Source organism: Pseudophryne corroboree, chromosome 8, assembly GCF_028390025.1.
Source record: "Pseudophryne corroboree isolate aPseCor3 chromosome 8, aPseCor3.hap2, whole genome shotgun sequence".
NCBI lineage: Eukaryota > Metazoa > Chordata > Amphibia > Anura > Myobatrachidae > Pseudophryne > Pseudophryne corroboree.
In genome coordinates this window covers 394,701,162-394,835,087 of record NC_086451.1, presented here as the reverse complement: position 1 = coordinate 394,835,087, position 133,926 = coordinate 394,701,162, and the positions used below count along the sequence as shown (strand labels likewise).

The 133,926-nt window shown below is 44.6% G+C and overlaps 2 protein-coding genes across 3 annotated transcripts in view; both read left to right on the top strand.

Moving 5' to 3' along the window:
- The first annotated feature begins 15,010 nt into the window (after nt 1-15,010).
- On the top strand, nt 15,011-76,886 carry LOC134949259 (cytochrome P450 2F3-like). Its single transcript, XM_063937746.1, has 9 exons — nt 15,011-15,224; nt 48,547-48,709; nt 58,917-59,066; nt 61,074-61,234; nt 61,324-61,500; nt 61,806-61,947; nt 65,001-65,188; nt 71,905-72,046; nt 74,720-76,886. The coding sequence occupies exons 1-9, from the start codon at nt 15,054-15,056 to the stop codon at nt 74,899-74,901; spliced, it is 1,476 nt and encodes a 491-aa protein (XP_063793816.1). The 5' UTR covers nt 15,011-15,053; the 3' UTR covers nt 74,902-76,886.
- A 29,527-nt stretch (nt 76,887-106,413) lies between these two features.
- The window catches only part of LOC134949260 (cytochrome P450 2G1-like), a 92,622-nt gene continuing 65,109 nt past the window's right edge, over nt 106,414-133,926 (top strand). Inside the window, exons 1-3 of one of the 2 annotated variants that reach the window (XM_063937747.1) lie at nt 106,414-106,435; nt 108,857-109,026; nt 109,361-109,523. In XM_063937747.1, coding sequence (XP_063793817.1) covers nt 106,414-106,435; nt 108,857-109,026; nt 109,361-109,523 — 355 coding nt within the window. Of the gene's footprint in view, nt 106,436-108,856; nt 109,027-109,360; nt 109,524-133,926 lie in introns of those variants that run through there. The other variant, XM_063937748.1, reaches the window with a different exon arrangement.

The following is a 133,926-nucleotide window of genomic DNA, read 5'->3' as shown; positions in this document are numbered from 1 at the left end:
AAAGTTGCTGGCAAAGCCCCACCCCCTGCCAAAATAAACACACACAGATACACAAACACTCACTCACTCACACTTGCCTGGCTGTGGAGAGTCGTACAGCACCCAGTGCCCAGCGGCAGCAAGGGCTGTTGGGAGCTGTAGTTTTATTTAGAGATGCTCCACCGTGTAGCACTGTGCTGCTGGACACCAGAACTACCCCAGGACACCGACGCTAACCCCCTGTTCTGGCAGCGCTGTCCTCGAAGCAGCAGGGGACAGCACCGCCAGAGCACATACTCACTGTCTTGTGGGATCATGAAGCGATCCCGCAAGACTGTGCATGGAAGAGCTCCTCAGCGGCCGCTGTTAATTAACAGCTGAGCTGCCAGAGGGAGACTCCTCTGAAGCAGTGTGTGGGGGCCCCTAATGTGTGGGGACCCCAGGACGGCCGCCCCTGTCAGCCCTAGCTTAATCCGGCTCTGTGTGTATCTCATGAAAAGTGTGTAAGCAATTACTTCATCCTGTCTGGATGTGATCACCTCCCGGCTCTCTCTCTCCTAAACCGGAGGTGTTGAATTAGAGGCGCTGTTCCTCTGCTTCGTGATGGGCCTATAATGTATTTGGATTGTGGCAGCAGATGTTTAGCCAGTGTAGTCTCACCATAAGCAGTGCAGTTGAAATGCTGGGGTGATTGCCTTTGATGGTTCGCGTCTCATGCAGGAGGGGGCCGCTTGCCTCTGTTATTGTATAGGTGCGGATTCCTCTGGACGTCCTCGGACTGGGCTTGATGATAGGAATGAACCTCAACTGGTTTCGCACCTCAGGGTGCTTTTTCAAGTCGCAAAACCGGTTGAGGTTCATTCCTATCATCTAGCACAATCCGAGGACTTCTGGAGGTATCTGCACCTATACATTAACAGAGACAAGCGGGCCCCCTCCTGCATCAGACGTGGACCATCAAAGGGAATTATCACTAGAGATGTGCGGCGGGCACTTTTTGTTTTGATTTTGGCTCTGGATTGGTTTTGCAAAAAACCACACTTTCAGGATTTGGTTTTGGATCTGGATTATTTTTGAAGAAAACACAAAAAAAGCTAAAATCACAGAAATTGGGGGTTATGTTGATCCTACGGTATTATTTAACTCAATAACATTCATTTCCACTCATTTCCAGTCTATTCTGAACACCTCACACCTCACAATATTGTTTTTAGGCCAAAGGGTTGCACCGAGGTAGCTGGATGATTTTGCTAAGCGACACAAGTGTGCGGCACAAACACCTGGCCCATCTAGGAGTGGCACTGCAGTGGCAGACAGGACGGCACTTTTAAAAACTAGGCCCCAAACAGCACATCATGCAAAGAAGAAAAAGAGGTGCAATGAGGTAGCTGTATGGCTAAGCTAAGCGACACAAGTGTGCGGCACAAACACCTGGCCCATCTAGTAGTGGCACTGCAGTGGCAGACAGGATGGTCCTTAAAAAAACTAGGCCCTAAACAGCACATAATGCAAAGAAGTAAAAGATGTGCAATGAGGTAGATGGATGGCTAAGCTAAACAACACAAGTGTGCGGCACAAACACCTGGCCCATCTAGGAGGGAGTGGCACTGCAGTGGCTGAATGTCGAAAGTGGGCAGCAATTTTTCGGGCCACCAAAAGCATCTCCTGCACGCCCCTGTCATTTTTCAAAAAATTCTGCACCACCAAATTAATTGTATGAGCAAAAAATGGGACGTGCTGGAATTTGCCACGATGTAGTACACACACAATATTGGTGGACTTATATGGCAGTACCCCTGAACTTATACGGCTGCACCACTGGAATGGACTTATACGGCAGTACCCCTGAACTTATACGGCAGTACCCCTGGACTTATACGGCTGCACCACTGGACTGGATTAATACGGCAGTACCCTTGGACTTATATGGCAGTACCGCTGGACTTATATGGCAGTACCATTGAACTTATATGGCAGTACCCCTGAACTTATATGGCTGCACCACTGGACTGGACTTATACAGCAGTACCCATGGACTTATACGGCAGTATCCCTGAACTTATATGGCAGTATCCCTGAACTTATACGGCAGTGCCCCTGAACATATACGGCTGAACCACTGGATGGGACTAATACGGCAGTACCGCTGGACTTATAGGGAAGGACCCCTGGACTTATATCGCAGTACCCCTGAATATATATGGCAGTACCCCTGAACTTATATGGCTGCACCACTGGACTGGACTTATACAGCAGTACCCGTGGACTTATACGGCAGTATCCCTGAACTTATACGGCAGTATCCCTGAACTTATACGGCAGTGCCCCTGAACATATATGGCTGCACCACTGGATGGGACTTATATGGCAGTACCGCTGGACTTATAGGGAAGTACCCCTGAACTTATACGGCAGTACCCCTGAACTTATATGGCAGTACCCCTGAACTTACATGTCTGCACCACTGGACTGGACTTATACGGCAGTATCCCTGAACTTATACGGCAGTATCCCTGAACTTATACGGCAGTGCCCCTGAACATATACGGCTGCACCACTAGATGGAACTTATACAGCAGTACTGCTGGACTTATACGGCAGTACCCCTGAACTTATACGGCAGTATCCCTGAACTTATATGGCAGTGCCCCTGAACATATATGGCTGCACCACTGGACTGGACTTATACGGCAGTACCACTGGGCTTATTAGGCAGTACCACTGGATTGGACTTATACGGCAGTACCCCTGGACTTATACGGCAGTACCCCTGAACTTATACAGCTGCACCACTGGACTTGACTTATACGGCAGTACCCCTGAACTTATATGGCAGTACCCCTGAACTTACACAGCTGCACCACTGGACAGGACTTATACGGCAGTACCACTGAACTTATACAGCTGCACCACTGGACAGGACTTTAACGGCAGTACCACTGAACTTATACGGCTGCACCACTGGACTGGACATATACAACAGTACCCCTGGACTTATACAGCAGCAGCACTGGACTTATGGCAGCACAGAAAACCACCACTGGACTTACGGCAGCACAGGCCACCACCACTGGACTGATGCAGCACAACACAGCACCACTGCACTGGACTTATGGCAGCACAGGAAACCACCACTGGACTTATGGCAACACAAGACACCACCCCTAGACTGATACAGCACAACATAGCACCAGTGCACTGAACTTATACAGCAGCAGCACTGTACATATGGCAGCACAGGACACCATCACTGGACTGATGCAGCACAATACAGCACCACTGCACTGGACTGGACTTATACAGCAGCACTGGATTTACGGCACCACAGGACACCACCACTGTGACTGGACTGATGCAGCACAAGACACTACCACTGAACTGATGCAACACAAGACACCACTAGAATGACACATAAGAGCCACCCCACGTGCCACACCACTTTCCCGCACAGACACTGAGGAGACACGTCCTCTTGCTACACTCGCTAGGACTGGAGTGAGAATGGTAGCGACGCGTGGCTCATTATATGGAATCCAAAACCCATGAGAATACGACAGCAGGATGATGACGTTTTGCCTCGTTCTTGTTTCCGAGTCTGGCGGGAAGTCCTGAGCCAGGCTCAGATCCGGGCTCGGGACGTGATGTTCAGTAGGGTTCGGTTCTCAGGGAACCGAACCCGCTCATCCCTAATTATCACCCCTGCATTTCAGCAGCACTGCTTATGGTGAGACTACACCAGCTATACATCTGCTGCCACAAACCAAATACGCGACGAGCCCCTCACGAAGCAGAGGAACAGTGCCGCTAATTCAATCCAGACAGGAGGGAGTGATTGGTTACACGCTTTTCATCAGATACATGGCACTATTCCATTTGTGGTAAGCTTCCATAAGGACAGTTACTCTTTCTTTTTTACGTATGGACATTGGACTTTCATTCATTTTTTAATACATACACAAATTGTGGTTGCATTCTATATACACATTTTTTCCCCTTTTTAAAGGAATATAACATTGGGTGCTTCTAAATGTGACTCTATGTACTTGTTTTTATATTTATGTGTGACTATTTTGTTTAAAATAACTTTTTATGTGGAAAACAAAAATAAAAAAATCAAGATACTGATTTTTCATCTTAAAGTGTTGCATCTTTATTCAGCCAGGATTTATTGCTTGGTAATAGTAATGTAAATTAGCGCAATAGCCACATCATTTTCTTTTGCATTTAATTATTTTACCTAAAAAATAATAATAATAATTTACTGATTTTGCACTGCCCAGGCTACAAAATGTATACTATTTTTATAAGGTATGCAATCCTACATCAATATTTTTTTGCTAAACACAAATAATGAACAGCTTTATCATACAGGTATTAAAATTAGTGTAAATACTGGCAAAATGTACTTAATGTGAAGGCTGTGGTAAGATATCTGCTGCCGTACATACTGTATTGGCTGCTTACCTCAGGCTGCCCCTCTCACGTTCAGACTGTTAGGAAAGATGAAACAATTAGTCAGTCCAGACGCAAAATCTAAAAGGAAAAAAGAATGAGAACCACACTTCCTTAAGGTAGGAACATGCCCACCAAACCAAGCTATGTTCCCGGTCAGGAGTGTCATGCTTAGGTGATGGTCATCCTCGGCAGTCTTGGACTAAGAGCACAAATTTCACCTATTGGTGCTCTTGCACCTGGACTGTAAATTCAACCTTGCACTGGAGTGCAAGGTCAACAGTTTGCCAAGAAGTAAAGGATGACAGGTAAGGACAAATGGCCACTGATAGGGACACAAAACACAGAAGGTTTTTACCATGTAGGTCTTGTATTGTGTCCAGCAGACTTTCTGACAGGTCCCTGTACTAAGATTTGAAACATAGAGCCATGCGACGCATAAGGTTAACTTGTTCCTATCTCACCTGTATATCACTTTTAACAATACGGTCCTCAAACTAGCATGATGTATGTGGTGTAGCACAAACTAACAATTCAAACAAAACTAACAAATGTACCCCGCACAAGTAAACACAATACAATAGCACAACACAATATCACAATACAAGATCTGCCCACAGCGTTTATGTGGACCACTGCCTATTTAGAAGCTTACACTAACCCCCAACTGTCCAGAGCTGGCCAGTCCTTTTCTATATCTGGATGTTGCACTACTGGTGGACAGTGGTGGTTGGGTGGGGGCTGAGCAGCCATCCACACCAGAAGTCACCACTTAGGGTATGAGTCAGGACCGCTCTTTCACACTGACCTGTTACTATAGACAGGATGCTGCAAAGCTGGACCTGCCTTGTAACAACTTAAAAATTGGCAGCTTGATCAATTATGGGTGGCTGTTATAATCGGGGCCTAGCAAGCACAGAGCACACTACAGTTCTGGGCTGATTACCCAGAAACCACAAGGCCTCACACATAGAAGCCTGCCTAACAATACGCTAGTGAACTAGGCCTAGCGCCCAGATCACCTTATTTACATGGACAACTCCAAATATGGCCTATCACCCTCCTAAATGCACCATAGGCCTAGGGCCTGGAATATGGGCACGGACCTAGTACCAGACTTATGCTTCTTAGAGAGGTGACTTGAGCCTTGTCTCTAATGCCACCAATTAGTCACAGAGCCCCAACCTCCTATTGCCTCAAGGCCTATTGCCTTATTTAGCCCCTCAGGCCTAATACCTGGCGGCCCTGGTGGTCTAGGTGGAACCTTAATGTAGGTGGTGGTGGCCCAAGGCCGCCTACCTGTATTGCTGGGAGAGGCTGCAGTGGGGAGCTTCCTTATCTCTTTCACTTCCCACACACTGCAGCACTCTCCGGTGCTCAGCTTCTTTCTTCTTCCCTGCCATCGGCTCCGCCGGATCTTCTGCCAGTGCTGCCAGGTCTTCCGCCACCGAGCCACTTCTCCCACTGCTGAGTCTTCTTCTTTCTTCCGGAGCTCTTCCCTACACCCTCTTTGAAGCCCGACTGAGCTCCCCAGCTCCGCAGCATCTAATATAAGATGTTGGGAGGGGGCGGAGCTATGGTGCTGCAAGCCCTGATTGGCTCGCAGTGGAAAGCCCTGATTGTCTGCCAACCCGTGAGCCATTATTGGCTCATAAGTGCTGCGGCTCCATTGGGCGAGCTTGAATCCTTTCAGATGCAAGCTCGTCCACACTGTCCCACTGCGCTATCTGCCAGGCGCCTGTTACCGGAAGCTGCACAGAGACCTCAGCCTCCGCCACGGTAGCCCCACTCACATTAGCACAAAAAATTTAACCCCATCTGATTAAGAGATACACATCCAAGCATGTGCAACAACAATTTTAAGTTAACAAGGCCTGAAACCCAGTCTATACAAAACCTGCAGTATGACAGTTTTAGGGCTATAAAATACAAAACATTTTATGGGTTATGACCTTACATAAAGAACAAGGAAATTATTGATCAAAGAATTCAGAAAAAAATCTGTGACCTGCAGTGCAAATATAGATATGTATTTTCCTAAACCCCCCAAAAAGGGACAAAAAAAAAAAAAAAAAAAGATTCCACTGCAAGTATTACAATTGACACAAAAAAAACCTGACAATTTTTTGTGTCCATTTCTGAATCATGCCCATAGTCCCTTTGAATACTGGGAGAGAGAAAAAGGCAATTTGGAGCCTCTTGTACAAACTAGCTATGACTTAATTTATCTTCCCATCCTCAAGTGTGTACTTCAAAAGAGTGTTTAGCACAGTTGTGAACCTTGTGAGTGATCAGCATAGGAGACTACTTCCCAAAAATGTTTAAATACAGTAACTGATGTTCTTCAAAATGAACTACAGTGGTGGATTCCAGTGGGGACGAACTTATATTGTGAGAAGATGTTAACAACCGTGATGATTAGGATGATAATGACAATTGTGACAATGATTAACAACACTATTAGCCTTAAGCCCACTGGTAGTTAAGTTTATCCAAACCACCAAGATGTTTTCTTTTGTGGTGGGCCAAACAAACCAAATACTTAAATCACAAAGTTGCAGTTCCTGTCACTGAAGTGCTTGGTTTGTTATCTATGCATGGCCCAAGGAAAATTCCATTATGCACCATATTTCATTATAGGCAGTGCCACCAAGATTGTGTTTCAGAGGCAGATTAGCCATATACAGATGTGTCCTCATACATCTTTGCTGCAGTCATGTCAAACAGCTACTCTTGAAACACCAGGGCTCATGAGACTCTGCTAGCATAGGGTAACTTTTTTGTGACTGGGTCTTTGAATCTGCCTACCAAATTCTATGACGCAATGGTCGTGACTTTTTTTGATACCAAGTTCTGTTTTGCTTTATATACAGTACAGACTCACACACACACACACACACACACACACACACACACACACACACACACACACACACACAGTGTGTGATATACAAGTGTAACAGAATATAAGATTACAATTAGCAGTAGGATGGGCAAAAGCCATTGCAAACAGTTCCGCTACTATTTCAGTTAAGTCCTTCTCTTTATGCAAGGGATTCCCCTCCTTCTTTAGACAACATGCTCCTTATCCAGTCTGAAGTCATAAGTTTGTTTTTTCTCTATGGCAGATTGTGTACAAGAACATTCGCTCAATATTGTTGTCATACATTTTGTACTCTGTAGAAAATTGTATACTTCTTTCAAAATGGAAATTGATAGAAGGAAAATCAATGTATAACTTTAGAAATGGTATACCAATAGTTCTATTTCAGTGGTTCTGAAACTCGGTACTTTCACTTGTAACGTTCACTTGTGACTGTGTAAGGCTACTTGGAAAACACGAAAAGTTTGGGGTAATGAGGACCAAGTTTGAGAACTGATGATCTACTGTATTTAACTACCAACATGGGGAAAGATACAGTAAAAGTGGCAATGACAAATGGATGGCTACCAAGCTGCAGTAAATTTGTTGTGATATCAGCATGTCATTAGAAATCCTTTTAAGAATTAATATCAAGAGAACCTCTGGTTAATTGGCATAATATGGCTATTTTAATGTAAGTCTACTGTTTTTAAATTTGAGCCTTTTAAAACCAAGGGGTAAAGCTACCCCTTTTCTCAGGGCCGTAACTAGGTGTGTGCAGAGTGTGCTATGCACACAGGGCCTAATTTAGACTAGAGATAAGTGGCGGGCACGTTTTGTGTTTTTGGTTTTTGTTTTGGATCTGGATCCCCGCTCGTGTTTTGGATGGGGATAGGTTTTGCCAAAACCACCCTTTCGGGTATTGATTTTGGTTTTCGATCTGGGTGATGTTTGAAAAAAAAAAAAAAAAAAAAAGCTAAAATCACAGAATTTGGGGGTAATTTTGATCCTACGGTATTATAAACCTCAATATAATTCATTTCCAGTCTATTCTGAACACCTCACACCTCACAATATTGTTTTTAGGCCTAAACGTTGCACCAAGGTCACTGGATGACTTTTGCTAAGTTACACAAGTGTGCGGCACAAACACCTGGCCCATCTAGGAGTGCTACTGTAGTGTCAGACAGGAAGGCACTTTTCAAAAACTGGGCCCCAAACAGCACATCATTCAAAGAAGTAAAAGAGGTGCAATGAGGTAGATGTACGACTAATCTCAGTGACACAAGTGTGAGGCACAAACACCTGGCCCATCTAGGAGTGGCACTGCAGTGTCAGACAGGATGGGACTTGAAAATACTAGTCCCCAAACAGCACATCATGCAAAGAAGTGAAAGAGGTGCAATGAGGTAGCTGTATGACTAAGCTAAGCGACATAAGCGTGCGGCACAAACACCTGGCCTATCTAGGAGTAGCACGCAGTGGCTGAATGTCGAAAGCGGCCCACAATTTTTTGGGCCACCGACAGCATCTCCTGCCCGCCCCTGTCAATTCTCAAAAAAAATAAAATAGTGATTTTCAGATGCGGTCAATATTACTTGAGCACATGTGAATTACGTATCGGGCGCAAAATTAGGATAGGCAATTAACAGGATCTAAACAGAAAAATCATATATAATCTTAAAATCTTTAAATTCAATACTACAAAAGTGATATTAAATAAAGCAGCTCCTACGGGACAACCTGGATGTCAATTTAGATAATAGCATGAATAAGCTTGATAGTACTAGAACCAATGATAAGGAGCGCTTGATAATTAAAAATACATTATTTTATTTTAATAATAAAATACATAAAAATATGTTAACCTCTAATAATAAATGGTATTTGTCTGATAATAATATATAGCTCACATGTGTGCAAAGTGATAGAACCAAAAAATTCAGGTATAAATGTCAGTTCATTTAGACAAAAGGCCGGTTTTGCAGATAATTCAGCCCTGATAATAATGAAAGTTTCTCACCAACCACCACTTTTCAGGGATAATGTCCAGATTCCTCTCATGGAGCTCAGAGGCTCAATTGACCACCATTTGGAGTGTTAACAAGTATAGATTGATGGGCGTGCTAGCAGCCTTAATGAAATATTAGCAATCTTATCTGTATGCTGACCAGTAGCGGATCTTGCCACGGGCAAGCAGGACTTTTGCCCGGGGCGCCGCCTTCCGGAGGGCGCTGGCGCCATCCGGAGGGCGCCGCACCGTGGCAAGATCCGCCACTGCTGCCCACTGTGTCCCCCGTCCGCCTCCGCTGCCCGCTGCCCGCTGCCGTCCCCGTCCGCCTCCTGTGAAGGGAACTAGACGCTATGCGTCTAGTTTCCCTTCGTGGAGAGTAACTTTGCTGAGCGGTGCGCGATGACGTCATTGCGCACCGCACAGCAAGGGTCCTCTCCACGAAGGGAACTAGACGCATAGCGTCTAGTGTCCCTTCGTGGAGAGGACCTTTTGCTGTGCGGTGCGCGATGACATCATCGCGCACCGCTCAGCATTCAAGCGGCGCTAGCAATGTACAGGGGGTGTAACTGACCACGCCCCCTGTATTAGGTCACGCCCCTTTTCCTGCCTGGGGCGCAGAGCGCCCTTGAACCGGCCCTGATGCTGACGAACGTGATTATATATCCATGGCAGGACAATCGGAAAAAGGTGGAATTACCGGAATGAGCAATCACGGCACTTGGTCCACCACGCTGAAGTTTAAACACTGAGTATCCACTGCGGGAATGGTCAGCGTAGCTTTACCGGAGCGGGCAATCACGGCACTTGGTCCACCGAGCTGGTGATTATCTTAAAGCATCCACTGCGGGAATGGTGAGCGTGACTGTACTTCAGCCTTTTTTCTCAAAAAATTCTGCACCACCAAATTAATTGTATGTGCAAAACATGGGATGTGCTGGAATTTTCCCAGATGTAATACATGCACAATATTGGTGGCACAGGAGAGTGTACCCTTATACCACACACACACTGCAAAGCCTGTAACAAAAATTTGGATAATAATAACCCTTTTATTTGGACGGAGTTATATAACAATATGCGGCACAGTAGAGCATACCGTACTCTAAAATAAAAAGAGTGTTCTTGTCCTAATTGGAGTTTATCTCTGGCTTTTGATTTGTCATGAGGGGTATTGTTGCACAACTGTATGTGTGAGGAGCGTTTAAAGATTGCCAAAAAAAACCTTTATGTGCTTTGAATACGTCTTACACAAGCAAGCATACATGTAAGGATTCACTACTATTATTCCTGAACACCAATTCGGGTGCTTTTCAAAAGGAGGAGGATTTCTGGACTTCTATTGGGACTATACCAACACCTCTACTCTACGTTCTACACGGCTGGGAAAGATTTATAATCATTGCAGTATTATTTTTCTTTTCTTATTGATTTGAATATCATCTGTCCACGGGGACAAATCTGGATTTCTGGGACATTGGAGCGCAAAGTGAGATTGTACCTTTTTTTCTTTCACATTGTATATAGGTTGGTGACCTATTTAGTACTTTTCATTGCAGCTCCTTATTGCAGCGCCAAAAGAGAAAAAGCAATCTTTCTGCTTACCCTAAAAGATAGCCCACCTCACCCATACCTTAATGGAGTATTCAGTTTTCCCATTTCCTGCACAGTTTTTTAAACAAAAGGGTGTACTGCGACTTTTGAATCACCCTGTGTACTGCCGGAAACATGGAGAGTTTTGATCAGAGATTAGCGGAAAAGATAGGCAGGTGGCATTTTAGACATTTTTAGATTGTAAGCTCGCAAGAGCAGGGACTTCTTTCCTCATGTGCCTTTCCTTTCCTTACTTACACTATCTTATACTCCATACTCCCTTTGATGGCACCTAACACTGGGTTTTCTATACCTGTCCTATGTTGTCATGTACTGTAAGTGCGGTTTTCTTGTTTGCTCATGTTATTATGTACTGTGTAATGGGCGCTGCGGATCCCTTGTGGCGCCATATAAATAAAGGATAATAATAATTTTACTTTTTTTTTCCACTGTAAAAAAGATTAGAATAATACAAAGAATATATCTAATACTGTATATTCTTTGTATTCTCATAAACTTTATAGAGTCAAAACTATGGCTTATACTGGAGTATGACAGAAAAGGCTCTGCCTCACCTCACCGCATGTGTCACTGCTTGAGAAACAGAGGACTACAGTGTTGTAAGAGAAGTGTCTTTCGACATTTTATTCAATTAATTCTCTATTTTAAATTCAATATGTTTTTTCTTTATCCTTTATCATATTCATTAGACCTACTGCAACTGCCTATTTTTAACGACCTACTCTTCCATTCTCTCACTCAAAGTTATGAACTGGTGATATGGCATTGTGCAATGCTACTGTCCCAGCTGGCACAGAGAAGCAACTGCCAGCAGCATCACAGCCCTGTGAATGACATCTATCTCCAGGCTTGGACTGGCCCACAGGGGTACAGGGGAAACCACCGGTGGGCCCCACTGCCTGGGGACCCACCTCCTGCTCTAAGGATCAGGTTCTAGACTGTGCACTTGAATTATACATTATACATATGTTACCTTATACAGCACAGGACTATGGTGTATTTTCTACGGGATGCAGTCAGTTTACCTCCAATCAAAATCCCGACGTTCAAAATCCCGACACCAATTGACCGATGGTCAAAATCCCGACAAGGTCAAAATACCGACATGGACAAAACACCGACATTTAAAATACCGACAAGGTCAAAATACCGACATGTAAAATGGCGACAGGTCAAAATACCGACATGAGTTTTTCATGATTTTTTTCATTGAAACCGACTTGTTCATACTTTACCATCTCAGTGGACCTGGAGGGGGAATATAATAGTGTGCCGAGCGCAGCATGGCGAGCGCAGCGAGCCATGCGAGGGGACGCGGTACACTTTATATGGTGTCCATGTTGACTTATGTCGACATACACACACAAAAAACGCATGTCGGTATTTTGACCTGTCGGCATTTTACATGTCGGTATTTTTACCTTGTCGGTATTTTAAATGTCGGTATTTTGTCCATGTCGGGATTTTGACCTTGTCGGGATTTTGACCATCGGTCAATTGGTGTCGGGATTTTGAACGTCGGGATTTTGATTGGAGGTATTTCATACCGATCCCTTTTCTACAGTGCATTGCTGTTATTTATCTGGTACATTATCATGCATGCAGCAGCTGAATTTACTGTATATATTTATGAAGGGGCCCAGACATTGCACTCTCTAATGGTTAGTCAAACCAATGAGGTGGCAGGCCACACCCCCTCTGTGGACTGGTCACACCCCTAAACATGGGCTCCTACCACTGCATTTCCCCGGTGGGCCCTACATGCCCCAGTCCGACACTGTCCATCTCCACCTCACTTGGTAAGAAGAAGCAGGAGAGGAGAATAGAAAGTGATTCCAACGCAGTAATTCCAACAGAAAAACCTGCCCCATCACCTACATCATTAGATGATGCAGGAAGTGCTAGTGTTACTAATGAGCTGCAGACACCTCCCCCTTTGGCCAGGCCATGTGCATTGCATACACAAATGTAAAACAATCCATGAACTACCCGATTGCCATTAATGAGGAAAGGTGGGTGGGGCAGGGCCGGTTCTTGCCCTTGTGGCGCCCCGGGCAAAGTATAGGGGCATTGCTTCAAATGGGGCGTGGTCCGTTACTCCCCCATTTGTGCCCCCTGTAGCACCGCTGAAAGAAAAAAAAAAGATAAAAAAGTATACTTACTATCCCCGCTCCTGATTCCAGACCGCTGCAGACCTCCTCAGCCAGCGCCGCTCTTCTCCTCTCCTCTCCTCTCCTCTCCTCGATCTATGGGAGAGACGTTATTACGTCTCTCCCATAGAACAGCATAGACACTAGAGGTCAATTATAACCCCTAGTGTCTGCCACTATGCTGTGCGGTGCGCGATGACGTCATCACGCACCGCACAGCAAAGGTCCTCTACATGAAGGGAAACTAGACGCTACGCGTCTGGTTCCCTTCAAAGCGGGGGGCACAGCGGATCACTGCGGGGGGCACTGCGGGGGGCACAGTGGCGGATCTTGCATGGTGCGGCGCCCTCCGGAGGGCGCCCCGGGCAAAAGTCCTGCTTGCCCGTGGCAAGATCCGCTACTGGGGTGGGGGCACCTAGTTGTCAGAAATGTAGATGCGTAACCAGCAGTCAGAAATGCAAATAAAAACAGTAAGTTACATGATGTTACTTATTTGGTATTTCAGATTTCCCTGAAATATCAGAGCTCTAGGTTGTTGCCTAGAGTCTGATGGATCTCTGTTCATGGACACAAGCAGTGGGATCTTGTATACAGCGCATGGACAGATACCAATTTTAATCAGTTTTGTGCATGTCCATCCCATATTGGGTCTTAAGGAACTGATTTTCTGTGAAATTTGGCATTTTGGGGCTGCAACAAGGTGAGCGGAAGAAACTACCCTACCTTGTGAGAGTGTCATGAGAGGTCCATGGGAGTATCATTGGCATATACCAAAAGCTATGTGTGAGTCGTGCATATGGAGAAGGGAAGCCTGTCTCTGATCTCTTGCACCTAGCATGGGGCTTGCATAAGTGCCAAAATTAATGAAGACTGTTGCTGTGGCTGGCACTTGCAGACTGCATAAACATTTGCTATGTCCCTATGAAATCTCGCATTAGCATAAGGTAGAAAATCAGGCTTCCACGTCTTCCCACAACTACAGCCACTCTGCATGAGACTCAAAATCAACCCCCTAGTGTTAATCCCAGCCCTTTTACAACCTCATACTTTCAAATGCTCTCTCAAAACCTTCCTCTTCACTAAAGTCTATTCTACTCCTATGTGATCCAACTGTAAACTGAGTGTAACCTGTTACTAATACTACTCTCATTTATTACAACCTAGTACTGTAACCTACACTAGTAACATAGTTATTGAGGTTGAAAAAAGACAAATGTTCATTGAGTTCAACCTGTATTATTAACAACTATAATTCATGCTCTAAAATTTTCTTCCTTTAAACGCTGTATCCATGGATATTTCTTTCAGCTAGGAATTTATCTAATCCATTTTTAAACATATTGACTGAGTCCACCATTGCTACCTTCTCTGGCGGAGAATTCCAAATCCTTACTTTCCTTACTGTGAAGAACCCTTTCCTTTGTTGTGTATGAAATGTTCTCTCTTCTAACCTCAGAGGGTGTCCACGTGTCCTGTCTTAAATTCAACTCTGTGTCCCACAAATGCCTCTCATCCTTTTCAACTTTATTGTAGAGTTAATGAGCAAGCTCTCCCTACATTACCTTAGTTCCCATGTCACTTGTCACCTCACTTTCAACCTTGTAAGTCCTGTTCTGTTCACTACAGTATGTAGCTTTTGTTTTCCTCACTATCTCTGGTGCTGTGAAGTATTGTGGCATATTAAAGATAAATGATGATAATGTTCATGATGATGATGATGATGTCTAGCAAACTGTACATAAAACAATTGTTGGCAATCAATTCAAGTTTCTGTGAACTCTAGTCACTGTAAGTTGAGGACACATTGCAGAACAATGTCATTGCACCAAGCTCAATGACCTAATGACATTTGTAACTGTGGCAGGTGTTTGCTAAACAACGGTGGTGAAATGCTCAGGTTAAATGACACTTATAAATGTACCAGAATCAGGAATATAGTGCTACAGCCGTACACTCTACCAGTTTTCCTTCAGTCTGATTTGCCATGGACCTCAGCGGAATCCTTATTCTTGTCCTCATATTTCTTGTGACCACCATACTGCTTCTATCACAATGGAAGATAAGAGGAAAGCTACCCCCGGGTCCCACTCCACTACCCTTTATAGGGAACATGCATCAGGTCAAGATGAATGATCTCATCAAATCCTTGGTTGAGGTAAGTTGGATGGAGGTCTTTCAGAGCAAAAAACATGTCTACAAGCCCTGATACAATATGAATTTAATAGATTATTTTTTCTAGGATCCAGTATTGTGTCTCACAAATTCCATGTGATACAGTATATCCATAAGTGGGTCTCATAAAATAAGCTGGAAAATTTGCCAGTATGCATATTACATGTTACAGAAAGTAATAATAAAAAAAAATACAAAAATTCTAGTTATAATGTCATAAAGTTAACTGGTAAGATCAAACTGTTATGGTAAAAATGCAAAGATTACAAAATTTAGACAATAAAAAAACTATTGTAAATGACACCAAAAATAGAATTATAATCCATCCAAATTTTGGCATTGACTAATATGGTAAAGATGTGCCTTAGTACACTTATCTTTTTTGCGCAATAGTCTTAAATTGCCTTTAGCGATTTCTGTGCTGTGTATTTTTTCCCCCACTTTTTCTACATGTTCAGACCTAGACGCAATGTTGTTAAAATCGCAAACGGCTGTGTTTCGACTGTCTGCGCATACGCTGCAGCTGCATTGTCCATGTGTGGTCTTTCCCTATGCGATCTCATCCCAGAAGGATGCAATTGCATAGTGATTGACATGCGGAGGGCGTTTGGGGGTGATGACATGGCATTGGGGTGGAGTGGTGCAGGAAACGCAGGCATAATATGGCCATTTCCGGGGTGGCCGGATGACATCACCTGTGTTTCCTGCAATGAGAAACATGGCGGCGGTACGCCTGTATACGCAGCCTGGTTGCATCTACAGGGGTTGACCTCTTTTAGCCACTTTCTGCGATGCAATAGCAAATGAATTGCGATCGCATCGCAGGGCAGCGCTACACATGTTGGGTGTGCAATTTTATCATAGCAGCTTTTGCATTTTATTTAAAAGCTGCTACTGATTCTGAATAATCTCCATAGTGTACTGTGCTTATAGGATTAGTTGTTTTGTTTCAAAGAAATTAGTACAAAGTTCCAGATTAAGAATAACGATATGTTGTGCTGATCACTTGCAACAAATGTTGCCTTTGTACACAGATTGAATACTACTTTGTTTATGATGTACTACTGTATGTACAGTCCTTAGGATGGTATGTGGTTAGCATACCGATCGTCAGGATCCCGGCAGTCACAATACGGATACCGGGATCCCGTCAGGGGCACCATACTGGTATACTGGTGAGGTAGGTGATTCCCCCTCTATGGGCATCCACAATACCCATAGAGGGAGAACAGAACCTGTCGCGAGCGTAGCCACCAAGCCCGCAGCGTGGCAAGCGCAGTGAGCCCGCAGTAGTAGTAGTAGTAGCAGCAGTAGTGGTAATAGTAGCAGTAGTAGTATCAGCAGTAGCAGTAGTAGTAGTAATAGCAGCAGTGGCAGCAGTATCAGTAGTAGTAGCAGCAGCAGTAGCAGTAGTAGTAGTAATAGCAGCAGTGGCAGCAGTATCAGTAGTAGTAGCAGCAGTAGCAGTAGTAGTAGTAATAGCAGCAGTGGCAGCAGTAGTAGTAGTAGTAGCAGCAGTAGTGGTAATAGTAGTAGTAGTAGTAGTAGTAGCAGCAGTAGTGGTAATAGTAGCAGTAGTAGTAGTAGTAGCAGCAGTAGTGGTAATAGTAGTAGTAGTAGTAGTAGTAGCAGCAGTAGTGGTAATAGTAGTAGTAGTAGTAGTAGCAGCAGTAGTGGTAATAGTAGCAGTAGTAGTAGTAGTAGCAGCAGTAGTGGTAATAGTAGTAGTAGTAGTAGTAGTAGCAGCAGTAGTGGTAATAGTAGCAGTAGTAGTAGTAGTAGCAGCAGTAGTAGTAGTAGTAGTAGTAGTAGTAGTAGTAGTAGTAGTAGCAGCAGTAGTGGTAATAGTAGTAGTAGTAGTAGTAGTAGTAGTAGTAGTAGTAGTAGTAGTAGTAGCAGTAGTAGTAGTAGTAGTAGTAGTAGTAGTAGTAGTAGTAGTAGCAGCAGTAGTGGTAATAGTAGCAGTAGTAGTAGTAGTAGCAGCAGTAGTGGTAATAGTAGCAGTAGTAGTAGTAGTAGTAGCAGTAGTAGTAGTAGTAGTAGTAGTAGTAGTAGTAGTAGTAGTAGCAGCAGTAGTGGTAATAGTAGTAGTAGTAGTAGTAGTAGTAGTAGTAGTAGCAGTAGTAGTAGTAGTAGTAGTAGTAGTAGTAGTAGTAGTAGTAGTAGCAGCAGTAGTGGTAATAGTAGCAGTAGTAGTAGTAGTAGCAGCAGTAGTGGTAATAGTAGCAGTAGTAGTAGTAGTAGCAGCAGTAGTGGTAATAGTAGTAGTAGTAGTAGTAGTAGCAGCAGTAGTGGTAATAGTAGCAGTAGTAGTAGTAGTAGCAGCAGTAGTGGTAATAGTAGTAGTAGTAGTATCAGCAGTAGCAGTAGTAGTAGTAATAGCAGCAGCAGTGGCAGCAGTATCAGTAGTAGTAGCAGCAGCAGTATCAGCAGTAGCAGTAGTCATAGCAGTAGCAGTAGTTGTAGCAGTAGTAGCAGTTGTTGAAGTAGCAGCAGTGGTAGTAGTAATAGTACTAGTAATAGTAGTAACAGTAGTAGTAGTAGTCAGGGACGGATTGGGAAACAAAAGTGGCCCTGGAAAAGTTTCTAGAAGTGGCCTCATGTGGGTGGCACCAAATGAACTGCAGGCGGAGCCAATACCAAAGTAGGCGGGATTACTTCAACATTGAATGTAGGCGGAGTTACACCAACAAAAGGCAGAGCATGTCAAATTAGCTGGACCTAACACATTAAAAGTTTAGAAAGTATTGTGTTGTAACAGAAGCAGTTAAATTAAAACTGGGGTGACATTTAATCCTCTGCACACTCGTATCTCAGTCCATCTTCTTCATTTGTCTCTGCTTCTAAGGGGTCAATTCAGTTCAACACGGATTGAATAGCGCTGGGAGGGAGCTCCAGGTGCTATTCAATTCAGAGCGATGCTGTCCCTGACTAGAGGATTTCTTCTTGCACCCTTCTAAGGGTGCGAGCCAAAATTCAACAAAACTAGGTCGGCAGTGCTGCTTTGTGATCTAACGCTGTGCAAACAGCACCACGGTGAGGCTGTTTAGTTGGAGAATGCCCATTCTTGCGACTAAACACCTTATTTAGTCCAGGAATACGTGTATTCTCAGACTTAGCATCACACTGCATTGAATAGCTCCAGAAGCTCCCTCCCGGTGCTATCCAATCCGCATTGAATTGAATGAAACCCTTAGTCTATCTCCCCCACTAAGTCCATCTTCTGAATATGTTTGCTCTCTTAGTCCATCTTCTGCGTGCGTCTCCTCCTCCCTCTCAGTCCATCTCCTGCATGTTTCTCCCAGCCTCTCTTCACATTTTCACACCTATATCATTCTCCCTTATGCAGTGGTGCAAGTAGAAAAAATGTCTTACAGGTACTGTGTGCGTGCACCGAAGGCGCGCACGCAAAAAATGGGTGTGGCCAAATGCCACATGAGGCGTGGACAATGAAAATGGGGGCGTTGTACACATATGGGGGGAGGGGCAGATACACATATGACCCCAATAGTGCCAGATACACGTTGCCCCACAGTGCCAGATATATATTGCCCCACAGTGCCAGATATACATTGCTCCACAGTGCCAGATATACATTGCCTCACTGTGCCAGATACACAATGCCTCACAGTGCCAGATACACAAATGCCCCCACTGTGTCAGATATACATTGCCCCCAGTGCCAGAAACAGAAATGCACCCACAGTGCCAGATATGCCCCCAGTGCCAGATACAGAAATGCCCCCAGTGCCAGATACACATGTCCCCCCCATTGCCAGATATGCCCCAGTGCCAGATATGCTCCCAGTGCCAGATACACATATTCCCGCAGTGCCACAAATGCCCCCAGTGCCAGATACACATGTCCCGCAGTGCCACATATGCCCCCAGTGCCAGATACACATGTCCCCGCAGTGCCACATATGCCCCTAGTGCCAGATACACATGTCCCCCCTTTGCCAGATATGCCCCCTTTGCCAGATATGCCCCCATTGCCAGGTATACATGCCCCAAGTGCCAGGTACACCCCATGAAGCTCTCCCTTGCTGCTCACCGCTGCTGCTGCCGTTACTGTCTCCCGTGTGTGAGAGGAGGAGAGTGCAGCCTGCGCCTTTTCTTCCCCTCAGTGTCCGGCGGGTGCAGGTGGCTGAGTTCAATTCAGCACCGATCCGTGAGCCAATCAAAGCTCGCGGTCCGGCAGCCTTGGCTGCTGGTCCGTGAGCTCTGATTGGCTCACGGGCGGCACTGAATTAAACGAAGACACTGAGGGGCAGGAGAGGCGCAGGCTGCGCTCTCCTCCCCTCACATCAGCGGCGGTGCGGCGGTGAGCAGCGGGGAGGTGCAGAGGAAGGGAGGGATGGGGAGCGGCAAGGTGCGGCAGCCCGTCGGTGTGAGTACGGCGTACCCATGGCTAAATTCCTGCACACTTGCACCACTGCCCTTATGCATGTTTCCTTCTGTCTATTCACTGACCACCTTCTGCCTTTCTCCTTCTGCACAGTTTCTGCCTCTCTCCCCTTTTATCTGCCAAGCTTCGGCCAGTCACTTGATGCAGGGCTTCTGCGCCAATGGGACAGCCACAATTGGAAGCATGCAGCCACCCTGTTTAAATAGGGGGCACAGCTTACTGCTGTACCACCTGACCCTACCTTTACTGCATTTCCACTGGGTGAACAATTCTGAGCAATTCGCTTCCCCATGCTTTGACAATTGTTCCACTTTCTTTTCTACTAGTGATGAGCGGGTTCGGATCCTCGGAATCCGACCTGCCCGAACTTCACCTTTTTTTTACACGGGTCCGAGCGACTCGGATCCTCCCGCCTTGCTCGGTTAACCCGAGCGCGCCCGAACTTCATCATCCCGCTGTCGGATTCTCGCGAGACTCGGATTCTATATAAGGAGCCACGCGTCGCTGCCATTTTCACACGTGCATTGAGATTGATAGGGAGAGGACGTGGCTGGCGTCCTCTCCGTTATAGTAGAACACAGAGTGACTTAGTTAGTTATAATTGTAGGGAGGATTGGGGACGGGGAGCAGCTGTTAGGGAGTACAGTGCAGGGTTTTGATTATACCACCAGTGAGTTTAATCCTTTGTTACTCTGCCTGAAAAAAACGCTCCGACCACCATATCTCTGCTCACTCAGTGTGCTGCACTGCTGCATGATATATCTGTGCTGAGTGCACTGCTCTGCTCACACTGCCTAATTGTGGGGACTGGGGAGCAGTTATAGCAGGAGTACAGTGCACAGTTTTGCTGACAGTGACCACCAGTCCAGTATACGTTTGTCTGCCTGAAAAACACTCCTGTGTTTTTTTTTTCTTCATACTAGTTTAGCAGTTTGCTGACAGTGTCCACCAGGTCCGTTATACAGTATATTATATATATAAGCAGCAGTACGGTAGGCCACGGCTGTACCTACCTCTGTGTCGTCACTCGTCGTCCATAAGTAATATAATACTATACTATCCATCCATCTACATTGTATACCTGTGTTGTTGTTTTTTCTTCATACTAGTTTAGCAGTCTGCTGACAGTGTCCACCAGGTCCGTTATACAGTATATTATATATATAAGCAGCAGTACGGTAGGCCACGGCTGTACCTACCTCTGTGTCGTCACTCGTCGTCCATAAGTAATATAATACTATACTATCCATCCATCTACATTGTATACCTGTGTTGCTGTTTTTTTCTTCATACTAGTTTAGCAGTCTGCTGACAGTGTCCACCAGGTCCGTTATACAGTATATTATATATATAAGCAGCAGTACGGTAGGCCACGGCTGTACCTACCTCTGTGTCGTCAGTGCACTCGTCGTCCATAAGTAATATAATACCATACTATCCATCCATCTACATTGTATACCTGTGTTGTTGTTTTTTTCTTCATACTAGTTTAGCAGTCTGCTGACAGTGTCCACCAGGTCCGTTATACAGTATATTATATATATAAGCAGCAGTACGGTAGGCCACGGCTGTACCTACCTCTGTGTCGTCACTCGTCGTCCATAAGTAATATAATACTATACTATCCATCCATCTACATTGTATACCTGTGTTGTTTTTTTTTTCTTCATACTAGTTTAGCAGTCTGCTGACAGTGTCCACCAGGTCCGTTATACAGTATATTATATATATAAGCAGCAGTACGGTAGGCCACGGCTGTACCTACCTCTGTGTCGTCAGTGCACTCGTCGTCCATAAGTAATATAATACTATACTATCCATCCATCTACATTGTATACCTGTGTTGTTGTTTTTTTCTTCATACTAGTTTAGCAGTCTGCTGACAGTGTCCACCAGGTCCGTTATACAGTATATTATATATATAAGCAGCAGTACGGTAGGCCACGGCTGTACCTACCTCTGTGTCGTCACTCGTCGTCCATAAGTAATATAATTCTATACTATATACCCATCTACATTGTATACCTGTGGTGGCTTTTAGTTGTGCGCAAAATATGGAGAACAAAAATGTGGAGGTTAAAAAAATAGGGAAAGATCAAGATCCACTTCCACCTCGTGCTGAAGCTGCTGCCACTAGTCATGGCCGAGACGATGGAATGCCATCAACGTCGTCTGCCAAGGCCGATGCCCAATGTCATAGTACAGAGCATGTAAAATCCAAAACACAAAAGATCAGTAAAAAAATGACCCAAAAATCAAAATTAAAAGCGTCTGAGGAGAAGCGTAAACTTGCCAATATGCCATTTACGACACGGAGTGGCAAGGAACGGCTGAGGCCCTGGCCTATGTTCATGGCTAGTGGTTCAGCTTCACATGAGGATGGAAGCACTCATCCTCTCGCTAGAAAAAAGAAAAGACTTGCGGCAAAAGCACAGCAAAGAACTGTGCGTTCTTCGAAATCACAAATCCCAAAGGAGAGTCCAATTGTGTCAGTTGCGATGCCTGACCTTCCCAACACTGGACGGGAAGAGCTTGTGCCTCTTTTTTTCTTTGCGTCATGTGCTGTTTGGGGAGTATTTTTTGGAAGGGCCATCCTGCGTGAGATGGGCCAGGTGTTTGTGCCGGCCACTAGGGTCGCTTAGCTTACTCACACAGCTACCTCATTGCGCCTCTTTTTTTCTTTGCGTCATGTGCTGTTTGGGGAGTATTTTTTGGAAGGGCCATCCTGCCTGACACTGCAGTGCCACTCCTAGATGGGCCAGGTGTTTGTGTCGGCCACTAGGGTCGCTTAGCTTACTCACACAGCTACCTCATTGCGCCTCTTTTTTTCTTTGCGTCATGTGCTGTTTGGGGTGTATTTTTTGGAAGGGCCATCCTGCCTGACACTGCAGTGCCACTCCTAGATGGGCCAGGTGTTTGTGTCGGCCACTTGTGTCGCTTAGCTTAGCCATCCAGCGACCTCGGTGCAAATTTTAGGACTAAAAATAATATTGTCAGGTGTGAGGTGTTCAGAATAGACTGGAAATGAGTGTAAATTATGGTTATTGAGGTTAATAATACTATGGGATCAAAATGACCCCCAAATTCAATGATTTAAGCTGTTTTTTAGGGTTTTTTGAAAAAAAACACCCGAATCCAAAACACACCCGAATCCGACAAAAAAAATTCGGTGAGGTTTTGCCAAAACGCGTTCGAACCCAAAACATGGCCGCGGAACCGAACCCAAAACCAAAACACAAAACCCGAAAAATTTCCGGTGCACATCACTACTTTCTACTGTCTGTTCCCTATCTGTGTGTATGCCTTCATCTATCAATCACCTGTCTGTCTTTCACCTTCTGTTAGCCTTCTTGTCTCCAATTTCTTCCCCATTCCCCTCCTCTTTGTGTGTTTTCTGTCCCTACCAGGGCTTAAAGTGGTTCTGGAGAGGTGGTGGAACTCATTTCCCCCGCCACTGACTCCCCTTCCGTTGAGCAGAGGCAGGGGCGATGGTAGGGTGTTAGGCACCCCCCATAAACTACAAATTTGTGCCCTAACCCCCATACTGTCTAAAGGAACAGTGCACGCAGAAGGCGTGTGTCACAAAAAAGGTGTGCGGCATCACATGGAATGGGCGTGGCCACACAAGAGTACCCCCAATACAAATTATGCAACACAGTAGCACACTCTTAGGGGGATATTCAATTGTTTGAAAAGTCAGTTGGGTGTCTGTTTTTTCCTATCTAATAGACAAACACCCAACCGACTTTTCAAACTTTGAATTTCCCCCTTATTGTCATTACACTGTACATAGGCCCTCATTCCGAGTTGGTCGCTCGCTAGCTAGTTTTAGCAGCCGTGCAAACGCATAGTCGCCGCCCACTGGGGAGTGTATTTTAACATAGCAGGAGTGCGATCGCTTGTGCAGCAGAGCGCATGCAAACACATTTTGTGCAAAACAAGACCAGCCCTGTAGTTACTTATTCTGTGCGATGATTGCTGCGACGAGTGATGTGGTATTGACGCCAGGTACCCGCCCTGCAAATGCCTAACCACGCCTGCATTTTTCCAAACACTCCCAGAAAAGGGTCAGTTGACACCTAGAAACTCCCACTTCCTGTCAATCTTCTTGCGACCGCCAGTGCGACTCAAAGCGTCGCTAGATCCTGTGCAAAAGCATGTCGGCTGTTGTACCCGTACGATGCGCGTGCACATTGCTGTGCATGCGCAGATCAGCCCCGTTTTGACATGATCGCTGCGCTGCGAAAATCCGTAGTGATCAACTCAGAATGAACCCCATAGTGCCTCTATTTCATGTTACACCACAGAGTAGTGCCCTATATTCACGCTATGCTACAGCGTTGCGCCCCTTATACACATGCCCACAGTATCCGTGCCGCTTATATACAAAATAATACCCAAGGTAACAGTGCCGCTTATACACATAATAATGGACACGGTATCAGTGCTGCTTACATACATAACAATACCCCAATACCCACGGTATCAGTGCCATTTGTACACATAATAATGCCAACGGTATCAGTGCCGCTTATACACATAATGGCCACGGTAGCAGTGCCGCTTATAAACACATAATGGCCACGGTAGCAGTGCCGCTTATAAACACATAATGTCCACGGTAGCAGTGCCGCTTAAACACATAATAATGCCCACAGTAACAGTGCCACTTATACACATAATGGGCACAGTATCAGTGGCGCTTATACACATAATTAGCACGGTATCAGTACCGCTTGTATACATAATGCCCACGGTAGCAGTGCTGCATATACATATAATGCCCATGGTAGCAGTGCCGCTTATACACATAATAATGGCCATTGTAGCAGTGCTGCTTATACACATGTCCATGGAAGCAATGCCCCTTTTACACATAATAAATGTCACCCCCACCCCACTTGCCTCATCTCTCAGTGGTGTCTGCTCTCAGTGCGCCACCAGCTCCTTATTCCCTCCGCAGTCCAGCACCATTAGAGGGGGACAGGGGGAGGTGGGCTAAGGGTGTAAGTCTAGCGCCACCTGCCCACCGTCCCTTTAATTTGTGTGGGAGCTGCGGCTATACTACAGCGCTGCACTAAAGAATTCTCATGGCCGGCAAAGTGGGGTGGAGGAAATTGAACTGAGAGTATTCCTCTTCTGCATACTGTTACACCCCCCCCCCCCCCATCCAGATCTCCATGTTACACTGGCACTGCAGCTCTCGATCTTTAAAAAAATGTCCTGCAAACTGCAGTACCTGATAGTGGTACACGGAGATCTGTCTGACTGCTACAATCAGGGCAGGCTCCATGTCACCATTTCTTCCAGCTTCTTCCCCCCTCCCTGCAGACAGGCTGGCATTACAGTCTGGTGGTGGCCGGGAGCACAGTGCAGGCAGAGGTCAGAGTAGACTAGACTTATACCAGTGGCGGATCTAGACTTATAGGAGCAGGGCCAGTGCTAGGGTGTTCGGCGCCCCCCTGCAAACTATAAATTTGCGCCCTACCTCCCATACTTCACAAAGGGACAGCGTGCCGGAGTTGACAGCACGTGCCAGGCATTGCTTCTGCATGGTGCCTGTGAGGCAGGTTGACCCGCATGACGTGGAGGGGTGAGGCTCCTGTACCAGTGCCGTAACTAGACATTTTAGCGTGGTGTTCAAAAAAACTGCATCGGCGCCCCCTCCCCCCAAATATAAAACCGGGCCAATGCGCGCGCCAAAATATAGGAGTGTGGCTTTATGGGGAAGGGGCGTGTCTACATAGCTCCCTTTTACACAGTACGGCAGGTATTTTACAGTACGGCACATAGAGTACCATTTTACACATTACAGCAGCAGAGTCCCGTTTTATACATTACAGCAGCAGAGTCCCGTTTTACACATTATAGCAGCAGAGTCACCCTTTGTTACATATTACAGCAACAGAGAGTGAGAGTGAGTGAGAGTGTGTATGTGTGTGTGTCTCAAGGCACCTGTTAGGGCGATGCGGCATCCAGGACTACCAGGCGCAGACGCTCATTTACTGGCGCTCACAGTCCCCTCTCCAGTGCTCAGGCTGCGGCGGGTGTCACAGTAGAGGCAGCAGTGGCTCCTATACGGCACCAGGCGGCTGAAGGAGCGCTCTCTCTCTCCACTTCAGAGGTGGCGGCGGTGGGTCTCCCTGCCAGCATCAATAGAGGCAGCGGCGGCTCCTATACGGGACCAGGTGGCTAAAGGAGCGCTCCCTCTCCACTTCAGAGGTGGCGGCGGAGCACACAGCCAGAATTACCGCACAAAGGGTAACACCAAATGGCACACTCCCCGTCGCTTACAGAGGCAGGCACCGGCGGATAGCGTAAATTTCACTACTCCATCACTGACCAAAACAGCCGTTGGTAGGGGTGTGCTGCCAGATGGTGCGCCTTCACTGCACTTGCGCTGTGGGCAGGGCCGGTTCAGGGGTGCTCTGCGCCCCGGGCAGGAAATGGGGCGTGGCCTAATACAGGGGGCGTGGTCAGTTACGCCCCCTGTACATTAAAAGCGCCGCTTGAATGCTGAGCGGTGCGCGATGACGTCATTGCGCACCGCACAGCAAAAGGTCCTCTCCACGAAGGGAAACTAGACGCTATGCGTCTAGTTCCCTTCGTAGAGAGGACCTTTGCTGTGCGGTGCGCGATGACGTCATCGCGCACCGCTCAGCAAAGTTACTCTCCAGGAAGGGAAACTAGACGCATAGGGGTATATTTACTAAGCTCCCGATTTTGACCGAGATGCCGTTTTTTCTTCAAAGTGTCATCTCGGTTAATCTCGGTCATTTACTAAACACTAATCACGGCAGTGATGAGGGCATTCGTAATTTTTTGCAAGTTCAGGTAAAAAATTACGAATGAATACACCATCGGTCAAAACGCGGCTGTTTAAGTATGAATCTCAGTCATTTACTAAGAAGTGCAAAGCCAAAAAAGAACAAACACTGCCGTCAAAAATTACAACTCGTAAAAAAGTGCTTAAAAAAAACAGACCTTTTTTTTTTATTCGTGATTGGATAGGCATGCACGGATCCATGAGATCCGTGCATGTATATCAGTGGGAAGGGGTGGGAAAGTGCTTATTTTTTCAAAAAAAATTGCGTGGGGTCCCCCCTCCTAAGCATAACCAGCCTCGGGCTCTTTGAGCCGATCCTGGTTGAAGAAATATGGGGAAAAAAATGACAGGGGTTCCCCCATATTTAAGCAACCAGCATCGGGCTCTGCGCCTGGTCCTGGTCCCAAAAATACGGGGGACAAAAAGAGTAGGGGTCCCCCGTATTTTTAAAACCAGCACCGGGCTCCACTAGCTGGACAGATAATGCCACAGCCGGGGGTCACTTTTATACAGCGCCCTGCGGCCGTGGCATCAAAAATCCAACTAGTCACCCCTGGCCGGGGTACCCTGGGGGAGTGGGAACCCCTTCAATCAAGGGGTCCCCCCCCCCCAGCCACCCAAGGGCCAGGGGTGAAGCCCGAGGCTGTCCCCCCCCATCCAATGGGCTGCGGATGGGAGGGCTGATAGCCTTTGTTGTAAAATAAAAGATATTGTTTTTAGTAGCAGTACTACAAGTCCCAGCAAGCCTCCCCCGCATGCTGGTACTTGGAGAACCACAAGTACCAGCATGCGGCGGAAAAACGGGCCCGCTGGTACCTGTAGTACTACCACTAAAAAAATACCCAAAAAAAGACAAGACACACACAACGTGAAAGTATAATTTTATTACATACATACACACATACATACATACTTACCTATGGCCCCACGCAGGTCGGTCCTCTTGTCCAGTAGAATCCAAGGGGTACCTGTTGAATAAATTATACTCACGAGATCCAGGGGTCCAGGCTCCTCGGCAAATCCAGGGTTAATCCACGTACTTGTTAAAAATAAAAAAACGGTATTCCGACCACGAACTGAAAGGGGACCCATGTTTGCACATGGGTCACCTTCCCACGAATGCCAGAAACCCACTTTGACTTCTGTCTAAGTGGGTTTCTTCAGCCAATCAGGGAGTGCCACGTTGTAGCACTCTCCTGATCAGCTGTGTGCTCCTGTCCTCACTGACAGGCAGCACACGGCAGTGTTACAATGTAGCGCCTATGCGCTACATTGTAACCAATGCTGGGAACTTTCTGCTCAGCGGTGACGTCACTTTAGGTCAACCGCAGGGCAGAAAGTTCCCAGCATTGGTTACAATGTAGCGCATAGGCGCTACATTGTAACACTGCCGTGTGCTGCCTGTCAGTGAGGACAAGAGCACACAGCTGATCAGGAGAGTGCTACAACGTGGCACTCCCTGATTGGCTGAAGAAACCCACTTAGACAGAAGTCAAAGTGGGTTTCTGGCATTCGTGGGAAGGTGACCCATGTGCAAACATGGGTCCCCTTTCAGTTCGTGGTCGGAATACCGTTTTTTTATTTTTAACAAGTACGTGGATTAACCCTGGATTTGCCGAGGAGCCTGGACCCCTGGATCTCGTGAGTATAATTTATTCAACAGGTACCCTTGGATTCTACTGGACAAGAGGACCGACCTGCGTGGGGCCATAGGTAAGTATGTATGTATGTGTGTATGTATGTAATAAAATTATACTTTCACGGTGTGTGTGTCTTGTGTTTTTTTGGGTATTTTTTTAGTGGTAGTACTACAGGTACCAGCGGGCCCGTTTTTCCGCCGCATGCTGGTACTTGTGGTTCTCCAAGTACCAGCATGCGGGGTAGGCTTGCTGGGACTTGTAATACTGCTACTAAAAACAATATCTTTTCTTTTACAACAAAGGCTATCAGCCTCCCCATCCGCAGCCCATTGGATGGGGGGGGACAGCCTCGGGCTTCACCCCTGGCCCTTGGGTGGCTGGGGGGGGGGGACCCCTTGATTGAAGGGGTCCCCACTCCCCCAGGGTACCCCGGCCAGGGGTGACTAGTTGGATTTTTGATGCCACGGCCGCAGGGCGCTGTATAAAAGTGACCCCCGGCTGTGGCATTATCTGTCCAGCTAGTGGAGCCCGGTGCTGGTTTTAAAAATACGGGGGACCCCTACTCTTTTTGTCCCCCGTATTTTTGGGACCAGGACCAGGCGCAGAGCCCGATGCTGGTTGCTTAAATATGGGGGAACCCCTGTCATTTTTTTTCCCATATTTCTGCAACCAGGATCGGCTCAAAGAGCCCGAGGCTGGTTATGCTTAGGAGGGGGGACCCCACGCATTTTTTTTAATTATTTTACAGTGTTTAATTAAAAACAAAAAAAATAAGAACCCCAGCACGGATCACACAGATCCGGCCGAGATTGATTGTAAAAAAAAACGGCAGTGTTTTGCTAATCACTGCCGTAAAAATAGGTAAAAAAAAACGAATGACATCGACATCGGAAGAAAAGAAAAACCCGAATACGACAGCTTAGTAAATCCATCGTAATAAATTCAAAAAGTTGCAGTTTTACACTGTCGATGTCATTCGTGATTGAACTTTGACCTATTTTCGGGAATTACGAATGTTAGTAAATGTACCCCATAGCGTCTAGTTCCCTTCAGGAGGGGGACGGGGACGGGGACGGCAGCGGGCAGCGGAGGCGGACGGGGACACAGCGGGCAGCAGTGGCGGATCTTGCCACGGTGCGGCGCCCTCCGGAAGGCGGCGCCCCGGGCAAAAGTCCTGCTTGCCCGTGGCAAGATCCGCCACTGGCTGTGGGCAAGGCACCATCGGCACACACCTAGTTACGGCCCTGACCTGTACAGACACAGAACACAGACGGGGGGGGGGGGGGGGGTTGACACAGTGACTGAGACAGAACACACAGAGGTGGGTGTGACACAGTGACAGGACACTGGGGGTGACAAAGTGACAGAACACTGGGGGTGACAAAGTGACAGAACACTGGGGGGGAGGCACAGTGACAGAACACTGGGGGGTGACAAAGTGACAGAACACTGGGGGAGGTGGCACGGTGACAGGGCCCTGGGGGGGAGGCACAGTGACAGAACACTGGGGGGGTGACACTAACATAATGGGGGGTGACACTTCACAGAACACTGGGGGGTGAAACACTTCTTCACAGAACACTGGGGGGGTGACGCTTCACAGAACACTGGGGGGGTGATGCTTCACAGAACACTGGGGGGTGACGCTTCACAGAACACTGGGGGGTGACGCTTCACAGAACACTGGGGGGGTGACACTTCACAGAACACTGGGGGGGTGGAGACACTTCACAGTACACTGGAGGGGGTGACACTTCACAGAACACTGGGGGGGTGACACTTTACAGAACACGGAACACTGGGGGGGTGACACTTTACAGAACACGGAACACTGGGGGGGTGACATTTCACAGAACACTGGGGGGGTGACAAAGTGACAGAACACGGAACACTGGGGGGGTGACACTTTACAGAACATGGAACACTGGGGGGGTGACGCTTAACAGAACACTGGGGGGGTGAGGCTTCACAGAACACTCGGGGGGTAATGCTTCACAGAACACTGGGGGGGGGCTTCGCAGAACACTGGGGGGTTATGCTTCACAGAACACTGGGGGGGTGATGCTTCACAGAACACTGGGGGGGGTGATGCTTCACAGAACACTGGGGGGGTGACGCTTCACAGAACACTGGAGGGGTGACGCTTCACAGAACACTGGGGGGGTGACGCTTCACAGAACACTGGGGGGGGTGACACTTCACAGAACACTGGGGGGGTGACACTTCACAGAACACTGGGGGAGTGGAGACACTTCACAGTACACTGGGGGGGTGGTGACACTTCACAGAACACTGGGGGGGTGACATTTTACAGAACACAGAACACTGGGGGGGTGACACTTTACAGAACACGGAACACTGGGGGGGTGACATTTCACAGAACACTGGGGGGGTGACAAAGTGACAGATCACAGAACACTGGGGGGTGACACTTTACAGAACATGGAACACTGGGGGGTGACGCTTCACAGAACACTGGGGCGGGTGATGCTTCACAGAACACTCGGGGGGTGATGCTTCACAGAACACTGGGGGGGTGATGCTTCACAGAACACTGGGGGGGTGACGCTTCACAGAACACTGGGGGGGTGACGCTTCACAGAACACTGGGGGGATGACGCTTCACAGAACACTGGGGGGGTGGAGACACTTCACAGAACACTGGGGGGGTGACACTTTACAGAACACGGAACACTGGGGGGCGAAACTTCACAGAACACTGGGGGGGTGACAAAGTGACAGAACACGGAACACTGGGGGGTGACACTTTACAGAACATGGAACACTGGGGGGGTGACGCTTCACAGAACACTGGGGGAGTGATGCTTCACAGAACACGGGGGGGTGACGCTTCACAGAACACTTTGGGGGTGACGCTTCACAGAACACTGGGGGGGTGATGCTTCACAGAAAACTGGGGGGTGACACTTCACAGAACACTCGGGGGGTGGAGACACTTTACAGAACACTGGAGGGGGGTGGAGACACTTCACAGAACACTGGGTGGGTGGTGACACTTCACAGAACACTGGGGGGGTGACACTTTACAGAACACGGAACACTGGGGGGTGACACTTTACAGAACACGGAACACTGGGGGGGGTGACACTTCACAGAACACGGGGGGGGTGACAAAGTGACAGAACACTGGGGGGAGGCACAGTGACAGAAAACTGGGGGGTGACAAAGTGACAGAACACTGGAGGGAGGCACAGTGACAGAACACTGGGGGGTGACAAAGTGACAGAACACTGGGGGGTGACAAAGTGGCAGAACACTGGGGGGGAGGCACAGTGACAGAACACTGGGGGGAGGCACAGTGACAGAACACTGGGGGGGGAGGCACAGTGACAGAACACTGGGGGGGAGGCACAGTGACAGAACACTGGGGGGAGGCACAGTGACAGAACACTGGGGGGGGAGGCACAGTGACAGAACACTGGGGGGAGGCACAGTGACAGAACACTGGGGGGGAGGCACAGTGACAGAACACTGGGGGGAGGCACAGTGACAGAACACTGGGGGGGAGGCACAGCGACAGAACACTGGCTGGGGGACACAATGACAGAACACTTTGGGGGAGACAATAACATAATGGGGGGGTGACACTTCACAGAACACCGGGGAGGAGGGGGGGGTGAAACACATCTTCGCAGAACACCGGGGGGGAGAAACACTTCTTCACAGAACACTGGGGAAGGGGGGGTTACACTTCACAGAACACTGGGGAGGGGTGTGACACTTCACAGAACACTGGGGAGGGGGGTGACATTTTACAGAGCATGGAACACTAGGGGGGGAGAACATCACGGAACACTGGGGGGGTGACACTTCAGAGAACACTGGGGGGGGTTGACGCTTCACAGAACACGGGGGGGGGGGGTGACACTTCACAGACACACACACACAGCCTATTACATTCCAGTCACACACACCCACCCACCCCGTTCCCTGGAGTCACCACCCTCCACACAAGCCCATATATGTATGTATGCATGCATACACACATATAAGTCAAATGTTACCTCCAGCAAGCAGGGTACGGGCCACACAGATGATCACTTGACTGGGGGGCGTGGCCTAATCGTGGAGCCCCGTGGACACGCCTCCTTTTAGAAATTCCCCCATAGCAAGCTGCAGACTGGAGCCCGGGGGAGGAGGTGGTGGCACAGGAGTAAGGATCTGCCCCACTGTGCCCAGCACCAGCCAAAGTCGGCCCTAGTCTGCAGGACCCGCGGCTGCACAGTCTCTCCTCCCTAGAGAGCCTGTGCTCTCTATAGCTGCCGCGACGCAGGGTGACACGTAGGGGGCGGAGCCACATATGAGAGGCGGCCCCTCACGCCACTCGGCCCACCAGGGACTTCCCCGGTGATGGCAATGGCCAATCCGGCCCTGGTAGTAGTAGTAGTATCAGCAGTAGTAGTAGTAGCAGCAGCAATAGTATCAGTATCAATAGTAGTAGTAGTAGTAGTAGTAGTAGTAGTAGTAGTAGTAGCAGCAGCAGTAGTAAAAGCATTTGTAGTATTAGTAGTAGTAGCAGCAGCAGCAGCAGTATAGTAGCAGTAGTAGTAGTCGCAAAGTAGGAGCAGTAGTGGTAGTAGCAGCAGCAGCAGCAGTAGCAGTAGTAGTAATAGCAGCAGCAGCAGTAGTAGTAGTAGTAGTAGTAGTAGTAGTAGTAGTAAAAGTGTTGTAGTAGTAGAAGTAGCAGCAGTAGTAGTAGCAGCAGTAGTAGTACAGTAGCAGTATTAGCAGTAGTAGTAGTAGTAGTAGTAGTAGTAGTAGTAGTAGTAGTACAGTAGCAGTAGTAGTAGTAGTAGTAGTAGTAGTAGTAGTAGTAGTACAGTAGCAGTATTAGCAGTAGTAGTAGTAGTAGTAGTAGTAGTAGTAGTAGTAGTAGTACAGTAGCAGTAGTAGTAGTAGTAGTAGTAGTAGTAGTAGTAGTAAAAGTGTTGTAGTAGTAGAAGTAGCAGCAGTAGTAGTAGCAGCAGTAGTAGTAGTACAGTAGCAGTATTAGCAGTAGTAGTAGTAGTAGTAAAAGTGTTGTAGTAGTAGAAGTAGCAGCAGTAGTAGTAGCAGCAGTAGTAGTACAGTAGCAGTATTAGCAGTAGTAGTAGTAGTAGTAGTAGTAGTAGTAGTAGTAGTACAGTAGCAGTAGTAGTAGTAGTAGTAGTCATAGCAGTAGTAGAAGTCACAGTAATAGCAGTAGCAGAAGTAGCAGCAGAGGGGGTAATTCCAAGTTGATCGCAGCAGGAATTTTGTTAGCAGTTGGGCAAAACCATGGCCCTCATTCCGAGTTGATCGGTCGCAAGGCGAATTTAGCAGAGTTACACACGCTAAGCCGCCGCCTACTGGGAGTGAATCTTAGCTTCTTAAAATTGCGAACGATGTATTCGCAATATTGCGATTACTAACTACTTAGCAGTTTTAGAGTAGCTCCACACTTACTCTGCCTGTGCGATCAGTTCAGTGCTTGTCGTTCCTGGTTGACGTCACAAACACACCCAGCGTTCGCCCAGGCACTCCCACCGTTTCTCCGGCCACTCCTGCGTTTTTTCCGGGAACGGTAGCGTTTTCAGCCACACGCCCCAGAAACGCCGTGTTTCCGCCCAGTAACACCCATTTCCTGTCAATCACATTACGATCGCCGGAGCGAGGAAAAAGCCGTGAGTAAAAATACTTTCTTCATAGTAAAGTTACTTGGCGCAGTCGCAGTGCGAACTTTGCGCATGCGTACTAAGCGGATTTTCACTGCGATGCGATGAAAAAGAACGAGCGAACAACTCGGAATGAGGGCCCATGTGCACTGCAGGGGAGGCAGATATAACATGTGCAGAAAGAGTTAGATTTGGGTGGGTTATTTTGTTTCTGTGCAGGGTAAATACTGGCTGCTTTATTTTTACACTGCAAATTAGATTGCAGATTGAACACACCCCACCCAAATCTATCTCTCTCTGCACATGTTAAATCTGCCTCCCCTGCAGTGCACATGGTTTTGCCCAACTGCTAACAAAATTCCTGCTGCGATCAACTTGGAATTACCCCCAGTATTTACTAGCAGTAGTAGTAGTTGTAGTAGTAACGTAGTAGTAGTAGTAGTAGTAGTTGTAGTAGTATCAGCAGTAGTAGTAGTAGTAGCAGCAGCAGTATCAGTAATAATGGGGGTCATTCTGAGTTTATCGCTAGCAGAAAATGTTCGCTGCTGAGCGATGAAGCAAAAAATTGGTACTTCTGTGCATGTGTATGCGGCGCAATGCGCACGCTCGACGTACTTTCACAACGGCTGAATGTAGGTTCACACAAGGTCTAGCAAAGCTTTTCAGTCGCACTGCTGACCGCAGAGTGATTGACATGAAGTGGGCGTTTCTGGGTGTCAACTGACCGTTTTCAGGGAGTGTTTGTAAAAACGCAGGCGTGCCAGGAAAAATACAGGCATGGCTGGCCAAACGCAGGGCGTGTTTGTGACGTCAGAACAGGAACTGAACAGTCTGAAGTGATCGCAAGCTAGGAGTAGGTCTGGAGCTACTTTAAAACTGCACAATTTTTTTTTGTAGTCGTTCTGCGATCCTTTCGTTCACACTTCTGCTAAGCTAAGATACACTCCCAGAGGGCGGCGGCTTAGCGTTTGCATGACTGCTAAAAACTGCTAGCGAGCGATCAACTCGGAATGACCCCCAATATCAGTAGTTGTAGCAGTAACAGCAGTAGAAGTAGTAGCAGTAGTAGCAGTAGTAGTATCAGCAGTAGCAGTAGTAGTTGTAGCAGTAACAGCAGTAGAAGTAGTAGCAGTAGTAGCAGTAGTAGTATTAGCAGCAGTAGTAGTAGTAGTAGTAAAAGCAGTTTTAGTAGTAGTAGTAGTAGTAGTAGTAGCAGTAGTAGTAGTAGTAGTAGTAGTAGTAGTAGTAGTAGTAGTAGTAGTAGTAGTAGTAGTAGTAGTAAAGTAGGAGCAGTAGTGGTAACATAGTAACATAGTAACATAGTATCTGAGGTTGAAAAAAGACAATTGTCCATCGAGTTCAACCTATTTGTGGTCTCCTATGCATGATGATTTGACTAAAATTTCTGACTGATGCTGCTGTCAGCCGTTGCAATTTATCCCTATTTATAGTAACTATAATGCATGACTATGCACCATACCCCTGGATATCCTTATGCATTAGGAATTTATCTAACCCATTCTTAAAGGTGTTGACAGATTCCGCCATTACAGCTGTCTCAGGCAGGGAATTCCAAACACGTATTGTCCTTACCGTGAAAAAGCCTTTACGCCGTATTGTGCGGAATCTCCTCTCCTCTAACCTGAGCGTGTGTCCACGAGTCCTCTGTGTTGATCTAACCAAAAACAGCTCCCGCGCAAGCTCTGTGTATTGTCCCCTTATATATTTGTAGATGTTGATCATATCCCCTCTTAGTCTCCGCTTTTCCAATGTAAACATGCCTAGTCTTTCAAGCCTTTCCTTGTATTCCATTGTCTCCATGCCCTTAATTAGTTTGGTCGCCCTTAATTAGTTTGGTCGCCCTCCTCTGAACCTTTTCTAGCTCCAGGATATCCTTTTTGTAGTACGGTGCCCAGAATTGTACACAGTATTCAAGGTGTGGCCTCACTAGTGATTTATATAACGGGAGTATAATACTCTCGTCCCTAGCATCAATACATGCTAATATCTTATTAGCCTTCTTTGCTGCAGTCTTACTTTGGGTACTACTGCTTAGTTTGCTATCTATGAGGACACCTAAGTCCTTTTCCAGTACAGAATCCCCTAATTTTACCCCATTTAGTAGGTAGGTGTAATTTTTGTTCTTGTTACCACAGTGCATTACCTTACACTTGTCTGTGTTGAAGCGCATTCTCCATTTGGCTGCCCATGCTTCTAATTTAACTAAGTCGTTCTGAAGAGACTCTGCATCCTCCTCTGTATTTATAGCCTTACACAATTTGGTATCATCTGCAAAAATTGACACCGTGCTCTCTAGACCTTCTGTTAGGTCGTTAATGAAAATATTGAACAATAGCGGTCCTAATACTGACCCTTGCGGCACACCACTTAGCACTTCAGTCCAAGTTGAAAAAGATCCATTAACCACAACGCGCTGCTCCCTATTATCCAACCAGTTTTTGACCCAAGTGCATATTGTGCTTCCTAGCCCTGATTCTTGTAGCTTGTAGATAAGTCTCATGTGTGGTACAGTATCGAACGCTTTGGCAAAGTCTAAAAAGATTACATCCACGTCTTTACCCTGATCTAGGTTTGCGCTTACTGTTTCATAAAAGCCAAGTAAGTTGGTTTGACAGGATCTGTCCTTCATAAACCCATGTTGATTCCTTTTAATGACCCTTTTGACTTCAAGGAACTTCTGAATACTATCTCTTAGAATACCTTCCAATCCTTTCCCCACTATAGATGTAAGACTAACTGGTCTATAATTACCTGGTTCAGCTTTACTTCCCTTTTTGAATATAGGCACTACTTCCGCTATATGCCAGTCTTTGGGAACCATACCTGATATAACTGAATCCTTAAAGATCAAAGATAGCGGTTTTGCCAGTTCAGAGTGAAGCTCCATTAGAACCCTTGGGTGAATACCATCGGGCCCTCGTGATTTATTAATCTTTAAATGTTTTAATCGGTCACAGACTACTTCCTCGCTTAAATAAGTACCTATCAGTGGGATATTCTCATTATTGAGATTGTGTGTCAGTCCCTGAATTGGGTCCTCTCTAGTGAATACTGTTGAAAAAAACTCATTTAGTGTGTCCGCTATGTCATTATCATTTTTGCTTAAGACTCCCAACTTGTCTTTTAAAGGGCCTATACTCTCCTTCTTTAATCTCTTGCTATTAATGAATTTAAAGAATTTTTTGGGGATTCGCTTTGCTTTCCTTTGCTACTAGTTTTTCAGTTTCTACTTTAGCCACTCTTATTTCCTTTTTGCAAATTTTGTTACATTCCTTATAGTGCTGAAATGACTCTACTTCCCCGTCAGATTTGTATTTTTTAAATGCTCGCCTTTTCTTGCCCATAAGTTCCTTAATCTTTTTGTTAAGCCACATCAGTTTATGATTTTTATTCCTTTTTTTGCTGCTCATAGGAATAAATTTGAGTGTATTTTTAGCTAGCAGGAATTTTAGTACCTCCCATTTCTCCATAGTATTTTTTCCTAAAAACAAACCTTCCCATTCAATATCCCTGAAAAATACCCTCATCTTTTCAAAATTTGCTTTGCTAAAGTTTAGAGTCCTAGTTGAGCCAGTATAGGGCTGTTTATGGAAACTGATATTGAATGTGACCATATTGTGGTCGCTGTTTCCTATGGGTTCCCCTACTATAATACCTGATACCAAATCCCCATTGTTTGTTAATACCAGGTCTAAGATTGCATTGTACCTAGTTGGTTCCTCAATTAGTTGGGCTAAGTAGTTATCATTAAGTGTGTTTAAAAACATATTTCCCCTAGCAGTATCACATGAATCGTTTTTCCAGTTTATCTCTGGATAGTTAAAATCTCCCATCACTACTATGTCTCCTACTCCTGCTGCTCTGTCAATTTGCTTTAGTAACAATTCCTCATCAGATGCGTTGATACCAGGCGGCCTATAGCATACACCCAATACTAACTTTTTTATTCCTTTTTCACCGCATGCAATTTCTACCCATAATGTCTCGACAGTGTCTACAGTCCCCTCCTGAATATCTTCCCGTATATCAGGTTTTAAAAATGGCTTTACGTAAAGACACACCCCTCCACCCTTTTTATTTAGTCTGTCTGTCCTAAACAGTGTATAGCCCTCTAGATTGACTGTCCAATCATGAGATTCATCCCACCAAGTTTCAGTAATGCCTATAATATCATACTGTTTGCTTGCTGCAAGTATTTCTAGTTCACCCTTTTTACCAGTAATGCTTCTGGCGTTTACATACATACAACTAAGATAAGTATTTTCCCTTGCGTTAGGGACATCTTTCACCTTATGTAGCAATGATGACCTGTAATCGTCATTGGTTAGTGCTTTGGTAAAATCTCTTTTAGTACCCATGTTAGTAACCTTACCGCATGCTCTTACCCTCCCCCCAACTTCTCCCCCATTTCGTTTACTACCGCCATCCCCACTATTCTCACTGCATGACCCGTAGTTTCAAGCTAAACCCTCCCCCCAGGCTCCATGTTTAAAATCTCCTCCAACCTTCTAACCATCCTTCCCCCCAGCACCGCTGCCCCCTCCTCAGTCAGGTGCAATCCGTCACGACAAAAGAGATGGCGCCTGACTGAGAAGTCCGCCCAGTGTTCCAGGAACACAAACCTCTCTTTCCTGCACCAATCCCTAAGCCACACATTTACCTCCCTAATCTCCCTCTGCCTCCCTGGACTAGCGCGTGGCACGGGTAATAATTCCGAGAATATTACCTTAGATGTCCTTGCCTTCAGTTTCTTTCCTAAGTCCCTATAGTCTTTCTTAAGGACATCCCACCTTCCGCTAACTTTATCATTGGTGCTAACGTGCACCAAGACCGCCGGGTCTTTCCCAGCCCCTCCCAACAATCTATCTACCCAGTCCGCGATGTGCCATACCCGAGCACCCGGGAGACAACAGACTGTACGGCGATCACGGTCCCGGTAGCAGATTGCCCTATCTGCCTTCCTGATGATAGAATCCCCTACCACCACCATCTGACTAGGTACCTTACTGTCTTTTATCCCAACCGCGCCAGAGGGACCGCTCCTCTGGATGCTAGAGGGAGCAGTCTCCTCCGGCACCGTCATTTCTTCACTATCATCCTCCGATTCCTCGTCCAATCGGGCAAATTTGTTCGGGTTTCATAGTTCGAAGATGTCGAGCCTCCCCCTCTTTTTCTTCCTTCTAACTGTGACCCAACTGGCTACCTGATCATCATCCTCTTCTACCAGTGACCCCTCCCGCAACTCCTCCACCGTTCTGTCTAAACTACGCTCGAGATTGTGAATCTCCCTCAGTCGCGTAACGGTTTGCTCTAGATCAGTTACCTGGGCTTCCAGGGCAACCGTTCGCACACACCTCGTGCAGATGTAATCACACTGGGCCGGTAGCTCCAGGTGTGCATACATCTTGCACGACATGCACTGAGTGAGGTCCCCAATCACAGCCCCTCCCATATTGTTTGTAAGGTCTAACTTCCTGTTACTCTCACAGAAAAAGCAGCAAAAATAAAAAGTAGAAGACAAGCAATCTCACTTATACAATAATTAAGCTGGCTTATACTTATCTATCTTTGTGCGGTTCTAGGTCCTTCACTTTTATGCAGCCGTAGTACTCTCTCCTGCGGCACCTATACTCCACTTAGCAGTTGCAGTTGTTCCAGCTCACTGCTCCTCCTTTTCACTCGGCTTCCAGCTCCTGCTAAAAAAAAAAGTAGTAGTAGTAGTAGTAGTAGTAGCGGCAGCAGTAGCAATAGCAGTAGTAGCACTAGCAGCAGCATAGTAGTAGTAATAATAGCAGTAGTAGTCATAGCATTAGTAGTAGTTGCAGTAGTAGTAGCAGCAGTAGTATCATTAGTAGTAGTAGCAGTAGCAGCAGTAGTAGTAGCAGCAGCAGCAGCAGTATTAACAGCAGTAGTAGTTGTAGTTGTAACGTAGTAGTAGTTGTAGTAGTAATAGTAGTAGTAGTAGTAGCAGCAGTAGCAGTAATAATACCAGTAGTTGTAGCATTAACAGCAGAAGTAGTAGTAGTAGTAGTCGCAGCAGCAACAGCAGAAGTAGCAGTAGTAGTAGTAGCAGTGACAGAAGCAGTAGCAGCAGTAGTAGTAGTAGCAGTAGTAGTAGCAGTAGTAGTAGAAGTAGTAGTAGTAGTAGTAGTAGTAGTAGTAGTAGTAGAGGCAGTGACAGAAGCAGTAGCAGTAGTAGTAGTAGTAGTAGTAGTAGTAGTAGTAGTAGTAGAAGTAGTGTACTAGTAGTAGTAGTAGTAGTAGAAGTAGTGTACTAGTAGTAGTAGTAGTAGTAGTAGAAGTAGTGTACTAGTAGTAGTAGTAGTAGTAGTAGAAGTAGTGTACTAGTAGTAGTAGTAGTAGTAGTAGTAGTAGAAGTAGTGTACTAGTAGTAGTAGTAGTAGTAGTAGAAGTAGTGTACTAGTAGTAGTAGTAGTAGTAGTAGAAGTAGTGTACTAGTAGTAGTAGTAGTAGTAGAAGTAGTGTACTAGTAGTAGTAGTAGTAGTAGTAGAAGTAGTGTACTAGTAGTAGTAGTAGTAGTAGAAGTAGTGTACTAGTACTAGTAGTAGTAGTAGTAGTAGTAGAAGTAGTGTACTAGTAGTAGTAGTAGTAGTAGTAGAAGTAGTGTACTAGTAGTAGTAGTAGTAGTAGTAGTAGTAGTAATCGTAGCAGCAGCAGCAGCAGCAGTAAGAGTGTAGTAATGTTTGTACTGAATGAGGGTACCTTATGTTCCTGTATTTTATTGAACACACACTGTGGTGGTAATAGTAGTAGTATTATATGTATGAGTTCATGTAGCCTTTAAATGTCCAAATGATAAGACTTTCAACATACCTATACTGTAAATACAGTAGGAACATGTATTGTTAAGGGAAATAGGGCTACATGTGTGTGTCTTTTCAAGATACAATTACTGAACAAAGTATATCACAGATCATAAATCCACAAATATGGAATTACTGTAAGCAACAGAAAGTTTCACAGTATTATTTATTTACTAACAGTTTATTATATAGCGCAGCAAATTCCGTTGCGCTTTACAATTGGACACAATGATACAACAAAACTGGGTTATAAACAAACAGTCATAAAGGTAGGAGGGCCCTGCTTGCAAGCTCACAATCTATAGGGAAATAGGCATTGATACACAAGGAAAGGCACTATCTATTGGATATTTGTCCACCGGATTGCAAAGGTTCTAGGTGAGTTGCATGATATCACATCACAGCAATGATGAAACATGGTCAGAAAGAAGGGAAAGTGAAGAAAGAGAAAATATGTGGAGGATATGTGCAGACTGTACAGTGGGGATATGATAGGAATAGGATAGGATAGGAAAACTTATGAAGGTTGAGGGAGCGGTTCTGGAATGTGATAAGCTAGCCTGAAGAGATGAGTTTTCAGGGAACGCTTGAAGGTTTGGAGATTAGGGGAGAGTCTTATTGTACGTGGTAGGGCATTCCACAGAGTGGGTGCAGCCTGAAGAAAGTCCTGCAAATGTGCATGGGAGCAAGTAATGAGTGTGGATGAGAGACGTAGATCTTGTGAAAAGCAGAGAGGTCAGGTTGGGAGATATTTTTGAGATGAGCCTTATGTGTGAGTAAAAGTATTTTGTATTGAATACGGTATAATACAAGTAATCAATTGAGGGACTGACAGAGTGCAGCTGCATTCAGAATGGATTGTAGTGGTGAGAGTCTCTTTTTGGTAAGACCAGTAAGAAGACTATTGCAATAATCAATGCAGGAGGTAATGAGAGCATGGATTAGAGTTTTTGCAGTGTCTTGTGTACGGTATGGTCTTATTTTGGATATGTTTTTTAGATGCATATAACATGATTATGCGACATATTGAATGTGGGGAGCAAATGACAGTTCTGAGTCAAGTATGACACCTAGGCAGCGAGCTTGTGGGCTAGGATTGATTGTTGAGTTCTCAACAGTGATAGAGATATCAGGTTGGTAACTACTATTGGCCGGTGGAAATATAAGTAGCTCTGCTTTGGAAATATTAAGTTTGAGGTGGCAAAATTACATCGAAGATGAAACAGCAGAAAGGCATTCAGTGACCCTGACCAATACAGATGGTGACAAATCTGGGGAGTAAAGGTAGATTTGAGTATCATCTGTGTACAGATGATACTGAAATCCAAAAGAGATGATTAGTTTCCCAAGAGATGAGGTATGGATTGAGAAAAGCAGAGGACCTAAGACCGAGCCTTGTGGTCTTCCAACTGAAAGAGGTATTGAAGAGGAGGTGGATTCAGCAAAGTGAACACTGAAGGAGCGATTAGATAGGTAGGATAGGAACCAAGAGAGAATGGTGTCTTTAAGACCTAGGGATTGTAGTGTTTGTATGAGAAGAAAATGGTCAACAGTGTCAAAAGCAGCAGAGAGATCTAGAAGAATAAGAAGTGAGTAATGGCCTTTGGACTTGGATCATTCACTACTTTAGTCAGTGCTGTCTCTGTGGAGTGCTGGGAACAAAAGCCTGACTGAAGTGGGTCAAAATAAATTTTGTGATTTAAGAAAGTGTGTGAGGCGAGTGCAGTCAAGTCTCTCAAGCAGCTTGGAGAGTTATGGCAGCTGAGAGATGGGACGGTAGTTTGTGAGAGTGTTATGGTCAGAATTTTGTTTTTTCAGAATGGGTGTAATTAGTGCATGCTTGAACAGTGAAGCAAAGATACCAGTAGAGAGAGAGAGAGATTACAGTTGTTAGTTAAGGTTGGGATGAGCACAGGAGACAGAGATTTACCTACTTGTGAGGGTATAGGCTCAAGAGGAGAGGTAGTACAGTAGCAGGCTGAGAAGAGTGTTGACACTTCATCTACACTTATGGGATCAAATGAGGAGAGAGTGCCAGAGGGTTCACGTAGATAATTGAGCAGGTCACTGGCTGAGGAAGAGCATACCATTTCATCTCGGATCTCATCAATCTTGTCCTTAAAATAGGAAGCAAGATCTTGCTCCTTGATAGTGGCTGGTGGGTTGGTTGGTTGGTTGGGTGAGGAAGGTAGGGTTCAGAAGTGATTTAAATGTATTAAAAAGTCATTTGGGGTTAGAGGCTTGAGCAGAGATGAGAGTTTGAAAATATGTTTGTTTGGCAGAGTTCAGGGCATTACGATAAGAGTGGTAGACAGTCTTATATGTGAGAAAGTTGCTAGGAATCTGATATTTACGCCACTGACGTTCAGCTTTGTGTGAGAGTTTTTGTAGGTGTCTTGTTAATTTAGAGGGCCACGGTTGACATCTTGACCTACGTGGAGGTGATGGGTAGCTGGAGCCTCTTGGTCAAGGGCTTTTTCTAGAGTCTGGTTCAGGTGTGATACAGCAGTCTCAGGAGAAGTAAATGCAGAAATAGGTGAGAGCAGTTGTTGCAGAGAGGTGGACAGTTCTTGAAAATTAATTGTGTTATTATTTCTGTGGGTTTGAGTAGGATTAGAGGACTTCAATGACTCTGAGTTTGAAGTAATGGTGGAGAGCATGCAGGTGATAAGGTTGTGATCTGATAGAGGGAAAGGGGTGTTAGTGAATTCAGAAACTGAGCATAGTCTGGTGAATACTAGATCAAGGCAGTGGCCCTCCTGATGAGTAGAGGAGTCATGCCATTGGGAGAGGCCGAGAGAGGAGGTTAGAGGGAGTAGTTTGGAGGCAAGAGCAGCAGATTTTGAACTATCAATAGCAATATTAAAATCACCCCTGATAATGGTGGAGATGTCAGAGGATAGGAAGTGAGGGAGCCAGGCAGAAAAATCTTCCATAAATTGTTTGGGTTGCCCAGGTGTGCGATAGATAGCTGCAACACTCAGAGAGAAAGGAGTGTAAATCCTGAAGGAATGTACTTCAAATGATGTGAATGTGAGTGATGGTACTTGTGTTTGAACTGTGTATGTGAAAGATTGGGAAAGTAATAATCCAAACCCACCTCCTTTACTGTTACCAGGCCTGGAGGTGTGTGCGAAGTTGAGACTACCATGTGACAGTGCTGCAGGGGAGGTTGTGCCTGATTGTGTGAGCCATGTTCCTGTTATAGCAAGCAGGTTGAAGTTGTTAGATATGAAGAGGTCATGTATGGATGTGAATTTTTTACAAACGGAGCGTGCATTCCATAAGGCACATTTTAGTGATTTGGAGGGTGCATGGAGACATGTGATGTTTATGAGTTTGGCTGGATTTCTATATTGCTGTGAATCAGGTGGGTGTGAGTGGGGCAAGTGATTGGGTCCTAGATTTGGGGAAATGTCACCAGCTAAAAGCAGCAGGAGAGAGAGGTAAATAAAGTTGGAGGTTTGTGAATGTTTTTTTTATGGTGTGACATTTAAATACCTGTGTACTGGTGTTGTTCAGCTATTTATTTACAAACACTTAGTATTATGAATAATTTATGTATGTGAAGGCAAATTGATCAGCACAGCTGACCCTAGATTGCATCTAAAGGACTTCTTGCGAAATGACTAAAGGCTACCAGTGTGGCAAAAGTTTAGTTGGTTATAGGTGAAAGTAAGTACTTTATGAGTATGCAAACACCAGGCCAGCATGACTATACATAGCTAAGCAAAGATTGCAAACCCAGGTATTAGTATATAGAACTAGTTAAAATTTTTATTTAAGTACAGTAATTAGAGATGTATCAAGTCAGTTTTTAGCTATTCAAATTTAGATCTGCATTTCAGATATTTATGTACAACACTCTTTGCACTCTGTCATCCAGGACATTGCCTTCCTGCTCTGAGTGTTGTTTAACCCTGCTCTTTTCACTATCAGTCTAAGGGGGGAGGGCTGTATTCAAGCTTACAGAGAACAAAAGTACAGAGAGATAAAGTATCAGCCAATCAGCTCCTAGTTGCCATATTACAGGCTGTGTTTGAAACATGACATTTAGGAGCTGATTGTTTGGAACTTTATCTCTCTCCACTTTATCAATCTCCAATGTCTGATGCATCTCCCCTAGTATCTATTATTATGAATATTTGGTTGAGGTGCTTTGAAATCCTTAGTTTATGTATTTTAATGCCCAGGGAGAAAATTGTATAATCTCCTAAAAAGTGAAAAGTCTCCAATCTAAATCTAAAGTAAAAGAAGGAGAGAAAAAAAATGGGAATTAAAAAAAAAAAGGGGCAGGATGTACACACACAGAGCCTGTTGGGAGGTCCAGCCTTTCCATGGATGTGATGAGTGGTTTGGATTACTTGGAATCTGAGACACTCTGAACACTGTGGATCCGAGTCCACCCAAGCCCAGCAAAAAATGCACGCCCATGAACTTTCTGAAAACCATTTGTGCATGACAAATGCTTGCGCTCAAAAAAAAAGGTGTGGCCCCACTTCAATGGACATGGTCTCGCTGCAAGAGGCATGGCCTTGCATGAAAAGACTACCTTTCACCTGAGTTTTGCACCCTGTACACCCAGACATTGGCCACCACAGGAAACAAAAACACATTCCTGATTCATGACCCTTACATTTTTTTATTTTTCCTCCTTATAGTAATGCCCCTTAAACATTATGCACCACACCGTAATGTTTCTTACACAATATGCCATGCACTGTATTACCCCTTAAACATTATGTTAAACACGATAATGACCCTTATGACATTGAGTGCCCCTTACACCTTATTATGCCCCACACAATAGTGTACATTAACACCATATTATGCTACACGCAAATAGTACCCCTTACACCATATTACTTATGCCTAGTGGCGCAACTCCCACTCCCGCAGCCACTGCAGAGGCTTGGAGGTGCAGGGCTGTGGGGGTGCTGCCACTGGTTCAGAGCAGATTGACGTGCAAACTAGCCATCAGCATGTTAATCTGCTAAATGTCCCTTCCAAAATTGCCGCCACCATGGAGGAGACATTCTAGAGGTCATACTTGACCTCTAGCATATAGGAAGTGCTTGGATCCACGAAAGTGCAAAGCACTGGCCGCTGAACCCTGCAGCCCTGCCACCTCGCTAACCTGGCATGGCGGTGGCGGCAGCAGCAATGGGGGGATCGGGCAGCGGTACCCGTGGCTCACTACAGTCTGCAGTGGGAAGGGGGGATCGGGCAGCATTGCCCGTGGCTCACTAAACAGTGGTGGCGGGTTGGGCAGCATTACTCCCTAGCAACAACTAACAAGCATGACACCCAGTGCATGAATTCCTGGCAACAAGCATTACCCCCTGGCAACGAGTTTGACACCCAGCGCATGAAACCTCTGGCAACGAGCATAACACCAGGTGCATGAAACCTCTGGCAACAAGCATGACACCCAGTGCATGAAATCCCTGGAAATGAGTTTGACACCCAGCGCATGAAACCTCTGGCAACGAGCATAACACCCAGTGCATGAAACCTCTGGCAACGAGCATGACACAAAGTGCATGAAATCCCTGGCAAAAAACATTACCCCCTGGCAACGAGCTTGAAACCCAGTGCATGAAACCTCTGGCAACGAGCATAACACCCAGCGCATGAAACCTCTGGCAACAAGCATGACACCCAGAGCATGAAATCCCTGGCAAAAAGCCTTACCCCCTGGCAACGAGCTTGACATCCAGCGCATGAAACCTCTGGCAACGAGCATAACACCCAGTGCATGAAACCCCTGGCAATGAGCATAACACCCTGAGCATGAAAACCCCTGGCACCATGCATGGAACCAAGATCATGAAACCCTTGGCAATGATCAGGTAATTTAAAAGTAATTAGAAGCCTTACTGTATGGCTTAATGTCTTTTTTGGCACCCTCAAATTCTTTACTTTGCTAGTGCCAATTATGAGGGGGGGGGCGCCAGATAAATTTTTTAGCTTGGGGGAGAAAAATTTCTAGTTACGCCACTGCTTATGCCGCACATAATGCCCCTGATATCATGTTATGCCCACACAGTACTGCCACTTATACATTTTGTCCCAACCTGGTCGCTGTCAGAGGCTAAATTCAGCATAGTTTTTTTTTTCTTGTTGCGTGCCCTCCCCACCCAGCCTGCATTCCTTTCTCCTAGTAAATGTCCCTTACAAAAGGGCCACCACCTACTCTAGAACCCTTCACAACTCTCTCCTCTTAGGCAGCTGCCATTTTGAGAAGGACATTTTCACATTATTTTATGTGGCAAGCCAGACCGCATAAAATACTGCACACACTGGCTGCGGGTTGGCACCCCGTGCAATTACATAGCTGGTCCATCACGAGAAACCACCCTTCTCTGTTGTTTTGGCTGTGCTGTGTCGCTACAGAGAATCAAGACTTCACTAAGTGGCTGTGCAGTTTAGTGACAGTGTATATAGGGGCACACTGCGCTATACTCTTCTGTTTTGGCTGTGCTTTGTCCCGAGACTATAGGCTCAATAGTGGCTGTGCTTTGTATAGTGACTGTGTATAATGCGTATAGTAACTGTATATAGTGACGCTGCTGTATGCTGTGCTGTGCTATAAATTGTACTGTTTGGTGTGCTTTAACTTAGTGCGCTTTGTTCATGTGCATCTATAAGCCCTGTGATGCCACACAGTTTGAACCGAGCTGCTGGTTCAAAAAAAGAAAAAATATATATATAAATCTATAGTTTGCACTGTTCTGTACACTGTACCCCAGTACGCTGTGGCAATGTTTCATAAATGGGTTTGGTTAGTGTGACCGCCGGTCACCATACTGACACCGGGATCCTGGCTTTTAGATGCCCTGTGGGGGTGGGGGGTGGGGTGAGTGCAACGAAGCACCTTGTGGGGTTGCTGCGCTCGCCATGCTGCGGACTCAGTGGTGAGTTGAGCTTACCACAGGTTCTATTCCCACTCTATGGGTGTCGTGGACACTCACGAGTGGGAATAATCCTTGTTGGTCGGCATGCCGACTGTCGGGATTGTGAGGTGGCAGGATTCCGGCGTCGGTATTGTGACCGGCAGACTCCTGACCGCCGGTCACATAACTACATCCCTTCATAAACGTACTATAAACTGCTGTGTGCTTGTACAGCTGCTCTGTCACTAAGTAACCAGCCAGCTCGCTGTAGTCTTTGGCCAGTATTGGTGCAAACAATATTGTGAGCTGTAAGGTGGTCAAAATTGACTGGAAATGATTGGAAGTTAATGTTATTGTGGTTTATAATACTCTATGAACAAAAAGGCCCAAATTATGCGATTTTAGCTTTTTTTGTCAGTTTAAACAAAAAATGCAAATCGAAATCCAAAACCAGTCACGGTACTTTGGCAAATCCAAATTCAAAGCCAAACGACAAATCAAAGCCTAATCCAGCAAAAATGGTTCAGGGCACATCTATAGTAGCCCACACCCAACATTCCAGGAACTGTCTGATCTCATAATGGCCTTGACCACATTGGTTTATTTATTTTTAATACTGTAGTTTGGTCTCACAGGGTCTACACATATAGGATTTTCACTGACCAAATACTGTATTACTCTGCAGTAAATTAAAGCTTGATAAAAAAAATCCAACTAATCATCATCTTAGCAAAAATATCCAGTCTATGCTGGTTTTGACTTTCTGTTGGTCTTGCCGGCTCTACTGCAGGTTATTTTATTTACACCAAATCACAAAGACATGTGGATTAATGATGAACACATACCTGATTTACCCCAAATCATGTATATCTAAAATCTGCTTCTGCACTATCGTCTTGTTGTTGTACCACAAAATTAGTAAGTTTAGCAGTAGTTGTAGATTTAGTGAGTCGCCTGTCCCCATTGATTACTACTGTAATAATGAGACATATTTTACATGTACAATAATCTTTTTTTTTTTTTTATCATTCAAAGCTCAGCAAAAAATATGGCCCAATGTACACTTTCTATTTGGGATCACGTCCCACTGTTGTGCTATGCGGTTACCAGGTGTTGAAGGAGGCACTTATTGACAATGCAGAAGAATTTAGTGGAAGGGGAGAGTTCCCGGCTGTCCAGATGTACAGCAAAGGAAATGGTAAGTAAAATAACCTCCTGTATATTGTGAAAAGATTTTCTATATGGTACTGTATGTACAATGTAAGGGCCCCATACACTAGAGCGACCACATGTCGGAGGCGATCGCAGGCGATCACCACGGCAGCCTCCCGGGGGAGGATGCAGGGTCGGCCAAGATACATCGTATGCTGCCCTTTTGCCTCCGATGTATCTTGGGCAATCCTGGGCGATCCCAGCCATGCCCCCCAGGTTGGACCTGGTTGAATGTGCAGCACATTCAATCTGAAGGATCCGATCCGATGATCACGGAAATGCGCATCAGATCGGATCAGAAACACCTAAAAAATGCCCGATTTCATCCAATATATCAGGCCGAATGCCCAAAATCGTCTGAAATCGGGCATTATCGCTCTAGTGTATGGGGCCCTTTAGAGCCTGGGTAGGTTGGCCATTGGCATTACTGAGATTTTTCTTGGAGGAGGGGTGGGTACTGGCCTCAAGTGGCCAATAGAATGTGTTGTGGTCAATAGGATGGTCTCTGTATGATGTTGCAGTCACTGGATTGCCTTTGTAGTATGTGGTAGTCAATGGGAAGTTATCTTTATTGTATGGTAGTCATTGAGATTGTTTCTCTCTTTTGTATAACAGTCACTAGGATGCTCTCTGTATTGTATGGCTGACCCTGGAGTGATCTCTGCAGTTTACTGTTGTATCTGGAATGCTCCCTGTACTGTGTATCAGTCATTTGGATGCTCTTTCTACTGCATAGTGGTAACTACTGTAGGATGCTCTCTGTATTTTAAGGTGATCAAAAGGATGATCACTGCATTGTATGGTAGTCTCTAGAATGCCCTGTGTATTCTATATTGATCTCTGGAATGCATTATGTGTTGTAAATAGAGGTCTTAAATGTTCTCTATATGGTATGATGATTTATATGGTATGATAGTCTTTTCATTGGTCTCTGGTCTTTTGAATGCTTCCTCAATTGTATATAGGTGGCAAAATGTATTTCATTGTTTTGACTCTGATACTACATTGGAAAAGCGGAGACTAAGAGGGGATATGATCAACATCTACAAATATATAAGGGGACAATACACAGAGCTTGCGCGGGACCTGTTTTTGGTTAGATCAACACAGAGGACTCGTGGACACTCGCTCAGGTTAGAGGAAAGGAGATTCCGCACAATACGGCGTAAAGGCTTTTTCACGGTAAGGACAATACGTGTTTGGAATTCCCTGCCCGAGGGAGTTGTAATGGCGGAATCTGTCAACACCTTTAAGAATGGGTTAGATAAATTCCTATTGGATAAGGATATCCAGGGGTATGGTGCATAGTCATGCATTATAGTTACTATAAATAGGGATAAAATGCAACGGCTGACAGCAGCATCAGTCAGAAATTTTAGTCAAATCATCATGCATAGGACACCACAAATAGGTTGAACTCGATGGACAATTGTCTTTTTTCAACCTCAGATACTATGTTACTATGTTACTATGTTACTATTGCAGTTGCAATAGCCTTGCCTACCACCAGTGTGGATAGAGAAAATGGTGCGCAACACCACCTACAGTTTATTTGGTTCTGATTACATGGGGACATGTTCAGATTTTTTTTTCTGGGCCACATTCAGACCCCAACTGACTTTCAGTTTCAAGAAAGTGGACACCTTTAGCTGACAATCCCACAACAATTTCATCAAGAGTCAAAGGAGACATACAGTTTTCTTATCACAATATATAAAAACCATGGGCGTAACTATAGTAGGTGCAAGCGGTGCCATTGCTATGGGACCCAGAGGCTAAGATGGGTCTGGACCCAAGTTATAAAGTTGCATACCAATTTCCCAGATTTGAGTGTTAAGCAATTGGGTCTGATCCATTGCCCAGTCTGCATTGTGAGACATTTTCATTTTCAGTGAGAGGTGTGTGTAGTGGATGTTATAATGGTAAGGGGGCACAATATGAAATGGAGGCACTATAATGTGGCATCAATTGAACTAGAGGGCACTCTAGTGTGGCACAGAATATACAGGGGGCACTGTAATGTGACATAATATGAACTGAGGACACTATGCCATAATGTGAATTGGGGATACTGTGTTGCATAATATGTACTGGGAGCTCTACAATGTGACAATGTTATCTTGGGAGCTACAATGGTTCATAAAATAAACTACGGTACTACTAAGGGGCATTATATTACCAGGGGCACTGCTGTGGTTCAGAAAAAAATTATGGGCCATAAAAATGAATAACTGCTGAGGAGAGGTGTCCCTCAAGAATCATTGGGACAGGGGTTCTTTCAATATGTTGCTATAGGGCCCAAAAAGTTCTGGTTGCAACCCTGATATTAAAAACTTAGTTATTTCTTTTTCATGCCATTTTGTCTTTAAGAAGGAAAAATATACTTACAGTAAATGTCTTTTTCCCAGTGTGAAAAACTTCAGATGTTGCTCAATTCTACTATGAGGAAAATTACATATTTTCTGTTACTATGGATAGCAAATTTCACTGGTAAAATCTAGAGATGAGCGCCGGAAATTTTTCGGGTTTTGTGTTTTGGTTTTGGGTTCGGTTCCGCGGCCGTGTTTTGGGTTCGACCGCGTTTTGGCAAAACCTCACCGAATTTTTTTTGTCGGATTCGGGTGTGTTTTGGATTCGGGTGTTTTTTTCAAAAAACCCTAAAAAACAGCTTAAATCATAGAATTTGGGGGTAATTTTGATCCCAAAGTATTATTAACCTCAAAAAACATAATTTACACTCATTTTCAGCCTATTCTGAACACATCACACCTCACAATATTATTTTTAGTCCTAAAATTTGCACCGAGGTCGCTGTGTGAGTAAGATAAGCGACCCTAGTGGCCGACACAAACACCGGGCCCATCTAGGAGTGGCACTGCAGTGTCACGCAGGATGTCCCTTCCAAAAAACCCTCCCCAAACAGCACATGACGCAAAGAAAAAAAGAGGCGCAATGAGGTAGCTGTGTGAGTAAGATTAGCGACCCTAGTGGCCGACACAAACACCGGGCCCATCTAGGAGTGGCACTGCAGTGTCACGCAGGATGTCCCTTCCAAAAAACCCTCCCCAAACAGCACATGACGCAAAGAAAAAAAGAGGCGCAATGAGGTAGCTGACTGTGTGAGAAAGATAAGCGACCCTAGTGGCCGACACAAACACCGGGCCCATCTAGGAGTGGCACTGCAGTGTCACGCAGGATGTCCCTTCCAAAAAACCCTCCCCAAACAGCACATGACGCAAAGAAAAAAAGAGGCGCAATGAGGTAGCTGACTGTGTGAGAAAGATAAGCGACCCTAGTGGCCGACACAAACACCGGGCCCATCTAGGAGTGGCACTGCAGTGTCACGCAGGATGTCCCTTCCAAAAAACCCTCCCCAAACAGCACATGACGCAAAGAAAAAAAGAGGCGCAATGAGGTAGCTGACTGTGTGAGAAAGATAAGCGACCCTAGTGGCCAACACAAACACCGGGCCCATCTAGGAGTGGCACTGCAGTGTCACGCAGGATGTCCCTTCCAAAAAACCCTCCCCAAACAGCACATGACGCAAAGAAAAAAAGAGGCGCAATGAGGTAGCTGTGTGAGAAAGATAAGCGACCCTAGTGGCCGACACAAACACCGGGCCCATCTAGGAGTGGCACTGCAGTGTCACGCAGGATGTCCCTTCCAAAAAACCCTCCCCAAACAGCACATGACGCAAAGAAAAAAAGAGGCGCAATGAGGTAGCTGTGTGAGTAAGATTAGCGACCCTAGTGGCCGACACAAACACCGGGCCCATCTAGGAGTGGCACTGCAGTGTCACGCAGGATGGCCCTTCCAAAAAACCCTCCCCAAACAGCACATGACGCAAAGAAAAAAAGAGGCGCAATGAGGTAGCTGACTGTGTGAGTAAGATTAGCGACCCTAGTGGCCGACACAAACACCGGGCACATCTAGGAGTGGCACTGCAGTGTCACGCAGGATGTCCCTTCCAAAAAACCCTCCCCAAACAGCACATGACGCAAAGAAAAAAAGAGGCGCAATGAGGTAGCTGTGTGAGTAAGATTAGCGACCCTAGTGGCCGACACAAACACCGGGCCCATCTAGGAGTGGCACTGCAGTGTCACGCAGGATGTCCCTTCCAAAAAACCCTCCCCAATCAGCACATGATGCAAAGAAAAAGAAAAGAAAAAAGAGGTGCTAGATGGAATTATCCTTGGGCCCTCCCACCCACCCTTATGTTGTATAAACAAAACAGGACATGCACACTTTAACCAACCCATCATTTCAGTGACAGGGTCTGCCACACGACTGTGACTGATATGACGGGTTGGTTTGGACCCCCCCCAAAAAAGAAGCAATTAATCTCTCCTTGCACAAACTGGCTCTACAGAGGCAAGATGTCCACCTCATCTTCACCCTCCGATATATCACCGTGTACATCCCCCTCCTCACAGATTATCAATTCGTCCCCACTGGAATCCACCATCTCAGCTCCCTGTGTACTTTGTGGAGGCAATTGCTGCTGGTCAATGTCTCCGCGGAGGAATTGATTATAATTCATTTTAATGAACATCATCTTCTCCACATTTTCTGGATGTAACCTCGTACGCCGATTGCTGACAAGGTGAGCGGCGGCACTAAACACTCTTTCGGAGTACACACTTGTGGGAGGGCAACTTAGGTAGAATAAAGCCAGTTTGTGCAAGGGCCTCCAAATTGCCTCTTTTTCCTGCCAGTATAAGTACGGACTGTGTGACGTGCCTACTTGGATGCGGTCACTCATATAATCCTCCACCATTCTATCAATGTTGAGAGAATCATATGCAGTGACAGTAGACGACATGTCCGTAATCGTTGTCAGGTCCTTCAGTCCGGACCAGATGTCAGCATCAGCAGTCGCTCCAGACTGCCCTGCATCACCGCCAGCGGGTGGGCTCGGAATTCTGAGCCTTTTCCTCGCACCCCCAGTTGCGGGAGAATGTGAAGGAGGAGATGTTGACAGGTCGCGTTCCGCTTGACTTGACAATTTTGTCACCAGCAGGTCTTTCAACCCCAGCAGACCTGTGTCTGCCGGAAAGAGAGATCCAAGGTAGGCTTTAAATCTAGGATCGAGCACGGTGGCCAAAATGTAGTGCTCTGATTTCAACAGATTGACCACCCGTGAATCCTTGTTAAGCGAATTAAGGGCTGCATCCACAAGTCCCACATGCCTAGCGGAATCGCTCCGTGTTAGCTCCTTCTTCAATGCCTCCAGCTTCTTCTACAAAAGCCTGATGAGGGGAATGACCTGACTCAGGCTGGCAGTGTCTGAACTGACTTCACGTGTGGCAAGTTCAAAGGGCATCAGAACCTTGCACAACGTTGAAATCATTCTCCACTGCACTTGAGACAGGTGCATTCCATCTCCTATATCGTGCTCAATTGTATAGGCTTGAATGGCCTTTTGCTGCTCCTCCAACCTCTGAAGCATATAGAGGGTTGAATTCCACCTCGTTACCACTTCTTGCTTCAGATGATGGCAGGGCAGGTTCAGTAGTTTTTGGTGGTGCTCCAGTCTTCTGTACGTGGTGCCTGTACGCCGAAAGTGTCCCGCAATTTTTCTGGCCACCGACAGCATCTCTTGCACGCCCCTGTCGTTTTTTAAAAAATTCTGCACCACCAAATTCAAGGTATGTGCAAAACATGGGACGTGCTGGAATTTGCCCATATTTAATGCACACACAATATTGCTGGCGTTGTCCGATGCCACAAATCCACAGGAGAGTCCAATTGGGGTAAGCCATTCCGCGATGATCTTCCTCAGTTGCCGTAAGAGGTTTTCAGCTGTGTGCGTATTCTGGAAAGCGGTGATACAAAGCGTAGCCTGCCTAGGAAAGAGTTGGCGTTTGCGAGATGCTGCTACTGGTGCCGCCGCTGCTGTTCTTGCGGCGGGAGTCCATACATCTACCCAGTGGGCTGTCACAGTCATATAGTCCTGACCCTGCCCTGCTCCACTTGTCCACATGTCCGTGGTTAAGTGGACATTGGGTACAACTGCATTTTTTAGGACACTGGTGAGTCTTTTTCTGACGTCCGTGTACATTCTCGGTATCGCCTGCCTAGAGAAGTGGAACCTAGATGGTATTTGGTAACGGGGGCACACTGCCTCAATAAATTGTCTAGTTCCCTGTGAACTAACGGCGGATACCGGACGCACGTCTAACACCAACATAGTTGTCAAGGACTCAGTTATCCGCTTTGCAGTAGGATGACTGCTGTGATATTTCATCTTCCTCGCAAAGGACTGTTGAACAGTCAATTGCTTACTGGAAGTAGTACAAGTGGGCTTACGACTTCCCCTCTGGGATGACCATCGACTCCCAGCGGCAACAACAGCAGCGCCAGCAGCAGTAGGCGTTACACGCAAGGATGCATCGGAGGAATCCCAGGCAGGAGAGGACTCGTCAGACTTGCCAGTGACATGGCCTGCAGGACTATTGGCATTCCTGGGGAAGGAGGAAATTGACACTGAGGGAGTTGGTGGGGTGGTTTGCGTGAGCTTGGTTACAAGAGGAAGGGATTTACTGGTCAGTGGACTGCTTCCGCTGTCACCCAAAGTTTTTGAACTTGTCACTGACTTATTATGAATGCGCTGCAGGTGACGTATAAGGGAGGATGTTCCGAGGTGGTTAACGTCCTTACCCCTACTTATTACAGCTTGACAAAGGGAACACACGGCTTGACACCTGTTGTCCGCATTTCTGGTGAAATACCTCCACACCGAAGAGCTGATTTTTTTGGTATTTTCACCTGGCATGTCAACGGCCATATTCCTCCCACGGACAACAGGTGTCTCCCCGGGTGCCTGACTTAAACAAACCACCTCACCATCAGAATCCTCCTGGTCAATTTCCTCCCCAGCGCCAGCAACACCCATATCCTCCTCATCCTGGTGTACTTCAACACTGACATCTTCAATCTGACTATCAGGAACTGGACTGCGGGTGCTCCTTCCAGCACTTGCAGGGGGCATGCAAATAGTGGAAGGCGCATGCTCTTCACGTCCAGTGTTGGGAAGGTCAGGCATCGCAAACGACACAATTGGACTCTCCTTGTGGATTTGGGATTTCAAAGAACGCACAGTTCTTTGCGGTGCTTTTGCCAGCTTGAGTCTTTTCAGTTTTCTAGCGAGAGGCTGAGTGCTTCCATCCTCATGTGAAGCTGAACCACTAGCCATGAACATAGGCCAGGGCCTCAGCCGTTCCTTGCCACTCCGTGTGGTAAATGGCATATTGGCAAGTTTACGCTTCTCCTCCGACAATTTTATTTTAGGTTTTGGAGTCCTTTTTTTTCTGATATTTGGTGTTTTGGATTTGACATGCTCTGTACTATGACATTGGGCATCGGCCTTGGCAGACGACGTTGCTGGCATTTCATCGTCTCGGCCATGACTAGTGGCAGCAGCTTCAGCACGAGGTGGAAGTGGATCTTGATCTTTCCCTAATTTTGGAACCTCAACTTTTTTGTTCTCCATATTTTATAGGCAGAACTAAAAGGCACCTCAGGTAAACAATGGAGATGGATGGATTGGATACTAGTATACAATTATGGACGGACTGCCACGGTTAGGTGGTATAAAAAAACCACGGTTAGGTGGTATATATTATAATAATAATACAATTATGGATGGACGGACTGCCTGCCGACTGCCGACACAGAGGTAGCCACAGCCGTGAACTACCGCACTGTACACTGGTTGATAAAGAGATAGTAGTATACTCGTAACAACTAGTATGACACTATGACGACGGTATAAAGAAAGAAAAAAAAATACCACAGTTAGGTGGTATATATTATAATAATAATACAATTATGGATGGACGGACTGCCTGCCGACTGCCGACACAGAGGTAGCCACAGCCGTGAACTACCGCACTGTACACTGGTTGATAAAGAGATAGTAGTATACTCGTAACAACTAGTATGACACTATGACGACGGTATAAAGAATGAAAAAAAAACCACGGTTAGGTGGTATATATTATAATAATAATACAATTATGGATGGACGGACTGCCTGCCGACACAGAGGTAGCCACAGCCGTGAACTACCGCACTGTACACTGGTTGATAAAGAGATAGTAGTATACTCGTAACAACTAGTATGACACTATGACGACGGTATAAAGAATGAAAAAAAAACCACGGTTAGGTGGTATATATTATAATAATAATACAATTATGGATGGACGGACTGCCTGCCGACTGCCGACACAGAGGTAGCCACAGCCGTGAACTACCGCACTGTACACTGGTTGATAAAGAGATAGTAGTATACTCGTAACAACTAGTATGACACTATGACGACGGTATAAAGAATGAAAAAAAAACCACGGTTAGGTGGTATATATTATAATAATAATACAATTATGGATGGACGGACTGCCTGCCGACTGCCGACACAGAGGTAGCCACAGCCGTGAACTACCGCACTGTACACTGGTTGATAAAGAGATAGTAGTATACTCGTAACAACTAGTATGACACTATGACGACGGTATAAAGAAAGAAAAAAAAATACCACAGTTAGGTGGTATATATTATAATAATAATACAATTATGGATGGACGGACTGCCTGCCGACTGCCGACACAGAGGTAGCCACAGCCGTGAACTACCGCACTGTACACTGGTTGATAAAGAGATAGTAGTATACTCGTAACAACTAGTATGACACTATGACGACGGTATAAAGAATGAAAAAAAAACCACGGTTAGGTGGTATATATTATAATAATAATACAATTATGGATGGACGGACTGCCTGCCGACTGCCGACACAGAGGTAGCCACAGCCGTGAACTACCGCACTGTACACTGGTTGATAAAGAGATAGTAGTATACTCGTAACAACTAGTATGACACTATGACGACGGTATAAAGAATGAAAAAAAAACCACGGTTAGGTGGTATATATTATAATAATAATACAATTATGGATGGACGGACTGCCTGCCGACTGCCGACACAGAGGTAGCCACAGCCGTGAACTACCGTACTGTACACTGGTTGATAAAGAGATAGTAGTATACTCGTAACAACTAGTATGACACTATGACGGTATAAAGAATGAAAAAAAAACCACGGTTAGGTGGTATATATTATAATAATAATACAATTATGGATGGACGGACTGCCTGCCGACTGCCGACACAGAGGTAGCCACAGCCGTGAACTACCGCACTGTACACTGGTTGATAAAGAGATAGTAGTATACTCGTAACAACTAGTATGACACTATGACGACGGTATAAAGAAAGAAAAAAAAATACCACGGTTAGGTGGTATATATTGTAATACAATTATGGATGGACGGACTGCCTGCCGAGTTCCGACTGCCGACACAGAGGTAGCCACAGCCGTGAACTACCGCACTGTACTGTGTCTGCTGCTAATATAGACTGGTTGATAAAGAGATAGTATACAATACATACAACAATATACTACTATACTGGTGGTCAGGCACTGGTCACCACTAGTCACACTGGCAGTGGCACTCCTGCAGCAAAAGTGTGCACTGTTTAATTTTAAATTAATATAATATTATGTACTCCTGGGGGCTCCTGCTATAACAACCTGCAGTGCTCCCCAGTCTCCCCCACAATTATTATAAGCTTTGCCTTTTATACATTGATGTGCAGCACACTGGGCTGAGCTGAGTGCACACAGACTGAGTCACACTGTGTGACTGGCTGCTGCTGTGTATCGTTTTTTTTCAGGCAGAGAACGGATATAGCAGAGAACGGATATATTATATTAAAATAAATAAAAGTTAACTAACAACAACTGCACTGGTCACTGTGGTAAACTCTGTCTGACTCTGCACAATCTCTCTCTCTCTTCTAATCTAATTTCTAATGGAGAGGACGCCAGCCACGTCCTCTCCCTATCAATCTCAATGCACGTGTGAAAATGGCGGCGACGCGCGGCTACTTATATAGAATCCGAGTCTCGCGAGAATCCGACAGCGTCATGATGACGTTCGGGCGCGCTCGGGTTAACCGAGCAAGGCGGGAGGATCCGAGTCTGCTCGGACCCGTGAAAAAAACATGAAGTTCGTGCGGGTTCGGTTTCAGAGAAACCGAACCCGCTCATCTCTAGTAAAATCAATCATTCACAACTTTTAAAATTATCATTTCCTAAACAAAACTGTCTTACTAACTCATTGTGTCCAGGTATTGTGTACGGGACAGGAGAAAGATGGAGACAACTTCGCCGTTTTGCTATCAGTACCCTGAAGAACTTTGGCATGGGAAAGAGAAGTCTGGAGGAGAGGGTGAAAGAAGAAGCCCAGTATTTGATTGCTGAGTTCAGAAATAGTGAAGGTATTTCATGGTTGGGTTTAACAAAGACTATGCATAAGTGCTACATAGATTTGTTTTAAAAGGATATGTACAAAAAATGCACTATTTTTTAAGGTTTTTTTCTCTTTTTGCATTGTACATTTTCTGATTGATGGATGCCAGGGCCTTCCAGGCTCAGGGCTACCGTCAGATATTGTGGTGCCCAGTACAAATGAAACTGGCAGCCCTCACACTGTTCTCTTTCTTCTCTCCTCCCATCAGCATCTTTCTTTTTCTTCATTCTCAAGCTATTCCTTTAAAGTGCTTCCAATTTTATGGATATATTGGTGGTGTAGCATGAACCAGAGATTTCAAGATTTTATATTGTATATATTGTGTGCACACACACACATATCTCATGGGATCCATTCATGATCCCGGCTGCCTGGAGCTCGGCAGTCAGAATACCGATGCCAGAATCCCAACACTATTCGGAATGCAGAATAGAATCACCATCCAACGAGATGCAGGACAGGTTAGCTGTGAGGGGGTTAGGTTTAGGCTGCAGGAAGGAGGAGCTAGGTTTAGGCACCACCGGGGAGGGTTAGGGTTAGGCTGCGGGGAGGGTGGGTTAGGGGCCAGGGGTGAGGTAAGATTATTGGGATGCTGCAGACAGTATTGTCACCTCCGTCATCCAAAACGCAGGCAAATCAATCCCAACCCGTCTCTAACATACAGTATTTGTGTATGAAACAGTTATTAACACAAGTAGTTGTTGCTCTCAATTGTTTTATTTATGTAAACAAGATGCAAAATTTTAGTGAGAAAGATACATTTGTACATGATTATCTTCCTGTTTTCAGTAAAGTAACTCCTGTTTATCATCAGAAGTACTGTAAGCATACTGTAGAGTTAAGGTTTTAAATTTAATTGGTCAGCTACAGTGCTGTGCAATTTTGTGACCATTTGCTCCCAAACACTTAAAAACAGACAAAAATGGTCAATCAAATTGGTTAAATCGACTTGATTTAACCAATTTGTCTAAACGACCGTTTTTGTCAGTTTCTGGCATTTAGGAGCAAATGGTCAATTGTCATTTGCTCCCATATAAATATTACCAGGTTTTTATTTCAACCAGTCAGATTTGACAATTGATCTTTAGGTGTATGGGCAGCTTAGCTCCTGCTGGGGAAATTTACAAATTTCCTTTGTTGACTGTGTCAGGGTCTGTCTGTGTGAGAATGAAAATCAGTTTGTCTCTGGGATCATCGGCACTTGCAAACCCCTAGTCAGTCCACGACCCTTATAAATGTACCCCTAACAGAAGGTAGCCCTATCAAGCCTTACCAGTGGAGTTATCATGATAAACATACAAACAAATGTGCTCAATAGCTTGCAGAGCCATAAATTGCTGCCAAAAATGAAACACAAAATAATTTATTTTAATGCTAAAAATAAATTAGAAAATGTTGTGTTTTCATAATAAAAATTGGTAGCGATATTGACAATTAGCAGGACTATGATATGTGCAGATACTAATTTATGAGGATTCCCAAATATTATTTCTATGTGTGAGATCATCTGCAGATCACACCAACAGGCATCTGATTAATCTGTACTCAAGGGCTAATCCTGCCTCCTTACCCAAGAGTCAAGTGCCACAGCACTTACCTCTTGGGTAAGGAGGCAGGAATAGCCGATGAGTTGGCATTACTGGTTTCATTGCTAAAAAAAATCCTCAGTAGAAACTTAAAAGATTATTGTACATTTTGCATTAAGTTTACCTAATCCATTACAGTGCTTCCATGTGCTATCCATCACAAAAACAATACATGTCCAATCATCTAACTATCTAGTACTGAAGTAGTAAATGATGACTTCACTAGAAGTTATGATATTCACTGGAAATGCATTCTGGGTACTATTGTTGGTCACAGCTGTGTGACACAGAAGTCAAGTTCACTTTTATAATAATATAAAAATAAGTACATAACTGAACAGAAGGGACTGGGCTTTTTAAGCAAGTTCACGTGTGCTTTTCTTTTGTAGGGAAGCCCATAGACCCAACATTTGGCTTCAGTTCGGCTGGTTCTAATATAATATGCTCTCTGGTGTTTGGAGACCGGTTTGACTATAGAGATGATGAATTCCTGACTTTATTGTATTTGATCAACAACAGCTGGCATCTAATGAGCTCCACATGGGGACAGGTCAGACTAAACTATGAGTCCTTATGAGCAATGGTGAAGAATATTTATTGTGTGATTGAACTCAGCTCATTGGCTTTATTTTCTTACAGCTTCTTTTTGTTTTTCCAAAAATCATGAAACATATTCCAGGCCCACATAGAAAGATTTACAAAAACTATGTCAAACTTGGAGCCTTTGTGGCCAAGAGGCTCCGAATGAACAAAGAGACACTTGACCCAAACAACCCACGTGATTTCATTGACTGTTTCCTTATAAAAATTGATCAGGTATGTGTTTAGCAAAGAGTAAATGTAACTCATGCTTCAGTAAATTTGTCCACTTCAGTTGGTATTAGAAAGTATGAAGTTGAAAATTAGTTTTGTACATCAAGTTAAAAGGGCTTATAATACAACACTCTTGTGGAGATAAGTAATGGTGCTGTAATAGCCGAGGACTGAGAAACGTAGACAAAGCACAGTATGTACTGCCAAGTAAATGTCGATTCTCTCAAAAGAACTGCTTCTTTCTTGAATGGAACCCTAGGATGATCAGTAACCAGCAACCAGTAACATCTAAATTACTTCCGTTGCAGGAGAAGAAAAACTCAAATTCTCACTTCAACTATGAGACAATGTTGAAAACGACGGTAAATGTATTTTTCGCTGGTACTGAGACGGTGGGCTCTACTCTCAGATATGGTTTCCTAATTATGCTAAGACATCCAGAAGTGAGAGGTAAGGTACAGTATTATATTTGGGGTATCTAAAAAAAGATCATGCATAGTTGCTTCCATAGTCTCCTAGTCTCATCCACTAGTTACTGTACTTCCGGGTGGTATTCAGTATGCCGGCTGTTGGGATCCTGGCGCTCAGTATACCGGCGCTGGAATACCGACACCCGGCATACCGACAACTATTCTCCCTCTTGGGGGTCCACAACCCCGCTGGAGGGAGAATAAATAGCGTGGCATGCATGGCGTGCGTAGCACGCCACCGTGCCCGCAGTGTGGCGAGCACAGGGAGCCCGCAAGGGGCTCATGTGTGCTCGCCCAGCTGCCGGTATGCCGGCAGTTGGGATCCCAACGCCGGTATGCTGGCCACTGGGATCCCGGCCACCGGCATACCATACTACACCCCTCCTTCCATAGTCTTCTACATGTATTATAAACTATGCCTTATACAGTTCTCCTAAATTGTCCTGATTTACATGAACTATACATTTTAATTTCATGTTTCTGCAGCGGGGTACACTGGGATTCCACAGGGAATACATCGGGATGTAGAGTTGGATCTTGATCCAAGGCACCAACAGGCTAAAGCTTTGACTGTTCCCAGGATCCATTGCACTGCCTCCTCTATAACCCCGCACCCAGGCACTCAGTTTGTAAGTTGGTGCCTGCAGTGCTGGTCACGAACAGGTGAGGCTGTGCTAGGCAGCCTCAAAAAGAGCTTTTTAAAAAGACTTCAAGGGCCGCAGTACTATTTATGTCAGTCTGACATTTTGTGCTGCGGCTCCATCATCTCCCCAGCAGCGCTGCATACTCCCGCGGCCAGGTTCCCGGGTACTTTCAGTGGAGGCGCACCAGTCATCAGGTACACCACCGCTGACGCTCTCCAGGATCGCGTGGCTGCACATCAGGGAGGAGGTAAGAGGGTCCCCAGGTGGGACCTGCTGGTTAATCTTGGTCTTGTCACAGTCCCAGGAGATGGATCACACCGCTGGCGTGGACACTGTACTGCACCGGGGCCCCACTATATCCACCAGGGCAAGGGAGCACAGTTCGGATTTACTCAAATCCGTTTTATGTAGGCTCCACAGTACCCGGTGGTGAGGACCAGCATAGGAGATAAGGTGCTGACCTGTAGCCCCTCCCCCAGCTCCGGTCGCCATCTACTGCTGGTGTTCCCGCCATGGAGAGATTTTGGCACCATCTTCACTACTAGCTGGGCTGATCTCCGGGACTGCAGGGCTCTGTCTCCTCTGTAAAGCCACCTGTCTCATCAGCGCTGTGCATTTACAGGCACTTAAGTATTCTACATGTCATTTTAGACGGTGTTAGTTAAGAACAAGTGTACTGCTATCTGAATATTTAGTACAAGTATTCTGTGATATACATCCAGTATCTACTGTGCATTGTTATACACTATCTAAACTCATACATTTTTATATGTAATTTTACTAGTCCAGTGCAGTTTTATTATTTATACTGTATGTAATAACTTCTGCATTGTACATGTGACTGAGTGTGCCAGTAGCTGTTGTGTGGATTTCATTCTCCTGTATCTCACATATTGCTATCCCTATATTCTGTATCCTGAGGGGCTAGAATATATTTACAACATCTTCCTGCTAAATAAACATACCTTGAGAATGAGAACATTCATCTCATATATGGCACTTTAAAAATAGCTTATATTAAAGCTCATCTCAGGAGTGATGATACCCATAAACTGATGTCCTTAAAAACACCTAATCAAAGATGGAGGACAAAATATAAAAAATATATAAAAACCCAACTGAAATGTTCTATTCAATAAAAATGACAAACTCTGTGGCTCCATAGGATCGGTCTGTTGTCTTAAATGCCCTACAAGAGTCTCCATTTGAACCTGGTCATGTTTTTACTGGTTATTGCCTCTGCTAGGAGGGTGTCGGACTTAAGCACTTTGTCCTGTCGTCCACCCTTTCTGATTTTTCACCGTGACCGACAGTTCTTCGAACTCGCCCTGGTTATCTACATAAGGTGGTATCATATTTTCATCTTAACCAAGAGCTTGTGGTTCTGGTCTTTAACTCTTCTGGTTTGTCCTCCAAAGTGCGGTCTTTGGATGTGGTACGGGCTATCTGTATTTACGTATAGAGGACTGCCTCACTCCGGAGGTTTTCACAAACGTGGCTGGCCTGCGAATAAGCAAACTTTGGCCAGACGGATTAGAATGGTGATTGCACAAGCCTATGCACAGGCTGGTCTTTCAGCTCCTGCTGCTATTAAAGCCCATTCTACTTGGTATGTTGGACCTTCTGGGCGGCTTGCCAAGGCGTGTCCACTGAACAGTTGTGCAAGGCAACTACGTGGTCCTCAGTGAACATGTTCATCAGGATCTATGCCTTTGATACTTCCGCCTCCTAGGATGCTTCATTTGGACACCGGGTTCTTGTGCCCGCTATGGTGCATCACCTCCCATGAGGAACTGCTTTAGGACACCCCTGATGTATTCCCTGTGGAATCCCAGTGCACCCCACTGCAGTAGAGGAGATTTATGGTAGACTTACCATGGTTTATTCTCTTTCTGCGAGGTACACTGGATTCCACAGGGCACCCACCCTGATGCACTTAGCTTCTTTGAGTTTGTATGGCATTAGCCGCTAGTCCCTTCTCCTGTCGTGAATGTGGTTCTATGTGACTAACATCTACCATCTCTTTTACCTGCTACTGCATTGGACTGTTTAACTAAACTGAGCCTGGAGGCAGGGTTATAGGCGGTGCAATGCATCCCGGGAACACTCAAAGCTTTAGACTGTTGGTGCCTCGGATCAAGATCCAGCACTACACCCTGATGTATTCCCTGTGGAATCCAGTGTACCTGGCAGAAAGAGATTTAACCATGGTAAGTCTACCATAAATCTCCATTTTATGTTGAGATTGTTGGATTCATGTACAGTCATGATGAGATATCTGACTTGTGGAGATACAGAATCTCTAGTTCTAAAATTAAAAATTATAGCTCAAGTTAAAACCAATGATTTGGGTATGTGTTTGCGAACACTAAACGAATGTTTTCACCAGAGAAAGTTCAGGAGGAAATAGATCGAGTGATCGGCCGGGACAGATGTCCATGCATGGATGATAGAAGCAAGATGGCCTACACTGAAGCTGTCCTCTATGAGATCCTGAGATTTGCAGATATAGTCCCCATGAGTGTGCCACACACAGTAACAAGGGATATTAAGTTCCGTGGCTATGACTTGCCTGAGGTACCTATTTTAGACCAACTGACTAAATGATAAAAAGATTACAGTCAGGAAAAGATCCTGTCCATTTGCCCTATAAATTGTCCTACTCCCCACCCCCACTCATTCTCATACTTATATTACCCCTTCAACACTTTTAATAGAAAATAATTCTACTGCTCACCTCCAGTTTACCAGTTTATGTGCTAAAAGCACATTCTGTATGCTAATTATGGAGATAATAAAGTTTTTTCAACATGTAAGAAAATATTTTCCTACATTGTGACATTATTAAACAAACCATTGACTTCTTTAGGATATTAGAGTGAATATAACTCTTACAATGTGTGGCAAAAAAACTTGTATGACATACAGTAACCCTTCCACACGCAAACAAAAGCTTTATACTGGGAACTCTGCTAGAACAGTATGTTCTACATGCTGTAGATCCATAACACACCCCACACTGTCATTAAGAGTTTTAATGGGATAATTCCACTTGTCAATAAACCTCTGACATGCTTTAAATTAAAGATCCGATAATTGTGTATGGCAGGTTTGTGAGTTTACACTCTGTATTGCTGTGTCAACAATGAGACACAAAGTTTTATGTACACAGCAGTTAGAGCACAAAGATCAGACATGGACAAATATGCCCACAGTAGATTTATTTTAAGTGTATAGTATTTTTCCTTTCAAATGTATACTGTATGTTAGATTTCAGTTGGAATTAGGCGAAAGAAAAATGTATACTTATGTACAGAATATTGTGCTCACTAAAATGTAGGGTTTTCTTAACATCAACCACCTACTTTTGCGACAAATACAATAATATTTTACTGCAAGTCAATAGTGGTCATTCCGAGTTGATCGCAGCCAGCAACTTTTAGCTGCTGCTGCGATCAACAGTCCACGCCTATGGGGGAGTGTAATTTAGCTTAGCAGGGCTGCAATTGGTTGTGCAGCCCTGCTAAGCTAAAAAAATTTAAGCAGAAGTAGACTAGGGCTGGACATACTTACCCTGTGCGATGGATCCAGCGATGATGGGCCCGGCTTTGACGTCACACCTCTGCCCTCCGTTGTCCTGGACACGCCTCCGTTTTACTCACCACTCCCCGACAACGGTCTCCAATGGTCCGGATCCGCCCATCCATGCCTCCTTCCTGTCAATCTTCTTAGAGGTCGCCGCTGCGACCGCTTCCGTCGGTAGCCGCGACGTAACCCGGCGACCCCTGACGCCGAACAACGTCGCGCACGCGCACAGCGGCCACCGTGCATGCACATTCCACGCCCGTTCGCACCGCAGCGAAAAACCGCTGCGTGCGAACAGGTCGGAATGACCCCTAATATACAATTGCAGCTAGCAAGGTGTGCAACGTCTAGCATTCTATTTTTAGGAGGAGTTCGGCAAAACAGGGACTGCATTTCATTAAGTTGTAGTCATTCCATTACTTCCTGTTGCATTGTAGTGGGAAAGCCAGGCCCACGATCCTCTGTCCGCTTTTGAACAGTTAAAAAGGTAAAACAGTACTTTAGGATTAAACTGGAAAGTTTAGTTGAATGGAACCTGTGGTCTTTAAGTGAAAGTAATACAAATACACACAAGGTTAAGAGTACCACTTCACCAGCACTGTAATGAATGAGGATAGAGTTCATACAGTTTTTCTCCTGTTCATACACCACTCCTTCCCTTTATGAATATCAGGAGACCACAGCTTCTTGTCTCAGAAGTTACCGAAAAGGGAAAAAGATATATCAAACCATAGTGTAATACTGTTTAGATAACAGATTTAATACATGGTATATCACACATTTAAAAACAAATATTGTACATCACACAAATTAAAAACAGTAGCAAAAAGAAAGCCACACAATAGTGGCATAGACATCCACAGTAGGACCATCCCCCTCAAAAAGGTGGAAAAAATGGACAATTACCGGCTGTCAGGTAGAACTGGTGTGAGTCAGTTCTTAAAAGCATGTGTATCCAGTTTGTATCCCAGCTGCAGCAAGGGGATTCCTGGCCTCGGATCTCCTTCACCGGATTAGTCAACGTGCAATACCATCCATTTAACAGAGGGTATGTTAAAGGGCACCCACTCGTTCCAACCCTCCCCAGGTCTTTGTCAAGGTCAGCTCCTGATATGCATGTCTCCAAAAAGATCTAAATCCAGTATACATCCCTATCACTCTATTCTTATTGATCCCAGCGCAGCTAATCACTATACAATGATTACCTAGAAGTCCGTGATCCTGTGCGCTTGGACCGTCCCTACCAATTGAGTTGCTTACTTAACAACCCACATCAACATAACCGTCTGTATTGTGGCTGTTCATCTCATTCAACGTTGTTATGGGACCCACCATCACTGCCTTTCGGGATCTACCGGTCACCGTCATCCATGATGCGTCATCGCTAGATCTTTTGTGTGTATCGAGTTCCCGGTCACGTGATCTCCTTTTGGTCGCATATTGGCCCTCATTCCGAGTTGATCGGTCGCAAGGCGAATTTAGCAGAGTTACACACGCTAAGCCGCCGCCTACTGGGAGTGAATCTTAGCTTCTTAAAATTGCGACCGATGTATTCGCAATATTGCGATTACTAACTACTTAGCAGTTTCAGAGTAGCTCCAGACTTACTCTGCCTGTGCGATCAGTTCAGTGCTTGTCGTTCCTGGTTGACGTCACAAACACACCCAGCGTTCGCCCAGGCACTCCCACCGTTTCCCCGGCCACTCCTGCGTTTTTTCCGGAAACGGTAGCGTTTTCAACCACACGCCCCTGAAACGCCGTGTTTCCGCCCAGTAACACCCATTTCCTGTCAATCACATTACGATCGCCGGAGCGAAGAAAAAGCCGTGAGTAAAAATACTTTCATCATAGTAAAGTTACTTGGCGCAGTCGCAGTGCGAACATTGCGCATGCGTACTAAGCGGATTTTCACTGCGATGCGATGAAAAATACCGAGCGAACAACTCGGAATGAGGCCCATTGCCTGGTACACACCGCTATTGTTTCTGTTTCACGACCACTGAAGCCGCGCCTGTATACTAAACATTTCAATGATATAGGCGGAGTAAAAAAACACATCTGTAGACTGGAGTTGCGTATATGGCATTGTATTCGTCCCTTATTCACAAGTCTCATTATAGGGCTCCCAATTGATTAGAGATGGTAACATGGTAATATAATCACTAACAAAATAAAGAAACAGATTATAAAAATTGCACACAAAAAAACACATATAAAAAACATTTCACTTCACAGTCTATATTGAGTCCATCAGGTTGAAGTGTCCCTAAATCATAAATCATTCTGAAAATAAGTTTGACTTTGTGTTAATATGATTACTCTTTTCACCATGGACATTTTCTAGAGCAAGGCGGCCAAACGAGATCCACTCAGTTCATGTTTTCCAAACCACCTAGCTGGTGCACAGGTGTAGTTATTGGTAACTGTCACATGTTCAAACATGTGGTGCATTCATTCCTAACCGACACAATCTACAGATCCACAGGTGGACTGGAAAACATGAACTGCTGGTGTATCTCGAGGACTGGTTTGGCCAATCCTGTTCTAGTGTATCCACAAACCCACAAATGTAAATGTATTTACTGTAAATATTCTAGAGCTGCATCTTGAAAGGTGACTAGGTGCAATGAGGGTCTGTAGATCTTGCAGCTTGTAAATGATTCTTAGGAGCATATTTATAAAAGCTTATTGCAGGATATCGCCCCAAAACACCAACTTTAGGGGGTTACTTGTCAATAAGAAGTAATAGATATACAGTATGTATGGAGGATCCCACATTTTTGATTGCAAAAGCATAGGTTTTTATGGGGCTACTAAAATGCTGAATTTAGCAAGCAGCTTGCCTGGGTAGTCATTGTAGCCTATGGGCTACAGATTGCTAAATTTTCTGCAAGAGGAATTCGTAAGATCCTTCCTCATCAATGGCTGTATGCACAGCAGTGCATCCAGCCTCAGAAGCAGTAGTAAAGGGACTGAGGGGACAGATGTAATTAGCCTTGGATAGAGATAAAGTGGACGGAGATAAAGTACCAACCAACCAGCTCCTAACTGTCATTTTTCAAACACATCCTGTAAAATGGCAGTTAGGGACTGATTACTGGTTCTTTATGTCTGTCCTCTTTTTATTTCTCTCCAAGGCTTAGCACATAGACCCTTGACTACTATTGCATCAACTGTCCCTGGATATGATTTTAGTTACATACTAGTGATTCTAAATATCTTCTTGCCGCAATAAGCAGCAATTAGAAATGATCATTATCAGGCTAAAACCTGATAATTAATAAGTACTGTATACGCCTTAGTGCCTAAGGTTAAATAGTCACTAGTAGCAGCCATGTTTGTACAAACAGACAGGGCAGTACAGGCATCAGCCAGTTATTGTTTCTTGTGTTACTTTATGGTGCAAAAATGTCCAATCTCACACGTAGCCATGAATATATACTGTATGCCGCTTGTTTTCCTTCAGCAGCTCCTCTCCTTGCTGTGGTCCCATACAAATTGCATTCAATATTAATATGAAAAGATAGTTAATCCTAATTCACTGTATTGTTACTGAAGTGAATATGAATAGGCTTTTCATCAAATGATTGAAATTCCATGCAAGCTTATTTATTTGTAAAACATATTTCTCACATTCTTTATTCTATTGTGAGCCTACAAGAATGGGGTATATATTTTCCCATGAATATACAGGTGAAACTCAGAAAATTAGAATATCAAGCAAAAGTTCATTTATTTCAGTAATTCAGCTTAAAAGGTGAAACTAATATATTATATAGACTCATTACATGCAAAGTGAGATATTTCAAGCCTTTATTTGTTAGAATTTTGATGATTTTGGCTTACAGCTTAAGAAAACCTCAACTCCAAAATCTTAGAAAATTAGAATATTACATAAAATCAATAAAAAAAGGATTTTAAATACAGAAATGTTGGCCCTCTGAAAAGTAGAATCATGCATATGTACTCAGTACTTGGTTTGGGCCCCTTTTGCATGAATTACTGCCTCAATGCAATGTGGCAAGGATTCTATCAGCCTGTGGCACTGCTGAGGTGTTATGGAAGACCAGGATGCTTCAATAGCGGCCTTCAGATCTTCTGCATTGTTCGGTCTCATGTTTCTCATCTTTCTCTTGGCAATGCCCCATAGACTCCCTATTGGGTTCAGGTCAGGCGAGTTTCCTGGCCAATCCAGCACAGTAATCACACGGTCATTGAACCAGGTTTTGGTACTTTTGGCAGTGTGGGCAGGTGCCAAGTCCTGCTGGAAAATGAAGTCAGCATCTCCATAAAGCTTGTCTGCTGAAGGAAGCATGAACTGCTCCAAAATGTCCTGGTAGACACCTGCGTTGACTCTGGACTTAATAAAGCATAATGGACCAACACCAGCAGATGACATGGCTCCCCAAATCAACACAGACTGTGGAAACTTCACACTGGACTTCAAGCATCTTGGATTGTGTGCCTCTCCATTCTTCCTCCATACTCTGGGACCTTGGTTTCCAAATGAAATGCAAAATTTGCTCTCATCAGAAAAGAGGACTTTGGACCACTGAGCAACAGACCAGTTCTTTTTTTCTTTAACCCAGGTAAGATGCTTCTGATGTTGTTTGTTGTTCAGGAGCATCTTGACAAGAGGAATCCGACATTTGAAGCCCATGCCTAGGATCCGTCTGTGTGTGGGGGCTCTTGATGCACTAACTCCAGCCTCAGTCCACTCCTTGTGAAGCTCGCCCACACTTGTGAATGGCCTTTTCCTGACAATAATCTCCAGGCTGCAGTCATCCCTGCTGCTTGTGCACCTTTTTCTTCCACAGTTTTCCCTTCCACTTAACTTTCTAATAATGTGCTTTGATACAGCACTTTGAGAACATCCAACTTCTTTTGCAATTTACTTTTTGAGGCTTTCCCTCCTTGTGTAGGGTGTCAGTGATGGCTTTCTGCACAACTGTCATGTCAGCACTCCTCGCCATGATTGTGATTTGTACAGAACCAAACTGAGAGAAAATTTAAAGGCTCAGGAACCCTTTGCAGGTTGTTGGATCAATTAGCTGATTAGAGTGTGACACTTTGACCCTAAAATATTGAACCATTTCACAATATTCAAATTTTTCTGAGATTTTGGATTTTCTAAAGCTGTAAGCCACAATCATCAAAATTAAATCAAATAAAGGCTTGAAATATCTCACTTTGCATGTAATGAGTATACATATTATATTAGTTTCACCTTTTAAGTTGAATTACTGACATAAATAAACTTTTGCACGATATTCTAATTTTCTGAATTTCACCTGTATCTGAGAATTTAACTCATAACTTTTTAAGTAAGGGAAAAATAAAAAGGTGCCACCACTACAAGCAGAGGGTTAAAGCATTCCAGTGTTCTTATGACATGACTAGGTTGAGACTGCTGATCCTATAAGGCAGAGTCCAGTCATGTGATTCTATCAGACAGCATAGGACTGAAAGTACCCGTGGCAGTATCAGGATTGAGGATGGGAATGGAAGAGAGCAGTCTGAATCACATTGTGAAAGGGACAGGGTTCACTGACGTCATGCTTCTGTCACACTTACGTTGAAAGATTGTAATGTAATTTGCACATCTATCTGAAATTATATTCCTAAATTCCCAAATGAAGTTCCGTTTTCATTAAGCCTTTCATACGCCCTCAGTGTCTGAAGGATATTTTCATACTCTTTCATTATAGGGTTTGAACATCATGCCCCTGATTTGCACATCCCAGTATGACCCTACAAAGTTTAAGAGCCCCAGTTCATTTGACCCCACACACTTCTTGGACCAAAATGGACTCTTCAAGAAGAACGAGGCATTTATGGCTTTTTCAGCAGGTATCTGACTCCTTTTATTTTTAAAGTTTAACTAAGCAAAGATTATTGTTATTATTATTATTATTATGCTGCATTAAAAATAAAAGTGAACTACATTACAGCATATTATACAACTTACTTTTCTTTATGGGAGATGTATCAAACCTTGGCGAGATATAAAGTGGAGAGAGTACAAACCAATCAGCTTCTTTCCTTTTTCAAACACAGCCTGTAAAACGGCAGCCAGAATCTGATATGTTGGTACTTTAGCTCTCAACAAAGTTTGATACACCTACAGTAGATCCTTGGTATCACTAAATCAAACAGATGTTTGATTAGTGCTTCCATATTTCTTTGAAAGCTTGACCAAATGTCAGTTCACTAAAGACAGGATGTACTAAAGGGAAAATGCAGTAAATCCCCCATTTTTAGGGGTTTTACTGCATTTTCATATGTACTAAGACCCAGCCACCGGGTTTTTGCAGACAAGGGTATTGCCATCTTTTGATGGCAATACCCTGTAGAAGCCTATGGGCTTCTTACCACCGGCTGCCACATCCCGCCACTTCCGCCACCCCGCACCACTCACGCCGACATCCCTCCCCCCAACATACCTGTGTGCAGGCAGCCCTGGTCCCAGAATCCAAACTCTTCCTCCCAATAGCAACACAGCCGGAGGTCCTTCATACTGCAGGGAGGAGCCCGTGACTCAAGTCTGCCTGCTTGCAAGTGTGAGACCCCAGGGAGGTGACAGAGACCCCCGCACAACCTTCTGACAGGTATCGCGGGGTGTCTCTGTCACCGCATTGCGGTGTTAATCGCATATGTCAGTACATATGCGATTAGCATCGCTGCGGTGGGCGGCGATGTATTTTAGTACATACCGCCCAAACTGTGTTTTATCTCTATATCATATTTACCATTTTGTGACCCTTTATGTTTGTTTGTGTCTACAAGGGGCAACACAATTTAGCACTGCCTAATGGTTGAAGCTGGGCTTCTTAAGTAAATGTGGACTGTGCACTTCCACAAAAAATGTAAATATTTAGCAGTATGAGATATTTTACTAAGATTTAAGAATTGGGGAGTAACCATTTATGGGGGTAATTCATTGGATTGCCTGCGGCTATGCAAACCAATGCGCAACAAGCCCTTTTCTGGCTCAGTGGCGACCTGCGGTCACCACAAGTTATATTCCCACTCTATGGGTGTCGTGAACGCCCACAAGTGTGAATAGTCCCTTTTGGTCGGCATGCCAACCGTTGGGATTCTGAGGATGCGGGATGTACAGTAGGGGCAGGTAAAGTGACATAACTACATACCCTCATGAAGTATGAAATGAGTTTCAGATTGGTATTCTGTGTTATGGTGGGTACACACTAAGCAATATATCAGCCATATCAGTTAAAGGCTGATACTGTATATCACGAGCCAGGCGGTGGGTGTGCGCACGCGATATTTCTGTGAATGATGTTGTTCACAGACATATTACATTGGCTGTGTAGCATGGGTTGGGGATGAAATCCCGATGGACCGGATGCGGCTGTCAAGAAACCGACAGCAACATCCCACCCACATGAAAGCCGGCAGTGGGGCGAGAGCTAAGAGTCCCCATGCGGTCTCGCTGCGCTCACCCCGCTGCAGGCTCAGGGTCTCGCTGTGCTCGCCACAGGTTCTATTCCCACTCTATTGGGAATATTTAATTGGCCCCGAAGACACATCGGGAGTAAAACCCCCCGATGTTTCTTTGGGTGTTGTGGTTGGCCTGTTCGATTAGCTCGTCCATTAAAAAGTGTACTTACACCCGAAAACGCACAGGTTCAGTGAAACCTGTGTGTTTTCGGGTGAAATAGCCCCATTTTCAGTTGAAAACGGGTCTGTTATCAGGGACTTTGCTTCGCCTGCCGGAGGCAGGTGAAACAAAATCCCCAATAAGCTGCGGCTTGCACCGGCTTATCGGGGTTAATTAGATAGCCCCGCCTGGTGAAACTTTACACACAACATATGTGCAGGTTTTTGAATATCCTCCTATGGGTGTTGTGGACACCCATAGAGTGGGAATAATCCTGGAGAGCTGGGATGCTGGCTGTCGGCATTCTCGGATGTCGAGATCCCGGCATTGTTATTCAGAATACCAATGCCGGGATCCCAACTGCCAGGATATTAACTACATCCCGTGTAGCACAGCTGATGGACAATATATCTACATATACAGTATATAGACAGATCTGGCTGTACGTATGCCAGTACACTGGCTTCTCTGACTGAAGATAAAGCTGGGCAGGCAAATTCAAATGCGCGCCCATCGATTGGCCGATCACTAAGTGTATATGCTCACCTGGATTGGCCGCTTGGTCGACCCAGTGTGTGCCCAGCTTTATGGTTGATGGACAGGAGACTGTATAAGAATTTTGTATAGAGCAGAGGTTCTCATACGCGGTTCTCAAGGCACCCCAATGGCCCAGGTTTTAAGTTTATCCATACTTATCCACAGATGACTTCATTAGTGCCTCAGTCAATTTGATTTGTCCATCTGTGCATAGCCATGGATATACCTATAACCTGGACCGGTAGGGTGCCTTGAGGATCGCTTTTGAGAACCTCTGGTATAGAGGATTATAAAAAGATAATGGCAAGGGATGTGTAATACTTTGGAGGCTCCTTTTTAATGTCATTTCTTGAACATTCCCCTAGGAAAGCGTATTTGCCTTGGGGAAGGTCTGGCCCAAATGGAACTGTTTATTTTCTTCACCACCATCCTCCAGAACTTCAATCCAAAGCCTATTGTGGACAACAAGGACCTTGATATCACTCCTGAAAGCAGTGGATTGGGCAATATCCCACGACCATACAAAATTTGCCTTATTCCCCGCTGAGGATGAAAGCAGATGGCTAGGATACACAAGATAGAACAAAAATTAAAGATTACTGGTTATAATGCCTTACTCATTATGTGTCAATAACATAAATATTAGAGCATCATTGAACAGTTTAAATCATTTAATTTCCTCTTCTGTAGAGCAAGCCCATCATCTCTGTCTTCTTCTTTAGTTCTAAACTGTTTCTTTGTACACTCCTTTTAAATATTGCTTCACTTAAAGTATCTTTTAAAACTATTATATCGATAACAATCATGTAATCATTGCTCAGATCTCTCCTACAGACAAGGGACTTATGTATTTTTCAGATCTTGCCAAAGTAGAAAATTATAGTATATCCTTGTGTTCTACCAATTTTAAGTTTGAGATTTTTTGCTTGTAAAAATTGACTTTTTAATTACCCTTTGAGGAACACTATCACCATTAGAAGGGCTATGTTATTACTACATATGATGTTGTTATACTTTTGATAAGGTGTCTTTTAATGTGGCCACATTGATTCATTTGATACTGCAAATTGACTTATAGGGTGGTATTCAATTCTTTTCACCCCTTTCCCCACCCATTCTGTTTCTGCTGACGGGTGTGGTATACTCATTTCAGCTCGCTACCCCAGGGGTAGCGAGGGCGCCGCACCCTTTACGCAGCTAAACTTGATTACTACAGGCGCAATATCCGTGAAAACGGGGATCACTTTAGAAAGGAGATTGGGCGTGATATATCATTTGAATACCGCCCATAGAGAATTAAAATGGGATTGATATATTGCAACATGCTCCTGATAACATCACCTGTATGCTCTTACACTAATTGAAGAATGTCACATTCCAGTCGGGCTGGAGGTATTTTTTATGTTTATGTTTAATTTTACCTATTCTTCTTATTACTATTGAGTATTTAAAAAGAGGCAGTCCATCTTCTGAGTACATCCCCTTCACCTTTAATTAAGGATTACTATGAGGGGTAAATGTATATTCATATTCGACCAGTTTATAGACCTAATTAAGTAGTCTGTGATCCAGCAACCACCGATTATATATTCTAATAGTGAATATTTCCTTAATACTGTACCTCATCAAATTGGATAGGGGGTAGATTTTAACCAGTCTATATTAGCGAATATATGTACACATTGAAAAATGGTTTGATAGTAATGTTTAATAGATACTTACCATCCATTAATAACAGTAGAAACTGATGTTTATACGATTATATATTTCCCAGGTGTAAATTCACTTTTTGGACTCCTTTCTAACCAGTGTGATCTATGTTCTGGTATTTTTTCACTAATTTGTGATGTCAGGTATGTGATCTCCTTTAAGATATTCATGTAAGTTCATACCTGGAAGTCAGTTTAAATACATGTACCACGGACTCATGTCACATTGGTCGATAGGAGACATCATTTCAATGTTTTTTTGGTAGGATTTACTAATATGGATAAGGAATCCCAGGTTTGACAGACCGGTCCTAAGTGCTTATAGCACATATATGAGTTGAAGTTCAGTTCCTTCACATTTGAAGGTATGCGGCCCTATAAATATAGAAATAATTGGGATCACTCGCATTCATTATCATTGTTTGTTTCATTTTTATGTTTATCTCTGCTTGTTCCTTTCTGTACCTCTTTTAATACATTGGGTATTTCCTGTGAGGTATCAGTTATCATTGTTCCAGTTTCTTCAAAGCATAAGTTATGATTTAAAAAAAAAGAAAAGTTTTTTAAAGAAATTATATAAACATTTAAGGAAATTGTAATAACATACTGAGAAACAGTATAAGTTATATGTTCTGCATTTGTAAATATATACCTGATGAAGTCTCACCAGGAGATGAATGCGTTTGATTTTTCTTATATGTGTGATCCCTGACCTTCTTAACAAGAAGTCAGGAGAAGGAATTATCTGTCAAATTACGGACACTGTGAAACCATATTTCCTATGTGTATGATTTTATGCAAAATGGAATTTTAATAAATGTATGAAACTAAAACATGTTTCTATCTGAATATATGTAATGGAGTTACATTGAACTTTGAAATATAATATTGTGTTTGAAATCAGACTATACCCGCAATAAGGTTTTACTTTCTCACTACTGTTGTGTATCAATTCTTCTGTGGTTCCGGCTAACAGGGAACTCAGTGAGAACGGCAGCCTATCTTCTATCGTTTCTTAGATAAATTCACTTAGCGCAGAGGAAGGGTATTGAGTTGGTCTTAAGTAGAAGATCCTCCCTTTTGAGTCATCCAATTTTTGCAATGGCTTCCCAATTTATTCCTTGGGGTAACCACATTCAAGGAAACGATGACACATAGCCTCTAAGGCAATCATAATTTAATACGGGTCTGAGGTGATGCAGGCTACTCTAAGGAGTTATGAAAATAGTAGGCCTCTTTTGAGTGGTGCTGTGTGAAAGCTTGAGGCTAAAAGTAAAGTGTTAATATAGTCCTTGCTATATATTGATGTAGAGATCTTCTTATCGTGTTTAGTAACCAACACATCCAAACAATTGATGTGATGTGAACTAAACATAAGGCTGAAACTTATTAGTCCTGGTTTTGTATTCAGGTAATTGACAAATTCCAACAGCTTGGTCTCACCTCCTTGTCAGATGAGGAACAGGTCGTCTATGTATCTCACATAGAAATGGATATATTTTGCGAATTGGGTGTTTCCCGTAATGTGTGTGCACTCATAGGGCTGTAACACACGCTCCAGTTTTTCACGGATGTCAAAAAGCCGGACAAACTTTGTCCGGCTTTTTGCCATCCGGGAGGGTCATTCACACACAACGGCTTTGAGCCGTGTGTAATGCTGTGCGCATGCGCAGCATTAGACACGGCTTGAAAAAAAAATTGTGTGTGAAAGCTCCCCTTCACACACACGGTCCACTGCCTACAAAGATGGCATGGCCACGGCCCAGCAGCCGTACCTTCCAGTGGATATTTCCGGCTGCAACCTGGCAGCCGGGCCGGGGCCGTGCAGTGTGAAAGGACCCTACCCCTCACACTGTTAATTACAATACCAGAACGGGAAAAAGCCATCCGGCTTTTTCCAGGCCGGCAAAAGCCGGCGTGTGTGTTTCAGCCCATACTCTGCCATGAAGATATTGGCATTAGACAGTGGCATGTTGGACCCCATCGCCATTCCCTGTTTTTGAAGATAAAACTGAAAATTGATTTTCAAACAGAAAGTAATTCTTGTTGAGAATTAAGTTGATGTGGATTATCTTATGCTACTCAAGTGGTCCAAAGTAGTTTTCATTATCAGACAGTAAGTTTCTGCATGCCTGGGTGCCAAGATCATGTGATATGTTGGTGTATATGCTTGAAACATCCAAAGTCACCAGAAGGGAATCCTGTGTAATGTCTGTGATGTTTCCCGATCAGTTAAAAAAAAACAGTGGTATCGTCAGTGAAGCTGTCCAATCTTCTTACAAGTGGTTGCAGATAAAAATCTACTAGTTATGAGAGTGGTTGGTAGAGCGAGCCCTTGGATGAAATAATCGGCCTCCCTGGGGGGGTGTTAGGGACTTATGGATCTTGGGCAGAGTGTTAAAAAATCATCTATGTTTTGGTCAATGTACAGTATCCATTGTTCAATCTTAACTTGATGGTGGTTGAAACGGCTGTTGGGCACTGCCGCCGCTTCATGGGTACTGTTTGAAATGTGAACTAATGTTTTTGGAATTAACATCCTGCTAAACGTGAGTGCTGGTCTTTGTGCTTTTTCCATAAAGTGAGTGCGTATATATATATATATATATATATATATATACTTGTATGGAAAGAATGGTGGCACTCAGAGACAGCACAATAAGAACAATGTGTGTATTAAATGCTTAAAAATACATGCCGATGTTCTGGGGCTAGTCGTGCCCCTTTGTCAAGGTGAGGTACAGTTAGCATACCCCATTGTTGCATGCTCACAACATACACATGACCCTCCCACAAGTCAGAGTGATTCTGGGCCTAATTCAACATGGGTTGTAGATGTGCAAAAAAACCGCACATCTACAACATTGTGCACGTGCACTGCGTGCGTCGGGCATGCGCATTCCGCACCCATTCGCACCACAGCGATAAACCGCTGCGTGCGAACGGGTCGGAATGACCCCCAATATACAAAGCCTTAGGGCATAATTCAGACCTGATCGTAGCAGCAAATTTGTTAGCAGTTGGGCAAAACCATGTGCACTGCAGGGGGGGGGCACAGATATAACATGTGCAGAGAGATAAGATTTGGGTGGGGTGTGTTCAAACTGAAATCTAAATTGCAGTGTAAAAATAAAGCAGCCAGTATTTACCCTGCACAGGAACAAAATAACCCACCAAAATCTAACTCTCTCTGCACATGTTAAATCTGCCCCCCTGCAGTGCACATGGATTTGCACAATGGCTAACAAATTTGCTGCTACAATCAGGTCTGAATTATCCCCTTAGTTGGATCACCAGGCAATATTAGCCCAATGTGGATGTCTTGTTATAATTTTGTATATTTCAAGTGTATGTGATTTTTTCATTACATTTCATCCTGGTTATTATATAACCATTTCTCCATAGAGTGCTGATTCTGTGGGTGTATATATTCTCTTTAATAATCTTTGTAAAATACTCAGCCTTAATTGACAAATGGGCATAAATTAATTATTGTGGATGTCTCTCCTTTTTACCTACAGTATATTCTCAAAATTAACACGGACTCTCATCTCTGATTCAGAGGCATATTATGCAGCGCGGGACTCCATGTCTAACAGAGACAGCAGATTCGACTTAATACTTTTTCCAGCTATTTTTTTGCCTATATCCATTCCGAGTATATCTACTGATATCACTCCTATTTCAGCTCTACCTTTGTGCAAGGAGGACTCTCATTAGTGATCCCTGAGTTAGATTTTGATCATTATTCTTATCATACCACACTGCCAATGCCCAATATCATCTGATCTTGGAAGCTAAACAGTGTCGGGCTCGGTTAGTCTATGAATGAGAGTCCTCCAGGGAATACCAAGTGTTGTAGAATTGATATTAGTCTGACTATGGGTCTACCACTAACAGCTTAATTTCGTTTATTATCTACTGTCAGAAGCAGAGGTCTGGATTTTTTATGTTTTGTAAAAAGAAACACAAAAATTGCAATGGCTAGGACACTGCTGCAATTCAGTCCAGGCTATGTTTTGGGACCTGTGCATGTGACCACCATCAGTCACTCCCCCCACCAGCCAATTGGCCTCGCAATGGCTGTAGAGAGGCTGAAACACATCTGCACTACACGCTGGGCTAGAGACGTGTTCAGACCTGCACTTGCCACTTGTGTTAGCCACTTGTGATGGCCAGCACACATCAGCTTCTTTGTCATTCTCTATTGTGGAATCATGCTTTGATGATTCTGTTGCAATAGCATTTAGATGTTGTTGTGTGATTATTACAAGTAACCATGGCTCTGTCCAAATGTTCATTACGCCAGACATTTGATTGCCCCCTGCTTGGCAATCCAAAAGATTTCTGTATAAAAAAATGCTAAAATCCAATGATGAAGGAAAAAGTGGGGTTGGGTTAATAACATGTAAAAAAAACATATAAGTGCAATCAGCCTCTTTTAATGTTTACAGCTCTCTTGAGATTATTTGAAATTGGAGTCCAACCACCACAATTATATTAATGTGTGCACAGATGAGTGTTGCTCCGACACAATGGTAATGACCCAGGCAGATGCACTAATTCTCCCTACCCTACTTCCGGTCCTCTGGTCTTCGTAACACTGTAGTCCTCCGTGTTGTGACTCTTTGCCGGCATCTCTCTGTCCCAGCCGGAAGCTTGAGCAACGCCACAGAATGTCACTTCTGGGTGACTTGGCGGCAATGCTCCAAGTGTCCTTATCCTTGGAGCACTGCCACCACATCACCCGGAAGTAATCATCATTATCCTTGGAGCACGGATGACTACAGTATTATGAAGACCAGAGGTAGGGTAAGGAAAGTTAGTGCACCCACCTGGGACCTTAACATTATGTCGGAGTAACACTCATCTGTGCACACATTAATTTCATTGTGGTGGCTGGACTCCAATTTCAATTTATTATAAGAGAGCAGTAAACATTAATAAGATGCTGATCGCACTTATATGTTTTTTATATGTTATTAAACCCCTCCCACCCTTTTTTTTGCTTCAGCATCTCAGCATTTTATTTAAGTGGTTTTTACACAGATATACAAGCACTTCATTTATACACAATATTTTAAACAGAATCGCCATGGAGCAGCTGAACTTTTAGCGTAGTACCCCTAATTTAATTTAATCCAAAAGATTGTGTCCTCTCAGCTTCCCACTTATGAGGAAGTCCTTAGATGTTGTTTCCATGAAAGATGAAGTCTGGATATTGAGAGTGGTGAAATCAAGGAACCACAATTTTCCATGATTGGTGACAGAGTAGCAAAGAAAGTGATTAGTATTTATGAAAAGGCATCTATTCCTCCTCTTTCATACAAATTATTGCAGAGTACCACAATAAATACAGTATAGTAAAAAGGGGATTGCACAGTGCCCATAGAAGCCCAGCTCTTCAAAAAACATTCTGATAACTTTAGAGCAAATGCACGCAAACTGTTTGACAATGCAGCCTGCAAGTGCAAAGATTTTTAGTCTTGCTCTTGTTCAAAGGATCAGAAAGTCCCTGTGAAGGAGATGGGTTTCCCCCTGGACCAGAGGGGTGACCTAGTCAGTCACATAGGAGGTGTTGATGTTTCTGAAACTGAGAAGCTTCTTAAAAGTTCAATTCATCGTGAGGAGATACTCCAAAGAGAGTCCAAGGTTGCAATTCGAGCGGATTAAGCTTCATGCTCCAAATCTTTATCAATGGACTTGGCAGGAAAAGAACGTTTGGAAAGTGAAACATCCAATAGTGACCAGTCATACTAACTATCATTAACTCTTAGGGGGAAGTCTTCCATGACTCCAATGCAAGTTAAGTTGAAGGAGCAACAGCAATGATAGCTACTTCTGTGCTGTCTGTCCAATATCCATGGATTCTCACAATCTCATAACAGATAAAAATTAAATTAGAAGATAGAAAAGAGAGGTATGAGAAGAGTTGAAACTGTAGGAACAACAAATAATGTTCCACTCAAACCCTTATACTTTGATGGTCAAAAGGACGACACCCTTGCTCAAGTGAATCAAGGAACGAAATTCTACAGACGCTCTATCACAAAGAAGCATATTTCCATTTTATCTGAGCCTGCATCCAAATACGTAAGTCATATAGTACCTAAATCAGGGAATGAACATAACATTTGCGACAGCATCCATGAAGTTTTGATTTAAGAAAGAGGTATAGAGGAGCTTTTACTCAAAGCTTGCGATGGCATAGTTGTCAACATGGAATTGAAAAGGGGGTGTCATTCGATGCCTGAAAGACAAGGTTTGTCGATCACTTCAGTGGGTTATATGTCTCCTCCCTTCAACAAACTTCAGTTTCAAAGTCTTTTTGAAGTAATGGATGGGGTTACATCTGGGCCAGAGTCATTCATTGGACCTGTCAGTTCAAAAATGAAAGGTTGTGAACAGTGTCAGACTGGGGAATGAAGGACCCACTGGGGGAGTGTAGCAATATGGACCCATGCTTAGGGGAGTGGCCATCCACCACAGAGGCTCAGCTAACTATTAGAGAGTGTATGATTTGGCCACCTTTATAAATAAATGTAATAAATAATGCTAGTGCATGCATGATAATGTAGTGAATACACCATAGTCCTGTGAAGTATAATTAGGGCAGCACGGATGGTATAATGGTTAGCATTACTTCCTTACAGCACTGAGTCCATGGGTTCGATTCCCACCATTTCTCTCCGTACTTGCCTGGGTTTCCTCTGGGTACTCTGGTTTCCTCCCACAATCCAAGAATATACCAGTAGGATAAATGGCTCCCAACAAAATTAACTCTAAGATGAATGTGTGTGTTTGCCTGTGGTAAGGAATATATATTGTAAGCTCCACTGGGGCAGGGACTCAATGGCCAAATATTATATGTAAAACAATGCAGAATTTGTGTGCGTGCGCTATATAAAATAACTGAAAATAAATAAAATAATAAATTAATTAAATATAATGTAACTTATGTATTATTATGTATAATGTATAATTCAAGTGCACAGTCTAAAAGCTGATCCCTAGATGAAAGGTGGACCTTCAGGCAGTGCAGTCTACAGGGGGTTTTATCTGTACCCCTATGTGCCAGTCTTATCCTGGTTGTGAATCTCTCCCAGTAGACCATTACAAAGCAATTGATTATAGCTTAACTGGTATCTCGTCTGCAGATCTGAGCAAGGATCCCAAATACTTCTGTAGGACGATTCAGTCTGGCCCTTGTCCACCTGATCTGAGCTGTTGTGATCCTGGTAGTCTTAACCTTGCTCACTGGCTGACCTGTGCAAACTGAATATTACAGTACGTTTGTATACAGTATATCTACTCTGAGGCCCTTAGCCAAATTGAAAGATATCACAAAGTACTCAACAATACTAAAAATAAGGAGTAGCAGCTTCATTAAGGACGGACCAAGACACATGTTTGAGTTTGTCCAGTGGACCCAGTACCTACACTAGAAATACTTACATGTTGTTGACTCTTCAATTTCCCAAAATGCTTTTTAGTAACAAAAATAAATAAATAAATAAATAAATGGAATTCAACGTGAAGCCACCTACGCTTGGTGGGTTCTGGGCCACTTTGTTACATCAAAAAGCGAGTGAAGAGCTGCACACATGGCAATCCACCCTACTCTACATACCTTACACATGGGGAGACAAATATTCAGAACCTCTAAATAAATGCATCCATTTACTCATAAAGCAGGTGCAATTGAGAAAAGTAGGCAGGTGACAGGGACATATTTATAATGTGTGCAGGGTGTGGGGTGCACATGGGCACATTGGTCAAGGGGGTCCATGAAACAAATCCTGAACTCAGAACAATGTTAGTAGAGGGTGCATTTCAGCACTGTCTCCTATACTGCACTGAAGCTCGGCAACCACCTTTACCAAAGGATATGTTACCACATGTCTCTGCGCCAGTGTGTTATGATAACTATATGGAAGTGCAACATATGTTTCTGTGGGATGTGAGTGAGTACCACTGTTACTACCACTGTTACCAACGCTGCTACCACCACTGTCTCTTCCTAATATATCATTTACTCTGTGTATTACCACTATTACTGTTATCCATAAAAAAAAAACCTATAAGCCTGGTTAAGGACAATGTTTCACCTAAACTCCATTTTACAATTCTGGTGGTGCCAACTGATAACCTCACATTTTCTATAAGGACATATCAACAAATAAAGTACTGTGTATCAGACTGAGGTCAGTGTAATTTTTTTTTTTATCAGCAGCACCTTCTAGATTATACTGAAATTCTGAAGAAAATAGCAAGGGCACTCTATCTCCTGTGTAGGCTCCTCCACCATTTATTCCAGGGACAGTGGGCCAACACAAAACCTTGCACAGTGCCTCTATCATTTGTTAAAACACCAATTGCAAGTGATGTTATAAAATAGCATGTAGAATGCTTCTTTATACTTTTGGGGTTCATAAATGACCCATATTAACCAAAAACAGTAAATAGTAATTTTTTAAGAGTTGTCAGATTTAAGAGTTACACACCTCTCTACAGACACCCTTTACAGATGCTGACAGAACATCAACCAATTATATAAATGGCTCTTCCCTTTAAATTAACATTTAAAATGAAAGAAGTGTAATCTCTAAATTGTTACAATTAGCAATTTGATATGGTCCAAAATAGAACCTGGAGTTCTCTCTGTATTAATATTAACTTTAATGTTATGTTCCCCAGGGTGTTACATGGATCAAGCCAAGTTCTCGAGCAAAGCACCTCCCAACACACCCTTTTCTGTGAGGTTATCCAACCAGATTTTGCAAGGATTGTAAAGAGTAACAGAAAAATGGCACACAGAATGATGTTATCTCTGATTTCACACTTTATATTTCTTTATTCACACTCAAAGGGTCTTAGCACCCACTGTGCAGTCATGCAAAAATTAGAGATGAGCGGGTTCGGTTCTCAGAGAACTGAACCCTACAGAACTTCACTACCCGAGCCCGGATCCGTGCCCGGCTCAGGTTTTCCCGCCTGACTCGGAAACCAGAACGAGGCAAAACGGCATCATCCCGCTGTTGGATTCTTGTGGGGTTTGGATTCCATATAAGGAGCCACATGTCGCCGCCATTTTCACTCCGGCATTGGAGAGTGTAGAGAGCAGTTCAGTGGTAGTGTCTTGTGCTGCTTCAGTCCAGTCACAGTGGATGTGTCCTCTGCTGCCATATGTCCAGTGCTGCTGTATAAGTCCAGTCCAGTGATGCTGTGTTGTCCTGCGTCAGTACAGGGGTAGTGTCTTGTGCTGCATTAGTCCAGTCACAATGGTGGTGTCCTCTGCTGCCATATGTCCAGTGCTGTTGTATGAGTATAGACCAGTGGTGCTGTGTTGTGCTGCATCAGTTCAGTGGTGGTGTGTTGTGCTGCATTAGTCCAGTCACAGTGGTTGTGTCCTCTGCTGCCAAATGTCCAGTGCTGCTGTATAAGTAAAGTCCAGTTGGTTCTGTGTTGTCATGCATCAGTACAGTGGTAGTGTCTTGTGCTGCATCAGTCTAGTCACAGTGGTGATGACCTCTGCTGCTATATGACCAGTGCTGCTGTTTAAGTCCAGTACAGTGGTGCTGTGTTGTCCTGCATCAGTTCAGTGGTAGTGTCTTGTGCTGCATCAGTACAGTCACAGTGGTGGTGTCCTCTGCTGCCATATGTCCACTGCTGCTGTATAAGTCCAGTACATTGCAGTGGTGCTGTGTTATCCTGCATCAGTCCAGTTGTGGTGTCCCTGTGCTGCTGTATATGTCCAGTGGCAGTGCTGTATGTCTAGTGATACTGCCATATACGTCCAGTGACACTGTCGTATATGTCCAGCGGTACTGTCATATAAATAAAGTGATACTGTTGTATAATTTCAGTGGTACTGACATATAATTTCAATGGTACTGGTTTATAAAGCCAGTCCAGTGATACTGCCGTATATTACCAGAGATGCTGCCGTATATATGTCCAGCGGTACTGCCGTAAAAATCCAGTGATACTGCTGTATAATTCCAGCGGTACTGGCGTATAAATCCAGTCCAGTGATACTGCCGTATATGTCCAGTGGTACTACCATGTAATTCCAGTGATCCTGCCGTATAATTCCAGTGATCCTGCTGTATAATTCCAGTGGTACTGGCGTATAAATCCAGTGATACTGCTGTATAATTCCAGTGGTACTGGCGTAAAAGTCCAGCGGTACTGGCGTATAAATCTAGTCCAGTAATACTGCCGTATATGTCCAGTGGTACTGCCGTATAAGTCCAGTGGTACTGCAGTATAATTCCAGTGATACTGCCGTATAATTGCAGTGGTACTGGTGTATATCATCAATGATACTGCTGTATAATTCAAGTGGTACTGGCGTATAAATCCAGTCCAGTGATAGTGCCGTATATGTCCAGTGGTACTGCCGTATAAGTCCAGTGGTACTGCCGTATAATTCCAGTGATACTGACGTATAATTCCAGTGGTACTGGCGTATAATTCCAGCGGTACTGGTGTAAAAATCCAGTCCAGTGATACTGCCGTATATGTCCAGTGGCACTGCCGTATAATTCCAGTGATACTGCTGTATAATTCCAGTGGTACTGGCGTATAATTCCAGTGGTACTGGCGTATAAATCCAGTCCAGTGATACTGCCGTATATGTCCAGTGGTACTGCCATATAATTCCAGTGATACTGCCGTATAATTCCAGTGATACTGCCGTATAACTCCAGTGATCCTCACGTATAATTCCAGTGGTACCGGTTTATATGCCAGCACCACTGGAATTATATGGCAGGATCACTGGAATTATATGTCCAGTGATACTGCTGTATAATTGCAGTGGTACTGACATATAATTCCAGCGGTACGGGTGTATAAATCCAGTCCAGTGATACTGCCGTATATGTCCAGTGGTACTGCCGTATACGTCCAGTGGTACTGCTGTATAATTCCAGTGATACTGCCGTATAATTCCAGTGATCCTGCCATATAATTCCAGTGGTATGGCATATAAATTCAGTGATACTGCCGTATAATTCCAGTGGTACTGCCGTATAATTCCAGTGATCCTCCCGTATAATACTAGTGGTACTGGTTTATACGCCAGCACCACTGGAATTATATGGCAGGATCACTGGAATTATATATCCAGTGATACTGCCGTATAATCCCAGTGGTACTGGCGTATAATTTCAGTGGCACTGGCGTATAAATCCAGTCCAGTGATACTGCCGTATATGTCCAGTGGTACTGCCGTATACGTCCAGTGGTACTGCTGTATAATTCCAGTGATAATGCCGTACATTTCCAGTGATCCTGCCGTATAATTCAAGTGGTATGGTATATAAATTCAGTGATACTGCCGTATAATTCCAGTGGCATTTCCGTATAATTCCAGTGATCCTGCTTTATAATTCCTGAGGTATTGGCATATAATTCCGGCAGTACTGGCGTATAAATCCAGTCCAGTGATACTGCTGTATATTTCCAGTGGTACTGCCGTATATGTCCAGTGGTTCTGCCGTATAATTCCAATGGCACTGCCGTATAATTCCAGTGATCCTGCCATATAATTCCAGTGGTACTGCTGTATAATTTCAGTGAAACTGCCGTATAATTCCAGTGGTACTGCCGTATAAGTCCAGTCAAGTGGCGCTGCCACATAAATTCAGTGGTGCTGTCCTGTGCTGTATATTATTTACTCCAAATAAAGGGGTTATTAATATTTAATCCAAATAATTTTCACAGGGTTGCCCTGTGTGGTGTAGAGGTACGCTCTCCTGTAACGCATATTGTTATATAACGCCAGAAAAATAATGGAGAGCAAAAATTTGGAAGATAAAATAGGGAAAGATCAAGAACCACTTCCTCTTAGTGCTGAATCTGCTGCCACTAGATATAGATGATGAAATGCCATCAACGTCATCTGCCAAGGCCGATGCCCAATGTCATAGTAGAGGGCATGTCAAATCCAAAAGCAAAAGTTAAGTAAAATGACCCAAAAAAATAAATTTAAATGGTCTGAGGAGAAATGTAAACTTGCCAATATGCCATTTACGACATGGAGTGGCAAAGAACGGCTAAGGCCCTTGCCTATGTTCATGACTAGTGGTTCAGCTTCACATGACGATGGAAGCCCTCATCCTCCCGCTAGAAAAATGTAAAGAGTTAAGCTGGCAAAAGCACAGCAAAGAACTGTGCGTTCTAAGATGGTATCACAAATCCCCAAGGAGAGTCCAAGTGTGTCGGCGGTTGCGATGCCTGACCTTCCCAACACTGGATGGGAATAGGTTGCTCCTTCCACCATTTGCACGCCATCTGTAAGTGCTGGAGGGAGCACCCACAGTCCAGTTTCTGATATTCAAATTGAAGATGTCACTGTTGAAGTACACCAGGATGAAGATATAGGTGTTGCTGAGGAAGAAGTTGATGAGGAGGATTCTGATGGTGATGTGGTTTGTTTAAATCAGGCACCGGGGGAGACACCTGTGTCCATGGGATAAATAAGCCCATTGTGATGCCTGGGCAAAATACCAAAAAAGCCACCTCTTCGGTGTGGAATTATTTCTCCACAAATCCGGACAACAGGTGTCAAGCCGTGTGTTGGCTCTGTCAATCTGTAATAAGTAGGGGTAAGGACGTTAACCATTTAGGAACATCCTCCCTTATAAGTCACCTGCAGCACATTCATCAGAAGTCAGTGTCAAGTTGTGAAACTTTGGGTAAGAGCGTAAGCAGTCCACTGACACCTAAATCCCTTCTTCCTCTTGTACCCAAGCTCCTGCAAGTCACACAACCAACTCCCTCAATGTCCTCTTCCTCCTCAGTCAGGAACGTCAGTAGTCCTGCAGGCCATGTCACTGGCAAGATTGAGGAGTCCTCTCCTAACCGGGATTCCTCCGGAGGATCCATGAGTGGTACGCCTACTGTTGCTGCTGCTGCTGCTGTTGTTGCTGCTGGGAGTCGATCGTCATCCCAGAGGGGAAGTCGGAAGACCAGTTGTTCTACTTCAACTATGCAATTGACTGTCCAACCGTCCTTTGTCAGCGATTGGCATAGGAGGTTACTTCCACAAAATGTGGAGAAGATGATGTTCATCAAAATGAATTATAAATTCCTCCAGGAAGACCTTTACCAGCAATTGCTTTCAGAAAGTACACAGGGACCTGTGATGGTGGATTCCAGTGGGGACGAAGTAATACTCTGTGAGAAGGAGGATGTACACACTGAAAGGGGTGAGGAATCGGAGGATGAGGATGATGTCGACATCTTGCCTCTGTAGGGCCAGTTTGTGCAAGGAGAGATTGATTGCTTCTTTTTTGGTGAGGATCCAAACAAATCAGTTATTTCAGCCACAGTCTTGTGGCAGACCCTGTCACCAAAATGATTGGTTTGTTAAAGTGTGCATGTACTGTTTATACAACATAAGGGTTGGTGGGAGGGCCCAAGAACAATTCCATCTTGCACCTCTTTTTCTTCTTTGCATCATGTGCTGTTTGGGGACTAGTTTTTTAAAGTGCCATCCTGTCTGACACTGCCATACAACTCCAGGGGTACTGCCATATAAGTCCAGGGGTACTGCCGTATAAGTCCAGTCCAGTGGTGCTGTCTTGTGCTGCATCAGTCCAGTGGTGGCGTCTTGTGCTGCCATAATTCCAGTGGTGGTGCCCTATGCTGTATATTATTTACTCCAAATTAAAGGCTTATATACATTACTTATATTATTATCCAAATAATATTTACAGGGTTTGCCCTGTGTGGTGTAGGATGATGCTTGACTGTGCTGCATATTATTATAATAGCTCGAAATAAGAGGGTTATTATCTAAATTAATTTTACAGGCTTTGCCGTGTGTGTGTGTGTGTGTGTGTGTGTGTGTGTGTGTGTGTGTGTGTGTGTGTGGTTTAGGGGTACACACTCCCTTGCCACCAATGTTGTGCGTGTATTACATCTGGGCAAATTCCAGCACATCCCATGTTGTTTATGCCGCACACTTGTGTCACTTAGCTTAGTCATACAGCTACCTCATTGCACTTCTTTTACTTTGCTTATGTGCTGTTTGGGGACTATTTTATTTAAGTACCATCCTGTCTACAACTGCAGTGCCACTCCTAGATGGGCCAGGTGTTTGTGCCGCACACTTGTGTTGCTTAGCTTAGTCATACAGTTACCTCATTGCACCTCTTTTACTTCTTTGCATGATGTGCTGTTTGGGGACAATTTTTTTTTTAAATGCCATCCTGTCTGCCACTGCAGTGCCACTCCTAGATGGGATATGTGTTTGTGCCGCACACTTGTGTCGCTTAGCTTAGTCACACAGCTACCTCATTGCACCTCTTTTTCTCCTTTGCATCATGTGCTGTTTAGGGCCTATTTTTTAAATCTGTCATCCACTCTGACACTGCAGTGCCACTCCTAGATGGGCCAGGTGTTTGTGTCGCACAGTTGTATCGCTTAGCTTAGTCATCCAGCCACCTCGGTGCAACCTTTGGGCCTAAACACAATATTGTGAGGTGTTTAGAATAGACTGGAAATGAGTGGAAATTAATGTTATTGAGGTTAATAATACCGTAGCATCAAAATGACCCCCAAATTCTGTGATTTTAGTTGTTTTTATGTATTTTTTTCAAAAATCATCCAGATCCATAACCAAAACACGAAAGGATGGTTTTGGCAAAACCAATCCAGATCCAAAACACGAGGATGGAACCAGAACCAAAACACAAAACATGAAAAGTGCCCGCCGCATATCTCTAGCAAAAATACTTTCAAAGCTAAAATCAAACCAAAATAATAATTGAAGCGCTGTACAGCCAGATATATTTTTTATAAATTTATTAATAAAATTAAAGACAAAAAACACATAAACATACAACACTAAACACACGGCCAGTGTATAAAATATAATAAAATTTGACAATTAATTCAAAAATTCATTAATACTACACAAGCTAACCATTGGAGAAACATCATACAATACTCTCCATTCTCCAAAGAGCAACAAAAAACTCAGTCCTTGTTAGTTGATTAATCAGTGCACATTAATAATCAATTAATTGATCATAACTCTGTCATAGTCATCAGAAAAGACCTTGCTGGTCATTCATTAATTAGAACCTCAGTTCAAATCAAGCAGACATGCAGATCGTTAGTGAAAATTGGTGTTAAACACTATCCACAGCTGTTATTCAGATGCTGCATGCATGAATAAATGTTAGCCTCTGCTGAAGCTCAAAACAAGGTTGCAATTGGTTAGTGTATCAATCAGAGAGCATCTGTAGCAAAGTATATGGTCACAACTGATGTGTTTCCAAATTAGTACGTTTTAAAACATTTGTTAGTAGATAGCATGCACTCACAACTTGACACATTCCCCGTTACCACGGGTGATGGATGGACACTGGAATCTTGGTTGGCTTTTAGCGCAGTGATCACCCCCAGTAACTTCAGACTGTACTGGGAGCCGATCCCCCCTCCAGCTATACAATTGCTGTATGACACTTTGGCTTGTCCGGGGTCCCGCCGCACCAAGTCCGTTAGATTGATGTCCCAATGGTCAGGAGAAAGAGAAAAGAAAAGAATGTCTCTTTGTTGGCGCACATATTTGTGCGCCAACAAAGAGACATTCTTTTCTTTTCTCTTTCTCCTGTATAACATTACTTGTCTCTGGTAGCACCCCCGAACGTCCTACAATCAATACTTAATGAAACTGATGGACATTTGTTGGGGTTTCTTCTTATAAATATTTAGAAATTCAACAGCTGGTGCAGAACATACCCCTTTTTTCCCCCCATTCCCTGTGTACCTGTCCCAATGGTCAGAAGGTCGCAGCCGTGCATAAAGATCAAGCTCTACGCATTTCTCCGCCTCTATACTCGGCGGCTTCCTCAGGAGTAATGAAATCAATTGTGTATCTCCTAGAGGCACCAAAAGCATTCAGCTCCAAGTGCCAGGTGTTGGGTGGGGATTGACAACAGGAGCACTGAGTGTGGGGTCAGGGATACAGGCAACTTTGTAGTTCTGGACCACATGCTGCTTGAATCATCAGAAAAAAAACTTGTGGACATTTATACATGGCGTGATTTTATGGCTCCCACTGTACTGGCCACAGGGCAGCAAAAGCTTGGCTGTAAGTGGATTGTGAAATCTTGAATTTGTGACTAAGACATCTGTAGGGCTTTCCCAAAGTGACCTGGGCCAGTGTAGTTTATACCTGGCCCCAGGGGCGGATTGGGAACAAAAAGCGGCCCTGGAAAAAATTTGTACTAGTGGCCCCACTTGGGCAGCACCAGAGGTGTAAGGTCTAGCCATGGGCCATGGCAGCAGCACCCTCCCCCCAAGACTTTCTAGATAGTGGGGATGTCCAGCATCAAGGGGGAAGTTAAAAGGAAATAAAATCAAATATTATGAGCACATTATATGATACACCTTTAGAATTTAGGAAACTATATAATTCTTTAGAAAGATATATTTTCTTGCTTATTACACCAACCATATCCCAATCACTATTCACTCAATCTTATATGTCAGCCAAGCAGGCAGACAGAGCATACACTAGATCATCTGCAATCACAGGCTAAGTGGCAAAGTCATTTTCATATATGCAAATTGTTTGGCATCTTATTCATTATGTCTATAAATAGGACCACATGTCCTCAAACAAAACAGGCCCCACGGGTGCATCGGCCCATCGGGACTCTTCCCTGTAGACCCTATGGCCAATCCACCTCTGCCTGGCCCCCTATCTTGGCATCCCTGCTTGGGGATTATAGGGTCTATTTACTAAGCCTTAGATGGAAATAAAGTGGACGGAGATAAAATACCAGCCAGTCAGCTCCTAACTGCCATGTCACAGGCTGGGTTTGAAAAAATGACAGTTAGGAGCTAATTGGATGGAACTTTATTTCCGTACACTTTATCTCCATCCAAAGCTTAGTAAATAGACCCCTATACCCTGTTGGGAAGCCATTATATGCAGGCTACCTGTGATTGTCCATGTCATGTAAGAGAGTATTCCTGACTCACAGCCCAGTGATAAACTAGCTTATCAGAGTTTAATGCATGTTGTATAATGTGCTCCTTAGTGATGTGCTCCTTACATGTTTTTTTTTTCATATTGACTGAGTATTTAATAATTTAATGGGGTACAGTATGAAATGTATTTGTTACTAAGCTGGGTATTACAATATTAAACATTATGGTGGCATGGCGGACATTACACCATGCGTGTGAAATTGCAGTGCATCCATGCAACATGTGTATTTTACACATTGACATGTTTGTTTTGTAATCTTAAGTAGTTCCAGGTGTATGTGAGATTGCTCACATCATTTGTTTTGATACTGTATACACAGTAATAATTACTGTACAAAATAGTTGTGTTTCCCACTTCAAGGTCAAGATAGAGGTTTCATGCCTGGGAAAAAGAAGAGTATCTACGTTTGTAATGGAATCCAGGGAAGTCTCACACTAGGACTGCCTAAAAATAATAATCTCTGTAAACCAGATAAATATTAAAGTCCTTTGTGCACCTCAAAATGCACAAAGGTTTGTGTCTTCTTGCCTACCTATAACACTGCAAGATGCATACTTACAGTACCTACTTTCCCGGAATGCTCAGGGGACAACCACATTTTTGGGGAGTCCCACAGACTCCTGGAAGTATAGGTCACTTTCCCACAACGAACCCCCTTCCTTGTGATGTGGGTTGGATGGGGAGTGTGATAATGCTATTCTCAGAAAAATTGATACCCCTTACAGCAATCCCCTGCATCTCTCCATCTTCTGTGGTGTCTAGTAGACCACTATGCTGCCTGGAAAGACACAATCTACAAGTTTGGAATGTGCCTGGTGCTAAGCTTCCTGGATGTGAGATAATGGCATGACAAATGCTGTGTGGCTCTTTTACAGTTCCAGTCTCTCACTGCACTTTGCCTTGATTGTTATAACATCAGTGAAGAGACTATACTAAACTTCGCAAAAAAAACCTCAAGCCGTGTTGCAGCATGTCGCATCGTAGCAAAGATGAGCATAGCTCCATCTGTAATTAGACATCCAGGGGCATATTTACTAAGGTGTGGGTTTATAGAAGTGGAGATGTTGCCCATAGCAACCAATCAGATTCCAGCTATTATCTTATAGAAGGTGCTAGACAAATGATAAGTAGAATCTAATGCATTGCTATGGGCAACATCTCCACTTTTATAAACCTGAACCTTAGTAGATATACCCTATAGTTTCCCCACTACCTTATTCCTAATGTAACTGTACTTTCTCTAGACAGGAAAAATGTAAAGTGAGGCCAAACTGACTTGCCATCCCTTCCCTTACACTGCCTGAGGAAGTGCACTGTGCTATTGTGAAACGCATTGTATATTTTGAAAACTTAAACCCTTATTTTTTTTTAAAATTCTGGTTTATTTGATTTTACTTTTGTTTTATTCTTTTAAAAGTATGTATATTTGTATATACTGTGCCTGCTGTTTAATGTGTAATTTTGTTATTTCTTTGTTATTTCTTTTGTGTCTTGCATATTGAGTCAAATAAATCAGTTAAAAAATTCATTTTGAAATTCCATTTGTGATGTTTTAATAAAAAAAATATGTTATTTGACCATAACTGGGTATGAAAAGGTGAACACCATAACAGATATCCACTATATTTAGTGCTTCCAATGTTCTAGGTCATTTGTATTTTGTTAATTGTGTTTTTACCGCTCAGCAATAGTAAAATACTATGGGATCCCACTACTATAATTAATTTTATGTCTGTGTTAACAGTGCCTGATAACAATTCTTTTTCCCTAGCCTTATTCAGTAGTGGGGATGGGGGTGGAAATGTATTGCTAGTGCAATGAGGCTTGGTGCCACTTGATCAACTGAGTTCCAAATTGGTGCTCTTTTCGATGAATTCAGGGTGGCCAAACCATGATCTGACGATATAATGCTACATCATTACTGATATAATGTAGGGTGGCAGGGGATAGTCTCAGAGCCATGTACTTCAGTCTGTCTCCATTCATTACATACTGTTATAGGACTAGATAGGTTCTGATTATTGTACCCAGGTCCATCAAAGGTAAGTGCAGACAGATGGCACTACACTGCTGCTCCCTGGAGCAACCCACTATTATTGATTAGTACTGTATGTGATTAAATTGAGCCTTTCTTGGTGATCCAGCATTATGAAATTTACTAGCACGCCTCTCCAGATACTGTATGAAGATGTTGCCTACAGTATTGTGGATTTGGGGTCACAGTGATGGATGACTGTTTTTGTGGGCTACCCTTAAAGCAGATGTCCCCACATCAAGGTCTGTGTGTTTTTTAGAGGGGTCTATTCAAAATGTCGCTATGGGCTCTGCAAAGTTTCAGGTAAATCAAATATTTGTCTATGAATATAAGCAGAGGATAACAATGAAACAAAACTGTTCTGAGAGACAATGATGGTGATCAGAAATGAAAATAATAAAATTAGTATTACAGTACTTTCCTGTTTGATCAAAATACAATAAAGTTGGGCAATTATCCCATTTGTCTGCTAGCTCAATGTTAGCCTTACCAGGAAGTCTGATACTCTCACTCTCTCTCTCTCTTTCTCTCTTTCTCTCTCTCTCTCTCTCTCTCTCTCTCTCTCTCTCTCTCTCTATATATATATATACCAAACAGAAAACCCAGCACTCTCCTAAGCAGCTTCATTCACCTTAATGCTTTAATGTTACATCTAAATAAACAATGGGGTTTTGGTTTATGAATTGTACAATGCATGTAAGCTTGCGGCCTACTCCACGGGACCCCATTTCACCGCAAGTCCTACTCTATCACAAACTTTCACATAGATTTTATAGAAACCTGGCAACTATATGAGTATAGGTAGGCCAGGGAATTTATTTTTGGTGACTGACTGCTACAAATATACAATATACAAGTTTAATGTTTTATTTTTAGTTGTTTTTGATTACATCTAAAAAAAAAAAGAGATAATCCAAGTGCACTCTCTAAATACTAAATGCTGCTAATCAGAATAATTATAATAAACTCTGCAATAAAACATAGAGTAAATATGAGGTGTTTAGCATAATTTAGGCCACAAATATGGGCTCACTAACCAGTTGGTTCTCTTTTTATCTGTGTGGAACTACAAGTCTTAGCATGGTATCATCTCTCATTATGTTTAGAATTAAGATGTGCAGTTCAAGCCCCACAAGAATAAACCTTGGAATAAACCAAGAATAAACCCCTGTCTGACACTGCAGTGCCACTCCTAGATGGGTCAGGTGTTTGTTAGAGATGAGCGCCTGAAATTTTTCGGGTTTTGTGTTTTGGTTTTGGGTTCGGTTCCGCGGCCGTGTTTTGGGTTCGAACGCGTTTTGGCAAAACCTCACCGAATTTTTTTTGTCGGATTCGGGTGTGTTTTGGATTCGGGTGTTTTTTTCAAAAAACACTAAAAAACAGCTTAAATCATAGAATTTGGGGGTCATTTTGATCCCAAAGTATTACTAACCTCAAAAACCATAATTTACACTCATTTTCAGTCTATTCTGAATACCTCACACCTCACAATATTATTTTTAGTCCTAAAATTTGCACCGAGGTCGCTGTGTGAGTAAGATAAGCGACCCTAGTGGCCGACACAAACACCGGGCCCATCTAGGAGTGGCACTGCAGTGTCACGCAGGATGTCCCTTCCAAAAAACCCTCCCCAAACAGCACATGACGCAAAGAAAAAAAGAGGCGCAATGAGGTAGCTGTGTGAGTAAGATTAGCGACCCTAGTGGCCGACACAAACACCGGGCCCATCTAGGAGTGGCACTGCAGTGTCACGCAGGATGGCCCTTCCAAAAAACCCTCCCCAAACAGCACATGACGCAAAGAAAAAAAGAGGCGCAATGAGGTAGCTGTGTGAGTAAGATTAGCGACCCTAGTGGCCGACACAAACACCGGGCCCATCTAGGAGTGGCACTGCAGTGTCACGCAGGATGTCCCTTCCAAAAAACCCTCCCCAAACAGCACATGACGCAAAGAAAAAAAGAGGCGCAATGAGGTAGCTGTGTGAGTAAGATTAGCGACCCTAGTGGCCGACACAAACACCGGGCCCATCTAGGAGTGGCACTGCAGTGTCACGCAGGATGTCCCTTCCAAAAAACCCTCCCCAAACAGCACATGACGCAAAGAAAAAAAGAGGCGCAATGAGGTAGCTGACTGTGTGAGTAAGATTAGCGACCCTAGTGGCCGACACAAACACCGGGCCCATCTAGGAGTGGCACTGCAGTGTCACGCAGGATGTCCCTTCCAAAAAACCCTCCCCAATCAGCACATGATGCAAAGAAAAAGAAAAGAAAAAAAGAGGTGCAAGATGGAATTGTCCTTGGGCCCTCCCACCCACCCTTATGTTGTATAAACAAAACAGGACATGCACACTTTAACCAACCCATCATTTCAGTGACAGGGTCTGCCACACGACTGTGACTGATATGACGGGTTGGTTTGGACCCCCCCCCAAAAAAGAAGCAATTAATCTCTCCTTGCACAAACTGGCTCTACAGAGGCAAGATGTCCACCTCATCTTCACCCTCCGATATATCACCGTGTACATCCCCCTCCTCACAGATTATCAATTCGTCCCCACTGGAATCCACCATCTCAGCTCCCTGTGTACTTTGTGGAGGCAATTGCTGCTGGTCAATGTCTCCGCGGAGGAATTGATTATAATTCATTTTAATGAACATCATCTTCTCCACATTTTCTGGATGTAACCTCGTACGCCGATTGCTGACAAGGTGAGCGGCGGCACTAAACACTCTTTCGGAGTACACACTTGTGGGAGGGCAACTTAGGTAGAATAAAGCCAGTTTGTGCAAGGGCCTCCAAATTGCCTCTTTTTCCTGCCAGTATAAGTACGGACTGTGTGACGTGCCTACTTGGATGCGGTCACTCATATAATCCTCCACCATTCTATCAATGTTGAGAGAATCATATGCAGTGACAGTAGACGACATGTCCGTAATCGTTGTCAGGTCCTTCAGTCCGGACCAGATGTCAGCATCAGCAGTCGCTCCAGACTGCCCTGCATCACCGCCAGCGGGTGGGCTCGGAATTCTGAGCCTTTTCCTCGCACCCCCAGTTGCGGGAGAATGTGAAGGAGGAGATGTTGACAGGTCGCGTTCCGCTTGACTTGACAATTTTGTCACCAGCAGGTCTTTCAACCCCAGCAGACCTGTGTCTGCCGGAAAGAGAGATCCAAGGTAGGCTTTAAATCTAGGATCGAGCACGGTGGCCAAAATGTAGTGCTCTGATTTCAACAGATTGACCACCCGTGAATCCTTGTTAAGCGAATTAAGGGCTGCATCCACAAGTCCCACATGCCTAGCGGAATCGCTCCCTTTTAGCTCCTTCTTCAATGCCTCCAGCTTCTTCTGCAAAAGCCTGATGAGGGGAATGACCTGACTCAGGCTGGCAGTGTCTGAACTGACTTCACGTGTGGCAAGTTCAAAGGGCATCAGAACCTTGCACAACGTTGAAATCATTCTCCACTGCGCCTGAGACAGGTGCATTCCACCTACTATATCGTGCTCAATTGTATAGGCTTGAATGGCCTTTTGCTGCTCCTCCAACCTCTGAAGCATATAGAGGGTTGAATTCCACCTCGTTACCACTTCTTGCTTCAGATGATGGCAGGGCAGGTTCAGTAGTTTTTGGTGGTGCTCCAGTCTTCTGTACGTGGTGCCTGTACGCCGAAAGTGTCCCGCAATTTTTCTGGTCACCGACAGCATCTCTTGCATGCCCCTGTCGTTTTTTAAAAAATTCTGCACCACCAAATTCAAGGTATGTGCAAAACATGGGACGTGCTGGAATTTGCCCATATTTAATGCACACACAATATTGCTGGCGTTGTCCGATGCCACAAATCCACAGGAGAGTCCAATTGGGGTAAGCCATTCCGCGATGATCTTCCTCAGTTGCCGTAAGAGGTTTTCAGCTGTGTGCGTATTCTGGAAACCGGTGATACAAAGCGTAGCCTGCCTAGGAAAGAGTTGGCGTTTGCGAGATGCTGCTACTGGTGCCGCCGCTGCTGTTCTTGCGGCGGGAGTCCATACATCTACCCAGTGGGCTGTCACAGTCATATAGTCCTGACCCTGCCCTGCTCCACTTGTCCACATGTCTGTGGTTAAGTGGACATTGGGTACAACTGTATTTTTTAGGACACTGGTGAGTCTTTTTCTGACGTCCGTGTACATTCTCGGTATCGCCTGCCTAGAGAAGTGGAACCTAGATGGTATTTGGTAACGGGGGCACACTGCCTCAATAAATTGTCTAGTTCCCTGTGAACTAACGGCGGATACCGGACGCACGTCTAACACCAACATAGTTGTCAAGGACTCAGTTATCCGCTTTGCAGTAGGATGACTGCTGTGATATTTCATCTTCCTCGCAAAGGACTGTTGAACAGTCAATTGCTTACTGGAAGTAGTACAAGTGGGCTTACGACTTCCCCTCTGGGATGACCATCGACTCCCAGCGGCAACAACAGCAGCGCCAGCAGCAGTAGGCGTTACACGCAAGGATGCATCGGAGGAATCCCAGGCAGGAGAGGACTCGTCAGAATTGCCAGTGACATGGCCTGCAGGACTATTGGCATTCCTGGGGAAGGAGGAAATTGACACTGAGGGAGTTGGTGGGGTGGTTTGCGTGAGCTTGGTTAAAAGAGGAAGGGATTTACTGGTCAGTGGACTGCTTCCGCTGTCACCCAAAGTTTTTGAACTTGTCACTGACTTATTATGAATGCGCTGCAGGTGACGTATAAGGGAGGATGTTCCGAGGTGGTTAACGTCCTTACCCCTACTTATTACAGCTTGACAAAGGGAACACACGGCTTGACACCTGTTGTCCGCATTTCTGGTGAAATACCTCCACACCGAAGAGCTGATTTTTTTGGTATTTTCACCTGGCATGTCAACGGCCATATTCCTCCCACGGACAACAGGTGTCTCCCCGGGTGCCTGACTTAAACAAACCACCTCACCATCAGAATCCTCCTGGTCAATTTCCTCCCCAGCGCCAGCAACACCCATATCCTCCTCATCCTGGTGTACTTCAACACTGACATCTTCAATCTGACTATCAGGAACTGGACTGCGGGTGCTCCTTCCAGCACTTGCAGGGGGCGTGCAAATGGTGGAAGGCGCATGCTCTTCACGTCCAGTGTTGGGAAGGTCAGGCATCGCAACCGACACAATTGGACTCTCCTTGTGGATTTGGGATTTCGAAGAATGCACAGTTCTTTGCTGTGCTGCTTTTGCCAGCTTGAGTCTTTTCATTTTTCTAGCGAGAGGCTGAGTGCTTCCATCCTCATGTGAAGCTGAACCACTAGCCATGAACATAGGCCAGGGCCTCAGCCGTTCCTTGCCACTCCGTGTGGTAAATGGCATATTGGCAAGTTTACGCTTCTCCTCCGACAATTTTATTTTAGGTTTTGGAGTCCTTTTTTTACTGATATTTGGTGTTTTGGATTTGACATGCTCTGTACTATGACATTGGGCATCGGCCTTGGCAGACGACGTTGCTGGCATTTCATCGTCTCGGCCATGACTAGTGGCAGCAGCTTCAGCACGAGGTGGAAGTGGATCTTGATCTTTCCCTAATTTTGGAACCTCAACATTTTTGTTCTCCATATTTTAATAGGCACAACTAAAAGGCACCTCAGGTAAACAATGGAGATGGATGGATTGGATACTAGTATACAATTATGGACGGGCTGCAGAGTGCCGACACAGAGGTAGCCACAGCCGTGAACTACCGCACTGTACTGTGTCTGCTGCTAATATATAGACTGGTTGATAAAGAGATAGTATACTCGTAACTAGTATGTATGTATAAAGAAAGAAAAAAAAACCACGGTTAGGTGGTATATACAATTATGGACGGGCTGCCGAGTGCCGACACAGAGGTAGCCACAGCCGTGAACTACCGCACTGTACTGTGTCTGCTGCTAATATAGACTGGTTGTTAAAGAGATAGTATACTCGTAACTAGTATGTATGTATAAAGAAAGAAAAAAAAACACGGTTAGGTGGTATATACAATTATGGACGGGCTGCCGAGTGCCGACACAGAGGTAGCCACAGCCGTGAACTACCGCACTGTACTGTGTCTGCTGCTAATATATAGACTGGTTGATAAAGAGATAGTATACTCGTAACTAGTATGTATGTATAAAGAAAGAAAAAAAAACCACGGTTAGGTGGTATATACAATTATGGACGGGCTGCCGAGTGCCGACACAGAGGTAGCCACAGCCGTGAACTACCGCACTGTACTGTGTCTGCTGCTAATATAGACTGGTTGATAAAGAGATAGTATACTCGTAACTAGTATGTATGTATAAAGAAAGAAAAAAAAACCACGGTTAGGTGGTATATACAATTATGGACGGGCTGCCGAGTGCCGACACAGAGGTAGCCACAGCCGTGAACTACCGCACTGTACTGTGTCTGCTGCTAATATATAGACTGGTTGATAAAGAGATAGTATACTCGTAACTAGTATGTATGTATAAAGAAAGAAAAAAAAACCACGGTTAGGTGGTATATACAATTATGGACGGGCTGCCGAGTGCCGACACAGAGGTAGCCACAGCCGTGAACTACCGCACTGTACTGTGTCTGCTGCTAATATATAGACTGGTTGATAAAGAGATAGTATACTCGTAACTAGTATGTATGTATAAATAAAGAAAAAAAAACCACGGTTAGGTGGTATATACAATTATGGACGGGCTGCCGAGTGCCGACACAGAGGTAGCCACAGCCGTGAACTACCGCACTGTACTGTGTCTGCTGCTAATATATAGACTGGTTGATAAAGAGATAGTATACTCGTAACTAGTATGTATGTATAAAGAAAGAAAAAAAAACCACGGTTAGGTGGTATATACAATTATGGACGGGCTGCCGAGTGCCGACACAGAGGTAGCCACAGCCGTGAACTACCGCACTGTACTGTGTCTGCTGCTAATATATAGACTGGTTGATAAAGAGATAGTATACTCGTAACTAGTATGTATGTATAAAGAAAGAAAAAAAAACCACGGTTAGGTGGTATATACAATTATGGACGGGCTGCCGAGTGCCGACACAGAGGTAGCCACAGCCGTGAACTACCGCACTGTACTGTGTCTGCTGCTAATATAGACTGGTTGATAAAGAGATAGTATACTCGTAACTAGTATGTATGTATAAAGAAAGAAAAAAAAACCACGGTTAGGTGGTATATACAATTATGGACGGGCTGCCGAGTGCCGACACAGAGGTAGCCACAGCCGTGAACTACCGCACTGTACTGTGTCTGCTGCTAATATATAGACTGGTTGATAAAGAGATAGTATACTCGTAACTAGTATGTATGTATAAAGAAAGAAAAAAAAACCACGGTTAGGTGGTATATACAATTATGGACGGGCTGCCGAGTGCCGACACAGAGGTAGCCACAGCCGTGAACTACCGCACTGTACTGTGTCTGCTGCTAATATAGACTGGTTGATAAAGAGATAGTATACTCGTAACTAGTATGTATGTATAAAGAAAGAAAAAAAAAACCACGGTTAGGTGGTATATACAATTATGGACGGGCTGCCGAGTGCCGACACAGAGGTAGCCACAGCCGTGAACTACCGCACTGTACTGTGTCTGCTGCTAATATAGACTGGTTGATAAAGAGATAGTATACTCGTAACTAGTATGTATGTATAAAGAAAGAAAAAAAAACCACGGTTAGGTGGTATATACAATTATGGACGGGCTGCCGAGTGCCGACACAGAGGTAGCCACAGCCGTGAACTACCGCACTGTACTGTGTCTGCTGCTAATATATAGACTGGTTGATAAAGAGATAGTATACTCGTAACTAGTATGTATGTATAAAGAAAGAAAAAAAAACCACGGTTAGGTGGTATATACAATTATGGACGGGCTGCCGAGTGCCGACACAGAGGTAGCCACAGCCGTGAACTACCGCACTGTACTGTGTCTGCTGCTAATATAGACTGGTTGATAAAGAGATAGTATACTCGTAACTAGTATGTATGTATAAAGAAAGAAAAAAAAACCACGGTTAGGTGGTATATACAATTATGGACGGGCTGCCGAGTGCCGACACAGAGGTAGCCACAGCCGTGAACTACCGCACTGTACTGTGTCTGCTGCTAATATATAGACTGGTTGATAAAGAGATAGTATACTACTAATATTATATATACTGGTGGTCAGGTCACTGGTCACTAGTCACACAGGCAGTGGCACTCCTGCAGCAAAAGTGTGCACTGTTTAATTTTAATATAATATTATGTACTCCTGGCTCCTGCTATAACCTATAACTGGCACTGCAGTAGTGCTCCCCAGTCTCCCCCACAATTATAAGCTGTGTGAGCTGAGCAGTCAGACAGATATATAATATATATAGATGATGCAGCACACTGGCCTGAGCCTGAGCAGTGCACACAGATATGGTATGTGACTGACTGAGTCACTGTGTGTATCGCTTTTTTCAGGCAGAGAACGGATATATTAAATAAACTGCACTGTGTGTCTGGTGGTCACTCACTATATAATATATTATGTACTCCTGGCTCCTGCTATAACCTATAACTGGCACTGCAGTAGTGCTCCCCAGTCTCCCCCACAATTATAAGCTGTGTGAGCTGAGCAGTCAGACAGATATATATAATATTATATATAGATAATAGATGATGCAGCACACTGGCCTGAGCCTGAGCAGTGCACACAGATATGGTATGTGACTGAGTCACTGTGTGCTGTGTATCGCTTTTTTCAGGCAGAGAACGGATTATAAATAAAACTGGTGGTCACTGGTCACTATCAGCAAAACTCTGCACTGTACTGAGTACTCCTAATGCTCCCCAAAATTAGTAAATCAAGTGTCTCTCTAATCTATTCTAAACGGAGAGGACGCCAGCCACGTCCTCTCCCTATCAATCTCAATGCACGTGTGAAAATGGCGGCGACGCGCTGCTCCTTATATAGAATCCGAGTCTCGCGATAGAATCCGAGCCTCGCGAGAATCCGACAGCGTCATGATGACGTTCGGGCGCGCTCGGGTTAACCGAGCAAGGCGGGAAGATCCGAGTCGCTCGGACCCGTGAAAAAAAACATGAAGTTCTGGCGGGTTCGGATTCAGAGAAACCGAACCCGCTCATCTCTAGTGTTTGTGCCATACACTTGTGTCGCTTAGCTTAGTCATACAGCAACCTCAGTTCACCTTTTTTTCTTCTTTGCATCATGTGCTGTTTGGGGCCTATTTTTTAAATCTGCCATCTTGTCTGACACTGCAGTGCTACTCCTAGATGGACCAGGTGTTTGTGCCGCACACTTGTTTCGCTTAGCTTAGTCATACAGCCACCTCGGTGCAACTTTTTGGCCTAAAAACAATATTGTGAGGTGTGAGGTGTTCAGAATAGACTGGAAATTAGTGGAAATGCATGTTATTGAGGTTAATAATACAGTAGGATCAAAATTACCCCCAAATTCTGTGATTTTAGCTATTTTTATGTGTTTTTGTTTTTTCAAAAATCATCCAGATCCAAAACAAAAACAAAAAAACAGGAAAGGGTGGATTTGGCAAAACCAACCCAAAACCAAAACACAAGCGGGGAATAAGAATTAAAACCAAAACACAAAACACGAAAAGTGCCCGCCGCACATCTCTAATAACTTAAGAAAAGATTAAACATGTGTTTGAAGAATAATCTAATATTACGGTCAATTTTATACTTGTGTACACCCTATGAAATCAGTTATTTACATAAGAAAACTGCAGGTAAAAAAAAGGTAGGAAAAATTCTTAATTTCAATCTGACATTTACAGTAATTTAAGTAGCAAATGTATATTCTGACTTGTATCACCCCAGAGGATTTGCATTGTGTTAATAATAATCCATTAAACTTTGATAGATGATGCCGGGCTGAGGGACGATTCATAGGCATTTAGTGGACATATATAAAACTACTCAGATTATGGAAGCAGATGTTGATTATGTTTAAAACAATATTATATTATAAGGATGTATAATTCATAGATATAGTAGTGATCAGTATGTAATGCCGACGCACAGGATCCCGGCAATCAAAATACTGCCAACGCCAGGATCCCGTATGTAATGCCGACGCCAGGATCCCGGTGTTTAAAAATCTGACAGGGGTGAGTAAGGGGTGTTCTCCCATCTCCGATGCCCCTAAACAGCGGTAAATATATCTATGTGACAGAACCCTTAACTGTTATATATGATATTTGCTAATTGAAACGGATACATTTTGACTGTTCCCTCACTCTAAGAGGTAGGGCCATTCAGTGGCTTATTGTCTTGTATGTTAGGGACATAAGCAAAACATCCAAAGAATTTAGGTGGCATATTTACTTAAGCTTCTAAAAGTGACAAGTGATGCTTCTGCCCATTGTAACCAACCATAATCTGTCTATCATCTCCTAGAATACAGCAGAGAAATACTAACTAGAATCTGGTTGGTTGCTATGGGTAACACCTCCACTTTTCAATCATAGGCATTTTAGTAAATCTACCCTTAGAATTCTGGGCAAAGCCATTAACATGGCAGTTGTTTTAGTCAATCCTTTACCCACATGCAAATAAATTTTCTGATTAAGGGGTACATTTACTAAGCAGTGATAAGAGCGGAGAAGTGAGCCAGTGGAGAAGTTGCCCATGGCAACCAATCAGCACTGAAGTAACATCTATAATTTGCATACTATAAAATGATACAGAGCTGCTGATTGGTTGATGCGGAAATTCTCCACTGGCTCACTTTTCCGCTCTTATCACTGCTTAGTAAATGTTCCCCTAAGAGTGACATATTTACATACTTGAAATGAAGCAAACCATGATCAATTAGAAATCATACATTTTCAATTCATGAATCTCTTGGGGTTTGTTCCTTTGGATTGGGAGATTGTTTGCTTGAATGATGTTGCATAATATTAGTACCTTTCTTATAAGCTCAAGAACTAATACACACATATTACTCTCTAGGTTCCAATAGTGAGATCAGTATTGTTTAGACAACTTACATAAGGTAACTCTCATGTTCCCACTAAGCTGTGAAATAAGATTAAGTGGAACGATACATGAACTTGGATAAAGTCCAAAACAGGTGCAGATCTGATATTACATCTTCCATGAGACATTGTCTCATGCAGATACCATTACATAAAGTACTGGTTGGTCTCTGCAATTGGTGATGAAACTTGCTAACACCTGTAAATTTCTCTGAATGAACTCCTACAACTGAAACACCCTTTAATCAGACCAAGACCACATATCAGCTTTGGAGATAAAGACTAAAGATGTTTCTTATCATGGTGACAGGTAAGGAGAGTTCTCTGTTAATAATGGTGTGTAGAGATGGTGCATTTGCTCATGAAGTTTTGTATGTTGGGCTTAATTGTTCCAATTGCTAACCCAATCAAACCACACGCCAAGGGATTGATTGTCCACCTCCAAGCTCTATTGTACAAATTCTGTGAAGAGTCAACTGTAAATACAGTGTAGAGTCACATTCTGAGATTGTGTCATGAGTATGTTAGAATTTTGCTCATCACTACTAGTGGGATTATTAGTGACCAGAAGTACAGTACAGTATTCTAAGTTTGGATCTTATTTATGAAAATGGTGCAAAAATCAAGAATATGTTTTTAACCAATAGCAACCAATTAGGTTTCAGCTTTTAGCTTAATGACATCTGATACCTGCTGTCGTTGTTACAGAATATGTTTTACATACAATTTTATTATTTGTCTGTTAGGTACTCAAAACTACAGTATGACTGTGGAAAAAGTGGGTGGTAGAATTATTAATTTATTTTGTACTGGATTCCAAAATCAGATTTAATGCAGGATGTAATGAAGTCTGAGATCAGCAGACGTGCGGATGCCGGTTGAAATTGTATGTTTTTTAAAAGGGGCAATCATTTACAAGGCTAAACCATGTCTTGTAAATGATTGCCCCTTTAAAAAACATCAGAGTTTGGCCGGCAACCCGCGTGCCCGCTGACCTTGGACTTCATTAAATCTCGGCCATGGTTTGGTTCTGTGGTTGGATCACAACAAAAATATCTTACAAACATGAGTGTTGTCACAAGCAGGAGCATACATGTTATGTCTTCCTTATTCTGTCCCTGTTGTAAATGCTAATAATGAGTGATCAAAAAATATTTAGACTATAATGTACTGCATCTATGTTTAATGTTTGAGCACTGTAAAAATGAGTGAAATACTGTACAAAAATGTAATAGTTATCATTGCAGAGGGCTTATATTTTGTTTCAACTGGCAAGTACTGTACATTAGATAATATTGGTACTTAATAATAAAGTATTTTTTCTTCATGTATTAAGTGTTTATTATTTAGTAAATTAAAGATACATATTATTCAGTAGGAGTCATTGGAGATTTCTTCTTATGGGCAATCTTAATGCAATAGTATGTAAAGGTTTAGGATATATTGAACGTAGTTGTTTACAATGAATTTAAATAGATTCCTGTGTACAACGGACTTTAATGTGTTTAGTCTTACAAGGCATTGTTACTGATTAGCAAGCTCCACCAGTTCACAATTCTGGGTTCAACAAGGTTTACGTACTGTGTAATGGGATCTTCAAGTTACCCAGACTACCATTATTAGATTTACTATTTGTTTTTGCTTTTTTACTTACATGCTGGGTTGTGTTTCATTTGTATTGTTTGCTGGTTTTTATTAATTACATTATGTTTTTATATAAAAAAGAAATATAGACCATCCCAGGAAATTCAACATTTTTATGGCAATCCTTCTGAGCCATTGCACAGGGCATCATGTTTAATTATTCCATTGGTCTTATGGTAATTCCGTAGACTACAATAAAAAGATGCAGAGCCACTCATTCCTCCTCGAGGATTGATGCCGTAGTACATCCATGATGCTTTTAGAGGAAACCACAGCACTCTTTTATAGAGGAGAGGAGCCAGTGCATGAGAAAGACAACTGCTGGGGAGATGAGTTTATTAGCAGAAAGAGAACCAGAGGAAAAGGGACATAGTGATTATTGGAGATCATGGAAGATAAACAGATCCACTACCAGAATGGGCTCCATGCAATGTATATAGAACCAGGCCAAAATTGCAAAGGGCAGTCTTCTCAATGTTTTTATTACACTGGTAGAAATTGTACTCAAATTGTGTGTCTGGAATGGGCAATAGTCATTTCATTGGTATAGCATAAGACTGCTGGTTGCTCACTTCTCCTTAGCGCCCATTAAATTCAAGCACTTTTACATTAAAATAAAACATGTTCTGTGGTGTCCTCGGCATAGAAACCACCTAATCTGATTCCCTAATTCAATAAGAAAGTGCAAAATCTAGCCACATGCAGATGCCACCATGTTGGCATCTGATACCACATGAGCTTTCATGCACATAACCCAAGCACTATAGGGGAAGAATAATTTACACATTCATACATGACTTTAGATATTAGCAGCTATTGATCAGACAAGTTAACATTGGTTTAATGACCATCCCTCTATTAGGAATGACCTATTACTCCTTAAAGTATGTCTACGTCATACCAATCCACTGACATGCTCTTGATGGAGCAGTGCATCATGCAGAATACTGGGCTTGCAGTAGGTAAACTGTGTACATGTGCCTGGCAGTTAGATGGAGTAACAATAGGTTCTGAGAAGAGTTTGCCTTAGTTGTCACTGATGGAACAATGTTGCTATTAAATGTCCTATAATTTGTTGATTTTCCAGGCTGGGAAAAGTTGTGCTCTATGACAATAGCGCTGGTTGTGCTCTTTCTGTCAGTTATCCTATTACGTCAAAAGAGAAAGGGTAAGCTTCCTCCTGGCCCAAGAGCTCTACCTGTGTTGGGCAACCTTCACCAGCTGGATACCAAGGACTTGGTCAAGTCATTAAAAAAGGTAACTGATACTGCTTATTAGTCTATTTATTTATCTACTGGCCAGGACCACAGGTACACAAGACATAAGCTTCTTAATAATAGTGTTATGTAATGATAGAGTAAGTGGGTATGGGTGTGTGAAACAATATAACTATGTGGGGACAGTGGGAGAGACTGAGGGAATGTGTTAGAATCAAGATAAAAGTGTGCAAGATAAAAAAATATATGTTCCTCATTTATTGCCTTGAATTATTTATTACATGTACAGTATCATCATCAGTTATGTAACTCTAAAAATGTTTGTATAATTTATCTCTTATCATTTTGTTTCCAATATGTTAACAAACCTGAAGCTGAGTAACATATATGGCCCAGTCTTCACTATTCACCTAGGACCGCAGCCTAATGTTGTCCTGTATGGCTACAAGGCAGTAAAGGAAGCGTTGGTGGAACAAGCAGACAGTTTCAGTGGCAGAGGAGACTTCCCTGCAGTTCATAGATTCACACAAGGAAACGGTAAGTGTTTCTTCTGTGACATCACAAGAAGTAGATATGACTGCATGAATTATGTTTTTGACTCAATGGAGCAAATTCATTTGTTTTTTTGGGCTCCCACCAGGGCTATTCAATTGTTTCCGTCCATTGGGCACATGCCCCATATCCAACTAAAGTACAGGTTGGGGCACTTAAACACTATTTTAGCTCACACGTTAGGAGGCTGGGAGCTGAAATGTGTCTCCCCCACTACATGCACGCCCGAATGGAGCAACAATTGAACTGCTTTGTTGGGCATCTAGTGGCGGCTGGAGAGACCAAAATTGAATCAGCCCCACTATGTGAATTCTTCTAAACCCAAGGACAGCACAATGAAGAAATGCTTAATTTAAATGATCTTACTGTTCCCCCCCCAAAAAAAAAAAATTAAATTAAAAAAACCTGTGTGTACACTACCAAGGTTAAGCCTGTATTTGATAAAAATGATCCATAGGAATCTTGGCAGTATGTGCATGCCATCTCATGGGGAAGAAGCATGTGATTGCCTAAGCACACTCTGCTCTAGATGTTGTGCCTTAAACGCTCATTCAAGCTCATCCTTAGTGCATAGCCATATATCTGAATTTGCAGAGACTGAGATGCCCACTGACAGCATGCACAGACACTGACATTTTGCTAGATACATCCTTACATGCACCATCTGTTGCACCATTGAAGCTCTATGGTATGTGCTGTTTCTCTGAGCATGGATTCCTTTCAGAGCAGTTGAACATCTCTTGATGCAACCCCTTTCAGCGCAACGTCTGGGACACTCCCATCCGATGCAAAATCTCTGAGTCTGTTTAGCCACCTCCTGTTTACATTCCAGTCACCACTCAGGAATGGCTGTGCATTTCTGCTACTGTGCATTTAAATAAATACGGTGACACTGTACAACTAAAATTGCGATGCATGTGCACAGATGAAAAACATGGCACCACTGCGTCTGACATCACTACTATGTCTGAATCAGGCCCTTGGGATTTAAGATCAGAGGGATCAGAGGGACCTTTAACCACTTGCCTGGCATGGCCGTTTCAGATGCGAACATACCAACAAGTGTCTTATCTGACCTGGTCGCACAGGATGCGACCAGTCAGATAGAGAGTGTTTGCAACAGAAAGTTATGAAACTTCCCTTCACTGCTGCTGTCAGGGGAACTGGAAGGTCTCTCTGCCTCCCTGCACCCTCCCCCAGTGTGTGTCATGCTACCGATCACTGTTGATCGGTCAGCGAGGCAGAACCCCTTCAGCCCAGCAGCTGCAGACAATAGCAGCCGCTGCGGAAGTGTAAATGATACTCCCCCCCCCCCCCCCCAACACCCCCCTGTGTACCTGGTGGCTGTCTCGGCTTTCAAATGCAATGTTTCTAATGGGAGCAATGTTCCGATGTTGGTGACCAATGTTCCGATGTTTGAAACTTTTTAACTAAAATCATTTTGAATAAGGTGAAATACACATTCTACAACTAATTCACTCATAAAAAACAACATTTTATGAGCGTTTTTTTTTTAAATAATTTGTCATTTAAGTGATTAAAGGCTGCCGCATTAAATTGTTTAGTATTGCATTCCAACATAGGTGGTCATTCCGAGTTGATCGCAGCCAGCAACTTTATGCTGCTGGTGCGATCAACTAGTCCAGAGGTTCTCAAACTCTGGACCGAGTTTGAGAACCACTGAACTAGTCCATGCCTATGGGCAGAGCCGGCCATAGCTATAGGCAAACTAGGCAATTGCCTAGGGCATTTGATATGCCCAGGGGCATCAGCAGCTTCTGCTGATTAAAATGATATGCGGCATGCCTATATTCTGTGTGTAGCATTTCATATGCAGATACAGTCACAGTCTCACACAGTATAAAGGCATGCTGTATATCATTTTAATCAGCAGAAGCTGCTTGTGAATCCTAGCCACATAACAATGCAAATAAGATGCATTTTCATTAAAAAATGTGCCCAACGTTAGCACTGAGGCAAGATTTATGAGGACACATCTGTATCCAAGCAGAGGCAGAGGTCACAGTGTTAGTGGCAGTGTGAGTGCTGTGTGTGAGTGAGTGAGTGAGTGAGTGAGTGAGTGAGTGAGTGAGTGAGTGAGTGAGTGAGTGGTTTGGTTGTGCAGTAGTGTTCAGAATATGTGTAAGGAGCATTATGTGTGTCATGTAAAAATGCATTAATAATGTGCAACATATGTATAAGGGGCACTATGTGTGTCATTATGTGTATAAGGGCATTAATAATGTGTGGCATACTGTATGTGTAACAGGGTACTAATGTATGTGTCATTATGTGTATAGGGGCACTAACAATGTGCAGCAAATGTGTAGGGGGCACTATGTGTGTCATTATGTGTATTAGGGCATTAATAATGTGCGGCATATGTGTAAGGGACATTATGTGTAAAAGGGCATTAATAAAGGTTGTCATAATGTGTAAGCACATTATGTTTAGAAGGACATTAATAATGTGTCTCATATGTGTTAGGGGCATTACTGTGTGGGATTATGTGTTTAAGGTGCTCTTCTATGTGGTGTTGCGTATAGAAAGGGCACTACTGTGTCGTCTAATGTGAATAAAGAGCAATAGGGTGTAGTGTAATGTGAATAAGGAGCAATTCAGTGTGATGTAATGTGAATAAGGGGCTCTACTGTGAGGAGTAACGTTTATAAGGTAAAGTGATACTACTGTGGGATGTAATATGAATTATGGAAACTATCCCATGATCAAATGTGAATAAAGTGCAGTACTGTGTGGCGTATTTGGAATTGGGGTTACTATTGTGTGGCCATGCCCCTTGCCAGCAAAAACACACCCCTTTTTGGGCTGTGCACCAAATGTGCGAACTGTTCCTATTTAAAATATAGGGGGTACAAACACCAAAATAAGGACTGCAATGGCTGAGGGGTGATGGTTCTGGGAAAGAAGTGCAAGGTCAGAGGCAGAACCAGCAGTGGTGCTAGGGGGCACTAGCCAAAATCTTGCCTAGGGCATCATATTGGTTAGGGCCGGCTCTGCCTATGGGGGAGTGTATTTTAGCTTAGCAAGGATGCAAACGCTTGCACAGCCCTGCTAAGCTAAAAAAGTTTTGTGTAAAAGAAGACTAGCCCTAGTCCTACTTACCCTGTGCGACGGCTCCAGCGATGCAGATCCCAGCTTTGATGTCAGACATCCGTCCTCCGTTCTTCTGACCACGCCTGCGTTTTCTACACCACTTCCCGAAAACGGCCGCCAATGGTCTGGTGACGCCCAGGAACGCCTTCTTTCTGTCAATCTTCTTGCAGGCCGCCGCTGCGACCGCTTTCTTCACAATCCGCGTTGTAACCCGGCGACCCCTGTCGCCGGGCAATGACGCGCATGCGCATTACGGACCCGTTTGCACTGCAGCGACAAACCGCTGCATGCGAATGGGTCAGAATGACCCCCATAGCATCTACAATACCATGCAGTATAACAGACAACAAGGATCACAAACTTTTTTACATACTGTAGAATATAAATTCACTGCAATGTCTTATTCAGGAGTTTATGAGCTGAATATGCTAAAACATAAATTAAGTTTTGTAGTTACAGTACCTTTTCTATCATTTCCCCAGTGGCGTAACTACTGCCCCCGCAGCCCCTGTGGAGGCTTGGAGGCGCAGGGCTGCGGGGGCGCCGCCACTGAATCAGAGCAGATTGACATGCGGACGAGTCGTCCGCATGTCAATCTGCTAAATGTCTCTTCCAAAATGGCCGTCGCCATGGAAAAGACATGCTAGAGGTCATACTTGACCTCTAGCGTCTAGAAAGTGCCGGGACCCGCGGGAGCGCATAGCGCTGGCCGCGGTCGGCGACACCCTGCAGCCCTGCCACCCTGCTATCATGGGGCAGCAGCAACAGCAACGGGGGGATAGGGCAGCGGTGCCCGCGGCACATATAATGCACTTGCCAATTCCCAGATGAAAACCATTGATTAATGAGATCAAAGTGTGTGTGAGGCTAAGTAGAAGTAATGATATCTTTGCAAACTATAAAAACATGTATAATGAGATTGAAACACAGAACTCTAAGCATAATTCTGGCAAAAGTTACTGACGCCCCATGTACTGGAAAAGAACATAAGAATTACTGGAGACGGATAGCAGAAAGTCAAATCATTTTGAACTTTTCCCTGAAACCCTGAGCATGAAACCCCTGGCAACGAGCATGACACCCTGAGCATGAAACCCCTGGAAACGAGCATGATACCCTGAGCATGAAACCCCTGGCAACAAGCATGACACCCTGAGCATGAAACCCCCTGGCACCATGCATGGAACCAAGATCATGAAACCCCTGGCAATGATCAGGTAATTTTAAAGTAATTAGAAGACTTACTGTAGGGCTTTATGTGTAGTGGGCATTGCGGTGTGTGGCATAATATATAACGGGCATTGCGGTGTGTGGCATACTGTATCACGGACATTGTGGTATGTGGTATAATGTATAACAGACATTGCGGTGTGTGTCATAATGGGGGTCATTCCGAGTTGTTCGCTCTGTATTTTTTTCTCGCAACGGAGCGATTAGTCGCTAATGCGCATGCGCAATGCCCGCAGTGCGACTGCGCCAAGTAAATTTGCTATGCAGTTAGGTATTTTACTCACGGCATTACAAGGTTTTTTCTTCGTTCTGGTGATCGTAATGTGATTGACAGGAAGTGGGTGTTTCTGGGCGGAAACAGGCCGTTTTATGGGTGTGTGCGAAAAAACGCTACCGTTTCTGGGAAAAACGCAGGAGTGGCTGGAGAAACGGAGGAGTGTCTGGGTGAACGCTGGGTGTGTTTGTGACGTCAAACCAGGAACGACAAGCACTTAACTGATCGCAGATGCCGAGTAAGTGTAGAGCTACTCAGAAACTGCTAAGAAGTGTCTATTCGCAATTTTGCTAATCTATCGTTCGCAATTTTGATAAGCTAAGATTCACTCCCAGTAGGCGGCGGCTTAGCGTGTGCAAAGCTGCTAAAAGCAGCTTGCGAGCGAACAACTCGGAATGACCCCCAATGTGTCACAGACATGACGGTGTGTGGTATACTGTATCACGGACATTGTATGTGGCATAATGTCTTAGGGGCATTGCAGTGTGTGGTATAATGTATAACAGGCATTGCAGTGTGTTTCGTAATGTGTCACAGACATGATGGTGTGTGGTATACTGTATCACGGGCATTGTATGTGGTATAATATCTCAGGGGCATTGTAGTTTGTAGCATAATGTATAACGGGCATTGTGATGCATGGCGTAATGTGTCACAGGCATTATGGTGTGTGGTATTATGTCTCAGGGACACTGCAGTGTGTGGCATAATTTATAACGGGCATTGCTGTGTGGCATAATGTGTCACAGGCATTACAGTGTGTGGCATAATGTCTAAGGGCCATTGCAGTATGTGGCATAATGTATACTGGGCATTACTATAAGGAGGAATAATGACAAATAATGTAAGGGGCATAAATCAGGATTATTATTTTTTCCTGTGGTCGCCAATGTCTCGGCTTGCAGGTTGCAAAACTGGGGTAAAAGGTTGTCTTTTCCTGCAACGCAACGCCCCTTTAAACAAAGCCACACCCATTTTAATGAAGCCACACACCTTTTTCCGGCACGCACATTTTTCACTTTGCCAGTCCCAACCAATTATGGGGGGGTGGGCGCCAGTGATTTTTTGGCTTGGGGAGAAACATTTCTATTTACGCCACTGCATTTCCCCATACTATGGTTAGAGCCTTCTGTAAAAAGAAAGACACGATGTACGACTTAAATCTAGGACGGTCACCAAACTATAGTGATCTGATTTCAAGATATTGCCAACCCTTGGATCCTCGTGGAGCGAATAAAGGACTTGATCTTCAAGTCTGACATACTGCAGGGGGGCAGATGTAACATGTGCAGAGAGGCCCTCATTCCGAGTCGTTCGCTCGGTAATTTTCATCGCATCGCAGTGAAATTCCGCTTAGTACGCATGCGCAATAATCGCACTGCGACTGCGCCAAGTAATTTTACAATGAAGATAGTATTTTTACTCACGGCTTTTTCTTCGCTCCGGCGATCGTAGTGTGATTGACAGGAAATGGGTGTTACTGGGCGGAAACACGGCGTTTTCGGGGCGTGTGGATAAAAACGCTACCGTTTCCGGAAAAAACGCAGGAGTGGCCGGAGAAACGGGGGAGTGTCTGGGCGAACGCTGGGTGTGTTTATGACGTCAAACCAGGAACGACAAGCACTGAACTGATCGCAGATGCCGAGTAAGTCTGAAGCTACTCTGAAACTGCTAAGTAGTTTGTAATCGCAATATTGCGAATACATCGGTCGCAATTTTAAGAAGCTAAGATACACTCCCAGTAGGCGTAGGCTTAGCCTGAGCAACTCTGCTAAATTCGCCTTGCGAGCGATCAACTCGGAATGAGGGCCAGAGAGTTATATTTGGGTGGGGTGTGTTCAAACTGAAATCTAAATTGCAGTGTAAAAATAAAGCAGGCAGTATTTACCCTGCACAGAAACAAAATAACCCACCCAAATCTGACTCTCTCTGCAAATGTTATATCTGCCCCCCCTGCAGTGCACATGGGGGGTAATTCCAAGTTGATCGCAGCAGGAATTTAGTTAGCAATTGGGCAAAACCATGTGCACTGCAGGGGAGGCAGATATAACATGTGCAGAAAGAGTTAGATTTGGGTGGGTTATTTTGTTTCTGTGCAGGGTAAATACAGGCTGCTTTATTTTTACACTGCAAATTAGATTGCAGATTGATCACACCCCACCCAAATCTAACTCTCTCTGCACATGTTATATCTGTCCCCCCTGCAGTGCACATGGTTTTGCCCAACTGCTAAAAAATTTCCTGCTGCGATCAACTTGGAATTACCCCCATGGTTTTGCCCAATTGCTAACAAACTTGCTGCTGCGATCAACTCAGAATTACCCCCATGGTTTTGCACATCTGCTAACAAATGTGCTGCTGCGATCAACTCTGAATTACCCCCATAATCGCTTAATTTAATCTTCATTTTCTCAAGCTGATTTTCCAAAAGTCTAATTAGGGTAATCACCTGACTCAAGATAGCAGTGTCCGAACACACTACACATGTGGCTGCTTCAAAGTGTTTCAGCACCTTGCACAAGACAAAAAGTATTCTCCACTGTGCTAGAATAAGGTACATTCCCCCTTCTTTCCCATTGTCATGGCTTGTTGTGTTGCTGTGGATTTTTTTTGCTGTATGACAGGAAAGGCTGTCTCTCCTGACTCAGCTCTCTGCGCATCACTGGCTCACACATAGCACTCATGGACACATTTAAACTCTCCTCAGGCATTTCTGTTTAAATCCTCTATGCCTTTGGGAATCAGCTTTAGTAGATGATGTTGAAGGACCAGTATCATCATGACTGGTGGCAGCAGCTGCAGTGATAGTATTTGATTGCTGCCCCTGCTCTTCTCTAAACTGATCATTATGCATTGTATAACTCACAGTTTAGCTCACAATACATGGAGTAAGACTGCTTTTAGATGTACATGAAGTGAGCAAAGCACACTGGGGTACAGCATACTGGGGTACAGTGCACAGAACAGTACAAATACAATATACCACAATTTTTTCTACTCTTTTTCCATTTTTACTTGCAGGTCAGCTCACACTGCGTGAAGTAAGACTGCTTTTATATGTACATTAAGTGAACAAAGCACACTGAGGTAGAGCAACCTGAGGTATAGTGCACAAAACAGTACGAACAAATTATACCAATTTTTTTTTTTAACCCACAGCTTGACTCACACCGCATGGAGTCAGACTGCTCTTATATGTATGTGAAGTGAACAAAGTGCACTTGGGTATAGCATGATGGAGTACAATGCACAAAACTGTACAAATTATGCAACAATATATTTTTATTCTTCATCTTTTTTAGCTCACAGCTAGACTCACATTGCATGGAATCAGACCACTTTTATGTGTACTTAAAGTGAACAAAGTGCACTGAGGTACAGCATACTGGAGTGCAATGCACAGAACAGTACAAACAAATTATACAACTATATATTTATTTGTTTTTTAAATTACAGCTCAGCTCACATTGCATAGAGTCATTGGGCTTTTATATGTACATGAACAAATACACTGGGTACAGCGCACACAGGTTGGACAAACTTATAACCCACTGCATTCACATACAGATCTAGCCAAACTTATCATGGCTACATCTACATTGATCAAGCACTCTCAGGGTGGCTAGGCATGCTCACAACTAGCTGTGCTGAGCTGCGGCATATTCCACTCCCATTCATGTGAATTGGGTGCATGCGCGTTTAAGATGCCTTAGTGTCCCAGACATGCACACGATCACAAGGCAATGATCATGGCAAGATGTAGCCATGATAAGGATGGCTTCATCTGTATAAGAAGTGTGACTAAAAAAAGTAAAAATAGATTTTTTTAAGTTTCTACAACCTGTGTGCGCTGTACCCCAGTGTGTTTGTTCATATATATATATATATATATATATATATAAAAGGCAACAAACGAGGTGGCACTCGGAGTCTTTGAAAACCAAAAGTGACTTTAGTGCATAAAGTGCAAGATCAACGTTTCGGGGTACTAGACCCCTTCTTCAGGAAAACATACAGTGCAAAACAAACACAATTTATAGGTGCACTGACCCCCAGAAAAGCCCCCATGCCTGGGTCCCAATGACCACGCCGTTCCGAGCCCGACATCCGTTCATCCAGAGTGACCACTTCCGCCGGAAGTGACGTCGTCTGATGACGTTGCGGATCCCGGTCACATTGCCATGGTGCCGCTGATAAACATAAACAGAATTAATTTATACACATGCCGCTGGTCGTCTCACAGCAGGTTTAGCACAGACACAATCTCAGACATCTACTACTGTTACAGTGCAAAAAAAACATAATAAGAGAGCGCTATGCTCATGGTATAAAGTGCTAAAACAACCAACAGTGCTTAAACATAAACTGGAAAGTGACAAACCCCACACAAGAACCTGTAGTATCATACCCTATGTATGTTCATAAGTGTAAAACATGCTAGGACCCCCTGCCATAGAAACGGGAGATAGCAATAAAAAATGATTAAAACATTGCTTAAATAATTTTTTTTAGTATGCATATGTGTATAGTGACAGGCAACCTGAAGTGTGACCACAGGCACGTTATACAACATGGAAGTGCCCATTTCAGTAAAAACCATAATCACCATAGTATCAAGCCCACGTATATAACCATAAAACATATCTACCCATGGCAAAACTGCCACTTACCCCTAAACTACCCAACATATACATTGTTAAAACCAATTTTGCTTAAAACAGTGGACTTTTTTTTACTCACGGCACACCGAACAATATTTTAAAATTCCCAAGGCACACCATCAGTTCCCCACAGAAAAATATAAAAAACACACATTGGCCCTCACAGTAATAAAAATTCTACACATACATTGGCCTACACAGAAAAAAACAATCACATTGCTCACCACATAAATCCTATTGCTCCCGACATTAATTATTCACATTGTTCCCCCCATAAATCCAAAAATCCTTATTCTCCCCACATAGGGGGTCATTCCGAGTTGTTCGCTCGTTATTTTTTTGTCGCAACGGAGCGAATAGTCGCTAATGCGCATGCGCAATGTCCGCAGTGTGACTGCGCCAAGTAAATTTGCTATGCAGTTAGGAATTTTACTCACGGCATTACAAGGTTTTTTCTTTGTTCTGGTGATCGTAATGTGATTGACAGGAAGTGGGTGTTTCTGGGCGGAAACAGGCCGTTTTATGGGAGTGTGTGAAAAAACGCTACCGTTTCTGGGAAAAACGCAGGAGTGGCTGGAGAAACGGAAGAGTGTCTGGGCGAATGCTGGGTGTGTTTGTGACGTCAAACCAGAAACGCCAAGCACTGAACTGATCGCAGATGCCGAGTAAGTCTGGAGCTACTCAGAAACTGCTAAGAAGTGTCTATTCGCAATTCTGCTAATCTTTCGTTAGCAATTTTAATATGCTAAGATTCACTCCCAGTAGGCGGCGGCTTAGCGTGTGCAAAGCTGCTAAAAGCAGCTTGCGAGCGAACAACTCGGAATAACCCCCATAAATCCTATTGAAAATAGGATTTTAATACCTACTGGTAAATCCTTTTCTCTTAGTCTGTAGAGGATGCTGGGGACTCCAAAAGGACCATGGGGTATAGACGGGATCCGCAGGAGACATGTGCACACTAAAAGACTTTGAATGGGTGTGAACTGGCTCCTCCCTCTATGCCTCTCCTCCAGACCTCAGTTATAGGAACTGTGCCCAGGGAGACTGACATTTCGAGAAAAAGGATTTTTGTTAAACTAAGGGTGAGATACATACCAGCTCACACCACAAACACACCGTACAACTGGATTAGCAGGAATACCAGATTACAGTATGAACGAAAACAGCAACAAGCTGAACATAACCAATACACAACCCTCGTGTAACCGAAAACAACAACTAACAACACAACTGCAAGTAACAGTATGCACTGGGATGGGCGCCCAGAATCCTCTATGGACTAGGACAGGGGTGTCAAAGACAAGGCCCGCGGGCCAAATCCGGCCCGCCAGACCTCGTCTGATGGCCCGCGGTGCCGCCGCCATGAAACCCCCTTCTCCCGAGTGCCCAGCTCGGGGGGGGGCGGGGTTTCGCGGAATGACGCGATTGCGTCGTGACGTCACGGCGCAAACGCGTCATTCAACGAAACCCCGTCGGAGGAGGGAGAAGGGAGCCGCGCAGACGAGGAGGGAGAGGCGGCTGAAGAGCGGCGAGAACCGCTGCAAATGTAAGTCAGCCCCTCTCCCTTCCTCTCTTTCTCTCTCTCTCCCTCCTTCCACCACCTGCCGCAATGTGTAAAATGGGGACCTGTGCCTGCCACAATGTGTAAAATGGGGACCTGTGCCTGCCACAATGTGTAAAATGGGGACCTGTACCTGCCGCTATGTGTAAAATGGGGACCTGTGCCTGCCACAATGTGTAAAATGGGGACCTGTGCCTGCCACAATGTGTAAAATGGGGACCTGTACCTGCCGCTATGTGTAAAATGGGGACCTGTGCCTGCCACAATGTGTAAAATGGGGACCTGTGCCTGCCACAATGTGTAAAATGGGGACCTGTACCTGCCGCTATGTGTAAAATGGGGACCTGTGCCTGCCACAATGTGTAAAATGGGGACCTGTGCCTGCCACAATGTGTAAAATGGGGACCTGTACCTGCCGCTATGTGTAAAATGGGGACCTGTGCCTGCCACAATGTGTAAAATGGGGACCTGTGCCTGCCACAATGTGTAAAATGGGGACCTGTGCCTGCCACAATGTGTAAAATGGGGACCTGTACCTGCCGCTATGTGTAAAATGGGGACCTGTGCCTGCCACAATGTGTAAAATGGGGACCTGTGCCTGCCACAATGTGTAAAATGGGGACCTGTACCTGCCGCTATGTGTAAAATGGGGACCTGTGCCTGCCACAATGTGTAAAATGGGGACCTGTGCCTGCCACAATGTGTAAAATGGGGACCTGTACCTGCCGCTATGTGTAAAATGGGGACCTGTGCCTGCCACAATGTGTAAAATGGGGACCTGTGCCTGCCACAATGTGTAAAATGGGGACCTGTACCTGCCGCTATGTGTAAAATGGGGACCTGTGCCTGCCACAATGTGTAAAATGGGGACCTGTGCCTGCCACAATGTGTAAAATGGGGACCTGTACCTGCCGCTATGTGTAAAATGGGGACCTGTGCCTGCCGCAATGTGTAAAATGGGGACCTGTGCCTGCCGCAATGTGTAAAATGGGGACCTGTGCACTATAAAAGGGGGCACATGGCTGGGCACTATAAAAGGGGGCACATGGCTGGGCACTTTAAAAGGGGGCAGATGGCTGGGCACATATAAGGCAGGTGGAGCGGTAAATTTTGGATAGACCTACAGATACAACCGGCCCTTTGATGGGGACCAAACTGCTGATGCGGCCCCCGATGAATTTGAGTTTGACACCCCTGGACTAGGAGAAAAGGCTTTACCGGTAGGTATTAAAATCCTATTTTCTCTTACGTCCTAGAGGATGCTGGGGACTCCAAAAGGACCATGGGGTCTATACCAAAGCTCCAGACTGGGTCGGATAGTGTGGACGACCCTGCAGCACCGATTGAGCAAACATGAGGTCATCATCAGCCAGGGTATCAAACTTGAAGAACTTAGCAAAAATGTTTGAACCCGACCACGTAGCTACTCTGCAAAGCTGAAGTGCCGAGACCCCTCGGGTAGCCGCCCAAGATGAGCACACCTTCCAGGTAGAATGGGCCTTCACTGACTACGGCAACGACAATCCAGCCGTAGAATGAGCGTGCTGAATCATATTACAAATCCAGCGTGCAATAGTCTGCTTGGAAGCATGATTTCCAATCTTGTTGGAAGCATACAGGACAAACAGAGTCTCCGTTTTCCTAACAAGAGCCGTTCTGGCGACATAAATTTTCAAAGCTCTTACGACATCGAGAGATTTTGGCACCGCCATGGCATCCGTAGCCACAGGCACCACAATAGGTTGATTTATGTGAAACGAAGAAGCCACCTTCGGCAGAAATTGTTGACGAGTCCTCAATTCCGCTCTATCCACATGGAAAATCAAATATGGGCTCTTGTGAGACAAAGCCGCCAATTCCGACACCCGTCTGGCCGACGCCAAGGCCAAAAGCATGACCACTTTCCAAGTGAGAAATTTCAACTCAACCTTTCGCAAAAGTTCAAACCAGTGAGACAAAAGAAATTGTAACACCACGTCAAGATCCCATGGTGCCACGGGTGGCACAAACAGAGGATGGATATGCAGCACTCCCTTCACGAAAGTCTGAACTTCAGGAAGGGCGGCCAATTCTTTTTGAAAGAAAATAGATAAAGCCGAAATCTGCACTTTCATGGAACCCAACTTCAGGCCTGCATCCACGCCTGCCTGCAAAAAATGGAGGAAACGACCCAGATGAAACTCCTCCGCAGGAGCTTTCTTGGCTTCACACCACGACACATATTTTCTCCAAATACGGTGATAATGCTTTTTCGTGACCTCTTTTCTTGCCTTAAGGAGAGTGGGGATGACTTCCCCGGGAATACCCTTTCGAGCTAGGATTTGGCGTTCAAGCTCCACGCCATCAAACGCAGCCGCGGTAAGTCCTGAAATACGCATGGCCCCTGCAGTAACAGGTCCTCTCTGAGAGGAAGCGGCCAAGGATCTTCTATGAGCAATTCCTGAAGATCCGGATACCAGGCCCTCCGTGGCCAATCTGGAACGACGAGTACTGCCGGAACCCTTGTTCGTCTTATGATCCTTAACACTTTTGGAATGAGAGGAAGTGGAGGGAACACATATACCGACTGAAACACCCACGGAGTTACCAGGGCGTCCACTGCACTGGCTTGGGGGTCCCTTGACCTGGAACAATACCTCGGAAGCTTCTTGTTGAGGCGAGACACCATCATGTCTATTTGAGGAATTCCCCAATGTCTTGTCACGTCTGCAAATACCTCTCAATGAAGAGCCCACTCTCTTGGATGGAGATCATGTCTGCTGAGGAAGTCCGCTTCCCAGATGTCCACGCCCGGAAGGAAGACTGCTGACAGAGCGCTCACATGCTTTTCCGCCCAGCGGAGAACTGTTGTGGCCTCCGCCATCGCCGCTATGCTCTTTGTTCCGCCCTGGCGGTTTACGTACGCTACCGCAGTTATGTTGTCCGACTGAATCAGGACAGGTAGACCTCGAAGCACGCGTTCCGCTTGCAGAAGGCCGTTGTAAATGGCTCTTAACTCCAGAACGTTTATGGGGAGACAAGTTTCCTGGCTTCACCATTTTCCCCGGAAACTTCTTCCTAGCGTGACTGCTCCCCAGCAGCGGAGACTTGCATCCGTGGTCAGCAGGACCCAATCCTGGATCCCAAACCTGCGTCCCTCTAGAAGGTGAGAACTTTGCAGCCACCACCGGAAAGATATTCTGGTCCTGGAAGATAGACTTATTTTCCGGTGCATGTGCAGGTGAGACCCGGACCATTTGTCCAGCAGGTCCCACTGAAACACCCGGGCATGGAATGGCTTTGTAAGCTGCAACCATCTTCCCTGGCACTCGAGTGCATTGATGAATCGACACTCTTGCCGGTTTCAGAATCTCCTTGACCATGCATTGGATTTCCAGAGCTTTTTCCGCTGGAAGAAACACTCTTTGCAGTTCCGTGTCCAGGATCATGCCCAAGAAAGGCAGCCGAGTTGTAGGAATCAACTGAGATTTTGGCAAATTTAGGATCCAACCATGATGTTGCAGAACCGTCAGGGAGAGTTCCACATTTCTTAGCAACTGCTGCTTCGATCTCGCCTTTATCAGGAGATCGTCCAAGTACGGGATAATTGTGACACCTTGCTTGCGTAGGAGTACCATCATTTCCGCCATCACCTTGGTGAAGACCCTCGGGGCCGTGGAAAGCCTAAACGGCAACTTCTGAAATTGGTAATGATAATCCTGCACCGCAAATCTCAGGAAAGCTTGATGTGGAGGATATATCGGGACGTGTAAGTAGGCATCTTTTATGTCGACTGACGCCATAAAATCCCCCCCCCCCCCCCCCTTCTAGACTGGAGATCACTGCTCGAAGAGATTCCATCTTGAACTTTAAAGTTTTCAAATACAGATTGAGGGATTTTAGGTTCAGGATCGGTCTGACCGAGCCGTCCGGCTTCGGAACGACAAAGAGGCTCGAATAAAACCCTTCTCCCCATTGGGACGGGGGTACCGGGACAATGACACTCTGTTGACACAGCTTCTGTATCGCAGCACTCACTACTGCCCTTTCTGGGATAGAAACTGGCAAGGCTGATTTGAAAAATCGGTGGGGGGAGCACCTCCTGAAACTCCAGCTTGTACTCTTGGGACACTATGTCTAACACCCAAGGATCTAGGCCCGAGTGAAACCAGACCTGACTGAAGAGTCTGAGACGCGCTCCCACCTGCACGGACTCCCGTAGGGGAGCCCCAGCGTCATGCGGTGGACTTGGCAGAGGCCGGGGAGGACTTTTGGTCCTGGGAGCCTGACCCAGCAGGCGCCCTTTTTCCCCTTCCTCTACCTTTTGAAGCAAGAAAGGACGATCCTCTTCCTTTTTTGTATTTATTAGGCCGAAAGGACTGCATCTGATAAAGGGGTGCCTTTTTCTGTTGTGCTGGAACATAAGGAAGAAAAGATGACTTACCCGCTGTAGCGGTAGACACCAGGTCAGTGAGGCCGACACCAAACAAGACACTACCTTTATAAGGGAGAGCTTCCATAGCTTTCTTGGAGTCGGCATCAGCATTCCATTGATGAATCCACAGCGCTCTCCTGGCCGAGACTGCCATTGCATTGGCCCTTGATCCCAAGAGGTTAATATCCCTTGCCGCATCCTTTAGGTAAGCTGCAGCGTCCCTGATATAACCGAGAGTCAAAAGAATGTTATCCCTATCCAGGGTATCCATGTCAGATGCCAAATTATCAGCCCACTTAGCAATAGCACTACTAACCCATGCCGAAGCCACGGCAGGTCTGAGGAGCGCACCCGTAGTGACATAAATGGCCTTTAATGTCGTTTCCTGCTTACGATCCGCAGGGTCCTCAATCATGTACTGAATACTCTTAACCACTTTTGGATGTAAACTGGCCTCACTAAAGGCGACACTGGAAGAGTCCGTGTCGGTATCAGAATCCGCCATTTGGGTAAATGAACGCTTTTGTGACCCTGAGGGGGCCTGTACTTGGGATAAGGCTTCCTCCATGGATTTTCTCCACGTTTGTGTCTGAGAATCAGATTTATCCAGCATCTTAGACAATAAAGTCACATTTGCATTCAATGTACTCAACATGGCCACCCAATCAGCAGTCGGCGGTGCCGGCAGTCACTCCCAAATATTTCTCTGCGCCCCCAGTAACCTCCTCCGGGGAGGAGCACTCAGCCTCAGACATGTCGACACACCATACCGACATACACACACTCACTCTGGCAATAGGGGACAGACCCACAGAGAAGCCTGTTAGAGAGAACACACAGGGAGTATACCAGCTCAAACCCCAGCGCCCATATACTACAGAAGAATAATATATGATCACTGCGCTGTTTAATAGCACCAAATGACTGTGCCCCCCCCCCCATTTTGCTCCCTGTACTTGCTAAGGAGAGTGGAGATCTGTGCCAGCGTCTCTGCAATGTCTGTGAAGAGAGAAAAATGGAGCTGGTAAGCTGTGAGGGCTAAGCCACTCCCCCTACCGGTGCACTGTAGTCCCTCTCAAATGTAAATATTTATACTGGCGGTGGTCTCATATTCAGTGCCCAGACACTTATATATGCACTCTTGCCAGTTTTCATAACTCCAGTAACTTGCTGCCCAGGGCGCCCCCCCTGCGCCCTGCACCCTTTGAGTGCCATTGGTGTATGTGTGGTAGCATGGCGCGCAGCGCGACCGCTGCGCTGTACCTCCATTACTGAAGTCTTCTGCCGTCACTGAAGTCTTCTTGCTTCTCTATACTCACCCGGTTTCTTTCTTCTGGCTTCGGTGAGGGGGATGACGGCGCGGCTCCAGGAACAAGCAGCTAGGCGCACCAAGTGATCAAACCCTCTGGAGCTAATGGTGTCCAGTAGCCTAAGAAGCAGAGCCTTTAACTCAGAAGAAGTAGGTCTGACTTCTCTCCCCTCACTCCCACAAAGCAGGGAGCCTGTAGCCAGCAGGTCTCCCTGAAAATAAAAAAACTAACATAAAGTCTTTTCAGAGAAACTCAGGAGAGCTCCCCTAGTGTGTGTCCAGTCACTCTGGGCACAGAATCTAACTGAGGTCTGAAGGAGGGGCATAGAGGGAGGAGCCAGTTTACACCCATTCAAAGTCTTATAGTGTGCCCATGTCTCCTGCGGATCCCGTCTATACCCCATGGTCCTTTTGGAGTCCCCAGCATCCTCTAGGACGTAAGAGAGATCTTATTGTTCCCCACAGGAGAAATAAAATAACAAATATTAGCCCCTACCGATTAGCTGTCCTCCTCCCTGTCCCTCAGTGGCGGGGATTGTTCATAGTGGAGTGCTGCGAATACTGAGCAGCCGGCGGTCGGGCAGGTGTGGATGTAGGTGGGCAAGGAAAGCTGTGTATGCAGGCGGAACTGGAAGATGTGTATGCAGGCGGGTGGGTTGGCTGAATGGTGAGACGCTGCGGCGTGATCTATGATATCACACCGCCACGTTTTCAAGGCATAGGTCACAGGCAGAGCATGACTGATCCTCTAAGAAGAGCCTGGGCCAACAGTTTACTCTGAAGGTGCAGGAAGCTGCTCTGGCTCCGCGGCACACCTTGCAACTGGTCGCGGCACACTAGTCTGCCACGGCACACTGGTTGAAAAAGCCTGTCCTAGAGGATACTGGGGTCCATTTAGTACCATGGGGATGTACTAAAGCTTCCAAACTGGGTGGGAGAGTGCTGAGGTTCCAGTAGAACTGATTGACCAGACTGAAGGTCCTCAGAGGCCAAAGTATCAAACTTGTAGAACTTAGCAAACGTGTTTGAACCAGACCAAGTAGCTGCTCGGCAGAGCTGTACAGCCGAGACACCCCGGGCAGCCACCCAGGAAGAACCCACCGACCTAGTAGAGTGGGCCTGTGCAGATTTTGGAACTGGAAAACTTGCTGTGGAATATGCATGCTGGATAGTAAGCCTGATCCAGCGTGCAATGCATTGCTTTGAAGCAGGACACGCAATTTTATTGGGATCATGAACAAACACAGCGAGTACAATTTTCTGTTACGAGCTGTATGTTTTACACACACCATCAAAGCCCTCACAACATCCAAAGACTTTGAAGTAGCAGAGGTGTCGGTGACCATCGGAACCACAATAGGTTGGTTGATGTGAAACACAGACACCACTTTAGGAAGAAATTGCGGATGAGTTCGGAGTTCAGCTCTGTCCTCATGGAAAATGAAATAGGGGCTTTTGTGACACACGTCTTGCTGAAGCCAAGGCCAACAGTGTGACGATTTTCCACATAAGATATTTTATGTCCACCTCCTGTAACGGTTCAAACCAATCCAATTAGAAGAACTGCAGCACCACATTGAGATCCCAAGGTGCCGTGGGAGGCACAAAGGGAAGTTGGATGTGCAGAACACCTTTCAAGAATGTCTGGACCTCAGGGAGAGAAGCCATTTGTTTTTGAAAGAAAATGGAAAAGGCCGAAATCTGGACTTTTATGGAGCCCAAACGTAAGCCCATATCCAGACCTGCCTGCAGAAAAAGCAGGAAAGGTCCCAGATGATATTCCACTGCAGAATAATTTCTACTCTCACACCAAGAGACGTATTTCTTCCAAATACGATGGTAATGTTTAGACGTTACCCTCTTCCTGGCTTATATCATAGTCGGGATAAACTTGTTAGGGTTTCCTCTTCTGGCTAGAATCAGCTGTTCAACTTCCATGCTGTCAAATGTAGCTGCGGTAAGTCCTGATAGATGAACGGGCCCTGTTGCAGAATATCCTCACGAAGAGGTAGAGGCCACAGATCCTCGAGGAGCATCTCCAGAAGGTCTGCGTACCAGGAGCTTCTTGGCCAGTTTGGAGCAATGAGTATTGCTTGAACCTTTTCCCTTTTTGTTCTTTTTAGAATCCTTGGGATCAGAGGAAGTGGAGGAAACACGTACACCATCAGATAGACCCATGGAGTCGTCAGGGCGTCTACCGCCACTGCCTGTGGGTCTCTCAACCAGGAACAATACCACTTGAGCTTCTTGTTGAGATGAGAGGCCATCATGTCGATCTGTGGATATCCCCATCGACATGTCAGGCACCTGAATACTTCCGGGTGAAGGCCCCACTCCCCCGGGTGCAGGTCGTGTCTGCTGAGGAAGTTTGTTTCCCAGTTGTCTACTCCTGGAATGAAGACCGCTGACAACACCACAGCATTTTTTTCTGCCCAGAGGAGAATTCTTGACACCTCTGACATTGCTGCTCTGCTTTTCGTTCCGCCCTGTCGGTTTATGTACGTCACTGCCATCACATTGTCTGACTGGACCTGAATGGCCCAATCTTGAAGAGATGAGGCTTGCAGAAGGACATTGTATATGGCCCTGAGTTTCAGAATGTTGATTGGAAGGATGACTCTGTGACTTGACCATCTTCCTTGAAACTGCACCCCCTGGGTGACTGCTCCCCAATCTCTGAGGCTTGTGTCTGTGGTTAACAGAATCCAGTTCTGAATTCCGAACCTCCGACCCTCGATGAGGTAAGAAGTCTGTAGCCACCATGGAAGGGAGATCCTGGTTTTGGCGACAGACGGATCCTCTTGTGCATATGAAGATGTGATCCTGACCATTTGTCAAACAGATCGAGCTGGAAGGGTCTTGCATGAAAACTTTCCATATTGAAGCACCTCGTAAGAGGCCACCATTTTTCCTGGAAGGCGAATGCAAAGATTAACCGATACCCAGGTTGGCTTCAGGACATCCCGAACCATTGACTGGATTACCAATGCCTTTTCCAACGGAAGGAATACTTTCTGCGACTCCGTGTTCAGTATCATTCCCAGGAAAGGGAGCCTCTGTGTTGGCTCTAGCTGAGATTTCAGAGGGTTTAGAATCCACCTGTGATCCTGGAGAAGTTTGGTTGAGAGGCCAATGCTGTCCAGCAACCTTTCCCTGGATGGTGCTTTTATCAGGAGATCATTCAGGTATGGAATTATGTTCACTGTCTGTTTGCGGAGTAGCAACATCATCTCTGCCATCGCTTTGGTAAACACCCTTGGTGCCGTGGAGAGACCAAATGGCAGGGCCTGGAACTGGTAGTGACAGTCCTGCAGTGCAAACCGTAGATAAGCCTGATGAGGCAGCCAGATCGGAATGTGAAGTTACGCATCCTTAATATCCAGAGACACTAGGAATTCCCCCTTCTTCAGACCTGAGATTACCGCTCTCAGAGACTCCATCTTGAATTTGAACACTGGTAAGTACGGGTTTAACGACTTGAGGTTTAGCGAACCAACCGGCTTCGGTACTACAAGCAAGATGGAATAGTACCCCTTGTTTTGCAGATGAGGTGGAACTTGAACAATTACATGAGTCTGTACCAGGTTTTGGATGGCCTGCTGTAAAGTTATACTTGCCTCTTGTGAAACTGGTAAGCCTGATTTGAAGAATCTGTGGGGTGGGAGCTCTTCGAACTCCAGTCTGTAGCCCTGGGAAATAAGATTTATGACCCAGGGATCCTGGCATGATCTGGACCAGATTTGACTGAAGAATTGTAGTCGGGCTCCCACCTGACAGCCTTCCAGGCATCGCGGTCCACCGTCATGGTGAAGGCTTTAAGGAAGCAGAGCCTAAGCTCTGTTTCTGAGCACCCGTAGTTGCTGGTTTGTGTGGTTTACCTCTTACACCGCTGGAGGACGTAGAAGCACTTCTGGATTTACCTTTAAACTTGGCCATCCGAAAGGACTGTAACTTAGAAGCTTAATAAGCCTTCTTGGCTGTGGGAGCTGCAGAAGGAAGATACGTAGGCTTACCCGCAGTAGCTGTGGAGATCCATTTGTCTAGTTCATCTAAAAAAAAAGGCCTCTCCTGTGAATGGTAGGCCTTCCACGCCTTTCCTGGAGTCCGCGTCAGCAGTCCACTAGTGGAGCCACAAGCCCCTGCGTGTCGACACTGCCATAGTGGTGGTTTGTGCATTAAGCAAGCCTATCTCTTTTATGGCTTCTACCATAAAGTTTGCAGACTCCTGTATATGCTGCAGGATTAAAACAACATCCCCCTAGACAAGGAATCTAACCCCTCAATTAGGTTACTGACCATTTAGCAATAGCTTTTGTTATCCACGCACATGCAATAGTGGATCTTTGGGCCACCCCAACAGTGATTTGAGTGTAGTCTCAATTTTACGATCAGCTGTGTCTTTTAGGGAGGCTGCACCAGGAATAGGCAATACAATTTTTCGTGACAGCCTAGAGACTGATGCGTCCACTATTGGTGGATGATTTTCCCATTTTTTCCTATCCTCCAGAAGAAAAGGAACAGATGAGAGCAACCTTTTACGGATTAAAACTTTCTTATCAGGATTAACCCATGGTTCTTCAAACAGGGTATTCAATTCCTTTGACACAGGAAAAGTGACTGAGGACTTCTTTTTTACATTAAAATAAGAATTTACTCACCGGTAATTCTATTTCTCGTAGTCCGTAGTGGATGCTGGGTACTCCGTAAGGACCATGGGGAATAGACGGGCTCTGCAGGAGACTGGGCACTCTAAAAGAAAGATTAGGTACTATCTGGTGTGCACTGGCTCCTCCCTCTATGCCCCTCCTCCAGACCTCAGTTAGGGAAACTGTGCCCGGAAGAGCTGACACTACAAGGAAAGGATTTGGAATCCCGGGTAAGACTCATACCAGCCACACCAATCACACCATACAACTTGTGATAACTATACCCAGTTAACAGTATGAACAACAAATGAGCCTCATGAACAGATGGCTCATAACAAAACCCTTTAGTTAAGCAATAACTATATACACGTATTGCAGAGAGTCCGCACTTGGGACAGGCTCCCAGCATCCACTACGGACTACGAGAAATAGAATTACCGGTGAGTAAATTCTTATTTTCTCTGACGTCCTAGTGGATGCTGGGTACTCCGTAAGGACCATGGGGATTATACCAAAGCTCCCAAATGGGCGGGAGAGTGCGGATGACTCTGCAGCACCGAATGAGCAAAGGCAAGGTCCTCCTCAGCCAGGGTATCAAACTTGTAGAATTTTGCAAACGTGTTTGACCCCGACCAGGTAGCAGCTCGGCAAAGTTGTTATGCCGAGACCCCTTGGGCAGCCGCCCAAGAAGAGCCCCCTTCCTCGTGGAATGGGCTTTTACTGATTTAGGATGCGGCAGTCCAGCCGCAGAATGTGCAAGTTGAATCGTGCTACAGATCCAGCGAGCAATAGTCTGCTTAGAAGCAGGAGCATCCAGTTTGTTGGGTGCATGCAGGATAACAGCGAGTCAGTATTTCTGACTCTAGCCGTCCTGGAAACATAAATTTTCAGGGCCCGGACTACATCCAGCAACTTGGAGGCCTCCAAATCCTGAGTAGCCGCAGGCACTACAAAAGGTTGGTTCAAATGAAACGCTGATACCACCTTAGGGAGAAATTTGGGGACGAATCCTCAGTTCTGCCCTGTCCCTATGGAAGATCAGATAAGGGCTTTCACATGACAAAGCCACCAATTCTGACACACGCCTAGCCGAAGCCAAGGCCAAATATATATATATATATATATATATATATATGACCACTTTCCACGTGAGATACTTCAACTCCACGTTCTGAAGTGGCTCAAACAATGTGATTTTAGGAAAACCAACACTACGTTGAGATCCCAAGGTGCCACTGGAGGCACAAAAGGGGCTGAACATGCAGCACTCCCTTAACAACGTCTGAACTTCAGGCAGCGTCTTTCCTAGCCTTTAACAGCATAGGAATCATTTCATCTGGAACGCCCTTTTCAGTTAGGATCCTGCGTTCAACCACCAAGCCTTCAAACGCAGCCGCGGTAAGTCTTGGAACAGACAGGGCCCCTGCAGTAACAGGTCCGTCTGAGACACAGAGGCCATGGGTCCTCCGAGATCATTTCTTGTAGTTCTGGGTACCAAGTTCTACCTGGCCAATCCGGAACTACGAGTATAGTTCTTACTCCTCTCTTACTTACTATCCTCAGTACCTTGGGTATGAGAGAAAGAGGAGGGAACACATAAACCTACTGGTACACCCACGGTGTCACTAGTGCGTCCACAGCTATCGCCTGAGGGTCTCTTGACCTGGTGCAATACTTTTGTAGCTTTTTGTTGAGGCGGGACGCCATCATGTCCACCTGTGGCCGTTCCCAATGGTTCACAATCTGCGTGAAAACTTCTAGATGAAGTCCCCACTCTCCCGTGTGGAGGTCGTGCCTGCTGAGGAAGTCTGCTTCCTAGTTTTCCACACCCGGAATGAACACTGCTGACAGTGTTAGCACGTGATACTCCGCCCATCGGAGAATCCTTGTGGCTTCTGCCAACGCCATCCTGCTTCTTGTGCCGCCTTGTCGGTTTACATGGGCGACAGCCGTGGTGTTGTCTGACTGAATCAGCAGCGGCTGGTTTTGAAGCAGGGGTTCTGCTTGCCTTAGGGCATTGTAACTGGCCCTTAGGTCCAGAATATTTATGTAGGGAAGTCTCCTGACTCGACCATTGTCCTTGGAAATTTCTTCCCTGAGTGACTGCTCCCCAACCTCGGAGGCTTGCATCCGTGGTCACCAGGACCCAGTCCTGAATGTAGAATCTGCGGCCGTCGAGAAGATGAGCACTCTGCAGCCACCACAGCAAAGACATCCTGGCCCCGGGGATAGGGTGATCAGCAGATGCATCTGAAGATGCGATCCTCACTTGTCTAACAGGTCCCACTGAAAGTTCCTTGAATGGAACCTGCCGAAGGGAATTGCTTCGTAAGAAGCTACCACCTTTTTCAGGACTCGCGTGCAATGATGCACCGACACCTGTTTTGGTTTTTAGGAGATCTCTGACCCGAGATGACAACTCCTTGGCCTTCTCCTCCGGGAGAACACCTTCTTCTGTTCTGTGTCCAGAAACATGCCCAATATCAGCAGACGCGTCATAGGAACCAGCTGCGACTTTGGGATATTCAGAATCCAGCCGTGCTGTTGTAGCACTTCCTGAGACAGTGCTACTCTGATCAACGACTGCTCCTTGGACCTCGCCTTTATAAGGAGATCGTCCAAGTACGGGATAATTATAACTCCCTTCTTTCGAAGGAATATCATTTTGGCCATTACCTTGGAACACACCCTCGGTGCCGTGGACAGACCAAACGGCAACGTCTGGAATTGGTAATGGCAGTTCTGTACCACAACCTTGAGGTACTCCTGGTGAGGTGGGTAAATGGGGACATGTAGGTAAGCATCCATGATGTCCAGTGATACCATGTAATCCCCCTCTTCCAGGCTTGCAATAACCGCCCTGAGCGATTCCATTTTGAACTCGAACTTCCTTATATAAGTGTTCAAGGATTTCAAATTTAGAATGGGTCTCACCGAACCGTCTGGTTTTGGTACCACAACCATTGTGTAATAGTAACCCCGTCCCTGTTGAAGGAGGGGAACTTTTATTATCACCTGCTGGAGGTACAGCTTGTGAATTGCCGCCAGTAATACCTCCCTGTCCTGGGGAGTAGTTAGCAAGGCTGATTTGAGGTAATGGCGAGGGGGAGACGCCTCGAATTCAAGCTTGTATCCCTGCGATACCACTTGTAGAACCCAGAGATCCACCAGTGAGCGAA

Bases quoted from the DNA above. Each gene is read 5' to 3' on its own strand.
- LOC134949259 (XM_063937746.1), top strand. From the start codon at position 15,054: ATGGACCTCAGCGGAATCCTTATTCTTGTCCTCATATTTCTTGTGACC. The intron at 15,225-48,546 runs GTAAGTTGGATG...TATCATTCAAAG, and splicing joins TCATCAAATCCTTGGTTGAG to CTCAGCAAAAAATATGGCCC. The intron at 61,948-65,000 runs GTAAGGTACAGT...TGTTTTCACCAG, and splicing joins AAGACATCCAGAAGTGAGAG to AGAAAGTTCAGGAGGAAATA.